This window comes from Malaya genurostris, chromosome 3 (assembly GCF_030247185.1).
Source record: "Malaya genurostris strain Urasoe2022 chromosome 3, Malgen_1.1, whole genome shotgun sequence".
Classification (NCBI taxonomy): Eukaryota; Metazoa; Arthropoda; class Insecta; order Diptera; family Culicidae; genus Malaya; species Malaya genurostris.
In genome coordinates, this window is record NC_080572.1 from 226,787,494 (window position 1) to 226,904,057 (window position 116,564).

General features: G+C 36.5%; 1 protein-coding gene across 1 annotated transcript; it reads right to left on the minus strand.

Annotated features, from left to right (window-relative positions):
* Nucleotides 1–2,535: 2,535 nt before the first annotated feature.
* LOC131434470 (uncharacterized) lies at nt 2,536–66,184 on the minus strand. Its single transcript, XM_058601203.1, has 3 exons — nt 65,135–66,184; nt 17,667–18,139; nt 2,536–17,597 (listed from the first exon to the last, which is right to left on the minus strand). The coding sequence occupies exons 1-3, from the start codon at nt 65,404–65,406 to the stop codon at nt 17,284–17,286; spliced, it is 1,059 nt and encodes a 352-aa protein (XP_058457186.1). The 5' UTR covers nt 65,407–66,184; the 3' UTR covers nt 2,536–17,283.
* Between the last annotated feature and the right edge of the window lie 50,380 nt (nt 66,185–116,564).

The window sequence follows — 116,564 nt, forward strand, 5'->3', positions numbered from 1 at the left end:
GAAATTTTTGAACAGATTTCTATAAACTAAGATGCAAAAACCTGTTTTAATCCACCTAGTGGTGTAATGATGCCTTTCTCATGTACATATAATATTGTGGTATTCTATTCAAAAATTTTATTTGACACATACACACACACAGACATTGCTCGGCTCGATGAACTGAGTCAAATGGTATATGACACTTGGGCCTCCGGGCCAATTTTCACTAGTCGGTTTTTCAAGTGATTGCATAACCTTTCTATATGAGAAAGGCAAAAAGCTCTTAAAATTCTTCAAAAAGTTCCCAAAGATTTGATCTAGATCCGACTTCCGGTTCTGGAAATACAGCGCGACATTACACCGCTAGGTAGATTGAAAAGGGTTTTTTAAACGATATAAAACTAACTACAGATTTTAAGCGCAGAAAGAATGTGAAAATTAGTACTCTAGGATGTGAAGCTAAAGTGCGGAAAAGTGAGACGTGACAAGGGTCGCAGCTAAAATTTTTCCTTCTATCAGGAGAATCAAACTTAGGTATCTCATCAATGCACAAGGTCACGCGTAATGATAGGCAAAAATACATAAATATTAGCACATAAAAGTTACCAGACGGTAGTTTCTGCAAAAGGCAACAAATGAATTATTTGAAAGCAAACATGCATGTTGATTTCAGGTACTTGTTTTCGTGTAGCATTTAATGATTCTTTTCGTACTTTTCGCGTAGCATTTAAAGATTCAAAAAATATTCAGTCATTAGATCAGTGGCGGATGGCATTTTGATGGTTTGAATACTTCTTTAAGCGATTCCAGAGCTATATTATTTACATGTTTATTTTTTCGAAAAAAGCATTGCCGATCGTGCATTTTTTACACAAAAACTTTCGTTCACGAACTAGCTATAACAATTGGGAACAACACTTGAAAAATTGGAAATAATAGATTCATTAGTTTTTGAGATATCGTGCTCACCGCAAAAACTAAGCTTTTTGAGGCAGAATTCCACATATAACGACAAAAAAATTCAAAAACATAACAAAACATGTACTATTGTTTTCTTTATAATTCATCGAAATAGAATCTTTTTCACACTTCCTAGAGTCATTGGGCTTCTTTTCTCGAGCCGGAAGGTAAAGACTGTCCCAGAAAGTATGGGCGCAGCCAAAAACCGCTGCCATTTCGCAATGGTTCAGAATCTGTCAATTTTTATGGCTGCGTCCTGTTGTTTACACTATTTATGTAATCCCTTAATAATATTAGGAATGAATACTGACTAACAAACAAGACATGTTTTGGAAGGGGAGACCGGAGCTGGTTGACCGAGTTTTGCTTTTGGATTTTATCTACGCATTTTTTTTAAACTTTTGAGTATTTATGTGACATTTTGATTACTGAATAAAAACCGAACTTTTTACAGCTTTCACTTCTATCTTCTTCTTTACCAGCGTATTCGCCTACGTTTGGTTTAATTTTTCTTTTTCCCCAATGGAGTGTTTATAGGGAAATCGGTAAAAATTTGGATCAATCGGCATCTACGACCTTGACGTTCCTTCGAATCAGTTCGTGCACTTGCGTTAGGGAGAGGTGTGACGTTTCCAGAGAGGTGTCGACATCTACAGCAGATTCTATGCGGATGGACGAGTTTTGCTCGAAGTCAATCTTTGACAAACCCTGTCAAGAACTTTAAATGCTAAGACTTGTGATAGTATTCAATTCATGAAATATTGAAATCATCTTTTGTGGGAACAATTTCCCACTTTTAATGATTTTAATCTCTTATTTCTATTTGTTGAACATTAGAATTTATTTTCGTTACTTATTTATCATGTATATTTTTCCTTGTAATCATCAATATTAGCATAATATCTAATATCTTTCACAAAAGATAGAACATTTCACGAATATCAAAGTGTACATTGCCCTATGCTAAATATACAACCCCACACAAAATTCAGCTAACCTACCCTAACGAATGATTTCGCGACCAATCACGATTTACAAAAACAAAAGTAAGGTTACACTGGAAACCGTTATAGCATTTTGTGGAGTTTGGAATACCCTTTTCAGCGGTACCATGTTCTTGGGAACATAGTGTAAATATATTCGTGTTACACATACTACTTTATTTATATAATAGAAATTTACTCACCTGAGCTGAAAACGATTACACCAAAACGCCTGAAAGTAGGTCCTTACATAGGTGACCTAATAGCCTCATAAAAATTACTAAAGATGTCGTCACTGAGCAAGCTATTGCTAAAGGTACTTTACCAAACCAATCCCTTCGGCCACCTAGCCACGGTCTCCGCTACGCCAGAAGGAAATTTCTATTTGAAACTATAATCGGTTTTTCTTCTAATGTATTAATATTTTCTTCTCTATGTTTCGATCCAAAAAGAACAGCTCCACAAAAACAACATCACAGGAAAGACTGATAAGCGGATTAAAATCGTTTAGTGAAATACCTTGCAAAAGTTGCCCCCGCTTGTTGATGATTGTGATATATCATCAAATAATAAATAACGCGTTACGAATAATTTTTTTTTCATACTTTTGTTCATTTATTTCTACACCTGGCCATGGCTGTGGCTCGTCCTTTGTTTGTAGTATCTCACTCATGCGGAAAGCCTTAATGTCTAATTCCAGCACCTGATGTTCTATTCTTAGCTTGACACTGCCGTGTCATTCGATAATCTTCAGCACAATCCACGGGCGTGTGGCTTGCCCGGATAGTGCTTCTTGCCAGAAAGAAACGATGGTCTCTTTCTCTCGCCGGCGTTTTAATTTATGCGTTGTTTTTTTATCTTTACAACAGTGTTTATATATATAGGTATTTTTGGGTTCGATTTTTCTCGAAATATGTTAGCCTCATTAATTTGCTTCTGAGTTCTATCATTCTAGATGTGATTGCTCTGTACAAGTTTTGTTTTTCGTCTGTTCTACATTCATAATAATCATCTTTTCGTTATTAATATATTGTTGTAGCCGCTATATGTATAAAAAGGAAGCATTTTCATATATTCTATATTTTGTTGATCAAGGTACAAAAATGCAACGGAAAGACGTATCAATCATCACGGAAAATGAAATACATTAATTTGTGTTTTGGGGAATAATTTTAACAACTAGCTGTAAAAGTATTCGCTATAAAATTTTACCGATCAATAACAGTGATGCGTTTCAAAAATTGCTTTATGTATAAACTTTTTCTTCCTTTAATATTAGCTCTCAGTGCATATTATATATTGTGATTATACTTCCAATATCATTAGTGGCCTTTCATCCAAAACTGTTAGACCATAATAATTTCAACACTAATAAGAACCACGCCTATCATCGTTTAATGTTCTCCGTTTTGATTGTAATAGTTATTTTATGCCTGTGTAATGACTACATGGAATTTTTGATTATATTACTTATCTTTAACATTTTATCTATCAAATAATTCGAGGCATTATAAGGCAATATAGAGGATCATTTTCATCAGTATATCGAATGTTTTCAGCTAACGGTGGCAACATATTTCAATCATAAAAATATCTGCTTTGCTGTGCGTGGCAATTACCTAGCGTCGACTGATTCTCTCAGCGCTCTATTGGTTAACTTACTAGCTATGGCATCGGTTCGCAATTGGTAATTTTATGACACTTGCGACAAAACGTTCACATTGAGATTGCAATTACATCACATACTAGACGGATTTATATGCATAAACGTTTTGTACCGTCGCCAACACGTGTCGTGAGAAAACAATGTGTGTGGAGAAAATTGTATAGCTCAGCTTTCTGATACACATTTTATTTATTGATTGTTTTTAGCTACATGTAGGGAATATTCGTCTAATGCTTTCATACGTTATTACGGGGTAGGTGAGTCAACATCCACAGAAGACACTAGTAACACATGAGAGCATAGTGTAGTGTCGCGAATATTAAAAGAGAGCCTTTCAACGGAGCTTGCTAAGTTAAGTATGAAATAAATCTGTACTATCTACAGCTCATGGGAAGGGGAATGTTGTTAGTTTGCTTAGGATTAATACATGTACTGGAAAGACCCTATGGCCTAACACATAGATGGCGTTAGTTTTATTGCAGTTAACATTTTTTTAGTTAACACTAACCTTTAAAAGACAGCTGTTAAAATTTTATGACATTCTATTCATTAGTTTGTGAGTTATTGTGTTAAAAATGATGCTTCAGATCAATGGATCAAAAACAATTTCGTGTTTTAATTTTACACTGATTCTTGGTGAGAAAAAGTGCCATTCAAGCAAAGCAATAGCTTGAAAATGGAGACTCCACATAATCAGAAACAACAATAAAACGTAGGTTGGTGACTTGAAAAAAAAATCGTTGATTTGAAAAAAATTCACAAAATCGTTTTGAAAGATCGAAAAGTGAAGTTGCGTGAGTTAGTTGACATCGCAAAGATATCAGAAGAACGTGTTGGCTTTATATTGCATGAGCATTTGACTATGAGAAAGCTCTGTTCAAAGTGGGTGCCGCGTTTGCTCACTGTTGACCAAAAACGAGAACGTGTTGGTGATTTTGGGCAGTGTTTGGCCATGTTCAAACGTAACAAACCGGAATTTTGCGTCGATATGTGATAATGTACCAAACATGGATTCATCACTTCGCTTCAAAATCAAAACGATCGTCATCTGAGTAGGCAACAACTGGTGAACCTCGTACAAAGCGCCCAAAAGCACAACAATCGGCTGGAAAGGTTATGGTCTAAGTATTTTGGGATGTGCGTAGTGTAATGTTTATCGACTATCTTTAGAAAGGAAATACTATTAACATTGAATATTATATAGCGTTATTGGAGCGTTTGAAGGTTGAAATTGCAAAGAAACGACCGCATATGGAAAAACTACATGAATCGAACTTTGAATTGCTCCCACATCCACCGTATTCGCCAGATTTGGCTCCCAGCGACTACTGGCTGTTCGCAGACCTGAAAAAACAGTCCGAAACTTTTCAGCCCATGTGTTACAACGCTGACGTCGCGCTCTTATCTAAGAGTTTAAAATCAAATAAGTTTGCTTCTGCTAAGCGGTTCTATTTAAACTGCCAGGTAATACAAAACAATACAACAACTGTCATTTTAACAGAGCGTATAGCGGACCTTACAGGATCACTAAAAGTGTCATTACTAAAAAATAATATCATTTTAATGAACGTGTATGGTGCCAGTAATGACGAGTTTTCTATGCAAATTTGAAATATCATTACTTAGTCATCATTAAAAATGACAAAAATAATTCTCGTGTAAGGGCCGCCTTTAATCGCCATCATACACACCTTGCTTTCGACCGTTTTTTTTAGTTCTAAGTTTTGTCAACTCTGAATGACAACTGCTTTAAATCGATGAGTGGTTTTTCCACATTAGTTTTCGCCCATAAACATTGTAACCGTGGACCATACATCTTTATTTAAATTGAATATCGTATTTGCTTAAATTATGGCAGATGAAACTGCAACTATCATCATAACACACGAGCGCCTCTAGTAGTGAGACACTGCATTAGATTGTCCATAGCAAAACCTCCGCCATCTGACACCGGTATGTTAGCACCAGCCATTTGAAAGTACACCGATTACGTTGAGCCCCTCGCGTTTTGAGCCTCAAACACTGCGATGTTTTGATACTTATCGAGATTTTCAAATTGTGAAAATTTCCTTCACTCAAAGTCCTAAACCACTATCTGCTGTATTTTAGGTAAACCGACAAATTATTGTTAGAGAATCGACCCAAAATTCTTCAATTTTCGTGCTTATTGCAACAAGATAAACCGTAAACAAATTGCATTAGTAGTTGCTTATTTACGATGCAATCAGCTGATTTTGAAGTTCCAATTCAGATCTCAACAAGATGGCGTCATGACAGGAGGCCGCAAAACCTGCGTGGAGAAGGAACAATACACGGAACCGCAAAACAACCTAATTTTAAGTACATTCCATCCGATCTGGAGGTTCCGTTCAATAACCTAATATCAGGTGAAGTGGATCTAGGTGCTTTTCGTAAGACACATGCCAAAAATACTTAAAGATGAGTTATATTTACTCAATGGTATGTTATATTTAATCTGCAGTTGAGTCGTATTGACTAAATTTCAGGTTGATACGGTTTATATAATTTTAACTTATTGAACGAAACTCTCGCTGTTGGGTGGTTTGGCTCTTTGTATTTTGACAACAAAGGAAGGAGCGAATGAAAGAAAAGATTCAGAAGAACTCAGAATGAAGGAAAAAGAAGTCAAATAATGTTTTTTTTTCATGTGAGTTTTTTTCCCTACTTGAGAGTTTTTTTAGCTGTCACCTTTCATTCGCGCTTTCGATTCCTGTCCGGAAACAAAGAGCAAAACCACCCAACAGCGGGAGTTCAATGCGAGAAGTTAAAATTAGGAAAACCACATCAAAATAATGTTGAATAGAATGAACTCAACTTCTGAGTAGAACCAACTTGCTGTTGAGTACTTTTTTTTACACAGGACCAAGTGGAAACCACATCGATTTCATTTACTTAATATTAAGTTCCTGCACACAACCCTTGTATTGGGTGAAAAGTAAACTTAAAACTTGTCGGTAGTTTCTTGGCAACGTATTTGATAGGACCAGACAACTGGCTTCTTTTTTCGTGAATACGACCAACCCAATTAAGTGGCGTCTTTTCAAAATTCGCTCTGTGGGTAGAACTTAATCGTGAATATCTCGAGTTTTACTAATCGCAAAAACATCATTCCTACTCTATGCCGTCAGAAATATGATCAGTAATTTATGATTAAATTTTTAAAAGTTTCAGATACCCGTATGGAAAGCTCGAAAAATAAGTTTTCTCAAACTTTTGAAAACAGTGAAGATAGTAGTGAAGGAGCGGAGTGTTCAGCAACGCCATGTTCGAGAAATGTGAGACCTCCATATCTTGTTAATATGATGTTTTTGGTTTCAGAATTTGAATCAAAATTACAGGCTCAAAAATTTAAACTATGACTCTGAACTGGAAGCTAATTCCGGATTCTGGAACTAATTTGTTGACTAGATTTGGGAACTGAATATATTTCCTTAGTTTATGTGCGAAATTTGAGTCCAGGATATCACCTCCATAATTCTGGTACATCCATTTTTAGAACTTCTGGATTCTTAAAATAAGTTCAGTTCCATAGCTCTAGAACTACATTCTTGATCTGGATTACGAATCAGAATTTTGCAGGTGAATTTTGAGCCTGTCCCAGATTTCGAGTCAAGTTCTGGAATCGGTTATTGATATTCGGAAGTGTGAAAAGGACATGCCAGTTTTATTCGTATTCACTTCCATCCGCTTTTTCCAAGATGAAATGCATCTTCTTTTTATGTTTGGTGGATCCCTGATGTGAATTTGAAAAGTTTCTCGGCCAATGATATCAGAACAGAAAAACCTGTTTCAATCCACCTAGTGGTGTAATGATGACTTTCTCATATTACTCATATTTTCAAAAATATCACTTGAAGATTTTGTAAAGAATTTTTTTTCAATCTTTAATAAAGTAAGAAACTAACATTTCGTTTTCATTTTGTGAACAGTTATGTCAAGTTAATAAGAATTTTTCTTTATTTTACATCGTCGCACTAAATGATTAAAAACACTTTATCCTACAGTTCTGGAACCGGATGAAATTTGGACCCGGATGAAATTAAACAGTAACCTAATGGACTATAGGAACTTTTATTTGAGCCTGTTTGTGGAAATCGATCAAATCATCTCTGAGAAAACTGAGTGAGTCTCGTTTAAAACTTTGTGACCACTATTTCCGGTACTTCTGGAACCGGGAGCTACAATTTGAATCAGTTTTAAGCCAAATATAGAAGAATTTACCCTTTTTGCATCGTCGCACAGTGGTTCGAATCAATAAAAACGTGGACATAAATCAGTAGCTGCCAAACCGTTCTTTTAATGCATATAGTTGCTTTGAAAAAATTATTTACAAATATATACCGCGTAATTTGATCCTATCATTAATTGTTCATGGCCTACTTTGACAAAAAATGTAACCATAACTTTTTTTTTTGAAGAGATAGAATTTTTTTTCTTCTACAAAGTTTTAGAACTATTAAAAATAATTTACTTTGTCAAATATACCAAAAGTCTAGGTTGCACCGTTTCGGATATACAAAGCGTTTTTATGGCAACCCCCTTAAAATCAGTTTTTTATTCATAAATTGTTTCGAGTTATTTTGTTATGCATACTTTGTTTGGAATAATTTTAGAATTTATAAAATCACATATTTTTGTTGAAGGTAGTGCATAGGTTTGTTCTTTCCTGGCAGAATAAGCAACATTTTGCCTTTTTTTACCTAGGATAAAACCTTGCACCGAAGCGAAATATGCAACTTTATGCAGCTGATTTTTACAAAATTTGTAGAAAAAGATATGCCCAATATCATAAAAAAAATCTAAGTGGAACTCGGTGGAACTTTTTTTTAGGTCTTTTCAAAGTTAGTTTTAATTACTGAATTATGGCAACCCCCTTAAAACTAGTTTTCTAGTCATAACTTGTTTCGAGTTATTTTTTTATGCATACTTCGTTTGGAATAATTGTAGAAAATATAAAATTTCATAATTTTGTAGAAGCTAATGCATAAGTATATTCTTTTCTGGAAAATTTATGCATAATTTTACCTTTTTTTACCTAGGAAACCTTGTGCCGAAGCGAAATATGCAACTTAATGCAGCAAACTTTAAACATACTTATAGGAGAACATATACCTTATCCAATTTATTTTCCAATGAGAATATCTTGAGTACTATTCGTGTGACTCATTTTCACTATGGCCATGCTGAAACCATGAATGGGTCAGAAACAGAGGGCGTCACGCGTCTGCTATTTCTGTAACTCACTTTTGCAGTGAGCGTCGCCCGATCAACATCTCGTCTCAAAAATCGTGTTGCTTCGCGATAACTCAATTTATTTACACGTTTAAACATGGAATCTCTTCGTAAAGGTTTGTACTTTAACAATACTTTATCATATTTTGTCTAGAAAACATTTTTCCATTTTTTAAATATGTGTTAAAGTTTTGATAATTTTTCGGCCGTGAAAAAACGATGACAGATGTTTTTTGTAGACTCCTAGTAGCGTCTGACCCACTGATTTCGAATATTGATTACAAAACTATCAAAACTGGTAACATTAACTACCTAGTTGATTGATTAGGTTGTGAAAAGTATTGGGAAAAGTTACTCATTTAAATGCTAACTTTGTAGTAGATACTTAGGTAATAGAGATAAATTCTATGTAGGTAAATCCAAAAAAACTGTTTTTAAAATAAAGCGAATATCTCAAAAAATATTTTTTTACATTATTCAAATCTTCAGCAAAAATACTTGAAATGTTTTTTTCTTTGAAATGAGATAGAAAAAATAAATTTTTCGTCAAAAACAAAATTATTTTTTTTCGAAATCGGTAATACCCCCTTAACAAAAATTAAGGTGCTACTTTCAGAAGAAGCGTTATATAATTATGTAAAACTTCTTCGAAGACACGTTAACTCTTAAAAATCAGTGAAAGTACAGACTTTTGGCCGTCTTTTTCCAGTTTTGGACTACTGTGCGCCCTCTGTTTTTTAACCATTCATTGTTTCAGCATGGCCATAGTGAAAATGAGTCACACGAATATTACTCAAGATATTCTCATTGGAAAATAAATTCGATAAGGTACATGTTCTCCTATAAGTATTATAAAAGTTTGCTGCATTAAGTTGCATATTTCGCTTCGGCACAAGGGTTTTTAGGTAAAAAGTAAAATTATGCATAAATTTTCCAGAAAAGCATAAACTTATGCACTAGCTTCTAAAAAATTATGAAATTTTATATTTTCTACAATTATTCCAAACGAAGTATGCATAAAAAAATAACTCGAAATAAGTTATGACTAGAAAACTAGTTTTAAGGGGGTTGCCATAATTCAGTAATTGAAACTAACTTTGAAAAGACCTAAAAAAAAAGTTCCACCGAGTTCCACTTAGATTTTTTTTTATGATATTGGGCACATTTTTTCCTACAAATGTTGTAAAAATCAGCTGCATAAAGTTGCATATTTCGATTCGGTGCAAGGTTTTATCCTACGTAAAAAAAGGTAAAATGTTGCATAACTTTGCCAGGAAAGAACAAACCTATGCACTACCTTCAACAAAAATATGCGATTTTATAAATTCTAAAATTATTCCAAACAAAGTATGCATAACAAAATAACTCGAAACAATTTATGAATAAAAAACTGATTTTAAGGGGGTTGCCATAAAAACGCTTTGTATATCCGAAACGGTGCAACCTAGACTTTTGGTATATTTGACAAAGTAAATTATTTTTAACAGTTCTAAAACTTTGTAGAAGAAAAAAAAATTCTATCTCTTCAAAAAAAAAAGTTATGGTTACATTTTTTGTCAAAGTAGGCCATGAACAATTATTGATAGGATCAAATTACGCGGTATATATTTGTAAATAATTTCTTCAAAGCAACTATATGCATTAAAATAACGGTTTGGCAGCTACTGATTTATGTCCACGTTTTTATTGATTCGAATCACTGTGCGTCGTTCTAAATGACGGTGTGAAATTCAATAGCAACCTATGGGACTATGAGATTTTTATTTTTTGAGTGACATTATTTGACACATACTCACATTCATTCACGCACAGACACATACGTTGCTCAGCTTGATGAACTTTGTCGAATGATATAGAACACTAAGCCCTCTGGGTCAATTTTCACTAGTTAATTTTTCAAGAGATTGCATAAACTTTCTATATGAGAAAGGCAATAAGTGTACTTTTATGATAACGATTATCATCATCTTGTAATAACACTAACAAGTAGGTACAAACTGAATATAAGAATTAGAAATTTACATTTTTTGCAACTGAAAAATATGGATTTAAATATGGCAACCTTGCACGCTATACGAAATTGAACAAGGCACGCTGCGAATGGAGCAAAGCCGCATGTACCGTAGCGTACTAGTTTTGCATCATTTTGAATGACGATTTGAATGTTTTGACACTCATCGTACTATAATTTTGGAACCGGAAGTCGCTTTGGATGAAATTGATCAGTATCTTTTAAGACAATGAGAGATTTTATTTGGATCATGATTCGTGAAAATTGGTTTAGCCGTTGCTGAGAAGTCCAAGTGAGTTCTCTTTTTGAAGCTTTTCTTCACTATTATCGGTGCTTTCGGAAGTATTTCAAGACCTTTTATTTGCTCCTTAGTTTGAGAAAATCGTTTGAGAGGCGGCGGTTTTTTCATAAATTTTCACATATTTCCTTGTAATTCCGGAACCGGAAGTCGGATCCAAATTGAACTCAGGAAAATTGTGTGAGGTCATAAGACTTTTGTCACATACACACATACATACATACACACACATAGACTCGGCTAACTGAGTAGAATGATATATGAAACTTGGGCCTCTGTTCGAAAGTCGGGATTCACAGTGATTGCATAACCTTTCTATATGAGAAAGGCAAAAAGATGATAAATATGCAATCTAATTCCAATTACAATCCATGTGAAAGTTTTAATTGCAGAACTTGGGTTGTGGTTTCTTCGAACCGCTTCGCTTGCTAAAAAACTCTGCTTTGCACTTTATATTTACTTCATTCACGGATTATTGCAAACAGTATTCAACTAAAAAAAATTCATCTTCTCTTAATAATTTAAATATCATGTAGCAAGTTCACACATAGGTAATTGATTTCAAAAATCAATTATAGTATAGAATATAGTTGACTTTTTCGAAATTAGTCTGAATCAAGGTTGTTGAAAAAAAACCTTTGATTTGGGATACGAAGAGCCATAAAATTGCCACATCTGAAAACGAAATTAAAATTAAAATGCTAATTGCTACCCGTAATTCAACAAGCTGTCAATTGTTTAACACAGTATTTAAATTATATTAACATTCTGCCTACCACAATTGTTCTATCCAATTCATGGACGTCTATTCGTTTTGATTCGTAGTTAGATAGAGTGACACAAATTGTAAGCGATACCGATTAAAAAATTAAAATCGACCACTAAAACACAATCTGTGGAATCGGTCGTGCTGTTGAGGTTCGGATTCACTGCTTTTCGTACTGTCCAGTTCAATGATTGCATTTGAAATCGATCTCAATGATTTATGAAATAAATTAAATTTTTTATTTGTTATTTGTATAGATTGTAACCATGATTGCATTTTTAATTGCTTTAGATGTATATATAGTCCTTCTGTTTCTTTTTCTGCAGTTTGAAATATTTCCAAAAAAAAAAAGGAAACAAACGAATGTGCATGTGGAAGCAAATTAAACCTAACTGGGATTGTAAAACCTCAATTTCGGTTGTTTTGTATACTATGAAATGACAAATAAATACGAATATGAATGAAACTATTATTGCACCTGACTAAAACATAGGCAAACGAAAGACATTTTTTCAATGAGGTCATATATTCACTTCACTTCACGATAATAAGGACCATAATTTGGTATGTGTTTAGACAATGAAAAGATCTTCTGACTGTGAAAATTAAAGACGAAGGGGTAAATAACTTGTTAAAAATAACTAGAATAAGGTGAGTTCTTAACGCATTTCAAAGGAATCCTCAAATGTCCACTCGTCTCGATGCTAAAAGAGTAAAAGTATCATATCGGGTTTTAGGCAAAAAATTTAATATGAGGTTGATTTAATTAGTATTGCACCTGAAGTCTCTCCAGAAGTTATGTTCCACTCTAGATTTTACATCAACAATAAATCAGTTATGACTACATTACGCTGTATTTTTCAGATATTTAAAAATGTGGACGGGTGTAATATCAGACTTTAAAAAAATAAATCATTCGGAGAACCATGCGTCCCCATAAAATCGTCATCATCCGATGGAGACGCATCGTATTTAGTTCTAAAATCATATATCACATGCCCTTAGAACTAAATATCATGCGTTACCATCTACAACTTGAGTTCAGGGTTTAAGAAAAAATTTAATTCCAAAAATTATTTACACACGCCCGTACGTATGTCTCGATTTAGCTAGTAATGATATAGGGGAACAGTTCGTTTGAACGCATTAGTAAACATGTTGCCAGCGGACGGTTGTATTTCATAAGGAGTGAGAGAAACATGATTCTTGAATGTGATTCGGCAGGTTCAAGAGAAAGAGAAGTCTAACAAGCAATGTAGAACGATCAAATGGAGGTTTACGCACGCAGTATCCGAGTCTTGAATGACTTTCAAAAAGTGGTCATAGTCTAAGCTGTATGGAGACGACTTCTAAATACAGAATAGACGGGCTTGGTCTGATACATGAGAAAAGTACTCCATGAAACATCGGAAAAAGACTACTAAGTGCAAGCAAATGCGATGAACTATATTTGCGAAAGCCTATGAAGTTAGATTTTCATACATACCTTAGTTTCTAATTAATTTTCAGTTAATACATATTTCAATTAAAGCAATAAAATAATACGATTTTCTGAAACTGTTTAATAAAGGAGTCCTCTTTAGGAAATCGCAAAAAACTGAAAATAGTAAGTTTGAAAGAACATGTTGTTTGTATAGAAAATCGACGAAGCGAATTATTACGTTATTTTTGGGTCTTCGGGACTTGCTGCAAGCGCTTTGACGTGATTTCTATCTGGTTTATAGTTTTTAATAGGACTGCTAATAGCTAACCTCGAAACCTCCAGAATATCTCGCAAGATGTTGAAGTTAGAAACGAATTACTACCGTCCGCTGGCACACATGTTCACTAATGCATGCCCTATATCATTGCTTGGTAAATCGAGCGAGGCGTGCGAACTGCGATATTTTCAGAACTAAATACCATGCGTCTCCATCGGATGGTGACACTTTGATGGAGACGCATGGTTTTTGGATAGATATATTTATATTTTCGATTTCGGAAGTCCTGAAGAGTCGATTTTTTCCAACAAAAAAATTCTCGACGTTTCATTCTATTCTAAAACATTTGGTGTTTTTTCAAGACAAAATTAAAATTAGTAAAATAATTAAAGCAAATAATCGAGCAAAAAAAGTTATTAAGATATTGAACAGTGGGGAAAAAACGATCAAAACCGCAACTTTGCTCAATAATTTTATTAAAAACATGAGCAAATATTTTCAAAATTAGTATTTTTTATGCAAATTTTTCTGTAGAATCGATTTATCGATTTAGTTAGAAGATCCGCAAAATTCACTATCATGCCCGTTTTGCTACAATTCCTTTTTTTCTGACTTTACTTTGAAAACTAACTGTGAAACTCAGGGAAAAAATCAATTGCACCAATCGGAAGGTATTCCTGACATGCTCATAAGTTAGATAAATTGATCGTTTTTAATAAGATTGACCGCAAACAACTGTATTCTGTTTTACCCCCAGTCATCTTCTTCCGTGAACTTACAGAAAAAAAATACTACTGATCGGTGTTTGGACCAATTTTGGTTAAACAAGACAGTTCTATGTTTCGCATATAACCTCAAATAATAATTTACAGATAGTGTTCATGATCGCATGCTTCGTGCTACATCGTTTTACCCCAATTTTCCGACAAATATAATTTTATGTTGAGTTCAGATTTACAATCCACGAAGCAGATCCAATATGACCTACCAATATTGGTTCATATCACGTACAAAACATCTGTGATTCAATTAAACACAATGGGAATGGCAGTACTAGCCTGTTTAACCCGTTTTACCCCAATTTAGATCATAAGCCGTATTTCTGGTTAAACTTTCTTCCACATACCGAAAGCAGGCTGATTGCGGTTGATGAAAATCGATTGAAATTACGAAGAAAGACCTGATGAATAGGATTACAAATGAATTCAATGTGGAGCAAAATCTTAAGACTCAGTTAAAGGATAAATTGGGATAAAATGGTATAACAAGATTCGTGCGGTCATTGAATTCATTTGTAATCAGGAATTACGTATGATACTTTTGATATAAATTGTGGTAAAACGGGTTAAACAGGCTAGTACTGTCATTCCCATTGTGTTCAATTGGATCACAGATGTTTTGCACGTAGTATGAACCAATATTGATAGATCGCATTGGATCTGCTTTTGGATTGTAGATCATATTTCAACTGAATATTATAACTAGAAAAGAAATGGGGTAAAACGGTGCAACGAGTTTTCTGCTGTCAATAAAAATATATGCAATCGATTTGTCAGACTTTTTTTACATCGGAAACACTCTATTCGCTCTTCTGCAAGTTCTTCGGTTTCGTGTTATATAGCTAAGCTTGAATACAATGCAGTATAAAAAGAGAACTTGGGGTAAAATGAACATGATAGCGTTTCGTGCGGTCCTTCTAAATACAAGGAATCGATTTTACTGACTATTTTACACCAAAAAAGTGCTTTGTGGTCAGCTGTATCATGTCTCTGTGCATTGGCATGCTAAAATAGGCGAAAAAGACGTAGTTCAACGTCAAAACAAAAACGTGTGAAATGGAAAACAGTTTAGCACGCGAAGTGCTAGAATTACGTCATGGTACAAACTATGACGTACGTAAAATCTGCCCGTTCTTCGAGAACGAGGTTATTGGACGGTGAATTATTTTATCGCTATTATATAAATAGAAACCCGTAACAAACAATCATAGATATAGCATTGGTGCAATAAAAACCGAACGGTTGGAATTACGAGACGTTCCTCACCTAAGGGTATGTAATCCGCGTTAACCTACGAGCATAGGCACACGGCTGGGCACGTAGTTCTCTGTGATTAACATTTTCGTGGCGAATAAATTCTCCAACTTCGAAACTTTTCCTGGGCTCACCCGCGTGATTTTTACTTATGACGAATAAGTCGTGATTGTGTTGTAATCAAAAAGCTGAGCATACAGATTTCTAGATTGTATACATACTTAGAGTAGTGGAAAGTAAAAAATTGCGACAGTGGATGGTGTGTCAGTTTGTATGTGTGTTGGACGATGGAAAGCGCACGTACCGGCGAGAACGTGTCAAATCGAGATAACCTATCGCAGAGTCACATGAATTCAATATCCACCACTACTGCTCACTTAAGGGTGCGTGATGATTTTATGTTGGCTTCGTTTGTTCGTTTCTTATCGACTATGTACGGCGAAGGTTGCGGGTACAGTTTGCTATTTTACAGGATATATCATTACAGGTATGTACTTAATAGTTAGCTCGGACTACGCCCCTGCTCAAAAGCAGATCCGTTATATTCCGCTGTATAAATATGAAGTCTTCCGCTTTGTCGTTTTTATTCTAATACTCGGGAGTTTGAAAACGGTGTCCAATTTCTTTCTGATGGCGAACGGTTTGCTGTTCCATAGTTATGGTAAACTTTTATAGCATTACTGTCTAAATTAGAATGCTAACGTTTCGATTGATCGAATTTTGATTTACATCCAGTTATGATTTAAATACTAACTAATCTAGATTTTCACAATTGTTTTCAACAGAGGTTTTTTTTATGTATAAAATATTCTGTGTCATCGTGCTAGCAAAAAATTACTCTAAAAGTTAATTTTATGTCCATGCCAATTATGCGCTTGATTGGAATGATGCTTTTTCTGTGTTGAGGTCGAAACCCGCTGCATGGCGCAGATGGATCTGAGATGTGATTGGTGCTTGAAATTATATGTCATACGTCACGGAACACGAAATCTCTGGCACCAACCACAGGGCAGTCTTTCGTTCATTGTTCTGTTCGTGTTTGCATGATAATCTAATTTTGCCTAAAACTAATTTCTAAGTGCTGTATGATTATATGCTGTATTCAATTAATATTCGATTATATCCTTTCTTTGGTTCACAACGGGAAGCAGTCTAATGAGTTGTAATATGATTTTATCGAAAAACTAGCTGCTTTTTGCACTGGCTAGAGCAGCTCATCGTTTGTGTATCTTTTCTCTCAGCATCGTTGTTATGAAACAGCTGGAAGCGTGAGTAAACTAGTAGCTAAACTACCATCAGCTATTATGCTGTTACAGCTAGGATTGTTCTACCGTAACAATGTGAGTGGAAGGCTCTCGCGAGGTTATGATATTATTTCTTATTTTGTTCATGGTAAACTAATTTGCACTGTTTGATTAAACATGGATGTAGCAGGCTAAAATATTAGTGCTAGTCTTGAAAGCAATTGATTTAGGTTGTCATTATACACTAGCAACCGAACGAGTGTCTCTCTACAACGCCTGTACATAAGATTGAATAAGTCTCTTGAAACACAATGAAATCCAAGCGGTCAGCTTTTGGCGTAGAAAATATCTTATATGTTACATGATGGAACACCGTTTCTTATTTACTCAGTGGGAAGCACTCAGATTATCCAGATCTTTAGCGGAAGGAGGGCGTGACATGTGTGGATCGTCACTCGTAACGATCGGTGGCAGCACATTCTGCCGGAACTCACCCATCACATTGCCGGCCGGGTAGTAGTAGGCCACCACAAACAGTTTGCCGGATTTGGAGATGGACTTGCTGACTCCGAAGTATTTACTGGCCCGCCACACCATCTGCGTGAAATGACCCGTGTTGACGTTGGTGTGTAGTAAGTGGCTCTCCTTGAAGTAGTCATATCTTCGATTCGTACTGTACCAGTAAGTCGCTACTTCTTGACCTGATTGAAGCCAGGTTTTAGACGGATGTGAAAAAAAAATAAAACAATCTAAGAATGCTTGCAACTCACCCGATAAATCCGTTAGCAGAGAGTTCGCGGGACAGCAAAATATGTTCTGTCCGTAAGTCCCGCCGCTCTGGTAGTACAACTCGTTCGTACTTGCCAGATGGTTGGCCCACTGGGAAGCCATTTCACAGAGTTCCGAGGAGATGCTCAACGCTGGCGCTCCATGTCTCATCCGGTATTCGTTATGCCAGCACATGCACTCGAAAATGAAATCCTTATCCATGACAATTTTAACCTTGGGCGATTCTTCGCCTCCATCGTTCCCGTTCTTTTGTCGATCCTTGCGATCCGCCCCCGACAACGAACCGGCCGGTTTCGGTAGTAGCGGTCGATTGTCCATCGAGTCTTGCGTTTGGCCGGTATCGTTGATACTGATGTCGTCCAGAGTCGGAGCGGTGACGACTCTCCGTGGAGTTTTGTTCAGATCCGATGCAGCAACACGCTTCCGAAGATTCGCCATCACAATGGCCTCCTCCCTATGAACGAAAAGAGAAAGGAAGCGGTTATGTTCAAGTCTGGTCTGGTTTGACGTGATGTTTTTGAAAATGACATTTGAGCGCTTAGTTATTATTTTTAAATATTTTAAGATATCTTATTATTATTATTATTATTATTATTATTATTACTAGCTGAATTACCCGGCGTTGCTCGGAAATGTTTCGTGAAGGGAAGGCCGAAAAAAATTCTCAAAGTTGTCCTGTTTAGTGAAATACTCTGATTATAGTGAAACATAACTTAGACGGAAACCCGATTGAACAATATTCCGTTCATGTTCATATTGCGAATGATCAGTGTCCCCTCTCAGATTTCACAATAATCATAATTTTCATGATATTTTCGACAAATTTGGTCAGTTTTATATTTGAACACTTTTGTTAGAAACATTCAAAACATTCTTCTCTCTATAAATACCTTTTTAGTAACATCCGAGTTTCATATGTATATGTGCTTGTAACGTACTTCCGTGTTTCTTCGTCACATTCGATCTTCAATACATTTGGCTTCCATGGCTATTAACACTTGCTACTCCCTCCTCTTTATAAAAAAAAATTCTCAAAATTTTCTATCTGATAATGATTATTTTATATCGGAAGGCTGTTTAACATCATGACTACATTCGTACTATAGAATAACTTTTTTATATAATTTATTTTACCCCGACTTTAACAATTTTGTTCGTTAACCGGGGAGGAAAACCTATAGAATGATGATTCAGTTAATACAAATGTTGTTGTAAACTTATTTCCATCACCTTGAGTCGACAGTTTTCTCAATTTACGTAAAAAATGCACTTTGATTGTATGATTTCGTCAATTCAGATCAATGTTGAGAATACTTATTCCCTCTCCCTCTTGTGAATATTTTTGCTAGAAATATACTGTACTCGTAAAGAAGTACCAATTTTTCGTAAAACCCGATCAATTTTTCCTTACACTATCCATGTTCGGGGCATTTACTCCACTCTCTCATTCTCAAAATAATCTTATACTGCTTCAAAAATGTTAGCTCCTACTCATGAAGCCCGTTCCTAAAATATGTATCTTGTGGAGGTCTTCGAACAATTCGATTAATATCGACACAAATTGTAAGGGCTTTCAAGGAATAGTAATTAACGGGAAACAGTCATTTTGGATTTCCGAACGACCTCAAACATCGTTTCTCGACATCTACTCCCGTTCCGAAAATACCCATATTGTATGTTTTTTTTTGGGAAAATCAATAAACCGGAAGTGGCCATCTTGGAATTCAGAACCACCTCAAACATCGTTTTCCGATTCATCAAACCCGTTCCGAAAATACCCATATTGTAAAAATTTTCAAGGTATATCAATGAACCGGAAGTCGCCATCTTGGAAATTGATGCGATTTAGAACATTCTTTTCCTGCAAATACTGATAATTTTCGTTCCATAATTATCCATTATATTATACATATCCAATAATACATATACATAATGAAAACCTTTTTTTACGTTGAAAATTCCTAATAACGTAAACTTTAAAGACAGAATAAAGTTGAAGCGAATGCTGGCATTCTCGTTTAGTGTCTACAACTGGAAAGTTTATTTGTAAAGGTGCTCTTCCGAAATTTACTCTCCATGAACAATTTTGAAGGTTACCGGATTTCTGCGGTAAAACGTTTGGATAGTTTGGTCATCTTGTTTTATGCTTGCGATTTTTTAAACGTGCACATTAAAGAGCGGAATACAATTGAAAACCATGCTCTTATGGATACGAAACGGTCGTCCCTGTTTGAGAAAATTATGATAGTGGCTTGGGAAATGGCGAAAATTAGACATGTCTTGTTATTAATTGAAATTTACACCTCCAACTATCTAAAATATATAGTTATATCTACTCGAATCGATGTTGTTCGCCGGGTTCGTAGAAATATGTCCAATCATTAGGTGTCATTCAATTGAAAATCTTTTCAAAATTGGTTGTGCTGTAGATCCTCGAACCCTTATTTTGAATTCGCATCAATGTATAGAAAACAAAGATGTAGTCCTACGCAGTGTTGGTGATTGCCGATTATTTGACAGAAACTGCTCGATATTTATCTATATTGTATACAACATTTTCAAACCGGTAGAAGATGCTACAAGAACTCTGAGTATTTCACGGCCCTTAAACAAATTTATAGTCTGAGATTGATCGGTGCTGCGTGGAATTTACCAAGAGAGAATCGCACGTTGACAATTATTGTAGAAAATCGAATCGATGATTCGACTTGATGATTCTCATACTAGTTTGCAATATTTCAAAACCCTTGTGTGGAGCATTCACATACATTTTCATAGACACATAATGTATAAGTATACAAAGGTTATATGCACATAGTTAAAATAAGCGGCAATAGTAAAATGATTCTATCGCAATTATCAACTGCTCATGTAGAATCGGATCGCGAAACGAGAATAAGCGACCGTTTGTTGCTTCAGAGAGAATCCCCACAGCAGCGTACTAACCTTTGATTCTCAGGCAGGTCATCGCGAGAAATTCGCTCTCGCACTGGTGTCTATTCTATGTTAAATGTTGCTGCGATGATATCCGTCTCTTCATGATGGCACTGATTGACCAAAATTTCTAATGATGTACAATCAAAAAGTTCAATTTGTTTTACAATCGACGAAATTACATCATTATCCCAAATGTATGCAATTATATCTTTGCACATACTTGCGATTTCGATAATTAAGCCTCTCTTCGCCAATCTTGTGTTCAAGTTTTCTATGCAAGCAGTTTTTTAGCGTTAAGTTTCTCTACCATTCTGCGATTTCGATTGAAGCGATTAACTATTTCTCATTATCAATCTAGTTCATCTAATATAAATTAGAAATTAATCTTAAGCACTCAAAATTTATCCAGAGGTAGTTGTCAATTTCTCATGGGGAAACGACATAACATGGAATTCCGAGCTTGCATGACTCAATATCAGAGCATACCTTTTAAGGCTGAGGCCAGTGTGTTTTAAGGCGTTTTAAAGGGCTGCTTCAAATCTGATGATCTCAGAAACGGTGACGAATAAAGACTGTTCTAAAATCAGTAAATTTTTATGGCTGCGGTTGTTTCAGAGTCTGTTAATTTTTATGGCTGCGTACTGTTGTTTACACTCTTCTGTAACCTCTTGTGCAGTTGTTTATTCGTTTTCATTAGTTTGTTTCGAAATGCGTGAACTTTCAGCAGAACAACGTTGAAAACTTTTGTACAAATGGTGCACAGAACGCGGACTGTTACTGAGAAAGATAGAAAAAATGGAACGAGTAAGTGAAAAAGCCGTGCGAAATGCAATCAGGAAGTTCGGTGAGGATAACACCTTTGAGAATAAACCGAAAACGGGTCGAAAAAAAGGTCCTGCTAACCCTTAGTTGGATAAACGTATACTGAAGGCGTTCGAGTAAAAGAAGGAGGTTTCAGTTCGGGATGTGGCCAAAAAAGTGGGCACTTCGAAGTCAAATGTTCTTCATGCTAAAGAACGTTTGAAGCTGATAACCTATAAGAAGCAGAAAAAAACCAAAACGTAGTCCGAAACAAGAAGCATCGATCAGGCCGAGGGTTCAAAAACTGTACAATACGATTCTTGCTGGAAATTTGAACTGCATAATCATAGACGAAACCTACGTGAAACTCGATTACAAATCCTTGCCGAGACCACAATATTATACGGTGCGAAAGGGGCAAGTGTTAAACCAGTCCGAGACATCAATTGAAGTCGAAAAATTTGGTAAGAAAGCTATGGTCTGGCAGGCAATTTGTAGCTGCGGTAAGGTTTCGAAACCCTTCATCACCACTACTTCAATGAACAACGAAATATACACCAAGGAATGTTTACAAAAACGACTTCTACCCATGATTCGAAGCCACAAGGATCTTGTTGTCTTCTGGCCAAATCTTGCTTCTTGCCACTATTAGAGATCAACGGTAGAATGGTACACTAGCAAAAATATCACTTTCGTCCCAAAAGACATGAATCCACCAAATTGCCCAGAACTTCGACCAATTGAGGAGTTTTGGGCATTAACGAAGGCACATCTTAGGAAACATGTCTCGGCAGCCGAAACCATTCAACAGTTCGAAAAAGATTGGAAAAAAGTGTCAAAACTTATCGCCAAGAAGTCTGTGCGGAATTTAATGAGGAACGTTCGCAAGAAGGTGCGCCAGCTAGTCCACAATGGGTAAGTAGCAAATGTTGAGAATAATATTCTGTTAGTGTAGTCTAATATTATCAGTATATCGAATGAAATTTGAATATCTAACACTTGTAAATTATTTACAGCGAAATCAAAGTGCGTTCATACTTTCTGGGACAGTCTTTATCAAAAACCCCAACTGACAATCTCTTAGAAAATTAGTTTAGATTATTCTGTGAAAATTTCAGAATGATTGTTTGACTTTAGCGGTCGTCTTTTTTCTGAAGGATTTTTAGTCTTTTTTCTGAAGAAAGAATTGCATAGCTGAAAACGACAACTTTCAACTTGTTCATAGAATATCTCGCCTTCAAAAGCACGGATCAAAAATCTATCCTGACAATGTCTAGATAATTTAGTTTAGATGCGATTAGTGCATAAAAACATATATGTTGTCGCGATAAAAATTAAGTGAATGTTATTTTTGTAATGGAAAGTTCATTTCTATGGCGGCACCATTTTTTTCTGCTCTTGTATCCTGGTAGCGTAACGAAACATGAGAGAGAAATAAAATCGGCTCAGCAAGGCTGCCAAACAAGCGGTAGCTTTATTGGATTTTATGTGATGTAGTCAAACTTGTAACCGAAAATATCAAAACTTTCTTGGCCACCCGGCCACATCGAGTGTCATTTTACACATTTACGAGAGAGCATGGAGAGAAATGTAATGCGAACAGCGAGCCACACGGTTCTAGGCTAACGACTGTCTTGCTGTCTAGCAACAACCTACCTTTAGCATGCTACGTGTAGGACTGAAACGTTAGCTTTAATTTCGCTTCTATTTATAGATTCGCGTGCTTCCAACAGCTTCGCTTTTGCATCGATTGACCAATCAGAGCGATGATCTCTCTTTGATGCATCGCTTACTCCTTCAAAACCGTCGTCTATGGCAGGGAAATCCGGTATGCCAAAGATTTTAGCAGCCAAATAGGACACTGCTCGCTACTAATCAAAATTTCAATCATATATAATTGAAAATACGTGGCTTGATACATTCATTCCTGTATAAAGTTCTTAAAAAAAATTTATTAGTATTTTCTAGTCAACAATAGAACACCGTTGGAAAATTGTCAATCAATGATAATGTACTGAAAATGGTAGTGTGGGAAATGCAATTCCATCACTTCAATCGGTAGAAAATCTAATAACATATCCGAAGAGGATCCAACATCGCATGGAAAATTCATGAACTAGAGAGAAAATAAATATAACCTCGTTATTTTTCGATAGCACCGCAGTTTTCTGCAACGAATGCACCGGAGAATTACATCGTATCGAATATCGATTCACTCCTCATGACATCGTATACTTGTCGGATGGAAACAGACATTTCTCCAGAAGAATCCCATCTGGAACAACAACATCGACTGTAGGAACACTTCAATTTCTACAAACCTTTCGATCAAATACAGTGCGACTGATTCGGAGATGTATGAAGGATGTTGCTCGAAACCTATTCAAAATAGTTTTTTTCTAGTTCACCTAACGGTTTATTGGATATTTTCACACACTTTCCAAGTTTTGAATAGTATGTCATATCATTTTTAAAGCTGTCGTTCGATTTTGTATGACGATTTTGATTGGTTCCTTCAATAATCCTTCACATAATTTTGCCACCAATACTTATTTATTGGTATGGGAAAAGTAGTGCCAAATTAAGCGAGATTTTCACCTTCATCGAAAGGTGCTCGTGCTGCCGCAGTGCTGTTCGCATTATTGTTATTTTTCTTCTTTTCTTTTTTACTACGGTTTTGATGACACAAATTTCACGTGTTCCGTCTTTGGTAGCCCATTATGTATTGATTTTCGATTTTCTCGCAAAGAGCTAAGAAAAACGTTACTTTCACTGCTTTTAAGTGTATGATATAAAAAATCAATTTTTCTATCGAAAAAATACAACTTTAGAGTGATCACAAAACTTTTCTTCCGTAGGACAAAATCTGAAAACTAGACTGTAGTTTCCTAGATTCCATAACAGACGAACAGAATGGAATGGTGGAGCGGAGAGCTTCTTACAATCTATAGTAGGTACCTCCCGCAGGTTGCACAACTGCAAAAGCCAATCGCGAATTTTATACCACATTCAAGGACATGGATAGAATATTAAAAAATCGGTACGGCTGAATGTTGGCACATATCGAATGCGGTACAACACTGACATTTCCCGCAGAAAATAATGTTTCGCGCGAAGCAGAAATACTTTCCACTCGGAAAAGTTTTCTCCGATGAGGTGTCAAACAAGTTAGTCAGTAACAATTTATTTTTTTTTAATGTTGGTCCCAGCTGTATGTGTAGTGATTCCATGACTATTTCGAATGCAGTTTCGAGCTTCTGATGCCATTAGAACTCTAGAACGCCAAGGTCAATACTGAAGTAGTCTTCTTTGGAAGTGTTCCGTTTGGCCGCCATCATTTCGGAACGAGTGGAGACAGCGTGTCGGCTGCTTTTAGCTAGTGTGGAGGCAAATTTTCAATTAAAAAGTTTTTCCGGTATGTTGAACGTGTCGATTATTTCCTGTTTCGCTCTGTTTTTTTTATGGCACCGCTGTATTGTTTGCTAATTGACTCTGGAGCTGGTTCAAGTGGGCACGTGCACTCGGATTGCGCGAGGATCGACCAACTGAGAAAGGCGGCGTGGAAATCAACTAGGGCACCTTTGAAACGTTTTGATTTTCCGAATAATTTTGCTGAAACACCACCAGGTTTTTGGTGCTGTAGGATTAATTAGAGCTGATAGTTTTTGTCGCGATGGGCAATATGCAGATTCATTCAATGATGGATTTATGAGCACAATAATCAAATATAGAAACGAGTTTTTCTGTTGCCATTCTTAAATATTACCTATGTAATTGCAATGTGATTTTTGTAATAATAAAATAGAACACAAAACAGGATCGATGAAATAGAACACAAAACAGAAATCGATGAAAGGGATAGCTGCAGCTTGTTCGGTTCGAAAAATATGTCAATAAACATGGCTTTGTTATGTGAATCTTGTTTATTTCGTTGTGCGAGGAAGCTCACCAATACTTTGTTTCCTAATGTTGGACTGCTGCCTCCCTTTTCGGTATGGTGGATTATTTCGTTCCACTCTCAGAACGCTCAGCATGATGAAAGCTCTCAACCCATCCAACATTGTCGATCCCCAACTGGTATTCTTGCCTTGTCGGGGATAACCTCCCACTCATGCCCATCTTGTTTCTTTGTTCAGTACAGGAAAGCAAAACCAGCAGATATTTTGTTGAGTTGGTGAACCGTGAATCTTATCCAAACAGATTTTCCATTGAATAGATTACAGATAATACAGATATAGCCAATTCAGGAACCATTTTGTCTTAAGGTATTATGCAACAAAAGCATTATTTTTCAGTTCGCTAACAAAATAACGACTGTATTATCTCTGATAAAACTCTATTAGCTTGATAATCTATCGCCAATTTGGGTTTAAAGACTGTCCCAGAACGTATGGACGCAACCAAAAACCGCTGCCATTTCGCAATGGTTCAGAATCTGTCAATTTTTTCTTCTCTAACCACTTGTGCAGTTGTTTATTCGTTTTAATTAGTTTGTTTCGAAATGCGTGGACTTTCAGCAGAACAACGTCGAAAAATTGTGTACAAATGGTGCACAGAACGGGGACTGTCACTGAGAAAGATAGCAAAAATGGTAGGAGTAAGTGAAAAAGCCGTGCGAAATGCAATCAGGAAGTTCGGTGAGGATAACACCTTTGAGGATAAACCGAAAACGGGTCGAAAAAAAAATCCTTCTAACCCTCAGTTGGATAAACGTATACTGAAGGCGTTCGAGCAAAAGAAGGAGGTTTCAGTTCGGGATGTGGTTAAAAAAGTAAGCACATCGATGTCAAATGTTCTTCGTGCTAAAGAACGTTTGAATGTTCGAATTTATAAGAAGCAGAAACAACCAAAACGTAGTCCGAAACAAGAAGCATCGATCAGGCCGAGGGTTCGAAAGCTGTACAATACGATTCTTGCTGGAAATTTGAACTGCATAATCATGGACGACGAAACCTACGTGAAACTCGATTACAAATCCTTACCGGGACCACAATATTATACGTTGCGAGAAGGGCAAGTGTTAAACCAGTTCGAGACATCGATTGAAGTCGAAAAATTTGGTAAGAAAGCTGTGGTCTGGCAAGCAATTTGTAGCTGCGGTAAGGTTTCGAAACCCTTCATCACCACTGCTTCAATGAACAGCGAAATATACATCAAGGATTGTTTACAAAAACGACTTCTACCCATGATTCGAAGCCACAATGATTCTGTTGTCTTCTGGCCAGATCTTGCTTCTTGCCACTACTCGAAATCAACGGTAGAATGGTATACTACCAAAAATGTCACTTTCGTCCCAAAAGACATGAATCCACCAAATTGCCCACAATTTCGACCAATTGAGGAATTTTGGGCATTAACGAAGGCACATCTTAGGAAACATGTCTCGGCAGCCGAAACCATTCAACAGTTCGAAAATGAATGGCAAAAAGTGTCAAAACTTGTCGCCAAGAAGTCTGTACGGAATTTAATGAGGAACGTTCGCGTTAATGAGAAAGGTGCGCCAGCTAGTCTACAATGGCTAAGTAGCAAATGTTGAGAATTATATTCTGTTAGTGTAGTCTAATATTATCAGTATATCGATTAAAATTCGAATATCTAACACTTGTAAATTATTTACAGCGAAATCAAAGTGCGTCCACACTTTCTGGGACAGTCTTTAATAGTGACTTGAACGAGCTTATTCCAAAATATTCATATTTGGAGATTAGAAACAGTTTTGACAATTAGGAAGAATCGTTGACATCCACTCATTAAGCTGGTTGACGTGCTCTGATCGACTCGTTCAAACATCAGTGAATGCCAATTACAGTTTCTCTTTGTTTACATTCTCTTTCAATTATTAGGAAACAGTTTGTATTTTGCGATAATTTCTTCATTGCTGTTTAAAAGATCAAGTTGTATTTAAAACCAAATCTAATGTTCATCTAGAACTAATATAAATCATCACCTAGTTAGAAGCGTTTAAAAGTACGGTAATTCTAAGCCTACTCTGTTAACACAGCGTTGTCTGCAACACCATCGTTCACCGGTGAACCGAAATATATATATTTTTTTAACAATTTTTATTCAGGCCAATTTACGTATAGCTTTACGTGGCCGATTTACCCATGTTTTTGTTACATAATATTATTTTTTTAGTGTTGAATCTCGTTGTCACCCTTCTTCTAGGGGGAGAGGAGCTTTCATTTCCTTCTAGCAAAGATTGGAGGTCATTTTGTCCGTTGCTCATATCATCCATTGCTACATCGTTGGAGTTGTGAGTGGCTTCCATTTCCTTGTTTTCATTGTTAATCGCAGTCTTGGGTTCATTTGCAGTTGCTGTAGATGCGCTTTGTACGTTGATTGCAGTTGATAGTTGGTTAGATGGTGAAGGTGTTTTTGAAACAGGAGCACTGCATTCACTAGTTTCCGTTGTTGAGCGGTTGTCCTTGTTTTTGTTTGTTTTCGCAGTTTCAGTGCAAGGTTTGCCGTAGTGTGCAGGTTGTTCACAAAACTGACATGTAACCAGTTGATTTTCATACGTAATCAGCGTTTTACACGGATGTATTCCTTCTTGATCACAAACGATGTAAGATTGTATTGCCTTACGTAGTTGCATACGTACCACTCGCACGCCATTCCGGATACCCGGGAAAAAATCCGCCATACTTCCCTTTCGATGGAAAGAACTTCACCGTACTGCGACATACTTTCCCGAACATACCCATCGCTGGTCTGCGGAGGTAGGTCATGCACGCGTACTTCTATGGCATTGTCCACCATGTACACAGAGATTTTATATCTAACATTGTCATGATCAATACTGTGCACCTCGTTATTGACCGAAGCACGTTTGAACATAATGTACACACAGTTAGACGCCTTGTTGAATTGAATTTCACTTACATCATTAACGTTTAGATGCATTCGTTCCTTAAGCAAAATTCAATTTCGGTTGCTGCTGGTCTAAATTTGCAGCGCTTGAAATCAATACAAATTGAATTTGGCCTTGTAGGAATCGTCAATGTTTGGTTCACCGATTGAACAAGTTGGCCTAGTCCATACCTCTGTTTCGATGCGACAGTTTGGAAATATGGAAAAAGATTGTTTCTGGCAACGCTTTATGCTAGCTGCTAAGATGCAAAACAAGTTTGTTTGTTTATGTTTACCGTGGCTATATTAAATTGCAACAAATTCAAAGTACATGATATGGATTGTACATGTCGTTAAGATTAACCGAACCTCTTCCCAAAGAACCGAATCTACTTGCACTGCGAATTATTGAACAGAAGAGGAGTTCTAACGAAACAGTTGAATTGATCCGGAATGGTTTCATGGAACGCCCAGTTTGGACCAAATCAACACTCAAGGGAACATTCCAGCTAAGCGATGATGTGCGATATATGTTGCCAGTGATGGGACTGTATTTAAAAAAACGGGCATTGGCGTAGAACATGGGTACGATTCGGATACGAACCACGAAAACACTTAGAATCTTACTCTTATTAGTTACAATGGTTTGCTGAAGAATTGCTGAACCATTCTACCCGTTTTAGGAACATTGCTAGCGTCTGATAAACCGTGAATCTGTGCTAGAAAATCAGTTATGCATTTGTCGAATCTTATCAAGCATCCCATTTCACTATCTGGTGTTTCATTGCAGTTTAGAGTTGCGCTGAGACCACTTGCACCTGTAGAAACATTATTTAATTTATTTGTGCTAAACACCGCTTTTCCCGTTGACTTTGCAATTGTAAGTGAGGAAGCAGTGCCGCTATGCGACAAAACATCAATGTGTACCTTCACATGATTTTAAAAGATTTCCATGCAACAAATACCAAACAACTTTTCATCATTTAGAAAAAGCTTGGAATACATCCGTTAGCCCCAGTTTAATTGGTCCATGTACATGTAGCAATGCCGTGCTATAAGTACAAGCTCGATTCCTTGCTTGTGATTGGATAAACTGTGTAGATGTTTGCCTCTACAAAAGTACGCAAATTCTTATCGATTCGGTCTTGGAATAAGCCAAAATATTGGGAGGCTTTGCGTATATGGCAGTTTTTCTTACGAAGCATTTCAGTGTGTTTTCAAAAGTGCCCTAGTATATAGGCAAATAAAATTTTAAACCCTGCAAGTAACAGAACGTTAATTATAGGAATGCAAGTAATTAAAATTCTTACCATGTCTGATACATAAAAACATAGATCAAGTTTATTTTTCACTATAATAAACAGTAACTATGGTGAATTTGTTCTTACTCTTCAGCGTTGCTAGTTCTATAGAAAATTCGTTAAAGTACATTGTCACCCTGACAGTGTATCACGACAGTGTACCACATGTTGTAAAATGTGTCCTTGAAAATTTGTCGAAGCATTCCGTATTATAATTTGTATTTGGTATTACCAAAGATAAATAATAAAGACATGTATGTGCTTACAAATATTTAAAAAAAATCTGGTCCGTTCCCGGTACCTTCTTTAATGACCGCACTCACCGCTTGATGGAGCGCGAGATTAATTGCATTGTTATCATTTCGACCAAAGTGTGCCATGAAATCTCAATATATACACGCAGAGAAAAAAATTGTAAAAATAACCAAATTTGGGTTCCCCCCAACGAATATTTTTATTGAAATAGTGATAAAAGAAAATCTGGTTTGATATTGTAAATATTGCTAATTGAAACTACAAAACATGATCGTTTATATTTCTCGGTGGATTAGTTTGTTTCAATAAACAGTTTGATAAAAAAAAAAACAAATATTTTACTTGCGCGTTCCTGTCAACCTTTTGACAAACAATTTCACAGTAAATTCAACTTAAAATATAGTTTTAAATGAAACGAACTCTAGTTAAAGTCAATAATTGTAACGCTTTAAATTCACAAAACCTTTTAGTTGAAATAATTTTCCTTGAATTTAGTTATTTCAACTAACGCTTTTGATTGTTGAAACCATACATTTTTGTTTGATTTCAGGAATAAAATAATTTCTTTCATACTAATTTAACGAAGTAATTTTTGATACTACCTTTATTTGTTTTCAATTTCCTAATATACAATTTTTTTAAATTTAGCATTTTTTCAAGACTGTGAGCCGTTTTGTCGCTAGACTATCGAATTATTTACATACCCCACTATCAAGCCCTGATTTTTCAATATTTATAGCATCCAACGATTCATCAGTCAAAATAGAGATCCTGCATGAAATATTTTTTGCAAAGAAAATGTGTTATGTAATGCTATGCAATTTTCAAAATCTTTCCAATTATCGATACATACGCTTGAATTATTGAAAATCCCTTAGTTAATTAAAGAAGCAGATAAACGTTTTTTTATAAAACTTGTAAAAAACTTTATCCGCGGGAGATAAAAAATGCCCTGGAATATTTTCGCGGGAAAAATGCTCTTGTCTATTGGAAATAAAACTATCACGGTTCATTTGAACAATAAACTTAGTTATATCAGTACACAAATAAGATCATAGATAAATTAAACCTATTTTTTCTTGAAATAAAGATACAGCAGGATTGAGTCAATGAGGATATTTCGATAACGTCAATTCAAATTTGGTTGACATGTAATAAATAGTTAATTTATTTCAACAACAAAATTCATTGGGAGCAAATAAATTTTTCGTTTGGTTAAACCAAAGTTTAGATTCAAATCAAGCAGTGAACATTTTTTATATTTAAGGGAGAAATTGGGTCAAAACAATCATATTCTAGCTTGACATGAACATAAATCATATTAAAAATTCTGCTAACTGTTTTGTTTTTTTAAACATGCTCCATTTCTCTGCGTGTACAAATGAGCTGACGTATCGAAAGGGTTCTCACGATTTGACATTTGCATTATGAGTGCGATGATGGGAACTCAGTAGTGCAACCAATTTATCACCATTGGTGCCAGTTTCACGGAGGACCGTAGATGTGTGCCAAAAAAAGATCGTGACTGTCATGTCTGGAAATTCGTTTGTGGTATTACTATGCAAAAATTAACGAAGCTATTCTTTCGATGAGCTACCAGGAAGAGGCAGAAAAGCCGGTTCTTCCAACTCGAAACTGGACCAGAAAGTGGTATCTCTAATCATGAAAAACAAATCAATGTCAATACGTGATTTGGCCAAAGAAGCAGGAACGAGTGTCGGAATGATTCAGCGTATCAAGAGGCGAAATCACCTGAAGATCTACAAGAAGCAGAAAATCTCGAAACAAAGTGTAGAACCGAAGAAGCTAGCAGCAACAAGGGCCCGAAAATTGTATTCGCGTCTTTTGCAGTGTCCGGATGCATGCGTTTTGATGGACGATGAGACTTATGTAAAGGAAGACTCAAAATCCCTTCCAGGTACACAATACTTTACTGTCGTCGTTGGGGAGGATGTGAGCGATGCGGACAGGTCGATTCAAGTGGAGAAATTCGGTCGAAAAGTGCTGGTATGGCAAGCAATATGTTCCTGTGGTTTGAAGTCAACCATTTTTTTACTCTGAGTGTCTCCAGAAGAGATTGCTGCCTTTATATAAGAAACATCGTACACCTCCACTTTTTTTGCCGGATTTAGCGTCGCCTCACTATGCTAAAACCACTCGACACACCCACTAGCTTCGACCCATCGAACGTTACTGGGCCATCGTGAAGAGGGTCTTCAAGAAGACTGGTAAGGCAGCTGGGAACTTGCAGGAGTTCAAAAAATTTTGGGCTCAAGCGTCCAAAAAATGTGATGCAACACTTGTCTGGAACTTGATGAAGAGCGTTCGATCAAAAGTTCGAAAATTCGCGAAAAAATAATTTAAATTTCATCTGGTTTTCATTATCCTTAAGTTGTACCTCGTACAATGAAGGATCAATTTTTAGTTTGAATAAAATATCGTTTTTTATAATAATTTGAAAGGAAAATTTGTGGATAGCTTATTTTCGATACACTCCTTAAGTGCGAAATCAATACAGTTTCGTGGAAATTGTTTGTTTGATAGAACTATTCAGTTTTCTCAAGTGAAAACGACATTAGATAATGTTATCATTAAGGCCTACTGCGATTCGTTTGCGAAAACATAGGTCACCCGATTTTCTCAAAGATGGCTGAACCGATTTTCAAAAACTAAGATTCAAATGAAAGATCTCACGGTCCCATAGGTCGCTGTTGAATTTTATTCCGATCCGACTTCCGGTTCCAGAATTTCAAGGCAATATGTGCAAATCTATGAGAAAATGTGTATTCAATTTTATCGGAAATTTCTTAATCGATTTTCACCAACTAAGATGCAAGTGAAAGGTCTCGAAATTCTTTAAAAATCCCCCGAAAAGTTGATCCAGATCCGACGTTTGGTTCCGGTATTACAGCGCGATAATTAAAAACAGTTCAATTTCATTAGGATTTTTTCAAAAGTGATGGCGAAACCAGGTCCAAATTTTTGTAAAATTTACTGGTAATTTCATCTAGTTGCCAGACCTTGTTTGTTAGTGGATATATAAATCTACTTTGGGACTGTTAGTCCCCGGTTTCTGCTTCCGAACGCACCGGTAATAGTGAAGAAAAGCTCCAAAAACGGTACTCACTTCGATTTCTCAGCAACGGTTGAACCGATTTTCACAAATCAGTGTTTTGAAAGATGTTATTGAATTTCATCCAAATCCGACTTCCGATTTAGAAATTATAGAGCAATGAGTATCAACACTTTCAAACTGTCATACAGAATAATGCAAATTTTATTCTGTAAAAGAAGAGTCAAAGATAATGGATAATAATTTCAACTGTTCAATGCGTTATTTTATGAATATATTCAATTGGTTAGTGTTTTGCCATTGAAAACTTTACCGAGTAAAATGTAAATGTAAATGTTGTTGAACCACGTTGCCACGATCAACTCTAGAAGAGCAACGATAACAACATGCCATGGAAACTAATTGTGTCGTAGCAATATGTTAGTTATTAGTAACAAATAAATTTTTTCTCATTAGTTGTCTGAAGCTCGTTCAAGCCAGACGTATTTTCTTTCTGATCCGATATTCCTGACTGAGTACTCGAACAGGTTATGGGCCCAGTACCAGTACAGGAGGATCAAATATAGAAGATTGAAGATCTAATCGTTTTCTGAAAAACCGTAAAAGTCGTGAAGCTCAAGATGGAGTGGGGAAAATTGCCGAAGCTGAATAACTCCAATTATTCAGCATGGTCGTTCTCTGTACAAGCTTTATTGCGAAGGGAGCAGATTTGGAAGTTCATCGATCCAGGAGTTCCCCCGAATCCATTGACTGCTGCTTGGACAGAAGGTGATGAAAAGGCGCTGGCGACAATTCAATTAACAGTGGATGAGAGCCAATACGCTATTATTCGGAACAAACCGACAGCCAAGACGACGTGGGATGCATTACAACAGCATCACAATAAAACTAGTTTGGGACAAAAAGTTACGCTGCTCAGGCTTATTACCAACCAGAATTACCGGATTGGAGGCAACATGGAGTTATACCTAGCTGATATAGAAAAACAGTATGCTAGGCTTGAGAACTCCGGATTTGAAATGAAGGAGTGTCTAAAGGTGGCACTTATACTACGTGGACTTCCAGATTCTTTCAACCCTTTGACGACAGCATTGGAAGCTCGGAACGAGGATGAATTGACTCTCGAAATGGTGAAAATCAAGCTCATGGACGAGGCCGAGAAACAAGCAAAGCAAAGAGGTGGTGGTATGGAAGAACTGGCACTGAAGATTAGTAACAATCAGAAGGTAATTAGCTGCTATTTTTGTGGAAAACCGGGGCACCGGAAGCGAGAATGTAAGCTGTTTTTGGCGGAAAGAAATTCTGCAGGAAAAAATGAAAAGGAAAAACCTAAAGAAAAGGTAAAAACAGTGCGCGAAAACGACCAAAAGGAGTCGTTCACGTTTTTAGTATGTTCAAATCAACCAAATGCAAAGTCATGGATAATTGATTCAGGTGCTACGTCTCATTTAGTGAAAGATCGTAATGCATTCGTACGGTTGGACAACAGTGCAAGACCAGTTATATCGTCGGCGGATGGTAAAACCCTACGAACGGAAGGTATCGGCGACTGTGTGATTGAGTGCTTAATAAGTAGCGAAGAAAAAGTGACCATCACTTTAACAGGCGTTATTTTTGCTCCTGAGCTCGAGACTAACTTGATATCAGTAGCAAAATTGGCAGAAAAAGGTGTTAAAGCAGATTTCAATTCGAAGGGCTGTAAATTAATATATAATAAAAAGGTGATTGCAACTGCTGATCGAATTGGTGGTCTCTACTGGTTGAATGTCGCAGACGGACGTTCTCTCGTCGTGAACAACAAACAACACAATACCGATTGTCAGCACGTATGGCACCGACGACTTGGCCATCGCGATCCGAATGTTCTTGATGTCATTGAACGGAAGGGATTGGCGTCCGGTATTAATGTATCAAGCTGTAGACTTCGAATTACGTGCAAATGCTGTATCGAAGGAAAAATGTCCCGTCCATCATTTCCTCAAGTAGCCGAGAAGACATCAAGAGAAATTCTCGACATAGTTCATAGCGACGTTTGCGGACCAATGACGGAGACTTCTGGTGGTTGTAGGTATTATATGACCATGATAGATGACCATAGCAGATACACGGTGGTTTATTTTTTGAGAGAAAAATGCGAAGTTGAACAAAGAATTAAAGATTACGTACGATTTACAAAAACCCAATTCGGAAAGAAACCAAAAATTATTCGTTCGGACAGAGGTGGTGAGTACAGCAGTAAAAGTTTGCGCGAATTTTACAAAGAAGAAGGAATTAAACCTGAATATACCGCTGGATACTCTCCTCAGCAGAACGGAGTAGCTGAAAGAAAAAATAGATCTTTGAACGAGATGGTATTGTGCATGTTATTGGATGCTGGTCTACCCAGACGATTTTGGGCAGAAGCAATAAATACATCAACTTATTTGCAAAACAGATTACCTTCTACAGCTATTACGACAACGCCGTTCGAGATATGGTTTGGCAAAAAGCCTGACATGAAACATTTACGGATTTTTGGTTGTGAAGCGTTTGTTTGGACACCAGCTCAAAAACGTAAAAAGTTTGATAAAAAAGCGATAAAAATGACCTTTGTTGGCTACTCATCAGAGAACAAAGCGTACAGATTGCTCGATACGAAGACTGGAAATGTCGTTATCAGTCGTGATGTACGGTTCTTGGAACTTGAAGACGACAAAACATGTAGCGAAACAACTGGAGATGTGGAAATTGAGGCGGTAGCTGACTCAGAAGTAGCTGTTCAGTTGGAAGATCGATTAATCACCGAACAGGGAGAAAATGACAATCATCAATCAGAAGTTGTGGATGATCACGAACATTTACCTGAGATTACGCGACGATCCAGTAGACCAAACTTCGGTATTCCACCACAGAGATTCGGTACCATTGGATTGGCCCTATCACACGTAGAGCCAAAAACTTTTGCCGAGGCTATCGAAAGTCCTGACCGTGACAAATGGAAGCTGGCAATGGAAGAAGAAATGGCTTCACATCGGGAAAACGGATCGTGGGAATTCACCAAGCTACCCCCGGACCGTAAAGCTATCGGATGTAAGTGGGTCTACAAATGTAAGGAGGACGAAACTGGGAAGATAGTACGATTTAAAGCCAGATTAGTTGCTCAAGGTTTTTCCCAGAAGTATGGAAGTGACTATGATCAGGTGTTTGCTCCAGTAGTAAAACAAGCAACCTTTCGGACAGTGGTAGTGTTGGCCAGTAGAAAACATATGTGTGTGAGACACATGGACATCAAAACAGCGTATTTATATGGAGAGCTTAAGGAGGAGATTTATATGAAGCAGCCTCCAGGATACGGTTGTAATGATCAAGAGACAGTTTGTCGGCTAAAACGGAGTTTATATGGTCTAAAGCAGGGCGCTCGTGTCTGGAACCAGCATATAAATAATGTACTACAGGATATTGGTTTCCAACGGTCGAATGCAGATCCCTGTCTCTACACGCGACAAATTGAAGGACGCCTTACGTACATGTTAATTTACGTCGATGATATAATTGTGGTATGTCATCTCGAGGATGAATATAAAGCGCTAGTAGGAGTTCTAAGAAGAAAACTCAGAATTGTGGAACTAGGAGAATTAAAGTTTTTCCTGGGGATTCACGTAAGAAAACATGTAGACCAGTATATGCTAAGTCAGTCGTCTTACATTTCGAAACTTCTCGTGCGATTCAAAATGGAGAAATGCAAAATATCTAAAGTTCCTATGGCAAGTGGCTTTATACAACAAAAGGAGGAGGATAGCGACACTTTTTCGGAGAAGGATGTGTATCAAAGCCTTATTGGAGCTTTGTTGTATATAGCCATAAACACACGTCCGGATATTTCTATAGCAACTTCGATTCTTGGAAGACGTGTATCAAACCCAACAGTAGCAGATTGGAATGAGGCTAAAAAGGTGCTTCGCTATCTCTAAGGCACAATTAATCACGGGCTAAATCTAGGAGACAGTAAGCAGCTAGAAGTAAAATGTTTCGTCGATGCTGACTGGGCTGGTGAAGTAGGAGATCGTAAATCAAACACTGGTTACATTTTAAAGTTTGGTGATGGTCTTGTGAGTTGGGGATGCAGGAAGCAGAATACTGTTGCACTTTCAAGCACAGAGGCAGAATATATTGCTTTGGCGGAATGTATGCAGGAACTACAATGGCTTCGTAAATTGCTGGAGGATTTGAAAATAGAATTAAGGTTACCAATACAAGTGAATGAGGACAACCAAAGTTGCATCGCACTCACAGTTGTAGATAGGGTATCTCGAAAATCGAAGCATATTGCTATCAAATATTGTTTTGTGAAGGACTTAGTCGAAAATAGAATTGTTCAAATGCGTTATTGTTCCACGGAGCATATGGAAGCAGATATTTTGACTAAACCGCTAGGAGCAATTAAATTACGTCAGTTTCGTGAAGCTATTGGAATCCATTCGACCGATGTTGAGGAGGAGTGTTGAACCACGTTGCCACGATCAACTCTAGAAGAGCAACGATAACAACATGCCATGGAAACTAATTGTGTCGTAGCAATATGTTAGTTATTAGTAACAAATAAAATTTTTCTCATTAGTTGTCTGAAGCTCGTTCAAGCCAGACGTATTTTCTTTCTGATCCGATATTCCTGACTGAGTACTCGAACAAATGTCCCCAGCTGAAGATGATTTCCCATTTGTTATACGCTATACACCAATTCAGCAGACCAGCAGAGTAAATTTTTCCCTTATCAACCAAAAAGGAAACGCCAATCAAACCGAATTTATATGGTCAAATAAGCTATCAGCAGTATTTGATCTATTCAACCGACCGACGGCTAGGTCGGTACCATCGATTTCCTGCTACTTTTCTTCCGGCTGTTGCTATCCGCATAGCAACAACATTTCCCACGTTCGAACGGCCGCCGCGGCGTACTGGTCATCACCATCCGGACCTGACTGGCCCGTTGCCTGATTGTGATCCTGAGTAAACAATTTCCCTCATGAATACAAACGAGACCACTGGTAGGTGCGACCGGGCGGAGGGGAATTGTTTTTTCTCCCTCCGTTTCTGTTTACTTTCGAATCATTCTGCAAATAATCAACGGTTGGGGTAAGGCTACCGGTTTAGGTTGGATTTGGGAGATAGCTTTCCTGACGTCACACTGTCGGTGTTTCGCCTTGGTTGATGGCTACGTGCCAGACACAGCGGTGTCAACCGGACTCGCAGGCTGGCAATCTCGTAGTTGGACTCGGATCGCCAGATGAGACACAAGATGAGATTACTATTTATAGAGTCTGAAGTGCTGATTAATTAATTGATATTGTAAACGTGCTCAAAATGTCTTTTATGACATTCCTATTGTACCGGAGTTATTTTTCAGCACTATGCATAAGCTATCTTGTTCTGCGATTTTGTCATGACTGTATCTCTCATATCGTGAATGTAATCTGAACTAAAACAGTTCCTTCATTCAGTTTGTTTTCTGCTGAAGACGAAAACAGAAAAAGCTAGGGTAACCGTAGCCATATTTGTCTGTGTTAGACCGTTGTTTGATATTATTAAACACAGTCTACTATTTTTGTACAGAACATTAGATCAAAGGGTATTGATCTTCTTACTGAGAACCGAAATACCAATGAAGTTGTGTGATCTTTGATAACGGGATGAATATAGGCGAATGCCTCTAAGACTGATTTATTCGGAAAATGTAGGATACAAAAATCTTCCGTTGAATGGAATGAATGATGAATGGAAATACGGAGAAGTAACGTGACGTAGAATGCTGGATACAAATTGTCTAGAAAAAAACACGTAAACCATTTCCGAGATATTTCTGTCGATTCGCTGATTTCTTGTTTGAGCGTGTGCAGTTTTTCGTCATTTGCAGTACGGATCCTTTTATATTGGAGAAAAGTTTTCTGTTCGGAAAAAATAATTGAAAATATAGTGAAACGTTCCCAACTTCAAGGTTAATGTGTTTACGAGAGAGAGAGAGAGAGAGAGAAAGAGAGAGAGAGAGTGTAGTGAGACGGGCTATGCTATTAATCTCTACCAGAAAGAGGAGGGCATTTCTCTGGAGCCATTTCAGACAGTGAAGAAGATAAATAGGCAAACTTTTTTCAGGGTATTTAGCAAGAATCGGTTATTCAAGACGGTTTGTACGACCGTTTTAATGTGTATCTGTATTATCATATAACTATTCGTCAGCGGAATGTAGTAGGGAAACGGTAGCCTCATTCATCTCAGCTGCACAATTCATTTTATATACAAAAACCATCTGAGATCTACTATCTCCATTAGATGCATTGGCTCAAACGATAAAATGAAAATTAATACAACCGCGACGAATTTTCGCCTTGCTATAACAACAGAATTGGGTATTCGTCGAATAAAGTTTTTGAGATATTGCTTCTTAGAGCCGAAGCAAAGACTACTTGGATAAGCAAGCTATTTGAAGTATAAAACCATAAATCAATTTCATGCGGATATTTAAGTTATTATTTCTGTGTAGAACTTTTCAAATATCTACCAATGAATATGCGAATCATCGAAATTATGCGGGACGGATGCCAAAAGAAAATTTACTGTATTTTAAGTATAGTCATCCAGCAAACGTATCATAGTTTTATGTGAAATGCAGTAGAAAAACATACCAATTGAGGCGCACTTTCACCTTGCAGATTAATATCATTAATGAATTCATATAGTTTTACTAGCTACTATTACAGTTTAAATTTTCCAGTGCGATGGGTTATGCTAGAAAGTAGAAAGTTATTTCGCCAAAAGCTGTTTCACTGAAAAGTTTAGCCGTTTCGTCTAAAGGATCAGGCACCACCGACCAACGGAATGTTACGTTGTCGTCATTTCAACTATGAGATTTAGTACACTGCTAAAAACCAACACATTTTTTAAAGGCGTGCTAAGAAATCAAATTCGCATTCTTTTCTTTTCAAGTTTAGCGCATAAATTTAACGTGTGTCATCATATAACATGTGCGAGTGTCATCACATTTGAATCTTATGTGTGCTCATGTTGTTGATATCGAATGCTTTGAATAAACACTGTCAGTTTGAAGTGTCGCCGTATTGATGTTTGTACTACCTTGATCAAAAAGTTCCCGGAATCACCACCGTGTGGTGCTCTCAGTCACCCGAATAGATTTTTGTATTTGTTTAGGTTGCCACATCTGTCATTGTCTACCTTGACATTTGTAAAATTTACGCTGTACTGAGTACATCTGCGATTGTATTTGTACTTGATTTTGTACAATTCTCAAAATGGAATTTAATTTACAACAACGAGTTTGCATTAAATTATTCGTTAAAAACGGTTTCAATGGTGCGACGACATTGAAAATGTTAGAACAGTGTCAAAATAAAAAAAAAACAACCCTAGCTCCGTCAATATGGCAGTTAAAGGGTTGAAACTTTGAGAAAATTGTTTCCAGTGTATGATCTTTCGAATGTGGTATAACAATATGAATTTCCTTTGGGGGCAGATTTCACATGCATATCCTGCTATAGCCTTTGTGTCAGAAATTATTTAATCGAAAAAAAAGTTTTTATGAGACTGTTTGAAAGACACGAGAAAGGCATAACCACACCACATTTTCTCTAATTAAAACGTGATCGCAAAATAATGACGTCTGCTCGCCACTAAACTTACGCCATGTAATTAAGTGAGATTATGAAATTGAGTAACAACTTTTTTTTTGTATCGTTTATTCATACCCGGCTTCAACCTAGTTGCGGTCGTTCGCCGGGATTAACAACTTCTTAATTGGGGGATGGGTATAGCATAATGGGTAAGTCGATGCCTTTCACACAGCCAACCTGGGTTCGATTCCCAACCCTGCACATAGGGACAGAAAGTTTTTCTGGCCCGACCAGGTGAATGACCTTAAGGTTAAACCTCTACAATCAAAAACAAAAAAAAAACGATTTATAAATTTTAGTTGTTTGACGTAAAGCCGCCATAAATAAGTTCAGTTTTTGCAATGACTGAGCGGAAACATATATTGGCGAAGCCAAATGAATGAAAAACTAACAGAAAAGATGAATTTTTGGAAAAAGATACGCTCAAAGACAGGGCTCGAACCTGCGTTCTTATGCATTCCGTGCATACGCGCTACCATTTCGCCACTCTGAATCTTGTTTTAGTCACTCTAAAACGCCAAACAGACACAATAGCGCGTACATCGAACATGGTCTACATCCTGGCCGTCACGCTTGTCACCTTCTTTTAATGGTGCCAGTCGCTGGCTGGACATCGAATTCTGGGACAGAACCAAAGTCCAAGTCCAAGTTGAAAATTAAATTCCAGATTCCAGATGCAGAATTCAGGTTCAGGTAAAAAATCTTTGACAATAATTTTGGTCCAGAATCTGAGTCCAATTTCAGAGTTCAGAATTCAGATCCAGACTAAGAATTCCGGTCCAGAATCGAAGTCCCGATTTTAGGCTCAGATTTCAGATTCTGCGCTCAGATCACAAATTCATGTTCAGAGGTTAGGTCAAGTTACTCGATTCAGGTTCAGGTTCTGAGTTCTAATTATAGTACAGAATCCTGGTCTGGAATTCAGATCTTGGCCTAGAATCCATGTACAGAATCCAGGTCCAGATCCAGAATCCAAATGAAGAGATCTGTATCAGTTTCATAATACAGAATCAGGATCCAAGGTCAGAGTGTAGGTCCAGAACTCAGACCCAGAAACCAAGGTCCTTAATCATGCTTCAAAATGTTGGCCCATTCCAGAGTAATGTTTTCCAGCTTCAGGTACAAAATCAGGATCCAATTCCAGGTTCACGTTTCTGATGCATTCCCAGTATCTCTGTCAAAATTTTTAAGTATAAATCTTGTTTGGAATCCTGAATCCAGCTCCAGAGCCCTGCTCCAGATTCAGACCCGAAACTTTCATCGAGGGTTTAAGCCAAGAAATCAGGTTCAGGTCTAGAATCCAAATCTATGCTGTATCTAACTGTAGATTTCTGCTTCAGGCTCTGAATCTCTGTCAGAATTCTTGTCGGATATCCAACTGCAGGGTCCTGGTTCAGAATCCTGGTCTAGGTTTCGAATCTCTGTCAATAATTTAGTTTCTAGTTTAGAATCCTAGAGAACTCCGAGCCAGAATCCAACTCATGCTGACAGTTCAAGTGCAAAATAGGTTCAAAATTTAGTTTTGGAACCTGTGTCAGAAGTTCAGAAAACAGAATTCTGGCGCAGAATCCAGGTCCAGAAACTAGGTTAAGGTATGTGTCAATATTCTAATCCAGTGTTCAGGACCAGAATCCAGATCTAGATATCGCTTAGTTATTACTGGGTTAGAGGACACCCATGACTTTATGACTGTGTAATAAACACAGTCATGCAAATCTTTATCATCAACATTTTTTGTTGTCGTAATTTCCCCTGTGGAATGTCGTCACTTGAGAGTCGCAAATAAACTGTTTGACCTCAAATAAACTGTTTGATTTAGAATGTTTTAATATTTGTCTCTCACATAAGAAGTAAAACCAGAACTAGAAATGACAAGAAAAACACGCCTAATGCAGAACTTTTCTTCATTACCCAACAAAGAGACGGTCTGAAATTATAACTGGAAATGAAAGTAATGAAATCCAAAAACTGGTGTCATAAGCTTTAAGAGACAGTAATAAATCCGTTCGCAACCTTCTCCAATCCGAGGAAATCGCTCTGCCGACTGAACTACTGTGGATGCTATGATACACAACGCAGAAGACTTCCGGCTAGAAAAGAACTTGGTATTTGATCTGACTGTACACGGTCGGTTAAGTTCACAGTTTAGTTGATCCCCTGTGATCCAATTTCGCACTCAAAAACCTCGTTCCTCTACCAGTCGATCTCAATTAATTTCTACCGCGTTGGAATTGGGAAGCAAGTTATTTTTTGTATCATTTCTATCTATTTTATATTTAAATCTCGAGCTAACTGCAAAAAATTGATTGTCGCAGAATTTTCATAATTTTTTTCTACTTGGTGGGCAGTAGAACGAATAATATATTTAAAATGGGCAATCGTCCAAAAAAGTTTGGGAACCACTAATCTACATTTTATTTTTTTTATTGAATTTATAGCAGATCGATTGATAAGAACAATGTTTTCGAGTAGATTAAAATTCGAGCGTTGGAGGATGGCTTGAGGATAAATGAGCTTTCCGCTTTCAGTACTCGTTTATGAAGAAATTGCGAAAGAAAGTTACATCAGTTAGAAGGACGAAAATTGGGTTTCCTTACTCTTCTTCATCCCGGGAGCACGGCATTCTCGGGACGAAGACATAAAACTTTCACCGCCAGAGGACTCGCCCGACATGAATGACCGAAGCGTCGACTTTTCGGTTCAGTGAGTACTAAAGGATGTGGAAAACTCCTAACGGTGCCAACAGCCAACTTTTGGCGCAAAGGTTAAATTATGACGAAAGGGGCTGAGCGGAGTGCGGGTGCGCCTTCAGGATGTAGAAGTTGAGACAGCTTCGGTTGTCACCATAATCATTTGCTTTCGTTTCAGTGCTCAGCCCAATGCCGCCCAGTCTCTTCGTGACAATCCATCCGCTTCGTTTCGGTTCCGAGAGGGGCCCCAAATTGCGAAGAAGAAAACTTTCTCGAAACTGCCATCCCAATGACACTCGGGCTGAAACGATTATGATACAAGGTCGTGAAACCGAATGGATACTGACGATTATTGTAAATGGCTCTCGCGTTTGGGTTTGTGAGTTGGAGGAATCTTATACACGAAACGACCGAAATTAGCTCTGCGCCTAATTCGTATTACTGTTTTTGAATTAGTTGATTTTAACAACAAAATTTCCAAAATAACTATAAAATTAGTTAAAATTGAGAATTTACTTTGCTGAAAAAACTCTTAGTTTTAGAGAATATGTTTAGTTGGTGAATATCCTGGACTCAAACCAGCAATATTTCAATCCAACACGAAATTCTCATTGACAACTAATTTTGTTATTAAAATCAGAAAATTTGTTTCTATTTATCTATCACCATCATTACTGAAGGACAGCACAAAAAAACCAAAACTGAAATGGATATTATTAACAAGTTTATTAGCCAAAAACTCATGAGAAGTGTCAAAGCAAAACAATCCATTAAAAAGCTAAAAAGGACAGTCTTATTGAAACTGCTTGAACATTGTTTTGATGTTTTTCGCATGTGTTCGATATATCTTTATTTAAATTTCTAAACCGATATGTAAAAATGTCGTAAACTGTTAGTGGAAAACGTATTTATTCAGAATTTGTGCGCACTTGAAGCGATTGTGCGTAATAATGTTTTTACGCGGAACAGTGAAGTGAATTTCGAATGTTTCACTCTAATTGTGATGAAGTTTTTTTGTATCTTCAAACCTTCCGAGCTGCGCCGTCCGGTGTACTATTTGTATTCGGTTTTTGTTTTCCGAGTGCTCAAAGTTTTCAGTGAGAATGAAGAAAACAGTGATTTAGAAGAAAAAAAATTCAAAAAGATGTTTACGTTTCGTTCATGTCTTTTTCTCCAACACAACATCGTATTTATACCTCCCAATATAGAAAAGACAACCGCGTCTGAATTTTTTTCGGCTGTAGTGTGCCATCTAGTGGCTAGTAGTCATCAAGGTGTTACCGTTTCGGTGACAGGGCGCCATATAGCTGCAGATTGCAGAAGCCAATTCAACCATTCAAAATTGGTTGAAAACAACATTATATTTCTTTAATTCAACTTAAAAATTAGTTGACTGGATATGAAGTGTGCCTTAGCTAAGAAATGACAGTACGTTTAATTTGTGAATTCAACTAAAAAAATAGTCATTTCAACAAATATTTTATTATTATTAAGGGAATGAGAATAAAAAATCTAAATCAGCAAAAGTAAGATTTTTTTAGTTGTCTCAAAAAATAACTAACTAAAATCAGCAAATCAACTAAATTTTTCGCGAAAATGCTGATTTCGGTCGTTCCGTGATAATAAATCAAAAGGAATTTCCTAGAAGAAATTTTACGAAAGAAAAGTGTGCGAAAAATCTACTACTTCGGTACAAATCCTGAGACCGTGCAAATTCCAGTCGCCACAGTTTTCTTCCGAATCAAAGTCAGCTTGGCTACGAGGAATGATAATCCATCATGATAGAATTAGTTCAAGTGAATAAGCTGCTTTCAGGACTGATTTTAGCCTGGAAGCCGTGATTACATGACCAAGGCGTGTCGCTACATTTGATAAGGATTCAGAATAAACCCCTTAATTATGGTAGCATAACACGCACATAATAGGACATTCCTCGCCAACGTTTCCGCACAGCTGTCCTGTGACACAAGTTACGAGTATACCGTGAAAGATAGGACCGCAGATGAATTGCTTGTCATTCTTGTTCACTTTCGTGGTTCTTATCTGATGGGAAAACATTGTGTTCCGTACGTATAGAGGTTTCCTGTTCGACTATAAAAGTCTAATTAGCAATAAGCTTTTGTCGCTTATGAAAATGTTCTGCAAATCGACTTTCTAATGACTTTTTCTCTAGAAAATCTGGAAACGCATTGGCTCATTGCTTTAAGCAAACAATTTCAACTACGTTGGGGTATTTTCAATGTTTCCCTGTTTCTCAGTTCAATACTATTACTCGGTTCAATACTATTGCAGTTCATGTCAATGTAATTAAGAGACTAGCAGTAAAAAATATTTATTGCAATAGGTGACTTAAATTCAAATAACTGAGTAATTGGTTAAAACAACTGAGACATTTTTTGCTTTCATGCTTACAGGTAACTTGGCTGAGATTGTGTCACTGCTCAGTTGCACGAGTGACACCTCATTGAAACGTTTCATTTTCCGATTAGAGTGGATGTCATTGCTCAACTGTAATTTTTCATTACTCGTTAATGGTGCGTGTCTTTGCTGGGTGTCATTGCTAAATTGCCAGCACGATATATAAAAAATGACAGTTTAGTTAAATCAACAATCGATTAGTTGTACCAAATTTTAACCAATCAAATTCAGAAAAACAATTCATTTTTTTAGTTGTTTTGCGATCACTGGCTTTTCCGTGTACCAACGCTTATTACTTCAATTATCTTAAAATGATTTAAACTGTTTCCATCGTTGTCGATCTTACGCATGCGAATATATCAGAAAATGTGTAAGCAACATCAAAAAACCTGTTTTAATCCATCTAATGGTGCAATCATAAACCATAAATATTACTATGGAGTTCAAAAATCAACTGTTCATACCCTATAGTTCCTGGACTGTAAAAACTATCCACCACGAATTCAGGGATTCTGTATGAAATCGTACGATTTTCTTTTGAAACTATCAGTTTGTGAAAATCGATTTGGCCATCTTGTAGAAAAGTAAGGTAGATCCTTGTTGCAGTTTTTCACCCCTATTTCTAAGTTTTCCGAAACCTAATTTCGAGAACAGGAATAGCCGAAATTGGTTCGTATCACCTGCAACAAATATGACCTGCATCTTGAAACAGTTTTGGACGTAATTGAAAAGAAATTTTCACTCATTTGCTCGTCGCTTTAGATAGCGGTATAACTTTTAACGCTTAACCCAGTAGTTCCGGAGCCGGAAGTCGAATCCAGATGAAAATCATGAATTTTATTTGGCATTAAAACACCTTCTGTTTAAATCTAAGTTCATGAAAATTGGCCAAACCATCTCTGAAAAAATAGAGTTTCAGGTTGGAGTATTTAAGTATTATTTTCGATGCTTCCGGAACCGGAAATCGCGAACCAGGACAACTGGTATTAGTTTGATAGGCCGTCTACTAACAATGATTAATGGTTGGAATAGTTTCGAGTCCAGTTTAGATTTTTTTCACGTTTTTCTCTTCGCCGCTTGAAGTGACGCTATACAATTTTTTCACTCCGTAGTTGCGGAACCGAAAGTTGTATTCGGATGAAATTCTAAAGCTTTGTATGGGATCATAGGACTTTTAATTCGAACCTAAGTTTGTGAGAATCGGTCACGCTCTATCGGACGAAAGTGAGTAAGTAATCAGCTTAAGTGTTGGTTTTAGTTTGAACGAAATTGAACAAAACCCGCTGTGTGCATCGTTTGTATAAGGCGAGTTGTGTTTTCTTCTTCCGTGCTGGCTCGAACCGGTGCGTACTGGTTTTGTATCGTCATTTTATATGGCGGTTTGAAAGTTTTGACATTTTGACAGATCCGGATGAAATAGCACAGTATTTTTTGAGACATTATGAGCTCCAATTTAAATCAAGATTCGTGAAAATCGGTTCAAGAATCGCTGAGAAATCGATGTGAGTTCTCCTTTTGTAGTTTTACTTCACTACCTTTGGTGCTTCCGGAACTATTGTAGTTTATCATGTTTATATGCCTATAAATTAATAAGTTCTGCAAACTAAAAGAATTTTATTATCTTTACGTTTCGTCTTTGACTCATCCATGCAGAGCAGTTCAAATTGAACTGCTTAGTGCTAAACTCGGCAGCTCAATTTGAACCGCTAAGCAGACGTAAAGTTTTTGCTATTTACAGAACACTTTTTGTTTGGCAACGGACTGCAATGTCTTTGCTGACGTGCCGAACGAAGAATTTATCAGAAAATTTCAAATAATTTTAGGATCTGCTGTTTGAATCTCAGTTTGTGAAAATCGGTCATGCCATTTCCGAGAAAATCGTGTGCATATTTTATACCTTGTTTCACATATTACCCTATAACTCTGAAATCGGAAGTCGGATCCAATTGAAATTCAATATACTATGGAACTATAAGTCCTTTCATTTGAATCTATGTTTGTGAAAATCGGATCAGCCATCTCCGAGAAAAGTGAATGTACATTTCTGTTAAATACATACACACACAGACATTTGGTCAGTTCGTCGGGCCGAATCGAATAGTATAGGACGTTCGACCCACCGGGCATCGGTTGAAAAGTCGGTTTTCACAGTGATTGCATAGCCTTTCAATATGAGAAAGGCAAAACACGTTCCTGAAAATGAAAATTTCTTACCTATCAGTTTGTAATTCCGGAACCGGAAGTCTTAACCGAATGAAATTTGATGGGTTTATAAAGGTTTATGGGTTTATAACATTTCATTTGATCCTACGCTTGTGAAAATTGGATGAGCGGTGTGAAAAGTTGTATCCAAATGAAATTCAATAGTAACTTATGGGACTATAGGGCATTTAAATTGAATCTTAATTGAAGAAAATCGATTGAGCGGTCTCTGAGAAAATCGAGTGCACTTTTTCTTCAACTGTTTGCACATTTTACTCCGTTACTCTCGAACCGGAAGTCCGATCCGGATAAAATTAATTAACAACCCATGGGACCAAAAACCCTTTCATTTGAATCTAAATTTGTGAAAATCGGTGCAGCCATCTCCGAGAAAATCGAGTGCACTTTTTTGTTACATACACACACATACACACACCGGCATTTTGTCAACTCTCAACGCACTGAGCCGAATGGTATATGACACTCACCCCTCCGGGCCTCCGTTAAAAAGTCGGTTTTTTACAGTGATTGCATAGCCTTTCTATGTGAGAGGACAAAATCCAGAAAGGTCAGGAACAAGTGCAGGAATGAGAGAAACAAGTACAGAAAGTACAGGAACAGGTTCAAAAAAAAATTGGAAACAAGTACAGGAGCAAGCACAAGTGTAGGAACAAGTGCAGAAAATACAGGGACAGGTGTGGATGCGACAAGTACAGGAATTAATACAGAAAGTACAGGAGCAAGTACATATAAGAAGTTTAAAGTTTAAAAGTTAATGTTTTCTAGGCAACAATGTTGACCCAGTTTTTATTACTACATGGAATGAGAAGTCTCGGGCCTAACAAGGAAAAAGTCGATTTTTTACCGTGAAAACTTTTTTATTCTTCAGTATAATCTCCATCTAGCGCAACACATTCGACCCATCAGTCCTCCAACATTTTGATGCCCTTTGAAAAAAAAAAAAGATTTGTCAAGGTCTTCAAAGTAGGCTTCCGTTTCTGCAATGACCTCAGCATTCGACGAGAATTTCATTCCTTGGAGAAACCTTTTTACGTTTGGAAATAGATAGTAGTCACTGAGTGCCATTTCTGGAGAATACGAGGGATGGTGGACCAATCCGTACCGCAAATCATTCGATTTCACCGTTACTTTTATGCATGAATGCGTTGGTGTGTTTTTGTATAGCTTGATAAAAACTAGAACTCGTCTGACACAACAGCTGATCGTGTCAAACACTAATTGATAGATTGTCATGAAATTTGGTATTGGGCTATATAGAGGCTTGATCGGTACAGACGCATGAATCACGAGCTGAAACAGGAATATAAATATGCTGTAGGCTGGACATGTGACAAGAATGCTGGAAGAAAGAATCTCGCACAACATGTAATCTTCAAATCTTTTGGTCAGGTTCCGGAGAAATCAGTTAGGTAGTCTTTTAGTGTTTAAATTATCGGACGTCGTTTCTGTTGTTCATTTTAAAGTATGCAAATCATGAACGTCAGTTCGTGCTCGCATCTCACACGACACAGTCGATAATCATTTACAGTCGAAAAAACAGAATCAAAGACAATACAGTACAGTGAACAATAGAGTGTACGGATTGATCAAATACGATTTAACAAAGCCTGAATCTTGGCCTACAAGACCAAATTCAATTTGTATAGATTTCAAGCGTTGCAAAGTTAGACCAGCAGCAAATGAAATTGAAATCTTACTTAAAAAAACGAATGCATCTAGACGCTAATAATGTAAGTGAGATTCAATTTAACAAGGCGTCTAACTGTGTGTACATTATGTTTAAACGTGAAAGAGATGCAATTGCATTCGCTTCGGTTAACACTGAGGTGCACAGCGTTGAGTGTGACAACATTAAATACAAAATCCCTGTGCACATGGTGGACAATGACATAGAAGTACGCGTGCATGACCTTCCTCCGCAGGCCAGCGATAAGTTCGTTCGGGATAATATGTCGCAGTATGGTGAAATCCTTTCCATCGAAAGGGAAGTATGGCGGAATTTTTTCCCCGGCATCCGGAATGGCGTGCGAGTGGTACGTATGCAACTACGTAAGGCAATTCCATCTTACATCATTTGTGGTGAAAGTGGGACACATTTCTGTAAAACGCTGATTACGTATGAAAATCAACTGGTTACATGCCAGTTTTGTGAACAACCTGCACCTTGCACCGAAACTGCGAAAAGGACATTTTCAACCAAAGACAAGGTCAACCGTCCAACAATGGAAACTAGTGAGCGCAGTACTCCTGTTTCACCATCAAACCAACCAGCAACTAGCAACGATCTCAAGACTGCGAACATCAAGGAAAACGAAAAGAAGACGGAAATCAACAACAAAACCACCGATGCGGCAATGGATGACGAGACGAGTCACGAACAAAGTGCCCCTCAACCCTCGCAGGAGGGAAATGGAAGCTCCTCTTATCCTAGAAAAAGAGTGACAACGAGATCCACTTCTAAAAAATGCATTATTTAAAAAATCGGCTAATTCGGCCACGTAAAGCTTGTACGCAAATAGGCCTGAATAAAAATACCTTTTAAATAAAAAAAATCATGAACGACTCCTTAAATTTTCATAAAACACAGAGCAGTATTGCATGCCTCAATGGGAGAAAAATATCTGCTGTTGATAACATGTCTGTTCACGTGGTGTCTTTATTCTATACGTAATGGTTTGAAAATGGTTGTGTAATAAAAATTCATCATTTTCCACCCACTACATGCGGCAACCATAAAAAATAAGCTACAGTTGCTGGTTCCTCTCCAAAACCGCAAATGCTATCTTTATTGTGAAACTGTGCGCCCAGCAGAAAGCATAATATTCAATTATCACTGACACCTGTTCCACTCGATCTAGGAACGCATTTTCCGGACCATGATTTTCATCGTCAATTGTCTAACCAGTAACGCACAGAGGAAAACACAATGGAAAATCTCATTTGAGGGAAAACAGAACTACATTCGGCTGCTAGACTAATTTCGCCCCAGCCACGAAAAATGATGGTAAATTTAATTCCAACAGTAATCTCGTTATCTCGTCTTTGTCTTGCGACTGGCCGCCACCCGGGTTTCTCAATTTACTTCGTAGGGTTTCGTCCGGACGGTACTTTGGCGCGGAATTGAAAGGGAAACAATTTTCTGGAAGAAAATTTTCGAGGCAACATTCACAAACAGATTGAGAGAGTGTATGATCAGTTGGCACGTATGTGCGCTCATGGGACTGGTGCTTCCGCTGTGCCTTAGAACGTTTTGTGAAAGAGGCCTTGGTTTTTCACGATTAGGTTTGTTCGTTGCTTGACTTGAAACTACTAAGAAGCTGATTTAAAGATCTCGTACCGAGATGCGAATAAGATTTTCCTACTTGTTTCATAGTACCAGAAGTGGCTCGCCTACCCTATTGTACCTTCGGGAACATGTTTACTAGAATCTTATGGAGGAAAGTTTTTTCCTTTTTCTATCCCGCAAAAGAAAAGGTTGCGTAATCGTCCCAACCATTGGTTTTTTGTTCAAGACAAGGAAGGAATATTTTATTGGAATGTTAAAACACTGGGGCGGGATTGTCGCATCAAGATTACTTTTAGAGCAGCCGTACATACGGGGCTGTACCTGGCTGTCAAAGATGCGGATTGCGTAGCTCGAAAAAAACATTGTAAGGTGATTCGCTGGAATACAGCATTGCACGTCCTTGATGTTTCACAGAAACAGATGGACATAAAAGAGCAATGACAAATCTGTGCTCTGACGCAACTGGGGAAAACTGTTTCAAACGAAGAATAATCCGAAAATTCGTCATGAAATCAGAACTCGAATCCATCTAGAAATTGTATTGAAAAGAATTATAGATGAAAAGGTAGGTGAATTTAATTGGTTTGGACTGTAACTTGCGTTCTACTAGCAGGTGGGACTGTATGCATTCAAATGCACTTTTTACCAGCCAAACAGATGTGTGCTGGTGTGGCTTAGTCGATTAACAGAAGTGCTTAGCGATTCAATGATTCTCGGTTCAAGTCGAGGGGCAGTCGCAATTAGCATTTTTTTCAATGAATTTCACGTCATGAAATTTAAGACACAATATCGAATGTAATACAGGAACCGGAAGTAAGGTTGAAATATAATTCAGTAGCTTTGTATGGGACCACAAGACCTTTTAATTGAATCCAAGTTAGTGAAAATTGATGAAAAAAAGTGAAACTTTGGAAGCGTAATTGGCCATGATGATGGGGAGTAGGGTGGTCTTTTGAGGTTGACTGATAACTATTGATGGACCCAGTATTCACTAATACACTTCATAGAACAGAATTAATACTCGTCAAAGTACCAAATCAGGCGCGAGTACTCCTAACCGACCTAGGAAGGCAAAATAAGTTGGAAAGGTCAGGGTCGGCCTCGTAATTGCATCAACAGCGACTATTAATGCATTTCAATGGAGCAATTTAGGGACAAACTGGTTACCAAAAGCATTACATGAAACGAGAAAAAAGTTTTTTTTAAAGACAATATACTGGCATACAAAAGATTGGCAACCATGATTAAAATCAACAATTTAGGTTGATGTCAGAGTGAACGCGTAACGCGATGCGAAGCGAAGCGATTCAATGCAATGAACTGTTATCGCATCGCATTCACTCTGACAGGTCTGCTTTGATCAAATGCAACTAGCTCGCACGCGCGCCTCGACGCATCGTGTGACGCTTTCACTCTGACATCAACCTTAGGCTTAGCCTTTACACGTCATTTGCCTCACAAACCTCAAAAGCTGGCACACAAATAAAAAAAAAGCTCGGACGATCAGATAATCGTGCTGCTTAGCGGTGTTTTGTAGTCCTTCTGGAAAACTACTTTTCGGGTGAGATCCAAAAGTAATAAATTCGCTGAAATAATTGTGTCCACCTAAAAGAAATATGGAATACATTTGATTCATTCCCAAGAAGGTTACTTTTCAGATCACCTAGTATAATCATAAAATTGAAACATGAAAGAAAATATTTAAAAAAATGTGAATCCCATCGATCTTGGAATATTTGGATCATAGAAAATTTGGTGTAAAGCTTTATTCCCATACTTACTAATAAAAACTTAAAAATCCTATCCAATTTTAAAACTAGAGCAATTCCAGGAATAAATAGACGAAAAAGTGACAAAATCAGAATCGACCTTTTCTGATTTGGATGAAACTTTGCACATGGCTTCAGTATGCCAAACCATAAGTTTTGAACCGATGGAGAGGTCACTCCGACTTACGACTAATTTTTAAAAAAGGCGTATGTATTTTTGTATTTCACAAAAATTCCTTTTTTCAAATCGTTGTAACTCAGAAACCGTTAATTGTACAAAAATGGCGTTCATGAAGAATTTGAATTGTCACAAGACTGTATTCGAATGACGATGCACGTAGCACTCATACAATTTTCAAAAACTAAAAACCTTAAATATAATTAAGAATTATTTATGTACATGTAGTAATTGTAGATATAGCAAGCAAATAAACAATTCATGAAAAAATAAAAATTTTTTAATTAAATATACGAGTATCTCAAGAACAGCTACTTTCAGAAGAAAGGATATCATAAACAAATTTATTGCCTTTAACCTGTAGAATAATATTCTACTGTTTAAATGAATATCTTTCAACGAGAACTTGAAATTTCGAATATATCTTGAAATTGTTTTAGCTGTAACTTCTTCATTTTTCAAAAGGCACGGATGGGATAGCAATCAATCTGTAGGTTTTAATAACAGCTTTAAAATTAAAATTATAAAAAAAAAATTAAAACCACGCTTTTTTTGTTTAACTTTTTCGGATTATTTTGAAGTTATTGAGAAAAAAAATCATAAATTTTTTTCGGTGTATATATTTCTTAGAGTGCCCAATCGATTCCCTACAACTTCTTCCTGAACGCCATTTTTGTTCAATTCACGGTTTCCGAGTTACAACGATTTGAAAAAGGCAATTTTTGTGAAATGCAAAAATACATACTCCTTTTTTAAAAATCAGTCGTGAGTCGGATTGACCTCTCAATTGGTTAAAAACTCATGGTTTGCCATACTGAAGCCATGTGCAAAGTTTCATCCAAATCGGAGAAGGTCGATTCTGATTTTGTCACTTTTTCTTCTACTCCTTCCTGGAATTGCTCTCATGCCATACTCGAATGATTTTTTGGAGTGATGCAAAAATAATATGGTCAACTTCGTACCGAAGAACTTCAATCCCCCGAACGTATCGCAACTGCGCCCAATTGAAAAGTACTGGGTCATCATGAAGCAAGCGCTTCGGAAACGTTCCAAGGCAGATATGATAAAAAAATTGATTTCAACTCATAAAAAAATGATCCCAACATTGTACAAGACCTTATGAGTGGTGTTAAAAGGAAGGTTCGTGCATTTGGATGTAATAATGAAATTTTGTAAAGCGAACATGGGAAAAGTTAAATGATATCTTTGATTCGAATTTCTGAAAGTTTGGAGATGATTGGTAGAATGGGTAAATTTTACCGAATATTTTCTTGTTACGCAATTTTATTCCGTACGTCAATTACCTCAATCAAATGAACAAATATTTGAAAAGCTGTTTCAACATTTAAATCATGTATCTCAACTGCATCTCAAGTTCTCAAAAATAAATAGTACTTCGAAATACGATTTCAACATTAAATGAATTGATTATGTAACAGCCCCAGTAGCGCGATAAAAACGTCTCAATGATACTTATTTCCATTCCTTTCTGCATCAAAACAAATAATGTGCCCTTCCATCAGGAGGCAATTTTCCTGCAAGAAGCCGTTCGTATCCGCCTCCATCAACTGTTTTCTATGACCAGAAGAAAACCGACAAAGTGTATATCAATCCACTCCGTCCATTGCTCTGATTGGTTCGGAAGAAGGGGCTAGGAGAGAATGGTGCCAAAGACTGGCAAAGAAAAAAACACAACTCGAAATTAGGTCATGACCAGCATGAATGAAGATGCCCGTTTGCCTGTTCCCCGTTTTCCATTGGTAGATGGTGGATAAGACTATGAAACCAGCGAAATTTATACTTTTATCGCGCTTGTTCCGAACCCCACTCCCCCCTGGGATGGTTTTCCAACGAAGTAGTAGAGTTTGAAAGCAGTAGGGAAAATGTGCTGAACGTTTTACAGTCTATGTAGATTCAATTTAACGTTCCTTCGCTAAGCCAAACATAACCCTGCACCGACACGAGTGCCGCCGACACCGAGGAAAGCGCTTTTCCTTTACGTGTCAGGAAGAAAATCGTTAGAAACGACATACACGGCGGTAGGGGATGACGACCTATAAACCCAAACCACACACGGTGCCGTTCGCCTTTCCGATGTGGGAACAGGCGAAGCAGTTAGTGCGTCCAATGTAAGCGACGATAGAAGTTTCTGAAATGTTGTGAATATGCATTCGCGTTGCATAATGGTTCAGTGCTTTTTCAGTGAAGGAGCGCTCCCGAAGAAATTGTTTTCGTGGCCTAGTCTCAAAGTTGCCAAAATGAATTCGTAAAGTTTCCAAATGAGATTCTTGAACACAAGCGTTGCGTGTCATAATTTGAAATGTTGTTTTGAGGCAGCATGTCGACAACATATCAAATTTGGAATTTCAAGCTTTGGGTTACGTGTTTTATCCTTTCTCAGTCTTGTCACTTGTACATACAGGTATTTTAAATATTGCATATAATAATCACCTTCCAAGTAACAAGAAAAACTATTTTGAATGCGAAATAAGCTTCTCTTTCACCTGTGAACGCAATCTATCACATCACATCTTTTTTTATTTATCAAAATAAAATGTAACCAACACTTCGAATATCATCGTGGGTTACAGTGATGGCATTTCACCAGAGTGATACACGCTGGTGTAAGATTTATGTCTACACAGGGGATGTAAGAAGTGAACATCACACAAAAACTACAAGGATCAGTCCCATGGGGTTGTTCGAGCCATTGATGTGGAACAAGGCAAATAAAAAATTCTAATGATCTACAATCAAACAGTTCAATCAATCGTCACACTTTTGAATCCGCAATTGCACGAGAGTCTGCTTAGATTGATCTTGATTAGGAACCTACACCGAACATCGTTTGTCTTGATTGTTTTTTTGTTTTATAGCCGACGAAATTACACCAATATTCCAAATGTATGCAGTTATATCTTTGTACATACTTGCGATTTCGATATTTAGGCTTCTCTTCGTCAAGTTTGTGTTCAAGTTTTGTATGCAAGCAGTTATTTTTATAACGTTAAGTTTCTCTACCATTTTGCGATTTCGGTTGAAGCGATAAACTTTTTCTCATTATCAATCGAGTTCATCTTATATAAATTAGTAATTAATCTTAAGCACTCAAAATTTACCCTGGGGTAGTGATCAATTTCTCAGGCGAAACGACATAACATGGAATTTCATCCGAGCTTGGATGACACAAGATCAGAGCATACCAATTAAAGCTTCAAATCGTTTTATGGTACTTTTTGTGATGCTGTCTAGCAACAACCTACCTCTAGAATGCTACGCGTACGACTGAAACTTTAGCTATAATTTCGCTTCTATTTATAGATTTGCGTGCTTCCAACAGCTTCGATTTGCATCGATAGACCAATCAGAGCGATGCTTTCCCTTTGATATATCGCTTACTCCTTCAAAACCGTCGTCTATGGCAGGGAAATCCGGTATGACTGAGATTTTTTGCAGACAAAATAGGACACTGCTCGCTACTAATCAAAATTTCAATCATATATAAATGAATATACGTGGCTTCAGTTCGTGCTCGCATCTCACCCAACGCAGTCGAAATTCGTTTACGGTCGAAACAACAGAAAGAAAGACAATACAGTGCAGTGAACAACAGAGTGTACGGAATGGTCAAATACGATTTAAAAAAGCTTGAAACTTGGCCTGCAAGACGAGGTGAACAGCGTTGAGTGTGACAACATTAAATAAAAAATCCCTGAAAAAAATATCTTAAATAAAAAAAAAATACGTTGCTCAAATCGAAACGAAATATTTCCAATCAAATGATGAAATAATATTAATAATTGATACAAAATAGACTGAGCTGTAAGTGTTTAAAACCTGACCACATTTCTACGTGTATTTTTCCTTGAGTTTCTGATTTGTACCTCTATATAGAAAATAAAGATGTGTTCCACATCAAAAGAAAAGCGCACTTCTTTTTTGTGTCGAATAGACAGAATTTGAGTGTGTGCTTGTGGTTAAAGCAGCTGGTGCGAGTGAAACACATTCTCTTCGCTCTACGCATAATTGTCCCATATAGATAGGAAATCCTATAGAATATGGGACATTTATGCGTAGAGCGGCAGTATAGGTACAAGTTAATCCATGCTGTGAATCATTCTTTACGTCATAATGTCGCAAATTTTACAATGGATTTGGATATTGCGATATTTCATTGTAATATGATATTTATACTGAATTATTGAAAGCCCAAAGAACATAACAAAAACTCAATAAATAATAAAAGTCGTATGAAATAATTGACGAATTTCGTACCAAAACGTATTCGCAATTTGCAGCACTCTCTTAGATTTAAGTTAAACTTTCTGGGCATGTAGACTTTGTCACAAAAAGCTACTTTGCTCACTTTGTTGTTCCAAAATTGCTCTTATGCTGTCTTTTGAAAAAGGCCAAGCTATTTTAACCTATTTTTTTAAATAGTTATAGTAGAAAAACGATAGATCCTACTAAAAAGTGATGTACCAGTGATTTTCATAAAATATGTTAAATTTTCGAGAAAACATACTGAAAAAATTCTTATCGAATTCTTCCCTGAAAAAAAATGACTGTTAAAATTCAAAATCGATTCACAAGATGAGCACTTTAAAGGAAGAAAAGTTGTTCTAACAAAAACTGTTGTCTTGTCTAAACAGTTTTTTAGTGGCTTTTTATAGAAAATCAAACAAAACTGAAAGTCATTACACACTCTTAGAAAAAATGAAATTTACGCTTGACGTAAATTCAAGTATGCCGTAATTTCTTCGGTGATGACACAATATTACATCTACTAACATGTAAATATAAATTTTACGTATGTATCGATGTAAACTTCAGTTTAATTAACTGCGAAGGTAAAGATATTACTTATCTTTACACGCTATGTATTGTGAATGTAAGTGAATCGCGACGCTCCTTTTATGTGCATCTAAGAAGATGCAACATTTTTTAATTGTGCACAGTTCGAAAAATTCTTGTGTTTTTACATTTTATCAGATGCACATAAATGGAGCGTCATATTTCACACAAATTTATATTCAAGAACATGTAAAATTGTGTGATTTGAAAATTACATGGCTTTAAAACGAATGGAATAAAAATCAAAAGATCGACAGCAATAACGCGACTTGAACCGAATAACATTAGATCACAAAGCACACCAGTTAGCCGACTGAGCCACAGAAGCACATATCTGCTTGGCTGGTAAATCGTGCATATAAATTCATACAGTCTCACTTGCTAGCCGAGTGCAAATTACACTCGGAGCCAGTAAATTTCTGTACGAATGGAATATTGCAATATTTGAGAAGTTAGGTAGTTATGAACTGTATCGTTTGTAGAATTTTGTCACCTGTTAAATTCATAATTTCTTTCTGTGTACCATCCACGAATCCAATGAGTTTATGAGAAAATTACACCGAATACCCTATTGCTAGTTTCTCGATACTTGTAGATTATAATGTAGTGTTTATTGTAATTTGACCTGAAATTTTAAATATCGTTTTGTTTTTTCTGTGTAGGATTCGATAAATAATTTGACTGATTTTGTGAACATTACTACGAGAGAAATTTTTTGCAAGATTTGTCATTTTTCGACGATAATTTTTTTTGCAAAATATTTTTTTAGTCTTGTTGATCAGACGTAGATCTGCTTTGCGCTGGGTTTAAATTTGATCAGTATCTAACGAAAAGAACAAATTGAAAAAATGAGATGCACATACAACTATGAAATGAAAACCACGAAAAAGCTACCATAGAGACGGGACTCGAAGCCGCAGCTAGCTCGTAGCATGTGCAGCTGAGCTCGGACGCCACGCAGGTCATATCTCGATGGAAACCCTTCCACCAGCAATCTACAGCTCTAATCACAAGCTTTCTCTCTCCGCTTTGCCGTCAAACACGGATTTGAAATAGGATAGAAGCGAGCTTCGGGTTCGAGTCCCGTATGTATGATAACTTTTTTGTGGTTCTCATTTCATAGTTGTCACCTGTTTGTAGACCTGTTTGTCTCATTAGATTCAGTTAGTTAACAAAAGCGGACCTAAAGAAATGAATGTTACAGGTTACTAAATCCCTCATAAGATGTAATTCATATAGACCTAATTTGTCAAATGACCGAAAATTTCATTTGTAATGACTGAATTTTATATTAGCTTGTATTTTACTAGTTTCGACTACAACTTGCATTCTGCTAGCAGGTGCGACTGTATGCATTTAAATGCACCTTTTACCAGCCAAGCAGATGTGTGCTTCTGTGGCTCAGTCGCTTAACAGACGTACTTTGCGATCCAATCATTCTCGGTTCAAATCGTGCTGGTCGCTATCAGTATTCATTTGTTTTATTTCAATGAATTTCATGTCATTGCGACGCTCCATTTATATGCATCTAATAGGATGTAAAAACATAGGGTTTTTTCGAAGTGTGTACATCAACTTATGGACAGTGTTGGTGCTTGCCGAAAATTTGACAGAAGCTGCTATATTGTCCCGGGTTGGCGGTTCAATGCATAAGGCACTGGTCTTACAAACCAGTTGTCGTATGTTCGAGCTGCGACCTGGAAGGATTCGTACTGTCAATAGAATCGTAGCACCAGCTATGCAATGGTTCTGTACACTTTGAATCGGCTGCGAAGTCTGTTGAAACAGAAGGTCAAATTCCACTACAGGAATCTAATACCAAGGCTTTGCTTTTGCTATATTGCTATCTATATTGTATATAACATTTTCAATCCGGTAGAAGATGTTACAAGAACTCGAGTCTCTCAATGCATGAACCGCGAGAGAATTTTTCTACATTTCTTCGTTCCACTTCATACTCTGAGTATTTCACGGCCCTTAAAAAAAATTTACAGTCTGATAATGATCGTTGCTGTGTGGAATTTCCCAAGAGAGAATCGCAAGTTGACAAATATCGTGGCGCGAACTAGAGCGCAATATAACGATTTCAGGCAGTATATGTTATTGAAATTTTTTGAGATGCGAAAGATGAAACTTAGCATCTTTAATGCCTTAGAGAGGGTATATTCTATGTGATCTTAAAAAATAAGTTTTGAATCCAATAACACTCCTAGAACCTTAATTGATATCTCCCGTTTTAGTACAGCTTGCGAAATACTGTAATCATACATGGTCGTGGTTCGTTTGCGAGAGAAGGAGATAACGAAGCATTTAGTGGCATTCATAACCATTCTGTTGACGTTGCACCAGTTAGAAAATACATCCAACTGTGACTGCAAGAAATTTGAGTCTTTCAGATCTTTGATGAGATGAAACAGCTTGAAATCGTCGGCTAATGATAGCTTCATGCATTGCAATGCGAAATTCAGATCATTTAGATATAGCAGAAATATGAATGGTCCTAGATGGCTTCCCTGAGGAACGCCAGAGCTCACGATGAATGATGGAGTAACGCAGTCGCCAATTTTCACGGTCGTACTACGACCAGTCAGATATGATTCAATGCAATTCATCATCCCATATGTCAAACCTTTAGTTCGAGATAGATCTACAATCTCTGTTCAATACACTGACTCGAAGGGTGAGATGGCAATCGGTGCATTTGTTTAGGTTTTGCTTAACAAAAGCATTGAATATAATTCCACAGTAATTCTTGATGATATTTCTTCTTTGGGACGAAGTTAATGTGTTGGATATGAATTTGTCGTAATTCGTTTATTGTAAGCCAAGTAATCAGTAAAATAATGGAAAGAAACATTAACGTTTGACAACTCTTCTGTCCGAAAACATAAATTAAAAAAAAACAATTTCAGGCGAGACGAAGTTCGACGGGTCAGTTAGTCTATATATATAAAAATGCAGAGGCCATCCTTTGTAATCGCATCACTTACAGGGTCCGGCACTCGAAGTGTAACCAACTTCAGACCTTCGAGCCTGGCGTCAAGGTAAATGCGACATATTATCGGGAAAGTATTCTGGAGGTTGCTTTGAAGCCGTGGGCAGACAAACATTTCGGTGGCAGACCATGGACGTTTCAGCAGGACTCGGCACCGTCTCACAAAGCTCGAGTGAACCAAGAATGGCTGAAAAACAACGTTCCGAACTTCATCACGTCCACACAATGGCTCTCGAATTCACCAGATGCGAATCCAATGGATTATTCTCTTTGGGCCATTTTGGAGAGCAAAGTCCGAACTAAAAGATACACCAGTCTCGAGGCGCTGTAAAAAGTTATTGTCCGCGAGTGGGCCAAAATACACCTGCAAGTCACATTCGGGCAGCTTGCGATTCGTTTTTTGACCGTCTCAAGGCCATAGTCAAGGCAAAAGGTGGTCAAATCGAGCAAAAGTGAATTGATTCTGAATTTTGTATTATTTTTACACATTTTGTACTTTGAATTAAGTAAAAGTAATTTCCCAAACTGAATGTATGGCCTTTTTAATTGGTTACACTTCGAGTGCCGGACCCTGTAAAAACGGATGGACTGATTTACATGAATCTTTTTTTGTCTGATTAGTTTCTACCCCCACCGGGTTCGTACATCAAAAAAAATAGAAAAACTTACCGGAAAAGTGGAAAAAATCCATAAAATTGTTTTGTATGGACAATGGAATTTTCCACTGAAAAAGACGCCAATGATTGCTAGATCTACGATTGATGTTTGGCGCGAAACGAGTTGCATAAGTATTTGACCGCCGAAGGAACTAGATCGTTGAAAAAATCGTTTAGCGCGCAACAAGCTGTTTTGTGTGAAGATTCCACATGCATATTTGAGCCACGTGCTTAAATGGGTATCAAAATTATTGCTTGATTGCTTTTTAAATGATGGCGAAATGCATATAACTGTTCTAGCTATATAATCGTATAAGTTTCTGATAGTGGATAGTGTACAATGGAATCAGATAAGAATAATACAGAAAATTATTGAATGAATCAATGTAAAGATTGTGCTGTAGAAGCGATAAAGTCAAACTAAGAAATTTTCCTTGCATTTCGCTTTCAAATGATTTAGACTAAATGTAGATTACACTAAATTGCCATAATGAATTGAGACTGGCATTTTATATTCTGTGAAGAATGTTCAAATTGGTAAGATCAATATCAAAATAAAATATCAGCGAAGTCTCTTCAGCCAACCAAAAGTTTTACAGTATCTGAAAAATATCAATTTTCTAAATGCTTTAAAGTACGCGTGACATATTTTGGCAACTTGAACGTACAGAACAAGTTTTTAGCGAATTTTGCTCACAGCTGAACAAGGAGCGGCTTTAATGTTTGTTTCGTTGCATCGGGTGAACATTTAAGTGTTGACAATTCTTTAAAAACAAGCTGTTTTGAATGATATTCAAAGCAGCTTTTGGCTGCTTTAGCTAAATACAGATTGTCAATATAACATAACCTAGATACTACTAGATCGTTGAAGTAAAATCGTTTGGCGCGCTACGAGTTGTTTTGTGTGAAGATTTCACATGCATACTCGATGTTATGTAATTCGTCATTACGTTGAACCACGTGCTTAATTGGGTATCAAAATTATTTCTTTCCAAATGACTTAATGGCGGAATGATATGTCATATGAACGGCTGAAAGCAAAAATCGGATAAGTGCAACTTAGTTTGGAAAACCCGGTTAAGTATTTTAGAATGCAAAAATCGGATAAAAACATTGAGAGCAAAAAACGGACATGGATTTTGCAATGCAAGAATCATTTAAAAACATCTTTTCTGCAAGAACCGGACAAAATAACTTTGAATGCAGAAACCGGACAAAAACTTAACCCGTTCTTCCAAAACAAATGTATTTATCCGGTTTTTGCATTCAAAGTTTTTACAAACTGCCGCTGCCGAGATGAATGCTGTAGAAGCGCTAAGGTTAAACTAAGAGATTTTCCTTGCATTTTTCTTTCTAATGATTTAGATTAGACTATGCGCACACAGTCGAATAGTCGATATCAATTTTCAAGATGATTGTTGATCATAATGAATTGAGACTGTCATTTCATATTGCATATTCTGTGAAGAATGATCGAACTGGTAAGATCAATATCAAATTAAAATTTAAGCGTCGTCTCCAAGCCATCAAAAGTTCCGCAGTACCTGAAAATATCCATCTTTATTAGAGCTCTAAAGTACGTTACTGGTACTTTTTGATAACTTGAACGTACAGAACAGATTCTGAGAAAACTTTCTCGCTGCTTAAAAACTGTACACACCGAATTATTTTTACGGAAGTCGGTACAGTTTTACTGACTTTCAAACAGCTGACGGACATTTGGTAATCCTTTCAGTAAAAATTTTATTTGCTGAATGAGAGAGTAGAGTTCCACTGAACTTCGATCTGTCATAATTCTACCGACTTCTTCCTCATTCAATACCGACGTTCGGCGAAATTTACAAAACTAATTCCTAAAAATATGTACACGTCTTGACCCGTAAAGTATTACTCTTTTTTTGGTAAATTTAGTTTTGTAAATCAGTGAAAGGAAGGAGCAATTTTGTTCTCAAAACATATTTCCATCCGATTAATTAATTTATTTGCGTGTGATGAATGAATTGAGTTACATTTGCTCTCCAGAAATAATTTATACAAATAAAATGATCAAATATCTTTCGGAAGCTCAATGTATGTAGAAGTAGGATCACCCATCATATTTTTAGAGTGCAAAAAAAAACAGTTGTAGAAGGCTTTTTGAATATTTTCACTCATTTGTAAACTTACCACCAGGAATAATCAGTGTTATCTATTTTGTGCACAGCAATCAATTTGCACCACTATTTTTTGCTCTACAAATCTAAAAATTTTCACAAATTTACGTCCGAAAATGATGTTATTTGACAGATCTGTATTTCTGCTGAATGTTTAGTGATGACTACTGAAATTCTTCATTATTATTTATTAATTTTCCGAATATTGGTAAAACTTCGTCAACTGAGTTCCTCAAGAGAAATAACATTTCACACAGGTCACAGACCGTGTCAGTAAATGTATCGTAACTTTTACATATGACTTTCCTATATTCAGTAGTTCCGTAGATAGATGACCGTAAGTTGGATAAATTTTACGTATCTTTCAGTAAAAATAATATTTTACAGATCGTTGCGGCAAAAAAATCACTACCGAACACAAAATAGAAATTTTTTGTGTATAAGAAACTGCTTCTAAGTTTGTTGTTCTGTCGGGTGAACATTCACGTATGAGTACCTGTTCCTTAGAATGGACATTTCACACTATTTGTTTGTGATATTTCTTTTTTGGGCTAAAGCAAATGTGTGCCGAATTTCGTTGATAGTAGGGTAATTAATGGAGAAAAACGTTAACCATATAGTCATAGGTTGACAATTCTGCTATACAAAACCATAAATTGGAACAATCAATTTTTGGACGAGACGAAGTTCGACTGGTCAGCTAGTAAGTAAATAATTTTGCTTACAATTTGTGAATTATGTGACCGAAAAACTACTAATCATTGTCATGATAGAGAATGACTTCACCGCATCTTTCGATCAGTGTTCGGTTCAAACGCATCAATTGCGTGCGGTATCGATCTTCTGTGAAGGGTTTACTCGGTTCTATTAGCCTAGTTGAGGGCTGAGGCCACTGTGTTTTAGGGTGATTTAAAGGACTATTTTCACGCTTTAAATCTGATTTCCTCAGGAACGGTGACGAATATAAAAAACAACAACGGACAATCTCTTAGAAAATTAGTTTGGATTATTGTGTGAAAAATTTCAGAATGCTTTATTGACTTTAGCGGTCGGGAGAGAATAGAAGAATGCTTTCACTCAGCTGTTCATTTTATTTCTCAGCAAATGTATTCCCAGATATACATCCTGGAAATGATTACGTTTCATCTGTTCTGATTCCTTTTTATATGTTGTACGTTCTTTGCACCATATTCAACTAAACAAATAGTGTCAAAAAGATGCAGAATTTATACATCATATTCGGTTCATATATTTTAGGAAAATTCCGAACGAAGGAAACAGTGGAGTGGAGATTGCACGCGAAACCCAAATAAAATCGTCAGTAAAAAATAAAACCATCTCGGATCCTACCTTTTTCTGCTCGGTGGTGGCCGTGCCGTGCTACCAGGCAGCGTCTCGATCGGAGTGATGCTGAACTCGGGTGTGGTAAATTGGATCTTCTTGGGCGGCATTTTGGGCGTGCTGTTGGCGTTGCTGTTGCCGCTCGCTCCCGCGCCGCTACTTATAATACCTACGATACTGTTTCCGTTACCGTTCGGATCGTTGTTGCCGCTGTTGTTATTCATTTTGTTGATCGAGAGCAGCTCGAAATCGTTATTCGACAACTTTTTCTGTAAGGCCATTTTTTTTTGACAACGCTGCACACTAATCTATAAGGACCATCACGAGCTTTTCGTCACTTTTAATAGTTTTGGACAGAGATAAAACTTTTCTAGAAAACTACTTTTTTTTAAAATCAATTTCTGCTTATTCCTCGGTTTGTTAGATTGTCTTGCTAAGTATAGGACACGAATGGTACGGAGACACATTTAATGCCATTTCCGCAGATTGAGAGATTATCTGAGCAACAGCTAGGACATAAATTCCAACTCCTATCTCGAAGGGAATCTCTCTACTGATTCAACGCTTCGCATTCCTACGGCTGCTGAAGTCAAGCCTGACACATGCCTAGAGAGAGGGCGAAGATGATGGATAGTCGGGTGAAATAAACGATACTGAATCCATTTCAACTTCTGAGGATTTCACGCCGTCATCCGTATCCTTCGCGAGCACAATCATTACTGAAGTCAGACCCGGATTGCCTTTGAAACGAATCTCACTCTCGGCACGCCAAACACGCACTTACATCCCCTCTTCCGCTCTTCCGCTTCGGGGCTACCGTCACCGATAGGTTCTATTTCGTCATTGATTACATTAGCGAATGTTCTGATTCTGGAAGCCACAAGTTTCCGCTGATCACTGGTCGGAAGTTTTCAACAATCCTACTTTCCAAGCCATATTCTAGAATTGTAGGTCTAATAAACTATGGAATGATTCAATATCGATGGGGAAGTCTTTTATTCTAATCAGTAGAATACATTTTTTCTCTACGTGAAGACTAACACAACCGGGTACGGGAAAATCCTGGACACAACTCAACAACGGCTGCTTGGACGACGGAAAAAGGATACGCAGGTGAGCCATTCCAGTGAGTGACACGAAGCCGATAACACAGTAGCCCGAGCGGTTGAGTGCCAAATCCTGCAGCGGCGCATGTACAAACAAACCGTGAGAACCGAGTACGTATTGCTATGAAGGTGCCCGTTGATTGTGCTTCAATGGTGTTGAACGCGTGGGCAGACGAGTGTTTTGTTTACACCTGTGAGATGTTTATCGGGGGGCAGGATATATTCCATCTTCCAGCTGACTTGTGCGACACTGTGTCTAGCTCCCAAGATATGCTACATGGTTCCGGATGGTTGCCCATTTAATATGACGCTAATGGAAAAAGTTCCCCCCTGCTCGGAGGATGATGTGGCATGTTGTGTGAGAGTGAGATAGTGCGTAAATCCTTGGCAGCCCCGCATGTTCTATTCATGATGTTTGTGATTTATCGTGCGAGTTGTGTTGTTGTTTTTGCATTATTAATAACCTTAGTGTTGCTTTCTGCAAAGTACTTTCCGATGTTGGTAGGTACCTAGGTATCTTAACCTTCTGTTTTAATAGCCTTTGCAAGCTATTTTATACGTCAACGGCCAGGACATCGATTCTACTGATACTAAGAATCGTTTCAAGTCGGGGCTGGAACAGACGAAAATTTATTTGCAAATCAAGCGCCTTCGAAGATGGATTATAATTAGTTTCTTGATCAACAAGCAGTAACAAATTTATAACGGAAAATAACAACACATTCTAGCAAGTATGAAAAAAAGCAGCTTCAATTCTGTAATGATAAACTGATCGGGACTCAATCCGATTTTGTATCTAAAACTTGCTCAAATTGTTATGCATTAGTTCACAGAGGCTCCCCAGTGCTATGTACCGGCGACATCAATCCTTTTGACACGTTCGTGTCGAAAGATTATCTCTAATCATTTACTTTTTTTCTTCCTTCCACCTAGTTTACCAAACGGTGAAGGCACTATCCTTCGGAATGGAGTAACTCACACTTCCAGGATTTTCGTTTCGTTGATCGTGAGAGGTTCCCCGAGAAAAGCGATTACGCTTCTCTTGTTGTTTTCGGTATCTTATGTAATGCTGGGCATGATGAAGGACGACCAATTGCATTTTGGCACTCATATGTTGTTGGGGTACATAAAAGCAAACTTTTCATGTTGCATTGTTGTTTTTTCTCCAGTCGTTCGGTTGCAGTTCATGGAGAAAAAATAAACATAAAGTACAGACACAAGGTTTCTGTTTACGAGTTCTAAGGCTAGTGCTCGAAGCTGTTTGGGTTTTATTGGCAAATTCAGCACTGGGGGGAGAACGATTATCGTGTTCACATCAGCCATATTTTTTCGTTTGAAAAGGTACTACTGCAGCTCGTGTTTTTCTTTATCGTGCTGGATATGTATAAAACGAAAATCGGTCTAGCTCTCACACCTTGTGTTTGTGTTTTTTGTTGGCGCTTCGAAAATGCCCTTTAAACATACCCACTGAAAAAAATATTTAAAATTGAGCTTGAGAGCTTCAAAATCAGCAAGCCACAGACAGAATTTTCGAAGGTTTGATGCAACAATTCGCTACTTAATTATTTGTTTCAACAGACCTCTGAGCGTACAGAAGCGCTCAGATTTTTTTTTGACTTCCAAAGGAGCTGACTCTGAAACGACGCTCCCAGCATGAAGGATAAGTTTTGCGAAATCGTCATGTACAGATGAATAAGCTGTACAAGAAAAACCGCGAACTATTTAAGGAATGTACAACGTCTAACTCAAACACATACGGGGCGAATATAAATGAGCATAGGAAAGAATTTGGATTACCATCGTTTAGGGGCTATTTGTAATCTTAGATAAAACGGCCATTATTGCAAAACGTAAAAGCAGTTTTCTTCGCAGTCGTTGAGCGGAAATTTTGTTTGGAACATTTTTCTAAACAAACTCATTTGTTTTTTTTTTATTAAATAGTAACATATTTGAAGGCACGCTGCTTTAGCTCTAAGATACCAAGAGCATTTTCTAATTTTAATTAACGACTAACTTAAAACCAGGGTATTATCATTAGGGTAGTATTAGGTAGTAGGGTATTCAGTCTGCAGCTGGTGATCGGCAATGGTCGGTGGATTAAATATGACACTAGTGCTTTCCAGATGACGATTATACGATACGGAGAAACGGAGGATAAGTGGAACGAAAAAGTTAGTGACAGCAAAAAGATCTTAAACAAACTCATGACTATTCATCAAGTAGTAGCGGAGGAAGCTGCTTTACCGTTATTCAGCAATGGATGTTTTCCTGAGATTGTAACTAGAATTTTGATGCAATTCGATGAGCGTCAGAGGTGTATTCGATAAAAATTGATTCATATAATTAAACTTAGTATCGGTTCTATTAAAATTTTGCAGGAAATGAAAAACTACTAATTGGTTATGATTGGCAAAATTTGACTAATAAGGAGTGCATTGAAAATAAGCTACCCGGGTAGGTGTAAATAACAAACAAAGGTCAAAATTATAACAAATTTTACCATCATATCTTGGCTTGATGCTTCTATGTTGTCAGAGCGATACTTGATATTTTCGTGAAATTTCATCAAGGGATCAAGACATTGTATAATATCTGTTCAACATCAAAATTAGTTATAATATCTTATTTCGTTATTGATGAGCTATTTCAATTTCATTAAGTAAATTGACCCCGTAGTTTTATCTTCAAATAAAATACCATTGAATAATATTGCATCAGAATCAGATAAGAGAAATACTTAAGATATTACTCTATTCTAAATGCTAGATTGCTTAATAATTAACAAATTCATCTTCTATAAATATTTTGTTCTTGGTTTGATATTACAATGACAGAATTTTTTATTTTGTTGCTATTTTCTCATGCAAGCTTTGATATGATTTTTGATATTTTAACTCTTATTTCAAACTAAATAATGTTAATTTCTACCATTGAGATGTTTGATTTTAATGACAGAATTTGGTATTGGTTTGCAAATCACTTCTACCCGGGTATCCACATACATTTGTGTTGTACGCATGTATTTGTGATGGTTTTTTATGTTCAGATCACAGCATGCTGTGCGTTTGGCTGTCAACTTTTGTTTGTTTACTTGTTTGTGCGGTTGAAATTCTGCGTTTTCGAAATGTCGCGTATTGAAAAGGAAGTGAAAATTAAGCTTCTGGACACAGTGGCAAAGTGAGAAGGGTATTACTATGCGAAAATTGGCGCAGCGGTTTGGAATTCATCATACCAGTGTTAAAACCATCATTCATAAGTTTGGGAAACACTATTGTTTGGGTGAGATACCAGGAAGAGACAGAGAGACGATTCTTCCAACCCGAAACTGGACCAGAAAGTTGTATCTCTAATCATGAAGAACAAATCAATGTCAATACGTGATTTGGCCAAAAAAGCAGAAACGAGTGTCGGAATGATCCAGCGTATCAAGAGGCGAAATCACCTGAAGACATACAATCTCGAAACAAAGTGTAGAACAGAAGAAGCGAGTAGCAACAAGGGCCCGGAAATTGTATTCGCGTCTTTTGCAATGTCCGGATGCATGTGTTTTGATGGACGATGAGACTTATGTAAAGGAAGACTCAAAAACCCTTCCAGATCCACAATACCTTACTGTCGTCATTGAGGAGGATGTGAGCGATGCGGACAGGTCGATTCAAGTGGAGAAATTCGGTCGAAAGATACTGGTATGGCAAGCAATATGTTCCTGTGGTTTGAAGTCAACCATTTTTTACACTACCGAAACTATAAATGCAGAAATCTATCGATCTGAGTATCTCCAGAAGAGATTGCTGCCTTTATACAAGAAGCATAGTACACCTCCACTATTTGCCGGATTTAGCGTCGGCTCACTATGCCAAAACCTCTCTCAACTGGCTTGCGGAAAAGGGTATAAATATTGTTGAGAAAAAATCAATCCATCAAATTGCCCTCAGCTTTGACCCATTGAACGTTACTGGGCAATCGTGAAGAGGGTCTTCAAGAAGACTGGTAAGGCAGCTGGGAACATGCATGATTTCAAAAAAATTTGGGCTCAAGCGTCCAAAAAATGCGATGCAACACTCGTCCGGAACTTGATGAAGAGCGTTCGATCAAAAGTTCGAAAATTCGTGAAGGAATAACTTAAATTTCATCCAGTTTTCATTATGCTCAAGTTTAACCTCGTACAATAAAGGATCAATTTTTAGTTTGAATAAAATATCGTTTTTTATCATCATTTGAAAGAAAAATTTGTGGATAGCTTATTTTTTGAACACTCCTTATAAGGAAGACATATTTGTTCATGTTGCTTAAGACGGTCAATTTAGGCGGTGTATGTGTCAAATAATCTCACTAGGTTTTCTCGGAAATGGCTTATTCGATTTTGACAAACTACGATTCAAATGGTGCTCCCATACGGAATTCCTGAATTTCATCCGGATCCGACATCCGGTTCCGGAGTTATAGGGTAAAGTCATCGTCCCTTGAAGTGGCGAAACAAAAACCGTAATAAATTTTCTAAATTGGACTCAAAACAATACAAATCGATTGCCTTTATTAGTAGGCTACTAAACTGACCCATTCCGGCAATCCAGGTTCTCGGCTTTTGATTAAAGACGGGAGATAATAGTCATATGCACAAAAATGGATCTAACTAGTTTGTTTTTCAGAGATTGCGGAACTGATATTCTCTATCGTAGGTAAAAAGATTGGCCCTATGGTCCTACTATTTTTATGAATTTCGACTTTCCAAATTCAAACAGCCAAAGACGAGCAGATTTTAAGAAATTTTATTAGGTTTTGTATTGCATTGTCTTATTTTTAATTTATGACTTATTTTGCTATATGTTTCAGATACAACATTATACCAAGGAATTTGGAATTTGGAATTTGGAATTTGGAATTTGGAATTTGGAATTTGGAATTTGGAATTTGGAATTTGGAATTTGGAATTTGGAATTTGGAATTTGGAATTTGGAATTTGGAATTTGGAATTTGGAATTTGGAATTTGGAATTTGGAATTTGGAATTTGGAATTTGGAATTTGGAATTTGGAATTTGGAATTTGGAATTTGGAATTTGGAATTTGGAATTTGGAATTTGGAATTTGGAATTTGGAATTTGGAATTTGGAATTTGGAATTTGGAATTTGGAATTTGGAATTTGGAATTTGGAATTTGGAATTTGGAATTTGGAATTTGGAATTTGGAATTTGGAATTTGGAATTTGGAATTTGGAATTTGGAATTTGGAATTTGGAATTTGGAATTTGGAATTTGGAATTTGGAATTTGGAATTTGGAATTTGGAATTTGGAATTTGGAATTTGGAATTTGGAATTTGGAATTTGGAATTTGGAATTTGGAATTTGGAATTTGGAATTTGGAATTTGGAATTTGGAATTTGGAATTTGGAATTTGGAATTTGGAATTTGGAATTTGGAATTTGGAATTTGGAATTTGGAATTTGGAATTTGGAATTTGGAATTTGGAATTTGGAATTTGGAATTTGGAATTTGGAATTTGGAATTTGGAATTTGGAATTTGGAATTTGGAATTTGGAATTTGGAATTTGGAATTTGGAATTTGGAATTTGGAATTTGGAATTTGGAATTTGGAATTTGGAATTTGGAATTTGGAATTTGGAATTTGGAATTTGGAATTTGGAATTTGGAATTTGGAATTTGGAATTTGGAATTTGGAATTTGGAATTTGGAATTTGGAATTTGGAATTTGGAATTTGGAATTTGGAATTTGGAATTTGGAATTTGGAATTTGGAATTTGGAATTTGGAATTTGGAATTTGGAATTTGGAATTTGGAATTTGGAATTTGGAATTTGGAATTTGGAATTTGGAATTTAGAATTTGGAATTTGGAATTTGGAATTTGGAATTTGGAATTTCTAATTGTTTTCTAGGCAAATTTTTAATGAAACATCCAACAGTGTAAAAACGCTTATACGAAAAGCATCATTATCAATAAGTGCTTAAACATTTTTGATGAGAAATGAATCAATTTAAGTTAGGTACACGGAACGACCGAAATTAGCTCTGCGCCTAATTCGTATTATTGTTTTTGAATTAGTTGATTTTAACAGCAGAATTTCCAAAATAACTATAAAATTAGTTAAAACTGAGAATTTACTTTTCTGAAAAAAACTCTTATTTTTAGAGAATGTGTTTAGTTTGCGAATATCCTGGACACAAACCAGCAATATTTCAATCCAACACGAAATTCTCATTGACAACTAATTTTGTTATTAAAATCAGAAAATTTGTTTCTATTTATCTATCACCATCATTACTGAAGATCAGCACAAATAAAACAAAAATGAAATTCGTTTTATTAACAAGTTTATTAGCCAAAAACTCATGAGAAGTGTCAAAGCAAAACAATCCATTAAAAAGCTAAAAGGGACAGTCTTGTTGAAACTGCTCGCAAATTGTTTAGATGTTTTTCGCATGTGTTACGATATATCCCTATATAAATTTCTAAACCGATTTGTTAAAATGACGTAAACTCTTAGTGGAAAGTGTATTTATTCAGAATTTGTGCGCATTTGAAGCGATTGTGTGTAATAATGTTTTTACGCGGAACAGTGAAGTGAGTTTCGAATGTTGCACTCTAATTGTATATGTCAAATGATGTTTTTTGTATCTTCCAACCTTCCGGGCTACGCCGTCCGGTGTACTACTTGTATTCGGTGTATGTTTTCCGAGTGCTCAAAGTTTTCAGTGAGAGAGTTGACTTCGCGAAGTCGAATGAAGAAAACAGTGATTTAGAAGAAAAATTTTCAAAAAGAAGTTGATGATTTGTTTATGTCTTTTTCTCCAATACAACATCGTATTTATACCTGCCAATATAGAGAAGACAACCGCGACTGAAATTTTTTTCGACAGTAGTGTGCCATCTAGTGGCTAGTAGTCATTACGGTGTTACGTTTTTTCGGTGACAGAGCGCCATATGCAGCAGAAACCAATTCAACTATTTATGTTGGTTGAAAACAACGTTTTATTTCTCTAATTTAACTAAAAAATTAGTTGAATGGTAATGAGCTGTTCTTTAGCTAAGAAATGACAGCACGTTTAATTGGTGAATTCAACTAAAAAAATAGCCATTTCAACAAATATATTATTATTATTAAGGGAATTAGAATTAGAAAATCTAAATTAGCAAAAGTAGAAACTAAAATCAGAAAATCAACTAATTTTTTCGCCAAAATGCTGATTTCGGTCTTTCCGTGAATGAGATGAATTGGGTTGATAGAAAATATTTTCGATTTGCGCTCATCGATAGATTGATGTTTAGTTCTTTCGTCTATGCTGGTTTTTAAAAGCAGGACAAAGTCATCTTTCACTATACTGGTAAGGGCGCATTTCCAAAAATTTCACCAAATTTACTAGAATTACTAATCAAGAAAAAAAAGTAAAATTGTACCTTTGAAAATACAAAAATACGAAAATTTTTAGTTGAAAATGTTTGGTATTATTTGATTGTTTTCCTTTCTCATATATGTCATATACTATTCTACTCAGCTCGGCAAACTAGTCAAATATCTGTGTGTGTGTCTATATGTGTGTGTTTATGAATGTGTATATGTAACAAAAATGTGCACTCTATTTTCTTTGGGGTGGCTGGACCGATTTCACAATCTTAGATTCAAATAAAAGATCTCGTGGTCTCATAAGTTTCAATTGAATTTTACCTGGATCGGACTTCCAGTTCAACAGTAACGGGGTAAAATGTGCAAAAAAAAAATAAAATGTGTACTCGATTTTCTCAGAGACCGCTCAACCGATGCTCTTCAACAAAGATTAAAATTAAAGGTCTTATGATTCCATAAGTTGCTATTGAATTTGATCTGGATCTTACTTTCGGTTCCGGAGTTACGGGGAAAAATGTGCAAAACGAACCAAAAACGTGACTTCGATTTTTTCAGAGACCGCTCGTCCAATTTTCACAGGCGTAGGTTCAAATAAAAGGCCTTAAAACCCAATATTATCCTACCAAATTTCATCCGGATACGACTTCCGGTTACGGAATTATAAACTGATAGGTAGCAAAATTGCATTTTTAGGGGCGTATTTTGCCTTTCTCAAATAGAAACGTTATGCAATCACTGTGAATATCGACTTTACAACCGAGGGCCGAACTGATGTATGTAACAAAAATAGTGCATGCGCTTTTCTCAAAGATGACTGATCCGATTTTCACAAACTTAGATTCAAATGAAATGTCTCATAGTCGCATAGTCTGCTATTGAGTTTCATTTGGTAATAAGTGAAAATTATGTATAAAATATGCACTCGATTTTCTCGGAAATGGCTTTACCGATATTCACAAACTGAGATTTATACATTAAAATTATTAAAAAATTTCTAGAAAATTTCATCCGAATCTGACTTTTGGTTTCGGAACAAGAGTACGATAAGTGAAAACCTGTTTTAATCCACCTAGTGGTGTAATGATGCCTTTCTCATATTTATTTATTTATTATCATTGTTATGTCCATCGGATATAAAAATCTAAATGGACGAGGATGGGAAAAAGCCCATTTGAGTAGCCAATCAAATGGGCGCAAAAACCATCATCTTTTGAAAAAAAAATATGAATAACAATAATTACAATACGAGAATAAAAATAATCACAAATTAACATAGATATGACAAATAACATCAAAACAAAGATTGTAAAATATATAGTCAAAGCTCAACAGATCTTTTAATTTTCCTTACAAAGCTACTAAATGATTCTCCAAACTCGAAATGATTTTCCACAGAAGTAAACGTTCGAATACATGCAGCTATCGGTTCATTATATCCAAATAGAGTTCTGTGAAAACTGTTCTGAAGCAGAGTTGAATTTCTCAGCGTTCTGCTTGGAATCCGAAAATTGACTTTGGAACGTAGCTCGGAAGCATCAATTTCTCCGTTTATCAATTTTGCAATGATCAATGCCTGTTGAATTTTTCGTCGGCGTAGCAACGTATCAATCCCTAAAAGCTGACATCTTTCCGTATATGGTGGTAGATTTTCAGGGTCTCGCCATGGTAAGTGTCGCAGCGCCAAACGAACAAAGCGTTTTTGAACTCTTTCAATTCGTAAATTCCACGAAATTTGATAAGGCAACCAAACCACTGATGCATTTTCAAGAATTGGCCGGACAAGTGAACAGTACAACGCCTTCAGACAATGAGGATCCTTGAAATCCTTAGCGATTTTCGAAATGAAACCCAATTGACGTAATGCCTTAGTGATTATAAGTGATCGATGCAAATCAAACGATAGTTTTTCATCAAGCTGTACTCCTAAGTCGCTCACCTGATTAACTCTAGTCAGAACTGAGCCATCAATATTGTAGTCGAATGTTACAGGACTCATTGTTCGATGAAACGTAATTACCAGACATTTTGAAACATTAATAAGTAGTTTGTTTTTGCGACACCAGTCAACGAAAAGCTGAAGTTGATGTTGTAGTCGACGACAATCCTCCAGAGTTCGAACAACTAAATACAATTTCAAGTCGTCCGCATAAATTAGTTTCAAACCATCTCCAAGAGCAAATGAAACATCGTTGAAAAAAATAGTAAACAGCAAGGGTCCCAAATTACTACCTTGTGGAACTCCTGAATGGTTCGTGAATTGCGATGATGTGTTACTATCTAGTTTCACTCGTAAAACTCTGCTAGAAAGGTATGAGCTCAATCAATCATACTATCATATATAATACTGAAAAAATAATTTTCTTCGATTCTTAAAAGAATAACCGAAATCGGTTTGTTTGACCGTCTACTGATAAAAGCTATCAAATTGGAAAAGATTTGAGGTCGATTTAGAAATTTTTTTAAGGTTTTTCCCCATTTTCAGTGATGGTATACAATTTTTAACCCACTTTACCCTACATTTCCGGATACGGAAGCTGGATCCGCATGAAATTCAGGAATTACACATGGAACCACAAGACCTTTCATTTGAACTTAAGTTTGTGAAAATCGGTCGCGCCATCTATGAGAAAAGTTAGAACACATATTTTTTTTTACATTTTACCCCATAACTCCCGAACCGGAAGTCGGATCCAAATAATATTCAGGAATTTTCTATGGGACCTTAAGACCTTTCATTTGAACCCAAGTTTGTGAAAATCGGTTCAGCCATCTATGAGAAAAGTTAGTGCACTTATTTTCACATTTATTTGCACATTTTACCCCATAATTCCGGAACCGGAAGTCGGATCTAAACAATATTCAGGAATTTTGTATGGGGCCACAAGACCTTTCATTTGAATCTTAATTTGTGAAAATCGGTTCAGCCATCTCCGAGAAAAGTTAGTGCAAAAAAACGTTACACACACATACACACACATACACACACAGACATTTTGCGTACTCGACAAATCAAAAGTCGGTTTTCACAGTGATTGCATAACCTTTCTATATGAGAAAGGCAAAAATGTTCAATTTCATGTGTTTTTTCATATAAACGATGGCAAACTCCATAAAACTGACTGATAAATTCTTTATTAAATTCATTGTTAGGAGACCTATCAAACTAATTTCGGCTCTCCTGGTTCCCGATTTCCGATTCCAGAAGTATCGAATATAGTGTTGAAATACTCCTGAAACTCAGGCTATTTTTGCCTTTCTCATATAGAAAGGTTATGCAATCACTGTGAAAACCGACTTTTAATTCGTCGAGTACGCAAAATGTCTGTGTGTGTATGTGTGTATGTATGTGTGTGTGTATGTGTGTGTAACGTTTTTTTGCATTAACTTTTCTCGGAGATGGCTGAACCGATTTTCACAAACTTAGATTCAAATGAAAGGTCTTGTGGTCCCATACAAAATTCCTGAATATTGTTTAGATTCGACTTCCGGTTCCGGAATTATGGGGTAAAATGTGAAAATATGTTTTCTAGCTTTTCTCATAGATGGCGCTACCGATTTTCATAAACTTAGGTTCAAAGGTCCTGTGGTCCCATACGTAATTCCTGAAGTTCATCCGTAAAAGGTTTTCTAAATCGACCTCTAATCTTCTCCAATCAATAGTTTTTATCAGTAGACGGCCAAACAAACCGATTGCGGTTATTCTTTTTAGGAATCGAAGAAAATTATGTTGAAGAATACCACAGTATTATATATGATGGTATGATTGATATGAGAAAGGCGTCATTACACCACTAGGTGGATTAAAACAGGTTTTTCAAAGATAAGTCGATTTCCATTAACTTAGGTTTAAGTAGAAGGTGTTATAATCCCAAATAAAATGCCTGATTTTCATCTGAATCCAACTTCCGGTTCCGAAACTACTGGGTTGATCGTTAAAAATTTTATACCACTATCTAAAGCGACAAAGTAAAAGAGGGAAAATTTCTTTTCAATTAGGTTCAAAACTGTTCCAATTAGTCGGTCATATTTTTTACTGGTGATACGAGCAAACTTTGGCTCCAAACACAAACGGTACTCGAAATTAGGTTTCGGAAGTATTGGAGATAGGGATCGAAAACTGCAAAAAGGATCTAGCTTATTTTTCTTTCATGTGGCCTAATCGATTTTCACAAACTTACGGTTTACGGTTTCCATGAAATCGTTGTGGGTAATACTTCCTGTCCCGGAGCTACAGGGTGTTTTGATGTGTAGATTTTCCTAGATTACTTTCGAACAAACTTTTCTGTTTCTATTCGATGAATAGTTGTTTTTAGAACTCCATAGTAATATTTCTAATGGTATGAGCAGTATGAAAAAGGCATTATTGCATCACTAGGTGGATTAAAACAGGTCTTTTTTTTTGTAATAAATAGGTATAGAATTCATTCAAACCTTTGAAATTTTTTCCGAAATGTGAAAAAGGATGTCACTTTTATTCGTATCCACGTCATCCCGTTATGACACTGAAATTACCCACCCGCCTTTTTTTATTGTACTCAAATAATCTAGTCTCGGGATAGGGTTGATTTATTAGGACCGAATATTAAGCAAACAAAACATTAGCTCCTTTCTTAGGAGCTGCAGATGACTTTCGTCAACCAAAGGAAAAGAAACGAAAAGATTCGAACATTCGGACGCTTCTACAGATTTAAATTATCTGTTAAATAATCTCATGACCTTTTCCTTGAGCACAAAGCAGTATTATGATAGCAAAACATGGAATGTCCTAGATATTGGTCAGTTATTTATTTCCGACTCGGTTTATGCTGCAATGGTTTAAGATATTGATTTTCTGTCCCATAGTAGGTTAACGGTATCTTACTCTGTGAAAAATTGTACTGCTTTCTGAAACAATTTCAACCCTCACTGGGACACACAAATTATCGAACGGTTATCGTTGTTCGATTGGCTTAGTGTCACCGACCGTCCGTCTTTCTCCTCAGTTCTTCTCGGAAAAGACAGGTTAGCTCATCGGCGGAAACCAAAAGCTATCAGTGATAACCAGTCTTCGGAAAATTCTTGCAATCCGTTTCCCACCGTTTATGGGATATTCTGGAGAGCAATCATAAGAATCACATTCCTGGTGGTCGGTCGATATGGGAAGAAGAACACAGCATGGCTATGCTATAAATTTATATCTGCGGAAGTCGACCGGATGACATTTAAGGGTAGATTTTTATTCAGAACGAGAAATGGAGTGAAAGCCATCATCTTTTTGTTTGGGTTGGTTCGCCTTTGGCCATCGTAGGGTGATTCGGAGGTTCAAGAAATTATATCAAAATAGCGAAAAGTTCGAATATTTTAATTTATATTTATATTGTAAACGCAAACGCTCGACTAAAATTCACAGTAACTATCATTTGATGGTAATAATTTTAGCTTTCTTGTTGATCTACACTATCGGGTAAACTCGACTGTTGCGTTTCCGCACTGCGACATTAAAACATCCACCGCGTTTCGAATGCATCTACGATTTGTTGGCCTTGGGAAATCGAAAGCATAAAGGCGATAAATGAAACACATTTGTGAAGCACATTTTGTACCATCTGACATACTGCTTCTACTGGGCCACGTCCGACCCGGAGGATCCCAGCAGCGACGCTTCGAAGCAAATGGCAATGGCAAGAATCCATCAATTTTTATGAGTCTTTCCTTTTGACGCTGCTCTACTCCCGTACAACCAGCAGACGGGAATCGGCCCTATTGGAACATCATCATGACTGGCGGATGCTGGTGTTCGACCATCAGGAAGGAAGTTTCCGGTTCCCTATAAAGTGGATTAAAGGATAAGAGAAATACATTTCAAGTCTGTTTCTAATGAACCATCCGATATGGCTCCGGAGGATCGTTATGTCGGTGGTATTGGATTGTAAGTAACAAGGTCAAGCAAATAGCTGTTCTTTGTCCGTGATATTGCTGTCTCGGATAAAGAAAACCGTTTCCCGTTGCGAAAAAATAGCAATGAACAGTTTACTTGGTGCTCAGTTGATGTTATGTTTGCTTGTAGTATTCCAAATTGTTTTACTGTTCAGAAGCAACTCAGCAAAGATAGCTCGGGTTCTTGTTCACAAGGGTAAACAAACTTAAAGAGATATGCAAATATGGTAGCGAAGGAATGCCGCGGATTCCCACAATCATACGAGAATCTACAACTAAGAGTGTTGATTGTACACCGGATAGAAAAAAAATCGAATCACACTACCATTTTAACACCTCTGACAACCACTGATTGTTTCTCTTAAATTTCTAGAATTATTCGTATTTTCTAATGCAATTCATTTCACACGTTTTTTTTCCTGAGTCAACACAACGAATCGCTAGATTTGAAATTGAAGTGTGTTGAACAAAACTTTCAGGAAATCTGTCGAATAATTTAACGGATTCCGAGTGTTTTTTTTTCTGTTTGCCTAGCACTCCGTTCAGTGGAACACATTTGCTAGCTCGGTAGTTAAAAAACCACTTGTATAATCCGTTTTTTTTGTGTGAAAGAGACAAAAAATCGTTCATTGGAAGAGGAAAAATCACACAATATAGAAGCCAACGATTTAACGTACAGACATGATTATATTTTTATCAAATGGGCTGCTTCGTTGGGCTCAGTGATATAGAAAGGGTGTAGCCGGATAAGCCTATGAAAACTGTCCCCAAACCGGAAATTTAATTGATATAAGTTGTTTGAAAGGGTTTGTATTGGAGATGATTTCCCAAAGTTTTAACCCTTTGACTGTCATATTTGTGGAGTCAGGGTAATTCTTTTGATTTTCATTTTATTTAAATTTTTCAAAATTCTCTTTTGCAAGAAAATTAAAAAGAAAATCAGGGATATTTTAGACATTATGGGAAACCTTTCTGATTATTTTTCTAAATTTTTCAAAATGTATTTCTTATAAAACAAGATGTTCAATTTTTTAAAATGTTTTTTATTCGCAATAACAATTTTGCTACCTGTGTTGATTTCACATCGAAACTAAATCATTCATGAGTACATTAGGCTGTATTATTTTCAGATTTAAAAAAAAAATGTGGATTATAATCAGAGATGCCAGGTAAAAATTCTAAATATCTTCAGGCGTGGTTGCCAAAGTCTTTGAATCCGAAAAAAACTCTGTAGATTTAAGTTTCTCTATAAAATGTTAGGTGCACAACTTTGATTCCGCCTTTTTTCCAAAATTAAAAGCTTTATTGCGAAAAAATGCTTACAGATGTATTATTTAAAGTATTGTTCGTCGCTAGCGACAACTTTCTTCCATCTTTCCGTCAATTTTCGGATCCCGGCTCGAGAAAAGGAGTCCTCTTTTGACGCTATCCATGAAGTAATCCATTTTTCGAACTCTTCGAAGGATTGAAATTGTTGATGACACACGGCCTGGCACCATCGAACGGAATAGGTGGAAGTCAGAAGAGGCGACATCTGGGGAATACGGCGTGTGGGGCAAGACTTCCCATTTCAGCGTTTCCAGGTACTTTTTGACCACTTTTGCGACGTGAGGCCGAGCATTCTCGTGTTGGAGGATGACTTTGTTATGTCGCTTTTGATATTGTAGCCGCTTTTCTTTTAGCGAGACGTGGCTTGCTGACTCACTCCCTACGATTCGGCAAGCTCTTCTTGGGTTTGGCATGATTCTTCATCAAGCAATGCTTCCAGTTGTTCATCTTTGAAGGTTTATTCTCTTCCACCACCATGTTTGTCTTCGACATCGAAATCACCATTTTTAAAACGTTGAAACCACTCCCGACACGTTCTTTTACTCAGAGCAGTATCACCGTAAGTTTCTGAGAGCATTCGTTGCGCTTCAGCTGCATTTTTGTCGAATTGTAACAGCAAAGTAAAACTTCCGCAAATGGCGAGAATTGTGCACATAAACAAACATTTTCGAGCGTGAATAATACGAAAACAAGAACAACTGTCACTGAAACGGCGATGACAATTCGTTAGGCACTGTACACACTCACTTTAAAGGCATTATCATCAATATGTTTTGACCAGCCTCAGTCGGTACAGCCACCTATCGGAAAACGACGGAAGCAAAGTTGTACACCTGATATGATACGCAAAACTTGGCAAGAAAAAAAGAAAACGTTGCGGCGATTCCAAAAGCCTACACAAGAAGTATGCAACAAATAATGTCTGCAGCAGAAGTCTGATTTGCTAACGAATCTGCAGACCTGGCATTTCTGGTTATTATATCAGACTTAAGGGTGATCGTGGATAGAAGCCAGGGAAAATAAATGTAAAAGTATTGGTGAAACAATACTTTTTCATACCGTAATAATATTTGTGAGTAGAGAGGGAAAAAGTAATTATATTTGTGTGCAGAAAGGAATACAGTTGCAAGAACAAAATGTAAACATTGAATTTATTCAAATCACCTATCAAAACAGAGTTGACTTATCTCATCTCAATGATGATTCTGGAGTTATAGTGATTTTCACAGTCGGCTAGAAAAGATTGCGACGCGATAAGATAGCGACAAAATGCCGCAAAGATAGCGAAACTGTCATTCGCATCGATTCAACCCCTTCGAAACCACAAGTCAGAAAAAAATATTTTCTAAATTGACCGTTACAATGACTAATTTTTTATTTATTATTAAGAAAACTTCAGTCATAATGAATTAATATTGATAATGCGTATGTGGCAGATTACGGCTACAACTTGCACGGATTTTTGAAGCGTGTGCTATTTATTTGACATAATGTGCGATTCGTCACCGTCACCGGAACGTCAGCTTTCGTCAAAATTAATTTAATACTTTCTTTACCGGAACGTTCACACGCTCCGTCCGTCAAGACGTTCCGTGACGGTGACGTTACGAGTGAATGACTCCATAAGAATGCATGTAATTAATGTTGACGGTGCCGGTGGCGGAGATTGACTGTGACAAAAGAAGACGGATCGTCTGAATCGCACATAATGGTTATTTTGTGCTTAGTATGTTCCCTTTTCATTTATATTTTGTATTAATCGACCTTGGTTTTCAAAACCTCGTGCTTTATTCGATTGCGCTATTTGTTTACTCCAAAAAGCTGGTCGTCTTTGACAGATATACATTTGTTGATGCTTTCGATGAACAATGAAATAACAATTGTCGCTAAGGAATTTTACCAGTTGAAAATGCAATTGGCCTCAATCCAACAGCCGATTAATTTTTCTTTTGGCTCTAATGCTAGTTAATTTCAATACAACAGACAGCGAAGGGGTTAAAACAACTGTCCAATTTTCTGGCAGCGATGCCAGGTGAAATTTTAGGCGTCTGCGTATTGGTAATAGTACTAAGCGACCTCAATATTTAGAAGTATGACGAAAAAACTAAACGAAAACCCTACAGTAATAGCAAATGTCATTAAAATGGACGATTGTTTATAAAAATTTCGAAAATCTGCAAAAAAGTCGGGTTAATTGCACAGTCTGCTAACAAACGAAATTGCAAATTTACATATCAATCTGCAAACCTGGCATCAGTGGTTCTGACGCTCATTATTTCGCTATCCTTCGACGATTCCGTCGCATTCTATGTCCAGCTGAAAACCACTATAACAATTTGCAATCATTATGCGACGAAAAGATTAGAATGATTGTGCCAAAGGAGATAGTTTACTGTTTGCCTGTACTAGGTGGGGAAACAATGTCTAGTTGCACTAGATATTTATAATTTAGAAAAAAGTACCAGCACAATCTTTTATGAAGATGTCCTCCATGCACTCTGACAGCGATTTTTTGTTTCTATAATTTTGGAGAGATATCGCTTTATTTGAGCTCGTTAATGCTGTATCGATTGCATCGCTTTGTGCTGCACATACGAACAAGTATATTTGAATAAAAAGTACTTCCGGAATTGTTTCCTTATTCAACAAATACATACCAACAAATTCTACACTTTCGATTTTGTCAATAAACTCATCGTGTTTAGATAGGAAGGAAACCTCACCCAGAGAACAGTCAAGTGGCACTTCCGGGCGCACGAGAGGGCTTAATGACAAATCGGCTATTTGCTCTGAAAAGATTTATCCGGCAATTTTGAAGCTATAAATTCATATATTGACGAACATATTTTAGAGCTTTACCTATTGATATCAAATTTTTAGATGCAGTATAGTTTCTAAATTCCGTGGGATTGTCTTGAACCGGTACTGCTGGCAATTCTTCAACTGCTTGATCTAATGAGTTTCGCACATACTCACCAGCCGCATCACACTCTATCAACGTATTCCATCTAATTATCTTTTGATTTTCGCGATTGAGCGCTACTTTCCTCTTCTCAGATGGATGAGGCATTTTGAGAAGATTGCAATACTTTAACTGCTGTTGATTTTTTGCATTCCGACAGTAATTAAGAGAACAGAGTTGGGGATAACTTGGAAACTGATGTTTGAAATGAAAATGAGGGAAATGTTATCGACATTTAAGAAAAATATTGAAGTTTTAGATAATGATGCATGAAAGTAGATTTGATCCGTAAATTCTATATCAATGTGCGACTAATGGAAAATGAATCCATTTTTAGTGCATTGAAAGGTTTGTTTTTTTTTTCTAATTATGTATGGCATCACTGCCAATATAAAGGGGTGGTATTACCAATCCTAAAGCACGCCGGCAAATTTTATATCAAAGATTTTTGGAAAATTTCAAAACCACAATTAAGAGTTATCCAAAGGTTACCTTCTAAAAGTTTTTAGATCAGAAGATAAGTTCATCAGTGAAGAACACTAAAATGTTGTTTCATAAAGCTAAACTATGCCACAGAGCTAAAAAAGCAGTTGAAATCTTGAAGTGGGTGGGAAATAGTAACGTTCTAAGAAGAAACTTCCAATGCAGGTCCGCAAAACTTTTGCACAAATCTTTCTTCAGAGTTGATAGTTTATCGTAAACATATATCAATACTACGAACGATTATGTAACCAAATTGCAGTAGCAATTCCACGCAACATATTTACTTCTACGGGCAGAGAATATGTATTTAATGCTTTGTATATATGAAGAGCATGGCAAAATAACGGGGAGTGGGAGGGTAGGCGGTTTCTTGGTTGCCATATTTGGCTAGCTTCCACGGTCATCTTAAAAATAAATCAATCGAAAAACCATTCGTGTCCATAAAATTATCATAAGATGGAGACGCATGGTATTTAGTTATAAAATCATCCATCACATGCCTTAAGAACTAAATATCATGCGTTTCCACCTACAACTTGAGTTCAGGGCTTGAGTATTGACGTAATTAATAATGATAAAAGAAGTTTATTTCTAAGGTTGATGTCAGAATGAAAGCGTCACGCGATGCGTCCGGACGCGCGTGTGAGCTAGCTACATTTGATCAAAGCAAACCTGTCAGAGTGAACGCGATGCGGCAAAAGTGCATCGCATCAAAACGCTTTCAATGCGATGTACTGTTTTCGCATCGCATTCACTCTGTCAGGTTTGCTTTGATCAAATGCAACTAGCTCGCACGCGCACCTAGAGGCTTCGCGTGACGCTTTCACTATGACAGCAACCTAATATTATTTACACACTCCCGTACGCCTGTCTAGATTTAGCTAGCAATAATACAGGGAAACAGTTCGTTTGCATTCATTAGTGAACATGTGTGCCAGCGGATTTCAAAAGGAAAGACCAGTGAGGGAAACATGAATCAGCACTAATAAACTGACAAATATTTAGTTTTTAATATACGATTTCAAGTTTTTATTAATGATCTGTAGCCAATCTCAATCTCTCATTTTTGCTATATATAGTTAAAACTCTAAAGAACATTAAAAATATAGTTTTTTTTGCAGAAAAAAGTATTCCCAGACACCAAGCGCAAAATCAAGAAAAATTCGAAACCAAGCGAAATCCAAAAAAAACCCTTCAGCTATTAGTTTTGGGGCAAACTGTTCTGTATCACATGATACGAATAGCCAAGTTGGTTGATATTACTCAACAAGACAGTTAAAGTCAATAGGCTGTGAATGCGTCGAAACATAATATATGACAGGAAAAGGCTTTAAAATATACCACCTTCCTATTCGAAAAATGACGCGTTGAGACCATATCGTGGTTGTTGATGAATTCGTGTATTCATTCACTTACGACCGCGAATAAGGATACAAGAAGAGTCACCACACGACATTTACCAACGGCGTTTGAACCATGGTTAACAACATCTGCTTGAAGATTCACCTATCATACGTACAGCTGAAATTGGACAGCAACGGTCGGCTGGGTATGTCATCAGGATCGAACGGCAAACATGTGAAACTGGTTCTTGAATGTGATCCGCTAAGCTCAAGAGTAATCCGGTAGAGAAGCACAGCGAGCAAGGTGGTTGGATGAAATGAAGGGTGACGCATGCAGGAACCGAGTCTTGAATGGCCATAGAAGAGTGTTCATAGTCTGATATGTATGAAGACGATTTCTAGATACAGAAAAGATAAACTCTTGAGGAAATAGCAAGAAATGAAAAATATTGTGTATTGTTTGTATATAAAATCGACGAATGTGTATTAGTTTTATAATACATTCATTTTAGGTCTTCGGGACTTGCTCCAGAAATTCGACATGATTTCTATCTGGTTTTACAGTATTTCTCAGTACTGCTATTACCTACTAGTCTTTTTTAGTAGAACCTTTTCTTTCTAAAATCGATAAAAAATTCTCGCTGTCCTGCTGAAAGCTGAACTTATCTTCAAGTCTCGTCTGGAAAAACGATACTCACAAGATGTTGAAGTTAGAAACTATCATAATCTTCCCATCGATTTCCATGAGTTACACCATCTACACAATCTCATGATAAACTGCACTAGGTTATATGATTTCCTCCCTCATGCTCCACTGTGCGTCCTTAGAGGCTTAAGCCGTTTGACTTTGAGTGTCTTGTAAAGCAGTTTCAGGCAACTTGGCTATGCATACCATGTGATACAGAACAATACATTAGCCCGGGTTGGTGGTGCAATGCATAGGACGCTGGTTTTACAAGCCAGTTGTCGTATGTTCTAGTCCCGACCTTGGAAGGATTCTTAGTGTCAGTAGGATCGTAGTACTAGCCGTGCAATGATTCTGTGCACTAAGAATCGGCTGCGAAGTCTGTTGAAACAGAAAGGCCAAATTCCACAAAAGGAATGTAAGGCCAAGACTTTGCTTGATACAGAACGTCGACAAACAGTTTGCCCTAAAACTAATAGCTGAAGAGTTTTTTGCTTTCACTTGGTATTGGATTCTTGTTGACTTCGCGCATGGTTATGGTGTCTGGTGAATACTTTTTTTCTGCAAAATAACTTTATTTTTAATATTCTTTTGAGCTGTTACTAAATATAGCAAAAATGAGAGATTAAAGTTAACTACAGTGTATTTACTTTGATTTGAATATAATAAATGTAAGAAAAATTACTTATCAGTTCATAAATAAAATCTATAATCATTAGTCCTGATCCTTCCTTATGAATTACAACCGTTCATGTTCATTAGTGTATTTCTTACATTATTGCTAGGGTAATCATGCAGGCATGTGCTAATAACATTAGGAATTAAATTCTTTTACCATTATCAATTGCTTCAATACTCAAGACCTGAACTCAAGTTGTAGATGTAAACCTATGGTATTTAGTTCTATAGGCGAGAATTCAGAACTAAATACACTGAAGTCTTTTTTTATGCGAATTTACGTACCGCATAAAAAACCGCATAAAAAACCGCATCACTCTGAAAATTCGCTTGAAAAAAACCGCATAACTCTTAAAATTCGCATAATAAAAAACCGCATAACTCTGAAACTTCGCATAAAAAAACCGCATAACTCTGAAACTTCGCATAAAAAAACCGCATAACTCTGAAAATTGGCATAAAAAAAGTCGCGTAAAAAAACCGCATAAAAAAGACCACATAAAAAAAGACCTCAGTGTACCATGCGTCTCCATCTAATGATAATTTGATGCAGACGTATGATTTTTCCCTTGTTTTATTTTTTCAAAAGTCTTATGTTATACCCGTCCACATTTTTGCCACTTTTGGTTTTCGGTATTGTTAGGAAGCTTTAGATTTTTTTCCAAATTTACTCGAGATGTATTTATAGCATAAAAAATACTTAAAAATTTTGAGTCATCTTTTTTTCACTTATCCGATTTTAGTACCAGTCTGGATATTTTAGTAATGAATAAAACTATCAACCATGCGTTTCCATTGAAAAAACAATTAAATATCTACCATGCGTCTCCATTGAAGTTCTATTAGAAGGAACCACAACGTGCTTAGTTCTAGTAGTTATGCACCATGCGTTTCCTTCTGATAAGACTTTAATGGTGACGCATGGTTGATTGTTATATTTTTCAGTAAAACTTGAAACTTTCCGTTTTCCACATTTTCAATAATTATGAAACCGAAGCACTTCAACGTGTCAAAATATTTTTTATTTACTACTAAAATATCCAGTATGGTTTCTGAATCAAATCAGGAGCTTGAAAATGTAGGTTTCAAATTTTTCAAGTATATTTTAATGCAATATCCCTGATATTTTTCAAATCCTTTGGCGGAGTGTCTAATTCAAAAATCAAATAAAATCAAAAGAACAACTCTAGCTCCGTCAATATGACAGTTAAAGGGCTGCAGTTTTGAGAAATTTGTCTCCAGTTCAAGCTTTTTCAAATATGGTATAACGATACGAATTCCATTTGGGGCAAATTTCACATGCTTAATCGGCCATAGTTTTTATTAGCCAAGCAAAGTCTTGGTATTACACACTTTTTGCGGAATTTGGCCTTTCTGTTTCAACAGATTTCGCACTAATTAACAGAGTATTCGCAGCCGATTCTTAGCGTACAGAATCAATGCATGGCAAGTGCTACGATCCTTTTGACACAATGAGTCCTTCTGTCTTACAAACCAGTATGCAGTGAACCGCCAACCCGGGCTAAGTTTTTAATAAGGCTAAGTTTTTAATAAGTTTTTTGACAAAACGCAGAATTTAGATTTGAATGTTAATTGATATGGTAACGCAAGTTAACACTTCCAAAAAATAGTATGCTTTGGTTTATAAGGACTATGAATAGTTTTGTGAATGATTTCTTGGCTTTTTGGATGAAATTTGACATTTTCTCTGTCTTCAAAAATAGCTCTGCTCGAGAACATGGTTGTTTTTGAAAGCCGGATAATTATTTTGATACACGGAAAAAATCTTTTGAATAGTTCAAGTTTCAGATCGCTTTATATAATCACATCTTTGTAATTTCTTTTATTCGTGAAAAAAACAAACGCAACAAAAAGTGACAATGTTTGAACGATTTGTTTTTAGTCTTGTTAAGATGATAAGCTTGTTTCAGTTTTTTTCAGTATTCAACTAGAAAATAAGAGGATTGGAAAAAGACGATGAGTTATTCTGCGAGTGTTTTACATCCAGAGTAGTTTAATTAGCAAAATGCTTTCCCTGAATACGGGTTCGAGTCCCGTATCTGCAGCAACTTATTTCGCTGTTTCATGTGTAAGTCCTCTTCGTATCTGTTCTTGTCGTTAGATGATGAAAGTGCACTTTCGAATTAAATTATTTGAGAAAATGACTGAAATCACTAATAGTATGATCCTACTTATTCAAATGACACCCACTGGATTCATCATCAATTGAACATCCATGCATATTCATTTGAAGTATTGTATACCTTGTTCCAAGTGCCAATGAATCTACCTATTTCACCTATTCTACACCTTTTACGGCTAGAAGGGATAAAACGCATCCGCAGGACAAAGCGAATTCTATGCTTGTATCAGAAGTTTTATGCAAACTAAAGTTTCACTATGGAAAGATATTAATTTTATACATATCACTGCTAACGAGTAACAAACGAAAACGAAATATGAAAACTAATTTCGCATCATTTTTCGGGTTCGGATCGCGTACGGGTGAATTTTTTTTTTGTTTATCGGGTACGGGTCGGGTTCGGATTTGGAAAAAAAGTGATCTCAGATTCGGATCGGATACGGATTTTTTGTTTAATTTTCGATCGGGTACGGGTCGGGTTCGGATTTCAAGAAATGCTTACACTACCTTTTCTAACGCAAACTCATTTGCTCGCTCTCACTGTACTACTGCTATTGAAGAGGACAGTAGAAGGTAGTCTGCAGCCTTGGGCCACTCGTGTTTCATCGGAAAGTATTGAATGAAATTATTTGTATTTTTTTTAATGTAAGTATATTAAATAAATTCTGTGACATCTATCCAAATTTCATCAAAAATATTTGATTACTTAAAAAGAAAAACCGGTTTTAATCTACCTATTGGTGTAATGATGCCTTTCTCATAACAATCATATTATCATATATAATACTGTGGTATTCTTCAAAATAATTTTCTTCGATTCTTAGAGGAATAACTGAAATCGGTTTGTTTGACCATCTACTGATAAAAACTATCAATTGGAGAAGATTTGAGGTTGATTTAGAAAACTTTTTACGGATTTTTGCCCTTTTCATTGATGGTATAAAATTTTTAACACACTTTACTCTATATTTCCGGATCCGGAAGTCGGATCCGGATGAAATTCATTTGAGAAAAGTTAGATCACATATTTTCATTTTAATGCGCATTTTACCCCATAGCTCCGGAACCGGAAGTCGGATCCAAATAATATAAATTGTGAAAATCGGTTCAGCCATCTCTGAGAAAAGTTAGTGCACTTATTTTCACTAATTTTTGCACATTTTACCCCATAATTCCGGAACCGGAAGTCGGATCCAAATAATATTCAGGAATCTTTTATGGGACCACAAAACCTTTCATTTGAATCATTTGTGAAAATCGGTTCAGCCATCTCCGAGAAAAGTTAGTGCAGAAAAACGTTACATACACACATACATTTTGTCTACTGAATCTATTATAAATTCAATAATGATAATTGTGACCTAAGACACTCGCTTTGGAATGAGCTTTGGGCTGAATGTCAAAAAATTTTCAAGTTCAATTTTGATGTGTAAATTACAGACGAATCTGTTTACAAAATTTCGCAACGAAGCTAAGGAGATACACCGAAATCTACATTTACAAACTAAGTGGGGGCTCGTAAATTGAGGTAGTTAGAAAAAAAAGTTTACGTTATTTGGAATTTATTTCGTAAAAAAGTAATGAATATGGAAACCACTAATCATATGGCTTTTTTCGGAACGGATGTGTTGAGTAACTGCAAGAAAATGATATTTGGAGTCGTTTCTAAATCCAATATGGCGACTTCTGGTTCATTGTTATTCCTTAAAATTCTTTACAAATTTGGTATTTTTAGATGGAGGTTTATTAGTAGATGTCGGAAAAAAATGATGTTTGAGGTGGTTCTGAATTCCAAGATTGCGGCTTCCGGTTTATAGGCATTTCTTGAAAACCTTTACAATATGGATATTTTCGATACGGATTTGATGTGTAGGTACCGATGTTTGAGTTCAATCCAAGAATTCAATCCAGTTTATTGATATTCGTTGAAATCCACTACAGTATCAGAAAGGGTTTTCAGGAAATGTCGATATACCGGAATTCACCATATTGAATTTTGAAACGGGCTTTAACAACGTTTTCTCATATTCATTCTGTTCCGAAAATACCCGTATTTTAAGGTTGCCATCTTGGAATTTGGAACAACATCAAACATCGTTTTCCGGCATCTGTTTATAAACCTCTTCCGGAAAACTTGATATTGTAAGGGTTCTAAAGAAATATAGATAAGCCGGAAGTCGCCATATTTCGAAACAACCTCAAACATTGTTTTCCTGCATCTAACTATCAAATCCGTTTAGAAGACATCCCAATTATAAGATTTTTCAAAGAATGTCTATAAAACGGAAGTCGCTATCTTGGATTTTGAAGTGCCCCAATCGTGTTTTGGTACCTATACATCAAATCCGTTCCAAAAATATCAATATTGTAAGTGTTTTCAAGGAATATCAATAAGCCGAAAGTTGCCATCTTTGATTTCAAAGATAGCTTAAACATCATTGTCCGAAATTTACTCTTTGAACCCCTTTCAAAAACACCCATATTGCAGTAGTTTTCATTGTATGCAAAAATCTCGTTCTGCGAAGTAAGTTCGTAAAAAAAGTTTACGTTATTTGGTTATTTGATTCCAAAAATAAATTACGTTATTTGGGATTTGGTTCGTAAAAAGGGTTATGTCAAAAGAAATAACGTAAAAAAACGTGTTCGTAAACGGGAGATTCGGTGTATACTAGAATGCAAGAGTGCGGAACTTTTTTTATACACACTTCGAAAAAACCCTGTGATTTTACATCTTATTAGATGCACAAAAATGGAGGCCTACAGTTCACGCAAATTTACCTGTTAGAACATTTAATATTGTGACTATAATTTCATAAAATGAAATTCATTGAAAAAAAAAATGAATTCCGATAGCAACTGCCGCGACTTGAACCGAGAATCATTGGATCTCAAAGTAGGTATGTTAATCGACTGAATAGCATAGAAGCAAACATCTGCTTGGCAGGTCGCACCTGCTAGCAGAATGCAAGTTACAGTCGAAACCAGTAAAATTCAAGCTAATCTAACATTAAGTCATTACAATTGAAATTTTCCGTCATTTGACAAACTAGGTCTTTATAAATTACATCGTATGAGAGATCAAGTCACCTGTAAAATTCAAATTTTTTTGGTGCACACCAAAAAAAATTGAATTTTACATTGACACGGGTTTGTAAGTAATCGTAGCATTACGGGAAGATGCCAGCTTGTAGGTAAATTGGTTCCTTATTTTTCGAAGATCTTATTGGACAGCTCACCCTAGAATTCACAGGCCATGCCGTCTAACTCAATTTGGTGTTGCAAAAAGCGTATTGTGAATCCAAGCTCAGCTGCTTCTGCGTAATGAGATTTGTGAATGATAATCTATTTTAAAAGTTTTAGTAGCACAGACGTATGCTGATATTTATGAAAGTCCATGATCTCGTATTATTCGGTTCAAAGTAGCTCGTTTTGCATAATTTAGTCTCTCGTCTGACAAGAAAGGGAATAGATAAAATTGTGATCCAATTAGAAGACAAGTTGAGATTTTCAATCATACCTAGCATAGCGCGTCGTGTGCCGTACATCCCCAAACTGCAATCCCCTTTTCAACAGAGCCTGCATAATTCATTCAACTCGTCAGCTCAATTACCAGCAGTTTACACGAATTTCATCCAGAACCGGTCACAGGTGATTCATGGTTGTTGCTCCGTCAGGCATGGAGCCTCCACAGGCGTTTGTTGCTGGCTCAGACCCATTACTGTCAACTAGCTGTCCATCAGAAAAACATGCAACGACAGAAGGCGTGCTTGAAGGAGCCATCAATCAAGGTGATCATTTGATACGAATATTTCAGTGTGTTTTAGTACCGTATCAAAGCTGCTCGTTTACTTTACACATCCAGGGGTAATAATTGAATATGTTGAAGGATTTAACATGATAGAAGCGATGATTTCAAATTGATTGCTTACAAGCAAAAGACAAGACATTTTTCGAACGTGAAAAATGATGCTCTTTGTGAGTGTAATCAATCCATGAATGCTGTTCTTTTGGGCGATCTCGTTTAAACCAGAGCACCGGCTCCAGCACTCAAACAAAAAAGACGGCTCCCAGTTCACCATTCCCGTGGGATCGAAACAAAGAGAGGATGTTTGCTGAAATCAAAGTCAAATAAAGCTTCAGGCAGGGAGTGGCTGCAGTAATGGTTCTGGTTTGGACTTTTTCAACTTTGTTTTGTGGCTGCCAAGCGCTGCGGCAGGAGACTCATAGGAACGTGAGGAAAACTAGTGGAGCAAGTGACATTTGGAAATTTCGTTTTGCACTCCATTCTTAGCCTTGGCTGGCAGTTTCTTACCGCAAGAAGAATAAACTTGTGGCCTTGTTTCGCTCGGGGACCTGGAGCCATTCTGTTAGCTTTTCTTCTGTGATTAGCGACGGTAACAACACCCTGCAGTGCGAACCGTTTCTTTATCGTTGAAGCGGAGATAATTGCCTTTCCTGGATTATCCTCCGATAAACGGATTCTATTTTTACACGCTTTAATCCAATGCCATGATGACAACGCGCAGCACTTGTTGGCTTGCGGCAGAGAGGGCCTTCCGTTCAACGGATTCCCCTTCGGAATGCTTGCTTCTATACGCAGCATCCTATTCAAGGTAGCTGCCAGTATCAATTGAATAATATCGATTAACTATGGAACACCATTAGCTGCTTACTCAGCTATTTCTTCAAGCTTCGTTCCCGGTTCGATTGTTTACTTGTTGACTCGGGCCGTGCAAAGGTTTATCAACGATGCAAATGCTTGCATACGCGGTAGCCTTGAAATCATCTTCTGTCGTCGTCTGCCCCCGATAGTCAGAGCTCCATCATGCATCCTATGACCGTAGCCTACAACCAAAATGCCGACCGTTTGTGCAAGAGGATTCGACACGGACGTCCGGTTTTTTGCCCTCGCGATTATGCGTGGATATCGCCCGGGTTGGTACGTGACGGTCGAATTGATCTTTTTTTTTTTCTCATATGAGACTTCCACGTGGAGTAATTTTCATTTAGCTTTGATACTACACATGGGTTGACATCAGTGCCAATTAGTCTATATGAAAATTGAATTTTACAGTCATTTATAATACACAACCGCCATTCAGCGACGACCGTAACAATCATTTTTCATGATCAAGAGACGCTCTCTTCTCGATTATGGATGTACACTTGGACCTACCAAAAATCTAATTCTCATAGAGTAAACCTGCGAACCTCTTAAAGAACAAAAATTTGATTTTCTGAAAGCCATCGGGAAGGTTCCCCCTGCTCCCTAAAAGCCTGAAAATTGGCTATTGGAAGATCCAAATTTAATCAAATGTGCAAGGGCGTAGATATCTATACTACTATTCACTGCACTGATATCGCACCTTTTGACGTTGGACTACTCTTTGAATTCTATATAGTACTGTGAATTCAAAATACGGAAAAAACCGTGCAAACAGTAGTCAGGTCGCATCGATAAAACTATATGTTTGAATGGTCAAAACATAAATAAATAACGAATAATGTATAATTTTCCACGTTTCCCAACTCGTAATCATAGCTTCTTCACACAATCGAAATTAGTATTGAATCGACTTGCATTCTGTGCGATTCATTTGTGCCATGGAAAAAGATTCTATGTTCATCAGTCTTCTGTGGATTTTTATGCGCCGTTCACGAGAGGCAATGAGTTTTATCGGAGTTCTGCTGATTTTTCCCATTCGAGATGCTGAACGACCACGATCATCGATTGTCCATCCAAGTGGGATCGACTTATCCGTACAAAGCAAAGCAAAGTTTTGGAATTATTATTTTACAATTATAAAGCAAAGCAAAGTCGTGACAAATTTTTTGTTTTTATTTAAAAGATATTTTATTCAGGCCTATTTGCGTACAAGCTTTACGTGGCCGATTTAGCTGAGTTTTTAGATAATTTTTTTTGTATTGGATCTCGTTGTCACCCTTTTTCTAGGGGGAGAGGAGCTTCCATTTTCCTCCTGTGAGGATTGAGGGGGCGTTTGTTCGTGGTTCGTCTCGTCATCCATTGCCGAGGTATTGTTGTTGATTTCGTTGCTAGTTGCTGTAGATGCGCCTTGTTGTACATTGTTTGCAGTTGCTGGTTGGTTGGATGGTAAGCTGTTAACTGCAGCTGGTGTACTTTGTTCTATAGGGGCTACGTTCGAATGGTTTCGTTGAAGGGGATACTTCCCTGTTTTTGGTGACTGTCACAGGTGTACTGGGGTTGCTTGGGGTCGGTGTAAAGGAAGCACCGTTGTCCTTTGGTATAGTTGTCTCCTTGTCCGGTTTATCACATGGCTTACCGTAGTGAACAGCTTTTTGGCAATATTGACATGTGGCCATCTGATTGTCATAGGTAACAAGTGATTTGCACGGTATTCTTGTATCCTGACCGAATGTCACATAAGAAGGTATAGGCCTCCTCAAGCGCATGCGTAACAAACGTACGCCGTTTAGAATACCGGGGAAAAAATTCTTCCACTTTTCTTTTTCGATAGAGAGAATCTCTCCGTATTGGGACATAGTAGCGCGAATATAAGGATCGGGGACGCATTAGGGTAGATCATGCACACGCACTTCTATAGCACTATCTTCCATATATACTGGAATTTTGTACTTGATATTTTCATGCTCCACATAGTGCACATTATTATTGTCTTTAGCGAATTGAATTGCATCCAACTCTTTATAGAACTGGATATAAACAACATTAACGCTTACGTTCGGGACAGAAGAAATCAAGTACAGTATTGTGTAGTGAACAATAGAACGATCTCAAAATGAGTGAACCAAACGAACAAAAGCTACCGCCGGTACGAAAGAATACAATTATTGTTGACTTCAGACAGTGCAAAATTCGACCTTCGGTACGAGAACTTGAAGGTTTGCTTAAGGAGCAAATGCATCTTGACATTTCTCGTACCGAAGGTCGAATTTTGCACTGTCTGAAATCAACAATAATTGCATTCTTTCGTACCGGCGGTAGCTTTTGTTCGTTTGGTTCACTCATTTTGAGATCGTTCTATTGTTCACTACACAATACTGTACTTGATTTCTTCTGTCCCGAACGTAAGCGGTTTTGGTTTATCGACTGACTTGGTTGAGATGTACGAGCGATTCAATTTTTTTGTTTTTGAAAAAAGTGGACTCTGGAAATTTGAGATCGTAAATTTGTTTTGGATGCCAAATATCTGAAAATTACCTAAAACGTCGAGATAGCACCAGATCTTTTTTAAATACAATTCTAAGACATGTGGCATAAAAAATTCAATTACGGAGTTTCAGAGTCGAAATTTTTTTTGAGATTTTTTTTTCTAATGACATTTGGCATCAAAAAAGAGAATTCTAAGTTCTAAGATATTTGTCATGAAAAATATTTCGATTTCGGAAATTTCAAAACTTCCATAGTCGATTTTGTTTTAATTATTCTAGAGATGATACTGAATCTCGATATTGCATTGAATTCTATTACATTTAGCATAAAAATAATTTCGGAAATCTCAATTTTCTTTAAGTTCTAGAGTCAAATTTTGTCAAAAAATAAATTTTAAATTTAGATCTCGATTGAGATGGCATTTGACATCAAACAAATTCCACATCCTGAAATTTCATATTCTGAGACATTTGGCATAAAAAGAAATTGTACCAATATAGCACAAAGCTAATCAAATTATTCTAGATTTGCACTAAACTGATGACTTTCACCTCCGATTTGCAAAGAAAGTAATCGTAATAGTTCTTTAGAAAACATTTAGACCCATTAGAACGGCTATTCGTTTAGGGAAAGATTTGAATAAAATACTCAAACAGTGAAACAGTTTTTATGAATCGAAATCGGGAGTAATTTTGTTACGCTTTCGTGTTGTAAAATTTTTGAAAATACACCCAGATGAGCATAGTAAAGGAAGACGTAGTCCTACGTCAAAATGTTAGCATACTTTTACTAGCTATGCAAACCATGATGGAATGATCATAAATTAATTTAAAACATTTTTACTACACCCCCGCAGTTGTTAAACCGGCTACCTTCAAATGTGCTAATAACCGGAACTACGACCGACTGATGCATCTCAAGGCTGTCATATTTATTACATTTTATACAACCTATTAAGCCATTTAAAATAATTGATAATGTTCTAAATAGTATGGATCCCAAGTACAAACGGTGCCTTTGAACATGAGAAAATACTGCATTTTTTTTACATTAACATAAAATAGCCTCCGAATGAGAAAATAATGAAAATCCGCGTTTGCTTAGGGAAGACACCGACACAGAATGAAGAGAAGATTCCTGTGTAATTTGCATAAATGACACGCAAGTATCACCGAGGGTTGAATGCCATTCCTGCCAGTTCAGCAGATGGAGACCTTCGCGAAGTGACTGCTTTTTTGTGCCACCATTACCACAGTTATTTGCAAAAGGAATAACCATCTCGTCCGTGTGCCGTAGCCATAAGCTGCAAACCCGACCCGACTTCAGATGATGAGCTTCTTGCTGCGATAATTGAAGGTAATGAAATCATGTAAAATTAACACAAGAAATTTTATGGAGTGAGTTCGCTCGTTCCATTGATAACTATCTGTTGATGACTTTATTTGAGAGATCGTGTCAAACACTGCTAGGAAACATATGTATGCACAAGGAGCTATTCTCGGATTGCTTCTACAGAGTAGCTCTGCAATCACTGGGAACACAAACAGTTTTGTATGTTCGGTATCTGCTTGCCTGATTCATATCTGTTTGCCAGTTACTTGCGAGTCATCAATATTAATCAATATCATCATAAGTAATCGAAAGGTCCATAGATCCATCCTTGATCCTAGGTTTGTCACTAGATAGATATCCATACGACGTGTTTTACATTTACATTTTGAGTGTATGTCTCCGATTACAATGATATTTAGTCTGCATGCATCATTTATCTATTTATTAGCTATTTCAATATTGACGAAGCACTATCTCAGATTTGAATGAGACTTTCTGGACACGCAGAAAAATTGAGCATGTTTAAAATAAAAAAAAAAAACAGTTTGAAGATTTTCAAATTTGATTTATGTTCATTTCAAGCTAGATTATGATTGATACAAACCAATTTCTCCCGTCAGCATCAACAATGATCTCTGTTTGCTTTGAATCAAAATACCATACGAAAAATATATTTGTTCCGGTTGAGCTTATTGTTGAAATAAACTAACTATTTATTACACGTCAACCGAAGCTGAGTTAATGTTGTCGGCAATGTCCTTGTTGATTCAATCCTGCTATATCCTTATATCAAGGGAAAAATTGGTTCAATTTATCTATGAGCTTTTTTGTGTAATGCTACAACCAAGTTTACTAATTAAATGAACCGTAATAGTTTTATTTCTTGTGGATAAAATTTGTACACGTTTCAGAAGTAAAATTCATCTGCTTCTTCCGTTTCCTAGGGGGTTTCAAAAATTGGTAACTAAAAAATTTTTTGAAAATTGCCCATTATGTATTTTGTTTTTACATGAAATTATTTGATGCGGGATTCAGTGGTGGTAAAGCATCGATTCCGAACACGCAAAACCTGTTCGTTCCGAACCAAAAAGCGAACCACCATCGCGAGTATGAATTTGCCGATACCATCGTTCGAGCAAGCATCGCCGAACCAAGAAGGGATGCTGATGGTGAAAGAACCGATGCTTTAGTTTGTGAGCCTATCGTTACTAGTATGTTCATGAACATCCGATTCGAGTACTATAGGCTGTTGCTTCGGATGAACCGAACTTTGTCAGCTGCGGCTGGACGTTTCAGTGTTTGGGTAGCTTAGCAGTGTATGGTAATTTTGTACATTTCCAGCAAGCGTAGGGTGGCTCAATATGATAAATTGAAAATGTTTTAACATTTGCAAACTCGATATTGAATAAATTGGTGAGTCAATAGCAATTAAAATTGAGTAATTTTGGGCATTTACAACGAGCGTAGGGTGCCTGTATATGGAAAATAGAAATTTTTTTGACTAATCTCATTTCGATGCTCTATTGATTAGTGAATAAATAGCAGTTCGAATTGGATAATTTTTTACATTTTCAGCGAGCGGGGGTGGCGCAATATGAAAATTTGTAAATTTTTTGATTTCTGCTAATTTGATGTTTTATTAAATATTGATTCAAAAGCAATTAAAATTTAACAATTTTGGACATTTTCTGTGACCGTAGGGTGGTGCTATTTGGAAAACTTTAAAATTTTTGACTAATGTCGATTCAATGTCTTATTAATTGATGAATCAATAGCAGTTCCAATAGGATTTCCAATTTACAGCGAGCGTAGTGTGGTTCTATTTGAAAAATGTTAGTATTTGAATTTGCAGATCCGATGCTTTATTGATTGATGAATGAATTAAATTCGAATAGAATAATTTTATACATATCTTGTGGGCGTGGAATGGCTTAATATGAAAATTTGGGAATACTTTACCTTTTGCTAATTCAATGTTTAATAGATAGCAATTGGAATATTAGAATTTTAAGCATTTTATTTGGTGGTAAAGCAGCTTTATATGAGAAATTGTGAACTATTTTTACAAATCGGATGCTGTATTGATTAATATATAAATAGTGGTGGTGGTGAACCATCGGATTTAAACATGCAAATCGTCGAAGTGCCTGTGATTTTGATTGTAATTTTTAACGCGCTATTACTTTGCTCATCAACTGAAATAGAATTTAGTTTTGATGCTGTAGGTAGGCATTTCATCGAACCATAAATAATGAAACTACGCATCGAATAGAGCTCAATTGACCTTCGCCGATGGTCTGCCAATTGAATGGTTTGGTACATATTGCTCCGCCGAACAGCAAGCGAACTTTACCATAAACCGAATGAACATCAGTCGGTGTTGAACAGTCGTTCGCACCGCACGCGTATAGCTCTTGGCTCCTGGAATTTTTTTTCTGGCTACCTAGAGTTTCATTGATTCAAGGCTTCAGTCTTTTTCAAGGCTACCTGAATCACTAACTAAGTGACTAAGTGATACAAAGAGTGATATTAGAGTGACTAAGTGATACAAAGAGTGATATTAGAGTGACTAAGAAATTAATCAGCCTTTTTTAAGGCTAGCTAGGAGTCTAATCGAAGACTAATTTAGCCTAGTTAATTTAATTTAAAATTTCATTAATTTCAAAAATGCCTGCGTCCAACCGGAAAGGCAACAAGCCTAAGGCTAAAAATAATTCAATACGGAATAAATCACAATCCGTTATTCAACATTTTTCTAATAACATTCATGATCTTATAGAATCTGAATGTAAAAATAAAAGACAACGGACGGATTTCCCTTCCGTTGATCCTATGCCGTCTAACAATATTTACGAGATTCTTCCTGAATCCGATTGTAGCGACATAGAAGAAAATTCTTCAAAAATTCCCAAAATGGACGCTTGTCGTTCTGGGAAGAAACATCAATCTATGCCACCAGTGACGGTGATGATTTCCGACTTCAAAGCATTCCGTACTGAGCTTTCTACTTTTCTCCCGGAAGTAAAAGTCTCATTTCAAATCGGACGAAGAGGAGAATGTCGAGTCTTGGTGGATGGATTGGAAGATTACGAAAGTCTTATTCGATATTTGTCCGAAAAACTTCATAAATTTTATTCATATGATATAAAATCAGACAGACCTTTCAAGGCTGTCTTGAAAGGATTATCAAATGATCAAAGTATTGATGAAATTAAAAATGAACTAAAAGAATTGCTTGGTTTTGCCCCTTCCCAAGTAATACTTATGAAAAAAAGAGCGAATGGTACTTCTAAACCACGCTCTGGAATTTCCCATGAACTTTACCTAATACACTTCAATCGAAGTGATGTAAACAATTTGAAAACTTTAGAAAAAGTACGTTTCATTTCCCACATTAAAATTCATTGGGAACATTATAAACGGCATAATCGTATTGCAAACTTAACGCAATGTCGTCGTTGCCAAGGCTTCGGTCATGGAACCAAAAATTGTCATATGGATATACGGTGTTTGAATTGTGGTAAATCGCATTCGAAAGACGCTTGTCCAATGAATGAAACCACTGATAAATTTTCATGTTCAAATTGCAATGGAAATCATAAATCCAATTATTTGAAATGTCCTGTCAGGGAAAAAATTTTAAACGCTCGTTCGCTTAGACAACAAGTCAAATCAACGACCCTAAATTTACAGAACATACCTGAAAATTCTTCTAAGGCACCTGCCAATTCGTCTTCTAACGAAAACAATTTATTGACAGGTAGATCGACCTCGTCATCATCTTCTTCTAATGTCAGTTATGCTGGTATATTAGGTAGAAATCTATCTCCTATTTCTTCTAATGTAAATAATCAAAACACAGGACCGCCTTGCAGTTCTTCTTCTAACGAAAACAATTTATTAATAGGTAGACCGACCAAATCATCTTCTTCTAATGGCAGTCTACCTACAAATATTCCTTCAATGCCATTCGCTTCTTTAAATGAAGTCGATTTAGGCGATATAACTGAAAATAAAATGATCTACCTACAAGATCAACTTTTTCAAATGATCATCCAAATGAATTCGACTTCATCACTTTTTGAAGCATTTCAAATCGGATGGAAATTTGCAAATAATATTATAATGAATTTAAAATTTAACAGTGATGTTAAATAATTATTTGAATATTTTAAATTGGAATACTCGATCTTTGAAATGGAGTGAAGATGAATTTTATAATTTTCTCAAAGTTCACAAAATTCATATTGCCATTGTGACAGAAACTTTTCTTAAACCAAATGTAAAATTGAAAAGTAATCCACATTATGTGGTTCATCGATTTGACAGGTTTACTGGAATTGGTGGTGGAGTTGCCATTTTTGTCCAACGGCAAATTAAACATCGAATTTTACCTTCTTTCAATACTAAAGTTATTGAAAGCTTGGGAATCGAAGTTGAAACCATTCATGGAATTTATTTCATCGCTGGAGCATATTTGCCATTCCAATGCACCGGCGAACAATTAAATTTCTTTAAAGGCGATTTGCAAAAACTTACAAGATATCGATCGAAATTTTTCGTAATAGGGGACTTAAATGCTAAGCATGTCCAGTGGAATTGTAGGCAAAATAACAGTAATGGTAAAATACTTCATAATCAACTCTCAGCTGGTTACTTTACAGTTCTTCATCCCAGTAATCCTACTTGTTTCTCTTCCGTGAAAAACCCGTCTACAATTGATCTGGTTCTAACAGATCAAAGTCACATTTGTAGTGAACCGATTACTCATGCTGATTTTGACTCAGATCATCTTCCTGTAACATTCAGACTTTCCAACGAAGCTATAATTAATCCAATTAGTTCTATTTTCAACTATCATAGAGCAAATTGGTTGGATTACAGATCTCACATTGAAAATCATGTGGATCATGAAACTATTTTAGAAAATTCTGCGGATATCGACACAGCAATTGATAATTTGAATCATTATATTATCGAAGCTAGAAATCTTTCAGTTCCCAAAGCTCAAACTAAATTAAATTCTCCTATCATCGATGACAATCTTCAACTGCTCATTCGGTTGAAGAATGTTCGTCGACGACAATATCAACGTTCTCGTGATCCTGCTATGAAAAACATAGTTAAGGATTTACAAAAAGAAATTAAACATAGATTTACTCTTTTGCGAAATGAAAATTTCGCTAAAGAAGTTGAACAAATTAAACCATATTCTAAACCTTTCTGGAAACTTTCTAAGGTTCTTAAGAAACCTCAGAAACCTATTCCTGCTCTCAAGGAAGGAAATCAAATACTTCTTACAAATGGCGAAAAAGCTCAAAAACTTGCTCAGCAGTTCGAGAGTGTCCACAATTTTAATTTGAACGTTGTGAGTCCTATTGAAAATGAAGTCTCACTGAAATATGATCATATTTCAACCCAAGTGTTATCACACGATGACATTATTGAGATGAATTTTGATGAAATTAAATCAATTATTAGAAAACTTAAAAACATGAAGGCTCCTGGTAATGATGGAATTTTTAATATTCTTATTAAAAATCTTCCCGATGTTGCCTTGAGACTCCTGGTTAAAATTTTCAACAAGTGTTTTTCATTAGCTTACTTCCCAAAAAGATGGAAAAACGCTAAAGTAATTCCTATCCTAAAACCTGATAAAAACCCAGCAGAAACATCAAGTTATCGCCCAATTAGCTTACTTTCTTCTATCAGTAAACTTTTTGAAAAAATTATCTTGTTAAGAATGATGACTCATATAAATGAGAATTCAATTTTTTTACCAGAGCAGTTTGGATTTCGTCATGAACATTCAACTACTCATCAACTTGTCAGAGTAACGAACATGATAAAATCAAATAAATCTTCTGGGTTATCCACTGGAGTTGCTCTTCTAGACATAGAAAAAGCATTCGACAGTGTTTGGCACAAAGGTTTAATAGCAAAAATGTCTGATTTCCAGTTTCCTATTTATTTGATCAAAATGATTCAAAATTATTTAACTGATCGTACTCTTCAGGTTAGCTATCAGAATTGTAAATCTGAATTGCTACCCGTACGAGCCGGTGTTCCGCAGGGTTCGAGTGTAGCTCCAATCTTGTATAATATTTTCACTTCTGATCTTCCAAATCTACCCGTTGGTTGTCAGAAATCGCTATTCTGTGACGACACAAGTCTGTTAGCCACAGGTAGAAATCTAAGAGTGATCTGCAGTCGCCTACAAAGAAGTTTAAATATTTTCAGTGATTATCTGTCAAAATGGAAAATTAAACCAAATGCAGCAAAAACGCAATTAATTATCTTTCCTCACAAGCCAAGAGCTTCTTTTCTTAAACCAAACAATAATCACATTCTCAAATTGAATGGCTTGGAATTGACATGGTCTGATCAAGCTAAATACTTAGGTTTAACGTATGACAAAAAACTCACTTTCAAGGATCACATTGAAGGAATCCAGGCAAAGTGTAATAAATATATTAAATGTTTATATCCTCTTATAAACAGAAATTCTAAGCTCTGTCTAAAAAACAAATTGTTAATTTATAAACAAATTTTCAGACCAGCCATGCTTTATGCGGTACCAATTTGGTCAAGCTGTTGTTCCACCAGGAAGAAAACGCTTCAAAGGATTCAGAATAAAATTCTGAAAATGATTCTGAAGCGTCCTCCCTGGTTTAGTACAAATGAGTTACACAGACTCACAAATATAGAACCATTAGATGTAATGTCACATAATATTATAAGCAAATTCCGACAAAAATCGATGCAATCTTCAATTGAATCGATTCGCTCTCTGTATTAGTTAGTAAGTTAGTATATAAGTTCCTTTTCCCCATTACACAATACAAGTAGGTTTAGAATTTTCCCTACACAAAAATCTCAGAATTGCGGAAGCAAATGATGTCTTCATGGTAATAACCAAATCATATATATATATATATATATATATATATATATATATATATATATATATATATATATATATATATATATATATATATATATATATATATATATATATATAACAGGGCTGAAAAGTCACCACTTGTGGCTGAACACCCAATTTAAATCTTAATAATTTAATTTTAACTCATATTCCAATAAATAGTTATTTAAAAAAAAAAAAAAAAAAAAAAAAAAAAACCGGATGAACAGCTTTTGCATATTTTTGCTAGGAAAACATTTCTAAACAAATATGTATAAAGCATTGATGCTCGGTTCCCGATTTACCGTTGGCATGAAATTGTAAATAGTTTAAAAATTACAATTTCTATATTAAGCCATCCAGCGCTCGCTGAGAATATCCAAAATTAACAAGCGTCGCTCGCTCGCTAGAAACGTCCAAAATCATCCAATTCTACCTGCTACTGATTCGCTCATCTATTGAACATTAAAATACCATAAATCAAAATATTTTCAAATTTTTATATTAAACCCCCTTACGATCGCTGAAAATGTTCTTATCATCATCATGAAAATCATCTATTTGAACTGCTATTAATTCATCAATCAATAGAGCATCGAATTGATATTAGTTCAAAACTTTACCATTATACAGATAGAAACATCCTATGGTCCCTGACAATCTCAAAAATGAGCAATTTGTAATTGATATTAATTCACTATTAAATGAAACATTTTATCAGCAAAAGTCAAAATACTTACAAGTTTTCATATTGCGCCATCCTACACTCACCGAAAATGCCCAAAATTATTCAATTCGAACTGCTATTGATCCAACAATCAACAAACGATCGAATTGGTATTAGTCAAAAATCAAACATTTTTTCAAATAAAAAAACCCTACGGTGGCAGATAATTTCCAAAGATTTTTTACTATTTAATAAATCATCGAATTAGTAAAAAAATCCGAATTTTCAAATTTCACCACTCTACGCTCTCTGAAAATGTCTAAAATTATCCAAGTTGAACTTCTATTGATTCAACAATCAATAGAACATCAAATTTAAATGCGCTCGTTGAAAATACCTGAAATTACTTAAGGCCATCGTCCAAGTACCATGCGCGCGGGTGGTTTTAGGAAATTTTCGATGGAAATTTCGAAAAATTTGCCAAAACCAAAAACATACAGACCTTTGAAATACATTTATCTATCTACAGGGTGAAAATGGCTGGAAAATTCGGAGGAATTTCCGAGTCTTATCAAAAATAGCTCTGAAAAATGAGTGTTTTTGTGATCTTTCACAATAAAAGCGATGACATAAACTTTTTTTTTCAAATAAACTTTATTATGGATACACAGATTACATTCGGACACATTTTTGGAAAACCTTTTCACGCTTTTCATAGAAAATCCACGAATTTCAAAAATTTCCACGAAATCGGTTATATGAAATTCGTTGATTTTCCATGAAAAGCGTGAAAAGGTTTTCCAAAAATGTGTCCGAATGTGATCCTTGTTGCCAGCATGAGGTTTTTTTTGAAAAAAAAATTTCATTCCATCGAATTATTTTTTCAAATAATTGTGAAAAATTACAAAATAAGCTCAATTTTTCTGCGCTATTTTCGATAAGACTCGTAGAATCCTCCGAATTTTCCAGTCATTTTCACCCTGTAGATAGATAAAAGTATTTCAAAGGTCTGTATGTTTTTGGTTTTGTCAAATTTTTCGAAATTTCCATCGAAAATTTCCTAAAACCACCCGCGCGCATGGTACTTGGACGATGGCCTTAATTTTCTTTGTTATTGACTCACCAGTTTATTAAACATCGAATTTGCAAGAGTAAAAAAAATCCTTTTCATATTGAGCCACTCTACGATTGCTGAAATTTTCCAAAATATTCAATTCTTATTGTTATAGATTCTATAACCAAAACCATAAAATTAGCAAAAGATCCAAAACTTACTATTTTCCATATCGAGCCACCCTACGCACACTGATAATGTCCAAAATAATACCATTTGAATTGCTATTGATCGATTTATCAATCGAACAAAACAATTATTTTTTGTGCTGATCACGTGTGCATTGATAATTTCAAAACCAGGATGCGAAAATTGAAATCAACAAACCATCGTATCGAAGGCAGTTTACTCGGCCCTCGCCGATGGTCCGCCAACCGAACGGTTCGAATCAGATTGCTTCGCCAAACACCGAGCACAGAACACCTTCGCATTAACCGAGGGAATAGTTTTCGAACCTATCGCATGCTTACGCTCGGTGAACATTTTTGAGAAAATTTGCAGAAGCATCGGCGTTCGGTTCGCAATTTACCACCACTGTGCGGGATCTTTATCTTGACCGGAGCACCGAATTGTTGAATACTATAACAATAAAAATAAAAAACGTGCTTAATCCACCTAGCAGTGAGATGATACCTTTTTTAAACAATCCGCATGTATTTTGTGTTTTAGTTCTCATGACATTATTTTAATGACCGTCGTTTTAAGTGGCAATTTGAGATTTTATTCACTCATTACTCTGTATTGTCTGAACTGCAAACCGGATCGAATTGGGATCTAAACGTTTAATAATCATTTGAACATTCCATGGTATGTCAAAGTAAGTTCCACTTTAGAGTTTACGGTTATTTAAGGTACTTCCAGAGCCGGTATTCAGGAACCAGCATAACCCAAACCGATTCGTATGGTCATATAACTAATAAATTGCAAGTGACAATATCAGAATCGACCTTCTCCGATTTGGATGAAACTTTGCACATGGGTTCAGTATGGCAAACCATAAATTTTGAACCGATTGAAAGGTCAATCCGATTCACGACTGATTTTTAAAAAGGGCGTATGTTTTTTTGCATTTCACAAAAAATGCCTTTTTCAAATCGTTGTAACTCGGAAACCGTTAATTGTACAAAAATGGTGTTCAGGAAGAATTTGTAGGGGGTCGACTGGGCACTCTAAAAAAAAAATACACAGAAAAATTTTTTTGAATTTTTTCTCAATAATTACAAAATAATCCAAAAAAGTTAAATAAAAAAAAGCATTGCTGTTATTAAAACCTACGGATTGATGGCTATCCCATCCGTGCCTTTTGAAAAATGAATAGATAACAGTTAAAACAGTTTACGGGTCTCATTGTAATTCGGAAACCGTTCATCGTACAAAAATGGCGTCCAGGAACAAGTTGTAGGGAATCAATAGGGCACTCTAGAAAAAAAATATACACAAGAAAAAAATTGATTTTTTTTTTGTACTGCGAAGCAGCTTCGTCAGACATAAACTTGTTCCTGGACGCCATTTTTGTACGATGAACGGTTTCCGAATTTCAACGAGACCCGTAAACTGTTTTAGCTGTAACTTCTTCATTTTTCAAAAGGCACAGATGGGATAACCATCAATCTGTAGATTTTAATAACAGTTTTGAAATAAAAATTATCAGAAAAAATTAAAATCATGCTTTTTTTTTAACTTTTTCGGATTATTTTGTAATTATTGAGAAAAAAAATCAAAAAAAATTTTCAGTGTATTTTCAGTGCTCGATCGATTCCCTACAACTTCTTTCTGAACGCCATTTTTGTACAATTAACGGTTTCCGAGTTACAACGATTTGAAAAAGGCAATTTCTGTAAAATTCAAAAATACATACACCCTTTTTAAAAATCAGTCGTGAGTCGGATTGACTTCTCAATCGATTCAAAACTTATGGTTTGCCATACTGAAACCATGTACAAAGTTTCATCAAAATCGGAGAAGGTCGAGTCTGATGATCTGCTAAGCATTTCTGGAATTGCTCACTGGAACCGAAATTCGAAAATCTGTGTAGCCGAAATCAGGTAAATTCACCTGAGTAGCTGTATAGTTTACATTTGTTTCAAAATGTTTGAAAATCAGTGTAAACATCTTTGAGAAATTGAAGTGCGAATTAAATCCGAATCGAAAACTGAATACCACTAAAACTGAAATAAGTTTATTTGGTTATCAACTATCCAAATCTTCATACCCTGATTAATTAATGTGAAATAGACATTTTTATTCTATTCACCATGTATCCTCTAAACTGGATACAACTCTGACTGAAAAGCAAGATGTTTCATAGGATCTTAAAAAAATTTCATTTCAATCTTAGATGATTCTTAGATTTCATTTAAATCTTAAATCGGTTCAGCCATCTACGAGAAAAATGAGCTACACAATTTTAATTTCGTTTTACATATCATTCTGTAGTTTCGGAACCAGAAGTCGGATCCTAACATTATTCAAGAACATTGTTTGGGAGCATACGATTTTTCATATGAATCTGAGTTTGTAGAAAACGATTGAGTCATCTTTGAGTAAATTGAGTGAAATTATTTGTCACACACGCATTTGGTGATCTCGACAAACTGATTCGAATGGTATATGGCTGTTATGTTCTTCCAGCATTTATTGCTGTAAGTAGTTTAAATCAATATAATTATGGCATTGCTTTCAACTTGAAAATGTTGCCATTGTCTGGTTTACATATGGCATATTCGAACGATTATGTTGCCAAAAACGAACCGCGCTAAAAACGGTCCGAAGCAAAACCTGAGTAGCTGTATAGTTTTTTATAGTTGTGACAGATATGGACATAAAACTTTGTGTAACTCAAAAAGTAAACATCCGATCTCAAAACCAACCAACCGTATCAGTTCGTCGAGATCAGCAAATGCGTGTGTGGAAAATAATTTCACTCCATTTTCTCGGAGATGACTAAACTATTTTCTAACTTAGATTCATACGAGAAGTGGATAAAGGATTTATGGTCCCTTGCCAAATTAATGAATTTTATCCGATTCTTATTTCCGATTCTGGAACTACAGGGTTATGAGCTTTTAAAATTCAAGCCGATATAGAAGATGACAATTCTGAAAAGCTTCATAGTTGGACTGAAAACTATTGCAATTTCGTCATATTTATTTTTTGATCATACGAATCGTTTTGGGTTATGCTGGTTCCTGAATACCGGCTCTGGAGGTACCGGAAATAACCGTAAACTCTAAACTGAAACTTTCTTCGACATCTCATGGAATGTTCAATCGATTGTCACACGTTTAGATTCAAATTTGACCCGATTTGCAGCTTCGACATTACAGGGTATTGAGTGAATATAATCACAAATTGCCACTTAAAAAGACGGTCATTAAAATAATGTCATGAGAACTAAAACTCCGATGAATATTAATGCAAAAAACACATACGGATTGATAAAAAAAAAGTATCATCTCACTGCTAGGTGAATTAAACACGTTTTTCAGTTTCAAGCAACAATATTTGTTATATCAAACCAGATTTGCTTTTACCATTATTCCAATAAAAAAATGCATTGCATGAAACCCAAATTTAGTTATTTTTACAATTTTTTTCCCTGCGTGTACTTTGTGTTTCCAAAATTGATCTAGACTGTCTTCTGAAAAGGATCAATTATTTTATCTTTCTCTATAGAATGGTATTAGAATTGCTGGAAAAAACCAGCATTTATTTACCATTCGACTTAGTTCGACAAGATCGGGAAATATGTGTATGTGTGTGCACTTTTCAATGATATTTTTACCGCTCATTTTTTCAGAGATGGCTCAAACGATTTTTACAAGCTAAGGCTCGTTGGAAAGTTTCTATTAGGCTATTGGTCAAGAAGATCAAATGGCTCGTATTGCCAGTACCGGAGATATAATGGTATAAGTGACGTAAGCGACAAAACGAGTTGTTTTTTAACTGCGCAATTTTCTCAGAGATCACTGAGCCGATTTTAACAAAATTAGGTTCGTTTGAAAGCTACTATTAAATTGTGGATCAGCTCATTTGAAAGCTACTATTGAATTATGGACCAGGTTCGAAGATCAAATGGCTGTCATTTCTGTTTTCGAACACATAACGGTAAAATGACGTAAACGAATAACCGCATATTTTTTATCGGCTGAATTTTTTCGAAGATGACTCCACAAATATCGATAAACATAGGCTTATTGGAAGACTAACAATGTCAATAAAATTTGGAAGTGTAATGGCAAACATTTCCGTTTCGAAAGATGCAGTGTTATATGTGACGTAACCAAAGTGTTTTTCAATGCAACAAAATGTCTCGGAGATTAAAGAATCGATTTCGAAAAACTTAGACTCCTTTGAAAGCTACTATTAGTTTATTTGATAAGCTCGCAGAACTGATGGTCGAGGATGAAATCTTACAAATGTTTTAATGAGACTATTTAAATAGCAAGAGAAAGAAATTATTACAGAACTAGGTGGATTAAAAAAAAGTTAGTTAGGATTAGTTTCTGTAGAAAAATTACCAATAGTGTTGTACTAGTGATTTTCACCAAATCTGTTATATTTTCGAGTAAAAATATTGAAATCTAACCGATTCACAATAAATCCTGTTCTAATTCACCTAGTGGTGTTATGATACCTTTTTCATAACAGTTCGGCTGAAAAGTTCGTATCGTTTAATAGAAACACACATTTTTTTTGCCAAAATTCGTTTTTATTATTCAACATAATTGCCATCAGAGGCGATACAGCGATTATAGCGATCTTCCAACTTTTCGATACCATTTTTGTAGTACGATTTGTCCTTTGCCTCAAAATAGGCCTAAGTTTCAGCGATTACCTCTTCATTGCTTCTAACTTTTTTACCAGCGAGCATTCTCTTGAGGCCTGAGAACAGGAAAAAGTCACTGGGGGCCAAATCTGGAGAATACGGTGGATGAGGGAGCAATTCGAAGCCCAATTCGTTCAATTTCAGCATGGTTTTTCGTTGTTGTTTTTGATCGATTGTGAGCTCACGCGGCACCCATTTTGCACAAAGCTTTCTCATATCCAAATATTCGTGAATAATATGTCCAACACGTTCTATTGATATCTTTAGGGTGTCAGCTATCTCGATCAACTTTACTTTACGGTCATTGAAAATCATTTTGTGGATTTTTTTCACGTTTTCATCGGTAACAGCCTCTTTTGGACGTCCACTGCGTTCATCGTCTTCGGTGCTCATATGACCAGTACGAAATTTTGCAAACCACTTACGAATTGTTGCTTCGCCCGGTGCAGAGTCTGGATAACACTCACAAGCCATTTTTTGGTATCGGCGGCACTTTTTTTCATCAAAAAGTAGTGTTTCATCAACACACGAAATTCCTTTTTTTCCATTTTTTTCACAATAACAAAAGTAGCTTCACTCAAAATGCAATATCTCACAAACTAATAATCAGACAGCTGTCAAATTTATACACGTATCTTTTGAAGGTTGGTACTAACTGAAAATGGTACGGATTTATTTCTAGTGGCGCCCTCTCATAGAAACGATACGAACTTTTCAGCCGATCTATTATTTTCATATATAATACTGTGATATTCTATTCAAAATGTTTCCCGTCGATTCTTGAAAGAAACCAAGGGATTGTTGGTGCATTGAATAGTATAACCTACAGAATGACACACGAGGAAGAGAAGTAAGTTCCACTATCGTAGGTTCTTTCGGCACCGGAACCCGAGAACTGATATAATCGATGTCGAGTCGTATGGCCATCAACTGACATGACGTACAAACTTTACTAGTTTTTAATTCAAATTTCGAAGATTTTATACCTTTTTTGACATCGTACTCTAAACGAAGGTTTAAGTTTTTGTTGTATCCAAAAATATGCAGTAATTTTTGGAAGGACCATAAGACCAATCATTTTACTCTAAGATAGAAAATATCGGTTGGGCATATGACTATTATCTCAATTAGAATCAGGAATTCCGTGTAGGACCACAAGACCTTTCATTTGAATCCTAGTTTGTCAAAATCGGTTTTTACTAGTCGATTTTTCAAGTAATTGCATAACCTTTCTCTATGAGAAAGGCAAAAAAATTTATGACTATGATAAATTTTTGTCCCAAGACAGGTTTATAAATTACAAAATTGGCCCTTTCAAGGAAAACAAGTTGCTCTAACAAAAACAATTTCTTGTCCAAACTGATTTTTGTTTTCAGTATCAAAGCGATAAAGACTGTCCCAGCAAGTATGGACGACTTTGATTTCGCTGTAAATAATTCACGAGTGTTAGATAATCAAATTTTATTCGATATACTGATAATATTAGACTACAACAACAGAATATTATTCTCAACACTTGCTACTTAGCCATTGTAGACCTGCTGGCGCATCTTCTTGCGAACGTTCCTCATTAAATTCCGTACAGACTTCTTGACAACAAGTTTTGACACTATTTTCCAATCTTTTTCGAACTGTTGAATGGTTTCTGCTATTCTACCGCTGATTTCGAGTAGTGGCAGGAAGCAAGATCTAGCCAGAAGACAACAGGATCCTTGTGGCTTCGAATCATGGGTAGAAGTCGTTTTTGTAAACCTTCCTTGATGTATATTTCGCTGTTCATTGAAGCAGTGGTGATGAAGGGTTTCGAAATCTTACCGCAGCTACAAATTGCTTGCCAGACCATAGCTTTCTTACCAAATTTTTCGACTTCAATCGATGTCTCGGACTGGTTTAACACTTGTCCTTCTCGCACCGTATAATATTGTGGTCCCGGCAAGGATTTGTAATCGAGTTTCACGTAGGTTTCGTCGTCCATGATTATGCCGTTCAAATTTCCAGCAAGAATCGTATTGTACAGCTTTCGAACCCTCGGCCTGATCGATGCTTCTTGTTTCGGACTACGTTTTGGCTGTTTCTGCTTCTTATAGGTTCGAAGATTCAAACGTTCTTTAGCACGAAGAACATTTGAATTTGAAGTGCCCACTTTGTTGGCCACATCCAGAACTGAAACCTTCTTCTTTTGCTCGAACGCCTTCAGTATACGTTTATCCAACTGAGGGTTAGCAGGACCTTTTTTCGACCCGTTTTCAGTTTATCCTCAAAGGCTTTTTCACTTACTCCTTCCATTTTTGCTATCTTTCTCTGTGCAGTCCACGTTCTGTGCACTATTTGTACACAATTTTTCGACGCTGTTCTGCTGAAAGTCCACGCATTTCGAAACAAACTAATGAAAACAACTGCCCAAGTGGTTAGAGAAGAGTGTAAACAACAGACGCAGCCATAAAAATTGACAGATTCTGAACCATTGCAAAATTGCAGCGGTTTTTTGGTTGCATCCATACTTTCTGCGACAGTCTTTATATTCTTAAATTGGATCAACAGATTTTAACCATTGACTAACATAATCATAACTTAACATAACTTTGGATGGGACCGTATCAAAACAACATCCTCTCTTTTTACTTTCAGTTACGATTCTGCACTCACCACCACCTTTGTTGGGTGAAAAGTGCGAAAAATTATGTAATTTTCTGGAAGCGTGTAGTTGATTCTAAATCGAACGTGAGCTTGTCACTTTAGAACGGACTTCCATCCCTGTAGAAATCTGTATACAACCTTAGAGCTTTGACAGATGTGGATGTAATGCTGCGTCATTGACGTAGCGTAACATGCTCTTTCAACGTTTGAAAACTATCTTGCTAAAAACAAACAACAAACCATACCCTACTAATATTCTGTCACGCTTCATCAAAGACAAAGCATTCAATTTTGGGTCGTGTGAATTTGATCTGCTACCAGTGTCAGAACAGAACAGAAATGTTTGAATGATAAGTCACCAATTTGTTTTGGATGTGAGTTGTATCGACTAATGCGGTATACTCTGTTTTTGGAGTAATATATTCAATCTGTTATTTTTTCAGTTTCCTCTCCACTCGCTCTGCTATTCGAAATGGACATTTGTCATACTTTGTGATTAACGGGTTTTGAAAAAAAACCCAGACCGTGACATTCCCGCATGACTGATGGAACCGAAGCACGTGTCGAAATGATTGATGTTTGCATTGTTTGGCTGATTGGGGCTTTGTCGCCGAATTCAATATGGCACAGATCGGCTCGGAGTCCGAATGATTCAGACAAATCTTACTTTCACAGGAAAAAAAACACCTCAATTTTCGGTCCGTATCGTCATTTTTCTTTCAGGGGAAGAATGAAAGCGGATGCGAGATATTTTTCGCCTATCGACTCAAGATTGATTGATGTTATTGATAAACATGTTATCCCTAGGATAATATCGAGAAACGATGTTTCACCTGTTGAGTTCTGTCAACTGCCTCGCTAACAAATATTCTTGAACGTTTTGGTAGTGTTAGTTGATGGTATTTTTATTTGACTAATAAATTAATCGTATAGGGCTATTGTACCAATATTTATCTCATTAGTAGAGTCGCCATATCTTTGCTTTTGTTCTAAGAAAATATGCCGCTGAAAAAATAGTTCGAAAATTGTGCATTATTGCTGTTATGGCGACGCGAATGCACCTATTTTGTATTACCCTTAAAGTCAATGTATCGAACAGAGACAGCAGATATCACTCCAATTTCAAGTTTCGATTACTACTGGAGCTAAGATAATTGGGGGTACCGTTACCCTACATAGTAGAATACTGAACACTATTCGACATAAAGATAGTTCTGAATGATATTTGCATGATACACACAGTTTTGAAAGATGTTGAACGGTTTGATTTTTCTGTATAGTTCCGGTTCACGGTTTTATACGGGTTTTACTCAGAATTTAAAGTGGATAATCAAATGTATGATTAACGTGAGGTTGAATTTTACTTTTCATTTTTGAAGAGCGCCCGGAATCTCTATTCGGTACCTCGCATCAGATCCTGTATAACTTTCTCCGTAACTTTCCGTTGTGCTGCAGATCTTTCTATAAAAGAAATCTTTAATTTTTTTGAAGCAGTCAACAGAGCTTGCTCATCTTCTATTTTACTTGAGATGTCGCCTAATTATTACCCAGTGTCTTTCGATAGGACGCAGTTCAGGACAGTTTTGGTATTTTTCGACAAAAATCGACTTTTTCCTTTTTGAACATCTTCAACTTAGCAGAAACGTAGTTAGCAGATGCCAGAACCGGATAAAATAATGGTAGAAGTTGTTTTTTGAAGCATTGTTTTATGTACTTTTCTTCGTTGATTGCACTCGTTGTGAAATACGAAAAACTGTTTAAGCCACCGGAGCAAATGGCTTGCCACACCAAAACCGTTTTCTGAATTTTTCGTATCTGATGTATCGCACATCATTAGGCACATCAGTCCTCTGTTCAGCGTCGTAAAATTCGCGTTCAGTAAAAATGCTTTCAGAGGAGAACGTCATGCAAGTTTCATGATCGTATTTTTGGAGAAGCTTTCTGTGAATTCCTCGTTTTAGGTTATTTTTTCTTCTTGTAGGCTGTGAACAGTTCCGATGCTAATATTCACTTTTTTGGCAATTTCTTAAACGAAACTAGGGTTATAAGATTTCAAAATAGGAGCGCAAGTTCAATTAATACGTCCAGCTTTCAAAGAAATCTTATCTTTGTCAGATATATGTGTTGTTAAAGTAAGCAATACTTTCCACATTGAGTGTAACCTTAAAACTTTTCGATAATTTGTTACCATAAGCCTCTGATAAACTGGTGTCCACTTTTTCTAATAAACAGCCCTTATGTGTTTGTTATTTGCGTCATTTGATCACTAAGACGTTTGATTAAAAAATATCAAATTGCGACCAAATTCACATAACCATCTACGTTAACGTTTACGTTTCGTCTACAATTATTCAATTTAATAACAGTTCATAACACTGCTAGTACGACTTACCATTTCAACATAAATCGCTAAGCAGACGTTAAATTAAAGAATGGCACAATTTTTTACCTTTCTCTACAGAAAGGTAATGAAATCTCTGGAAAACACGATTTTTCATCCGAGATCCGAAGACCTCTAGTGTTATATACCATTTGACTAAGTTCAATGAGATCGGAAAATGTCTGTGTGCAGCGGCGGCAAGTTCCATGAAATATAAAACATTTTAATAAAGAAAACGGATAGGTTAGAGCAAATAAAAGGGGGGGGGGTCAAAAAGCGCTTCGACACCCCCCGTAGTTGCCGCGCCTGGATGTTAGCATCCATTAGCATGTCATAAATTATTATTCGAAGAACGCAGGGTAGTTTCCAATTTCCGTCTAATACGGTAATGAAGTGTTAG

Coding starts and splice junctions, on each gene's coding strand:
- LOC131434470 (XM_058601203.1), bottom strand. CDS start 65,406: ATGGCCTTACAGAAAAAGTTGTCGAATAACGATTTCGAGCTGCTCTCG. Junction 18,140..65,134: donor CCACCACCGAGCAGAAAAAG/GTAGGATCCGAG, acceptor TTTCGTTCATAG/GGAGGAGGCCATTGTGATGG. Junction 17,598..17,666: donor TCTGCTAACGGATTTATCGG/GTGAGTTGCAAG, acceptor GGCTTCAATCAG/GTCAAGAAGTAGCGACTTAC.